The sequence below is a fragment of the Labrus mixtus genome, chromosome 19 (genome assembly GCF_963584025.1).
Source record: "Labrus mixtus chromosome 19, fLabMix1.1, whole genome shotgun sequence".
Classification (NCBI taxonomy): Eukaryota; Metazoa; Chordata; class Actinopteri; order Labriformes; family Labridae; genus Labrus; species Labrus mixtus.
Genome location: NC_083630.1, coordinates 18978052 through 19122230, shown reverse-complemented (window position 1 = coordinate 19122230; position 144179 = coordinate 18978052). Strand labels below are relative to the sequence as shown.

At 41.7% G+C, this 144179-nt stretch overlaps 3 protein-coding genes across 3 annotated transcripts; 1 reads left to right on the top strand and 2 right to left on the bottom strand.

The window, feature by feature from the left end:
* Positions 1–76965: 76965 nt before the first annotated feature.
* Positions 76966–110908, bottom strand: LOC132993974 (protein disulfide-isomerase TMX3-like). Its single transcript, XM_061064009.1, has 16 exons — positions 110816–110908; positions 110498–110555; positions 109853–109892; positions 107907–108030; positions 107226–107271; positions 104566–104646; positions 104025–104124; positions 103749–103826; positions 103403–103469; positions 96120–96218; positions 93194–93251; positions 92940–92993; positions 89041–89097; positions 85409–85538; positions 83994–84062; positions 76966–80298 (listed from the first exon to the last, which is right to left on the bottom strand). The coding sequence occupies exons 1-16, from the start codon at positions 110847–110849 to the stop codon at positions 80020–80022; spliced, it is 1374 nt and encodes a 457-aa protein (XP_060919992.1). The 5' UTR covers positions 110850–110908; the 3' UTR covers positions 76966–80019.
* Positions 110909–114490: 3582 nt separating this feature from the next.
* pxdc1b (PX domain containing 1b) lies at positions 114491–125223 on the bottom strand. The gene is made up of 5 exons (XM_061064316.1): positions 124534–125223; positions 115834–115925; positions 115592–115709; positions 115383–115494; positions 114491–114824 (listed from the first exon to the last, which is right to left on the bottom strand). The coding sequence occupies exons 1-5, from the start codon at positions 124787–124789 to the stop codon at positions 114701–114703; spliced, it is 702 nt and encodes a 233-aa protein (XP_060920299.1). The 5' UTR covers positions 124790–125223; the 3' UTR covers positions 114491–114700.
* A 5108-nt stretch (positions 125224–130331) lies between these two features.
* prpf4bb (pre-mRNA processing factor 4Bb) lies at positions 130332–143778 on the top strand. The gene is made up of 16 exons (XM_061064419.1): positions 130332–130429; positions 134152–134230; positions 134945–136089; positions 136544–136711; positions 136975–137133; positions 138728–138809; positions 138969–139170; positions 140311–140384; positions 140822–140912; positions 141077–141224; positions 141387–141524; positions 141616–141769; positions 141863–141977; positions 142076–142227; positions 142356–142442; positions 142558–143778. Exons 1-16 carry the CDS (start codon positions 130371–130373, stop codon positions 142759–142761), a joined length of 3057 nt encoding a protein of 1018 aa, XP_060920402.1. The 5' UTR covers positions 130332–130370; the 3' UTR covers positions 142762–143778.
* The last annotated feature ends 401 nt before the right edge of the window (positions 143779–144179 follow it).

Sequence of the window (144179 nt, the reverse complement as noted above, 5' to 3'; positions counted from 1 at the left end):
CCTCGTCTTTCATCTGCCTCCGTTAGCTTAGCGCCTCGGGGCAGGAGCACAGGAGACGACTAAATGGGAGATTTGTTTGCCCGATTGAAATGCAGATCAAACTTTGGAAGCAGTCCTCGCACAGAGCTTGACTTATGTATTTCCCCTAAATGATATTTTTCTGCATGTCCTAATGCTAGATTAATGCATTTATAACGAGCTTCCATCTTTTGCCTGGAGCCCGCACACGCTGACACGCTGTCCGTGGCGAGCGAGTTCAGCCTGTTTATTACCTTGTTTTAAATGTTGCATAAAAAAGTCATGAGCATCGGCCTATTCTCAGAACTTCCCCAGGTCACTGTTTTCACAGCTGCCATGTTTTATGTATTCAACATCTTTTTTTTTTTTCTCCCTCTGGTCCCACCCCCCCACCCCCGTGTGCAAATAATCACATGCTACAGTACCTACTGTACAGTGTGTGTGTGAAATAGGGCAGCAGTGACGAGGCACAGCTCACTGCCAGAGCTTCGAAGATTATTGTCATCACAATATGCGAGCCGAGCGTCCGCCTGCTCCACATCAAAATGTTCATTTGTGGCTCTGAAACGGGGGACGGGATTCGTATTCATCACACTTAGAGAGCATCTTTTCAAACAAAGCGCTTCAACGAGTCGCCGCGAAAGCTTTGATGAACTTTATCAGTGATTTAAAATTCAGCCCCTTTGTCTTTATTAAAAAAAAAAAAAAAGATTATGAGCCGGTGACTTTGCTTTGTGAAAGAGGAGGCGAAGGTGAGATAAGGTTACACAGGACGCAGACAGAAAGCTAATAAAGGTATCGCACAATACTCATTTCTCATTGGCTTGTTATCCAAAAATCTACCCACGATGAAAGGGGGCAGCTTACTCAAATTACAAAAAGAATATTGCATTTTCTTTTGTTATCTCTAGGGGTATTTAGACATGCAGATCGTCTGGTGCTTTCTTCCTCGGGTTTGTAGATATCATCGCTTTTCCTTCCCGTGCCCTCCAAGTGGATGTGGACAAACTGTTTCTGGAAATTGTCTTTAAAGATTTGTCTTGAGTTTCCCCTCTGGGGTTCAATAAAGGATGATCTTATCTGATGAAAATGAAAACAAATGAATGACAAACGAGAGAGGAGGAAGAGAACTGCTCGTATTTGAACTTGTCCTTGTTTATAAGTGTTAGTGAAGAGAGCTATCCACTTCCTGTTTCCAACATAAACACTTTTCAGGAGGGCTGCATCTGCACTTCATTTCAACTTGAATTTCTCATGCTTCTGTTCTCCGACAATATGATCTGATTAGCCATGACATATTAATGCATTCTAGTTTTTTTTTTTTTTTTTTGCTCTGAGCGATGCCAGGCCCAATCCTTCTCGCTAATGTCCATTCCCCCCCCCCCCCCCCCCAAAAAAAAAAGAGAAAAGAAGAAGCAGAAAACTGTTCATTTAAAACTGACTTGAAGCAACCCAGAGGACTTAAAATGCTCCACAGGTTCTGGTTCCTGTTCTGAACCTGAGTGTAATGCTGCAGATCAAAGTTCTTCTCTAGTTAATCCGCTGCTATTTCAAGCGCAGAGACTTTAGCTGAGGTGCATCAGTGAGCCGTAAACAACACACCCGCAGAACGGTTTTGTGCAACGCGACGACAAACGAGATGCAAAAAAGCTGCAGTCGGCCTTAAGAGGAAACAAGGTGGATCGCTGTTGCAGTGTGTGAATTACAACAGCAGCCCATGAATATTTAAGAAGCGTGATCAGGAGAGACCTCCATTATGTGAACTACTGAGCTGTAATGTCACGGCTGATTATGAGAGCGCGAGCGGTTTGCGTGCTGCTGTCGATGTGGCGTGATCGACGCCTTGTTGCTGTGAACACACACACACACACACACACACACACAGGTAAAGCTGTTAGTTCATGCTGAAGTGTGTTCCCCACTTGTCAGATTAAGACTTCAAAATCGTGTTTTTTCTCACTTATTCTTTCCTAAATGACTGATTGGACTGATTCCTACAATCACAGGAGATGGAGGAAAGGTGAAGTGGGTGAAATGATACAGAGACTGTACTCTGTATGTGTCATCAACACACCTCCACCTGTAACCCAAACTTCCTTCACTGGAAGACGCTGTAGGCTAAGACGGCTAAAGACCACAACTTCAACTACATTCGTTCTACCAGGGTCGTTTGTCGTCCTCTCTTCATCATCAAGTCAACGTTTTCTTGACTGTTTGAACTTTTTTTTTTCTCTAGAAATCTGAAACGTACAATATGTAGAATTTGTCTCAATGTTATCTTTTGTTACTGGACTGACAGGATGAAAAACGTAAGCATTAGTGGAGTTTTTTGTGTTGTAGTCAAGACCACACTAATCGAGACCAACACAACCCTGAGACCAGAGGGCTCCGAGACCGAGTCAAGGCCGAGACAAGACCTCAAATATCTATGAAAAATCATCATCTTGTGTGGAGGGGGCGTGTCACTCACTTAGACCGTAACACTGGGAAGGTTGCAGCCGTAACTAGGGGATACAAAAGGGGCGTGTCCTTCTAATAAAAGTAATGACGTAGAACAATAGCTCATCAGCCCTGGTCTTGATTCAAAATCTGGAGTTGGCCCAGTCTGGGACCGAGACAAGACCTTCAAAAAGTGGTCTCGAGACCAAGACCGATTTCGAGGACTACAACACTACAGGTTTTGTTTCTTTTTCTTCTCATTTAACCCTTTTTCACATTAAATGTTTAACTGTTGTCTTACATTAAAAAATGATCACCCCAGAACTGAATAGATTATTAAAAGCAACACTTAGAAGAAACCTTTATCTTTTGTTTTCTCCTTTTCCCTCGAAAACAAGAAAACATCTATTGAATGTAACCTCTCTGTGGTGACATGTTTGATAAGGTCAGGTTCGGGTTCTTGGTATAATGGATTCATATTTCTTAGAACTTTTGAACCGTACTTTAAAAAAAGAACAAGCACAGAGCCTGACTTGTGTATTGTTCGGCTGTAAACCTTACCGACACCCCGCCACTCAGTCAGAGTAATTATAGACACATTCTGCTGTGTTTCTTATTGTTTGAGCATGTTGTTGAAAGAAGTTTGCAAAGGAACTGTTACAATGTCTGATGGTGATGGAGGTATGATTTAAAAAAAAAACATACAGGGAGATATGTTTGACGGCTTGAAATGTCCTTTTCTTCCCTAACAGCATGCCACAGTCACTGGAGCCCCTCGTCGCAGTGAAGAGTGCCGTGCAGTCAGAAGCCAGCTCCTTTACATCGCTGCTAATCTCAGGGGCGCTGCAGCAAATTAGAATCAAGAATTGATGAATTATGGCGTCCGTCCACACCGCGAGCGCCTCTGCCCTCCAATCAATTTAAGTGACTTTCCCCCCACGGTGCGAATAGACTTTTTGTTAAATGACTCCACGAGAAAAATTATAGCCATAAATTTGAAGGCAACAGCAGCTGTTATGAAGATTTATTAATGTAGTTAATGTTAATACTCAGACCCTGCCCCGTCGTATCAAACGCCGGGGCCGCTGTAGGTCAGCCAATGAGGTTACTCTTGTTATTTCCTTGGCCAGGAGTGGAATTAGAGTGACAGTAAAATGGTCGAGAAAAATCAACAGCTTCTGTCATAATTGCTGGTTGCCAGGTTTAAGGTGGACATGTCCTTGGTGAGCCTGGTTGTTAATAAATGATATACTCCGCTCTCTCCATCAGTCTGCTTGATTCAACTTTTTTGGCTCAACACGCCACCGACGACGTCCAGTTTTTTTTCCAATTTCAGAATATTTACACGAGGGTTAGCTCTGAAAACCTCTCTGACAAGAACATCCTGGAATATTCAACATCTGACATCGTTGATGACATTTGAAAACTGTTAGATTATGTTTTCAGTCGACCGAGCCTTTTCTTCAAATTGACCCAGGACAGGAGAGAGAGGAGAGTCGGAAATGGGAGAGTGGGAAAGGACAAAGGTTGGATTCGAACAGCAACACAGCAGGTTCAAAAAGCTTCACTTTGTCATACTGGGCTCAGGGAGGTTCCTCACACGTCTGCTTCCATTGCAATCTTATTTTTGGTGACATATAAAGCAGAGTGGTAACAAAAAAGATGACAGTTTTTGTGAATGTTGAAATCAAAAGACAAGCGATGGCTATTGTCTAGAAGCAGTATATGTGTACCATTGCACACCTGTTATGTACTGTTCTAAGTACGTACCATGAGATGCATTAGACGAGTACCTAGTACTTTAACCGGGACAGTGGAAGACATGTTCAGTCATAAGAGGTGAATTATAATAATATTAAACCCGAACTGATTTGAATGAAGTAAAGGGAGCTAGCTTAAGCCACACAAAGATTACCATATCTTCCTCCCAAGCATTTTAAGAAGAAGACATAGACACTGAGTATTCTGAGTGGATAACACTAACATGTGAGAATAACAAGTCCTCACATTTAGCATGCACCAAATAAAAAACCTAGTGGTGGCGGTGGTGTCATGTTTCACAGAAGATTTTAATTCCAAAGTCTCAGCTACTGTATGTTGGCAAACGTGTTTCTGTAATTTGCACTCTCATGCACACATATAAAAGTATTTAGCTCATGTTTTTTGAATTGTGGCTTATATCTTGTAAAGTGAGAAATGTGTTAGAGTTTCTCAGGTCGTAGGCCTGTTTTTAAATCTCCTGCTAAAGCCTTGTTTCACACAAATTAAAAAAAAAAAAGGATGTTTGCACGTGTGAGCTGTCATGCCATCGGCTCTGCATTTTTAACTTTATTTATACAGGTTTTAAGAGCACACTGCAGCCTCACACTTGTACAAGAAGAGCCTCAGCTGCCATGGCAACCGACAAACTCTCCTGTGCTTATTGATTTAAATGCCACCCCCATGGAAACTCAATGACATTTAAGTTATTTATTAGATTAGATCAACTACTGTTTAATTCATGTTTATGAACAAGCAACAATTGCAGTGCAAGAGAAAGAGAAAGAAGTTTCATCCGTTCAGTCTCACAGTTTGCTGACCAGCTGAGCAGCCACAGAGCCTGCAGCGCATGGTTGCTTCACAGCGCGGGTCAATAAGGATTGTCCCAAACAAATTGAATGTTTTTCCTCCCTTGCACCGACACTTCAGTGCAGCTGAGTGATGATGTTTGTCGATAATGGATCCGAAACAGCTGATGGAGTTTAAATAGTAGTTTGTGTGCAGGAGATCATGGAGTGACATCGGGTTGCATTCATCCAAAAAAAAAGATTAATATTTTGAACAACAGTCGAGAGAAGAAAGTGGAAGAAAAACTTTTCCATTGGTGCTTTAATGATCTCTGATCAAACCTCCCAACAACCATTTTCAACTGGCAATAATTCAAAGTAGAGATACTACTGATGAACAAATTCTTTGGGCTAAACCAAAGACTGTATATTACTGGATGAAGCCTGAGTGACATCACCCGTCTGTTCCTGCAGGGGGGGCTATGGAAGCTTGTCGATGTTGGTTGTCATGCTGGAAATGCCGTCTCAGCCTAACTTTCAGTCAACCTAACAGAGAGCAGGAGCAGAGGCGGGTTTAAAGCTACCTGACGAACAGCTACACCATGCCCACCTGTCAATCAGGTCAGCCTCAAGCAAACATGTAAACATTCTTATTTCTGCTGCATTCTTGAATGGGTGTGTATGTGACTTCTGGGGCTTCTGCAGCCTGCCTCAAGTGGACACTCGATGAACTGCAGGTATTTGCACTTCTTCATTGGACTCATTTTGAACAGAGGTTGCAGCTTTATTACAGCCTGAAGAGAGGAGTAAAAAGTTAAAGTATGAATTCAACACTGTATCCTGAGTCTTACCTTCTGAACCATACATGCAAATTCAAACTAAACCACCCATTGGTCACACAGTAAAAAAAAAAAGAAAGACAAGGTCAAGTGATTCACCTCGACTACAAACTGGGACACTTGTTTGTAGGGGAGTAAATTTATTGTGATACATTACTGTTCCTATTTTTTCTTTAAATTATACAGAATGTGTTCATATAAAAAACACTAAAAACTTGACAAACAGCTACACTGGGCCCACTCGTCAGTCATATCAGCTACACGCCTTGTTGTGAATAACGCTTAGCCTTCATAAAATCACAAGTGGGTGCTCAGTTTTATGCATTTTAGCATTGGCTTAATATTTAGCAACGCTGTGTGTCGCTGGTTTTGATGTTTATTTGTATCCTGCTTAATCACAGGTATATCAGAGACTTGTATACACCAACATAAAGGAGAGAACACATTACAACACTAAGTGAAAATGACACCCCAAGCCTGCGACCCTGTCTGAGAATCCTCATTAACAAATTCAAATCAGCAAAACAAAGTGAAACAATTAGCATGCTCTTCCACGGCGGGCTTTAGTATCACCACTTAAGCAGCGTGCTCCTCTTAATGCTTACATGGTGACGAGGGGATATCATTGAGATTCGGTTTAAAACGGCGCTCCGAGTGGGCTCTTGTCATTACACAAACTCCGAGACATTTCATTCTGGCACATCGAGCCGTCAGACCGAGCCTGAAGCAACCGTACCAGGGCCTAATTGAACTCTCTGTGATTCCCTCTCAAGGGCTACTCTCAGTGCTCATTATCTTAGCCCGGTCCCCGTAAAGACCACATGACTTCGCTTTGACTTTGAACCTCCCTCTCCAAACAGGTCACTTCAGCACCCTTTGTCCTTTCATCTTCCCTTTGGCTTTTATAAATAAGCGCTTCTCTCCGGAGGCACCGTTCGTTGCATCACCTCAGACAGCTGCCAGCGGTGGCTCTTCGTAGAACAAAGAGGAATCCAGGCAACGCCGCTCTAATCACTTTTGTCGTGCTGTGTGCCGACTATGCCAACAGACTAAAAATATACAGATAAAAAATGGGAAACACAGAATCTTCCAGTACACAATTACTCTGCTCTTGTCATTTTTACAACCAACTGCGCCCAACATCCTGTCACCGAACAGCCTTTTATGGATCCACATGGAGCATATATCACTCCAAAACAAAAACACCCACCAGCCACGATCACACATTCATTACTATGTAGCAGCTGGAATCATCATTTGCTACACTTTGATTCTTGCAAACACACATTTTTCGGTTTGCTTTAAATCAGCATGGAAACTCAGCGCCCAATGCTACCCCGTAGATATCTATTTGTAGAGTGCCATTCATTTTTTAATGTATATTATGATGCATGAATTTTACCCAGCGACCACAGCCAAAAGTGTGACTCTGCATATATTCTCATATAAAAGCTCTGCATTGTAGTGGTGAGGGTATTTTCATATCCAGATGGCCTTTGAAAGGGCATGCTGTGATTACTTTGGAGATGCAAAAAAAAAATGAGGACGGAAGGCCCATGGCAACTTCTACATGTGGACTGTGTCTGACAGTTTTGTTGTATAATAAAAAAATCTAACAACATGGAGTTATTTGAAATGATAAATGGACGGTTTTCAAGTCTTCAGACTACTCAAAGCACTTTTACACTGCAGGTCACACCTACACATTCACACACTGATGGTAGAGGCTGCTTTGTAAAGTGACCATCAGAGGTAACTAATCCCATTCATACACACTCATACGCTGCAGACGAAGCAGAGGGAGCAATTTGTGGTTAAGCGTTTTGCCCAAGGACACATCAGGACCTTCTGGTTAACTCTACCAACTGCCTGAATGTATGACTTTTTAGGAATCATATCATTGTACACATCATCTTTTCCTTTGAACCAGTGGTTTTATTTAAGAAACATGAGTGATGCAACATTGCAATTTGGAACGGGAAGATGGTGGCCGTTACTGGGGGAAAACTCAAACTACAAATGAATTTTGTAAAGTTATTGGTTGATATTAGAGAGGGAGGTTTTCCTTCTGCTCACAGCAATGATGCGGACATAAAAACCAGTGGGGGTCTTGGCCAGTCTTGACTTTGTGTTTGACTCAAAGAAGTCTGTGTCAACACAAGAGGGGCACTAGATTAATTCTGAACTGTGCCAAGGCCTTACATGTGATCTGGATCTGCTGTTATTGTTTGTTCAGGAGTCCGATCTGAATCCAATCCAAAATCAAATTCTTTCTTGGCCCAGGCTTCATCCTTCTATCAAGTTTCATCAAAAACGGATCAGGAGGCCTGAACATAATCCCGCTGGCAGAGACACAAACTGCACTGCAACCATAACCTCCTTGGTGTAGATAATGATTTAAAGCACACACACTACATCAAATACATGGAGACATAAATAACCACTGCATTGTGGTGCTGTCGACACCACATCTACTTTTTGGAACTTTTTGAAGAGGAACTATCCACTAGGGGGTTCCCTGAGAAATACACACCATAGGGACTTTTTTTTGTCTGCATCCGCATCCCCATGGTACCTTTCCTGAAGCAGGAGCTAAAAATGTTCCTCTAAACGGGGATTTGGAACTAAAAAGGTTCCTCTAAATGGGGACCAAGGAACTAAAAAGGTTCCTCTAAACCGGGACCAAGGAACTAAAAAGGTTCCTCTAAACTGGGACCAAGGAACTAAAAAGGTTCCTCTAAACTGGGACCAAGGAACTAAAAAGGTTCCTCTAAACCGGGACCAAGGAACTAAAAAGGCTCCTCTAAACAGGGACCAAGGACCTAAAAGGTTTCTCTAAACTGGGACCAAGGATCTGAAAAGGTTCCTCTAAACAGGGATCTAGGAATTAAAATAGTTAATTGTTACTGCGGAACAGAATGAATAAAATAGGAGAAGGATCCAACAGTTCCTAGAACTATAGAAAGTTCCTCCGGTCTGAAAACGAGGAAAAAAAGATCTAAATTAGAATTACAAGATTTGAAGTCAACATTTTAAGAATGAAAAGTTTTAGACCAAAAATAGTCTTCCTAAAAACCATGTTGTAATGACTTTTTGAGTTTAGCTCATAAATATGGCCTGTTCATTACATCATTTTGATGAATTGGCTCATTTAGAATTTCAATGCAATATTTTTTGTTTTGATTGGTAATTGAAAATTATACAATCATATCTCAAAATGTCAATTATTAAATTAATGTTTCTTAACTATACCTTTGAGTCCACATTTGACTGTCTATCTCCCAATGGGACATTGAATTAAAACAATGATGACAAAGCATTGAGATATTTTTATTGTTTTACTCTCTAATTAGGGTTATTTTTCCCTTCAAGGTTATATTTTTTATTCTGTATTCTTCCTCTGCTGGTGGAAATGGTCAACACGGAAACATAACAACTTCAGTACACCTTAGAAAAAACCTTCCAACTTTTGTTCTTTAAACTAACTTTGACAACCTTGCACCCTTAGAGTGATGTGGTAGAACCAAAAAGGAAGTCTTACATAACTCTTTCTTGCAGCGGTAACATGTTTTTGGTAGGAAAGCAGTCTTGTGCTGAGAGTGTTCTACTCTGAGTGTGCCTCTCTACCTGCGTCAAACGGAATAGACTCCAGTACCCTCTGACCTTGAACACCAATAAGGCCAAACGCTGGTTGATTTATTTTCACTTATTGCAGCACACAGGTCATTTGTTGAAAGTCTAACCTCCTTTTAACTCTGTGACCGAGGCTGTCTTGCAGTTTCTCTGTCAGCCCCACGGTGAAAGGCTTCATATCTTCTACTGTAGCAGCAAGCCCTCGCCGCCCTCTGTAAGACATCAGTACGAGGCAGCATCGCTCGCGAGCTTTGAAGTGTGTTTCAAAGGTACATCAAAGGCAGCTGCAGTACGGCTACATGAACGTCACATTTCATTTAGTGGCCGAGCGTTTCACAAATTTACGCTATCAATTTAATCGAGACAGTTGTAATGTACGTAATGACCGCAGAGATATTAAAGGAATGGTAGCTTCACACTCAGTCGTTGTTACAGATATGGCATTCTAAGAACATGCTTCTACCACACATGAAACATAACTCACTCTTGTTACATTAGCCTTCATGTTCCCACTCCTCTTGTAAAGACTCTTTACATCTACAGCAAACTGTCACTCACCTGTCAGCTCCGTCAACATTCAACTCGCACACACTAAAGGTAATTACCTCCTCAGCTTCAGAATCCTCCTGACAGCCAATTACAGTGTTTAAACATACATGCACACACACTCCCGAGCAGGCTTGGTATATGGTAGACAACCAAGTGTTTAATGGACTGCAGTGAAGTCAGATGTTGATGATGTTTGTTTGCTGGGAAAGTGAATCATCAATTATGGATGGTTTTGAACATAAATGTAGAGAAGTGGCGGAGATAATTTCTCTCACTGCAGATACATCATTCAAGATATTTCAGGACTTTAATTGGCTTTTAAATACTCATTATTCCCATTTTCCTTTTCTCCATTGTCTAAAATGGCGATGTGTTATGTGGGCGTCCCTCATGATGACTAACCTACAGATATAATCTTTAGAAAGAAACTTCCATGGAGCTTCAAATCAAGTTTCAGCTCATTGGCTGTTCCTCTCGAAGTTTCAGCAAAGAAGCTGCACTTTCATAAAGTTAGCTTGTGGTTTGAAACATAGCGGAGCTTTGAGGAGGCTTGGTAGAGACCAAAAAAACTGAGGTGTAATTGCAATAACGTTGGAGACCAGAGACATAGCGACAGTTTAAACAGATTTTTAACTTTCAAATCTGAACACACAAAAACTAGACGATTCAGCAAGACTGTGAGACCACCCACCTGCAGTCTGTAGTAGAAGTTTTGGGTCAAATTGGGCCTGAAATCAGACCTTTAATCGTCTAGTGTGAAGCCAGAAGGTTTTGATATGTTACTTTCTATTTTAACTTGTTTTCAGTGCCACAGAGAAAAAACTCTTACTACATGTTTGAATACTTTTTCATCCATGCAAAAATTAAAGTTAACAGCACAGGTGTGTGGCCCTTCAGTAGGTTAGACATTAGGGTCATACTGGGTGAACAGGTTTAAATTTGACTGGATTACTAAAAGGGGAATCCATGCTGAAGGAGACAGTGAGTGGAAAGAGTTGTGTTTACATTTTTAGCTAAAGGCAATAGCTACCGTACAACGGATAAATACCTCAGCTTCTTCAACCAAACAACCAAATCATTGACAGTAGTATGAAACATTATCTAGTAGCCTGAAACAATAACCAGTCTTTAATCCAGTTGTGTATAAAATGACAGTTGGTGTAAGTGAACTGATCTGACAGGGTTGGGAACCGCTGGTTTAAAGGACTTAGCCGCTCACGCTAATACAGCTACACTGTAATCCTGTTGACCCTAAAGTCCGTACCTGCATGGAAAATGAGATCAGGACAGTATTATTAATGTGTTATATTCAAATGAGATTCACTTTCAATGGACTTGTGTGATCCGTGACATGGTTCAAGGGACATTCATGATAATCTCAGAGTAGCAGATGTGAACACCAACTTGATACAGATTGAGATGGATCTCAACTTCGACTCCTCGCTTCATCTTTTTTTTTATTTCTTCCAGTGCCAATTGATATTTAGGAAATGTTTGTCCTAATTATTTAGATCATTGTCTAAATAATGTTGAACTACGGCTTAGAATTTCAGGTAAACATCCCAACTTCCTTTGTGGTTGAATTGGAAAAACAGGCTCAAAGGGAGATACAGAAAATGACTGTATGGGTTCATAAAACTTCAAGGTTTGCGTTTTTGTGGAACGTAAATCATAGAAAGTCTCAATAAACCAAACAGAACGATGTAAAAGTCATGGACGCTACTTCTTGGAAAGCTACCATGTCTCTGCTCAGTGCTTTGATCCTATTTAAATGAAGGCAATACACTCAACAAAACAGCCTCTAATTATTTCATCTTTGAATCTAAAATGAAAATACCCACGGGACTCTGCTGGAGGTCTGAAAAAAAAAAAAAAAAGAAAAGCTGCAGCCGAAGCTCATTTTCTCATTTCCCCGCGCTCTGTAAACCAGCCCCCCCCAAACACAGTGACAATGAGAATAAAGAGAATTGGCTGCTAGATGAAATCATGCATTCAAGGGAGACACAGGAAGGCCTCGAGTCGATGCGTTGTTCTAGTTTTCACAAGAGTTTATCTGCTGTCGTTCCAAATGGCACCCACCTATTGAAAAGTTTCATCTGCTTCTTTTACAGTGTTATAAATGAAAATAACAAAACAAAACAAAAAAAGAAAACCTGGCAACGTTTCTCATCAACACTTCCCACTTAAGAGAAAACACAATGGCTGGCTGCCATCTCTCTGCTGCTGAATCATTATATTCATCGCCATAACCAGAGAGGAAGTGCGCGGGGTGGGGACAGCAGACAGAAATATCTCAACCTTCTTTTCTCCAGAGGCCAACTCACAGCCCTGTGATTTTCACCCCTCAGATCCGCAGCCCACCTTGACATTTCCAGCTAATGACACTGACCGAGGGCGGTGGGCTCTTTCCTGGCTTTGTACGTGTGCGTGCCATTTCTGTGATTGAACTAATAACGGATTCTTAGCTGTAATTGTGTCAGTCAGCTCGGGATTGCTTTCTAAGAGCAGGCTGTGCAGGATGACTATGTCTCCTGTGCTTTCCACTAAGGCTTCTTTTTTTTCATCATATGAAATGATTCATGATCTCATTACAAACGCACCACTTTTATTATGAAATGTAAAATGCACCAAAAAGGCTGAAGATGCTGATATGTTATTAATGGACCCATGATGAGAAACAATGTCAAATCTAAAACATGCAGCTCAGTGCAACTTTTACGGTGCCCTGAGTAGGCGCAGTATCACACCTCTTGACATATTTGTTACTGACAACCAACCACAAGAAGCCTAATTTGTGTTCCAGAGGTTTTGAACTCACCGATCATCAGGTCCACAAATGTGATTTTGGTCATTTTCTGTGAGGAAGTGACAGTGGGATGTTAGGTAAACGCTGCAGGTAACAGATGTGTGAACAGAATCTTAAACTCGGTGGCATTTTGGGGAATACGCTTATCTGCTTTCCTGCCGAGATATAGATCATAAGATCGATACCGGCCTCGTGTGCGTCTGATGAATGTGTAGATTCAGCCAGCAGACGGTCAGCCTAACATACTGGGAAGAGGGGGGGGTCAGGGAGGAAGAGTTGGTGTGGCTCTGTCCAGAGATAACAGAGTCCAATTCAGGCATGTATGAACCTAATCTGACATTAACCCATGTGTAAAACAAACTGTCCTTTTACCCTTTGGAGTTTTTAATTTAATCAATTAAACACACAAGGATGTTATTTGTTAAAACTAAGGAACTTTTCTTTTTTGTTGATCCTGGCGACCCCTGAGGACATAGAGGTATATACATCTTATCTTCCCTGATTGGTCGAGTTCTCTGAAAAATAATTCTACTGCTGCCTTTTAACCGTCAAACGTATCCCTCACCATACATCTGTGCCCAGAAGAATGACAAAAAAGGCTGTTTGTTGGCTTATAAAACACTGACTTTGTGGCAGCGGTAACAGACATTAAAGGGGTCATATTATGCTTTTTCTGGTTTTATATGCTCTTTAGTGTGTTTTCCAAGTGTCCTGTGCATGTTTAGGCACATCTATGTGCAAAAATTCAAAGTCCGCGGAAACGCGGCTTCTCCTACGTCCTCCTGTTAGCTGCAGCATTAGCTGCATGTAACGCTCGGTTCTAGCCCCCCTCGAAGAAAATTTGCCAGTGTGACGTCTTGTCAGTGTGAGATCACTGATCTAAGCCCATTGGCTCGTTGTGGCAAACCCTGCAGCTCATGTTGCACGCCCTTTAACTTCTGTAGCACGCCCACGATATGCCGTAGCCTGCGGTAGCACAGTAGTGCTAAGGTGCTAATGTTTTTGCTCCCCTCGGGAGCCAAAGTGGCTGCATTCCCAATATGGTAAAAGGGGCGTGACATTTCCGAGAACCGTGCTGAGCGACTGACCAATTACGGCAGAGCCGACAGGCCGACCAATCAGACCAGACTTGGCACACGTGGGGACTCTGAACGTGGGCACTTCAGAGCCTTAGAGAGAGAGTCAGAAGCGAGCCGGTGCATGGAGCGGCAGTACATGAAAACAGACACTTTTTCAGAACTTTAGTTATTGTGAACATACTTTAGTAGGTACATAGATTAAATATATGAACCCCAAAAAGGGCAGAATATGACCTCTTTAGAGGGTTTTTACACTTGCAGAAAAATACTGAAAATCTCCTGATATTTCTGTTGCTCCGTCCACTACCTCCGCTCTTTTTCTTTACCTCTTGAGACCCCCCGATCCCCCTGACCCCCCGACCGTCTGACAGGAATAGTATCCCGCTGTGAGGAGAATATGAGAACAGCAAGGTCATGAGAATATCCGGAGCGGTCCTCCTCAAATTATCTAGATATTTTTCAGGAGTGTATGTGAAAACGGCTTAATTTTAACTGGTATATAGAAATAATCTTATCCCTGGGGTGCCAGTGGCCGAGAGGTTAGTAGGCACGCCCCATGTAGAGAGGCTGTAGTCTTTTAAGCAGGCGGCCCGACCTTGAATCCAACCTCTGGCTCCTTTCCGGACCTGATTTCCAACTCCATCCAATGTCCTGTCTCTACAATAAAGCCTCCACCCCCCCAAAAACAATTGTATTCTTTAATGGTCTCGTTCGCTTATCAAGGTCCAACAGAGGCATCATTAGTCCTTTCAGTTTGTTTCATAATCAGCCAAAAACTCCTCACAGGAGCTTTGATTCATTCACATCTAAAGGCTAAGCTAAGCTAACCTCCTCCTCACTCTAGCTTCACATTTAAAGGACAGATAACTCATATAACATACAACTCATAAGACACATAACAAATAACTCTCTTCAAGAAAGAGATGAGGTATTAAACGATCTCGTTTGGAAATATTCCCTTTTAGGTTATTATTTAGATCTTTACAACTTTTTTTTGTGGAGTTTAGAGTTGACTAGGAAACTGCTTTATCTAAATTAGCATTTCAAGGAATGTACCAGAATGTCTGTATGAATGACATTCATTTCATGGGTTATTACGTATGGATGATGTGTTCCATAGATTCCATATATTTGTATGGCAAAACACAGTCTTTATAAAAGTGGCGTTAGAGCGGAGAGCTCATTTGCACTCTCTCCCGGGGTTATTCCACATAAAGTGCATGAAGCCTGTAAATGTGTCATCTGAACAGCAGGAGATAACTGCTGTGCTTTCTTAGGTTTTCAAGCCTCTGAAGCCTACCTTTGATTTTCCTCTGCTCTCAGCTTTGCATTGATACCATCTGGCAGGAATATAGAGAGCCGGTGAGCTGGGAGAAAAGAGGAGGGGAGGGGAACCATGCAATGCTCTGCTGTCTGATTAATCATGCTAATCAGTGAAGAGGGGTTAGAGGTCCATTAACCTGTTTGGAAACGCTACAGACTGCCATACTTCTGAGGACGCCGACCAACCACAGATGGGGGGTTGGCGGTGGGGGGGTAGGCACTGCATGGAGGCAAACTCAAGAGAGGAACACCTGTTCTGATGAGATGAGAAAATCAGGAGAGTTGACAAATCAGCAACGTACACTCGCTTTTGAGGAATTCCACCTCTGGAGGGTCAGCTGTGAGTAGAAAACAGGAACAAGGATAATCCTACGCCTGGCTAACATGTGGGCTAACGTGACAGAAATAGCAGCTGATTTGGTGGGCGTTTCTATTTAAATCATAATGAGCTGGGAGATTACAGAGGCAGCGTGCTATGATAGCTGGTTCTTGTTTTCCTCTAGTCAGAAGCTTGATTTCCTCTGCTACAGTATAGCAAGAGTGATCAAGCAAAGTAGCACATATATTTCCAACATAAAGGCAATTCAAGTTCATCACATCTCTGCAAATGCAAATGTTGATTCTAGAAGAATGTCACAGCTCGTGTTGTTCTCATGTTTCGGTTTGATCCTCTTGAACAAGTCGGAGTGCTATTCTGTGACCACTACCATTTATCAAAGCCACAGCCTGAGAAGAACATGGAAGCTGTGTTTTTTTTTTTATTTCCTTCTTCAAAAGAGAAAAAAAGCACTGCAGACTGTACAGTGGGGGAGTTTTCCTTCAAACTGGCAGGGATTTTCTTTCATGGGGATATGTGCGGGAGTACTTGTGTGGAGAAAACAAAACTTGGAAACGTAGAGGAGGCTTGGCAGAAGGTAGCTAATTCAACTTTAAAGCAGATATCTCTTGAGTCACTCAGTGTGGATTAAACCACAAAATTATCTCCTAAAGTGAAAATCCACCTTCAAGCACAATGCCCGTGGCATCCTTGGAATATGAAAAAAAGCTCAATATTTGTTAACAATCGTCTCCCACAGCCTGGACCCAGATTACCACGATTTCTGAGGTCCAAAGCCTTCAAGCCATGAAACTTATCCAGCAGCAGTAACGTGGAAATTTCACCAAGTTGAGATTTTTTTCAGTGTGTATCGAGGATCATAAAAGCACTCTGCCTTTGGCTCCTGTGTCAACCAAGAGTACAAATTATACAATAACAACCTTCGGGTGGTCAACTTCCTCTCTAGAGAGCAAAGAGAAAGCGTGGCCAGGAACAGGGGTAGCAAATTAGCCACGGCTAGAAACCTATATGCATGGCATCTACTACTGCTGGATTTTACATATGAAGCCTGTTTGTTGCATTTGTCCCAAATAAACAAATACAATAAAAACACACGGTGATTTTGGTAATGCGGTTAGATTGATTAGCTGCAGCCTGCACCTGTGCTGAGTTCATAAGTGGTTGTTCAAACTTGAAGTACTTTGGTGATGTTTTAATTCAACTAGACACCAGGTGCATATTACTTTTGACTTGTCAATTGAGCTGTCTGGGAGCAATTAGTTAATTTCATTGTGATTAATGCATTAACGATTACAGCCCTTCTTATGACATTGTATACTAGATATGAAATGCTGAGTCATAGGCAAAGCTAGCTAGCTAGTTATTTAGCCTGAACTGTAAATGTAATAGTTCTTAATCAAGCTATCTAGTAGAAGTTAGAAATTGTAGCTAAGAAAATTGTCAGATCTGGTTAGCTAGAATTAGGGCAAAAGATGGAAAAACTTCCTTTGAAGTTGTGAATAACCATAGAAACTAGACAAAGTCTAACACACTCTGAAGGTGAGTGATTTAGGTGTAGCAAACTGGCTAGTAAGCTAGCTAGCACATTTTCATTACCTACGGGGGCAACATTAGCTGTGGCTAGCGAAGCACAGCCTTTGGCGAGGATAAAGGTCAATGACGTGTTTGACTCCAACAGTAAAGAATTTTAATAACTTAATAATAATAATGTGTTTTCCAAAGAACATACAGGAAGCAGCTCTCGAGCATAGCTTGGCTCAAGAATTGAGACTCCTCCACAATAATAATAGATTTTCCATTTTAGGGGTGTCTGTAACAAATTCGTCATTTTCACCACACAATCACCACTATTCCCCTCTTTGGGAGAATAGCTGTTTTTGTATTCACAAATCCCAATCCAACCTGGGAAGATCAACACATCATACACCAGCCTCCTTGCCAGTCCCCCCTCTCTGTCTGCATCTTTTCTCTGTTACTGTCTGTGTGTGGGTGCGTCAACATGCATATAGGCTGGAAATACAGACTCCACAGATGACAGGTCTTTCAGGCGCGATGAGCAGCTTTTTAAAATACACCTCTTAAACTGACTCTGAGTAGTTGAGTGTGGAACAGTCACTGCTGTCTTCATGCATAATTTCACCTGTAGTGCTATCAGCATATACTTTACATTCAACCTGCCTTCAAATATAGTGTGCTCTGAGCATTGTCAGCTATCTAGATCCAATCCAATCAGATGCTATGCATTTATGTCGATCTAGATTCTATGGGATTGCATGCATACTCAGACTAAGACTTTCTATGATATCTTAAGCAGTTGATTTGTTGGCGTTTGGGTTGGCTACATCGTCCATGATTGTAATTGTTGTCATTTTTGACTCATCTAAATAATAATAGCCTGTGTTGTAACTTTTGAGTAACTAAAACACTCAGGGTTGCAGCTACAGTCGGGATCAATGGCCCAGTTGTTATTCATACATCCCTGTGGGAGAATCCATCCTGACTATTTAAGAGCAAGGTGAAGCCACATTGCAGCACCAAGGGACCAACTCTTCACAGGAAGTGCTTCGGTCAAGGTCAACTATGATCATTAATTATATATTTTTATGTTGGGGGGGTCTTGAGTGTGTTTTCTTCTTATAAGTATCTTGTGTTTATTTAAATAAGAAAACAATACTATCTTTTTAACGCCTGCAGTAGCATGTATTTATTTGAAAGGAAAATCAGAACATTCAGAGAACACTAAAGAGAACACGCAAACACCACACAAAAAGTTCAGCTTCAGATTGGAAGAAGGGCTTTTTATGGCATTTAGATTGAGATTTAAATTTAGATTTTGTGCAGTTCATTGGCTTACAGCTGAACCTAATTAAACTGAGTACCCAGATTTGAACTTGCATTGTACTGAGGGTTCTTTTGTTTAGTACATTTCCCCCTAGCTGTGCAAGTGAGATGCTGTATCACAAGGCCCTACACATGCAAACTTTCCACTTCTGTTCTTTTGATGAGGAACAAAACCTCTCACAACACAAACAGTTCATAAATTGGTTCGGCTGAAGAGAGGCTTTCCAGTGACTCATTTGCACATATAGCTATGAATAGACTAGCCTGCATGTGAACCTACAGCAGCACTGATCTGTATCTAGATGTAACAAAAGTCTCGACAATGCAAAAATATATCAATTAAAGGGTACAAGATCCTCCTCCCAGTCAATACAACTGTGTAGACTAATCACTTTGTCCAGCAGATGAGGCTTTATAGAAATGCCAAGACTGTATTTAAAGGAGCTCTTATCTTTCCTCTGCAGATCTGACCAATCCCAGATTACTGTATCTGCTGCTGTCCACCAGTGACCGCCCTCGAGGCTCCTTTCAGCTGAAATTATGTCTAACTTTAATTGCACATAACACACAGCAACACTTACTTTGCTGTTTTAAGAATCTTCATTTTTACTGTTTATTTTCTGCCTCATATACCACCTTTTATCCAGTCTTCAAAAGTGGTCAACAAATCCCAAAGTAAACGAAACATACCACGCATGGGGAGTGCTTAAAGGCAGCCCAGTAGCATTTACATCGGAAAAACCTGTCACAAATCCAACAAGGACAATATATCACTTGATGCACTATGTTTCTGCTCCAACCCTGATAGGATCCAGGCCAGAAAATCTGGACTTGGACCAAGGGGGCTGTACATTGGATGTGTTATTTATCTCTATAACCGTAAAGCATGGAGGCAGACCAGGGAGGAAAGAGAGAGGGTGGGAGGGAGGGAGCAGTCATGTTAGGAAGGAGCCCATATCGCCATAGGAATGATTGATGGGGATGAGGAATCGCTCCTGTCATGGTGCAATTACACCAGTCGGACAGGATGTGTTTGAAGGACAGAGCAGCAGGGTACAGACTAGGAGGAGGAAGTGATTCATGCTGCAGGAAAAGCTCAGCAAAACAAATGATGTTACGGTCCTGACCTTGTAACTGTGACAAGATATCATCTCTCTTGTTAATTTTAAATGATTCCCTGCCTGTGGGCACGTGTTATACTGCAGATTTCTTCATTAAGACTCAGAATGGTCATGGCCACATGTCACTATCGGGTGGGGTTAAGTCTGTTAGCTTAGCCCCGTTTTGAGCCCAGTCTATTTATAGGCAAGTCATAAACTGGTGTGTAGTTCTGATCTGGAGGAGGTGCAGATCCAATATCTAAGTATTAAAGGTGCCATGTGGAGTTAATGACCACTTGTGGCGCTACAGGGCCGGGTTTTCAGGAGCTGGTCCTAGCCATCGATGTGTATGATGAGGCTAGGGTGTGTCTTCTGGTAGAGAAGAAGACATAAGCTAAACAATGCCTCAGAAAAAAAAAAACAGTGGGAAAGAAGACTGCTAGCATATAAATGGAAAAACAAACTTCAAGAGTATCTAACTGCTGTTTGGTGAGATAGAAGACAGGAGGACATGACATTGGGATGAATTCGATTGGATCATTACTTTCAACAAAGCTTTTTAATTGGTTGAAAAATAAGTAAACTGGAGGATATATATTACAACAAGACCGTCTACAGCCAGGCTAGAAGCTTTTCAAGCTGAAGATCAGCCTTGTTTCAAGTTAAATGCTAAGATGCTCAAAATAACAACAGTAGAACTCGTCTAAAATGAGTACTCATTTTAACTTGTCAGCATGTAGACATGATATTTAACAATAACTCACTGTACAGTTTTGCTTAAGCTAATGTCATTAGGTTTTGTTGATATCTCTTACAATGAAGGATTGGAGGAATTTGACATTTTAACATAGCATGCTAGGTGAGATGATAACCACAATTATTAAAAATCCTCCTGTGGACTATAAATGTTACCACATACGAGAAGTCTCAAATCGCCTTGTTGTTGGGACATTTCACCTAAACAAATAAGTTTAACTCAGTAGTAAACTAGCACCGGTCAAGGGATTAAAAACATTACTGGTAATAATCCTCTGGTGACCATGAATTTCAAAGTACTGTAACAATTTATCCAATAACAATGGATGTTTGAAGTCTGGAGCAAAGGGCCAACCACCCACCACTGTAACCCTTAGCAAAGGTAATGCTGACAAGAGATAAACCTTTTAGGCTGAAATTTTATCAAGCTTCAGTTTTAATGCATTCAACTGAAAAGCATGAAATGTAATACACCGCATGAAAAAAAAATAAAATCAACCAAAGGGAAAACAGCTTCATTTGCATCTCCCCACAGTCTCTTCTCATCTTGGAAAGCTTTTAATCTAAGGCGATGCTAATGTTTACACCAGTTTTGGCTCGAGACGAAGCACAGAAAATGTAGCTTTCATGAAATGCAATGGAAAAGCTTTCGTAATGTGATTAGGTCGTATTGAGTCACATTTTGTGTATGAGTTGGAAACTGGGAGTGGTATTAAATTTAATCTTGTACTTTCATTCCTTTGCCAGAAGTTTCTATCTTTTCCAAGTTAAGTCCCTGTTGATCTCATCAGCGGTTGCCAAAGGGACACCTGACCCTGCTGACTTGAAGAGCTCAGTCAGCAGTTCTACATGGATAACAGGTCGCAAGTGACCCCGAAATGAATTCAGTTCCCTAAATGGTCTGGGAATTGGTGGTGGATTTACAATAGCCTGCCGCGCCTTTAAATCTTCACAATACCTGACATTTCTCAGTTTTTTTCTGCCATTATTCCATCTTGTTTTTATTCCATGTGGCACACCAGCCACTATTTTTCCTCTCATGCAGCAGTACTTCCTCTCTCCTGTCAGCCTCAAAGGTTTTCTCTAAACGAACAGCTCTGGTGTGAGGAGCAGCATCGGTGTGACTCTGTTTGACTCAATTTCAAACTTATCTCTGTCTGTGGAGAACATTAAGACTGTATAGAAAAGTAGACCTAGCCAGTGTCGGGACCTATTTGTTTGACGACTGTCACTTTGACAGCCGGTGGCCATTTGGTGAAACTGCAGTTTTCACACGGCTGGCTTAATTTTTCAGCCAAGGTTCGACGTGATAGAAACATGACAAATGCTAATCAAATGAATTGTTCAAAAGCTCCCCCACTTGTTCAGTTAGCTTTGTGTTGTGATATTCTGCATCATATCACATTTGTCACTTGTGTTGCATCAGTGGCACCATAGAGCGTTATCTTGATCAGCTGACACATGAGGGAAACCTTCATTTGATCAAGCATTGACTTTTGTTTCTTATAGATCTTTGGCATTCTTAGAAGACACATCAGTGGTTCAATCTCACCAGCACAACATGACATTATATTAAAACGAGACGCAGAGCTGTGTGTCTGATATCGCCGGATGCAGAGCTGAAATCAAATTGAGAAAATCTGGATAAGGGATGCTGAGTCGCTTTGTCTAATCTTGAGTGACACGACCTTCAGTGGTCTCTCTTCCGAGAAAGCTTTTTTGAAATGGGCATTAGATTAAACATTCAGACTGACAATGCTCTTTCAGGCAGCACCAGAGACCACAAACGTCAGTACAAATCTAATATTGGCGTTCATAGCTTAATGAAACGTACGTTTTTCTACCTCTAAATATTAATCTTCTTCCATTAATTAAATTGTTTAGTACTTTTATTTTTTTTACTTTTTTTATTCAACCTTTGTTTAACCAGGAAATAAACATGTTTAAAATAAAAATCTCTTGTTCAAGAGTGTACCGGCCAAGACAGGCAGCAGCAAGCACGATTGTATTGACATCTGGATGTAGAGATGGGGAACTCTGAAGAACATTTTTGAAGTATGGTTGTCATTTAAAGCTTATTTATTACCCAACAGCACAGCAGGCCAAATTCTAACAGATAGTCTATGTTAATGTAAGAACTGAAATTACTCTTGAATGTGAAATGTGTGAACATTTTCAGTACTAGTGGGGCGCCAGTCGACAATTGGTTAGTGGGAGCGCCTAATGTACAGAGTCCAGGGTTCGAATCCCACCTGTGACCACCTTCCTGCACGTCATTCCCCCCTCTCTCTCGCTCTCCTCAGTTTGTGACTCTATCCACTAAAGGCATTAAAAACAGCCCAAAATTAAACCATCATTCAGTTCTAGAAACTACATTTCATTATTCTATCTATCTATATGTTTCATTTTAAATTTAAAGTATGAACTTAACCAACCAGTTCATATTAATTGGCATAAGAAAAGCTTCTGACAGTTTATTGAATAAGACAGAATGCAGTGTGTTATTGAACATCTGTACAGATTCAATAGAGCATTACTATTAATGGTGTTTGATTTAAAGAGAGTCATCTGGTGTTGATGAGGATTCATTAGAAGTTGAAGGGTTTTTAGTTGTTTCTTTGTATCACTGTATCACTGTTTCTCTGATTTGAGATTTCAGCCCGACATGTCCCATGTATTTATCTTTTTAAGACATCAGTCTGCCACTGAGGGACGGTAATTGCTCTGCCGTGTAGCTCAAATATGTTTTTAGCGTTAATATGCAACACTCTTTTAAACTTTCATTATCATCCTCTGGGCGTGTGTATGATATAACACAGAAAAGAAACCCCCCCACCCCGCATGTTGAGCTTCAGTGAGAAAATCCAATAGTGAGCTTCGGAAATGAAAAGAGAAGTTTGATAAGAGAAATGACTGGAAATGATTATTTTTTTTCTTTCTGTCCCTTATTGTGAGCCGTCTCGATGAAAGGCCACGAGTGTCTGTCATGAGTGATTCTGTTTTCATAGAGTGCTCTAATCCGGGCTCTCCATGCTGTCAGGTCCACTGCCTCTCATTGTGCTCCTTGCCTATCTGATTATCTTCAGAATTACAAGTGGCCAGAGCCACATCACCTCATTGTTACGGGTATAATACGTTTTGGCCAGATGTGAGCCTTTCAGAACCATGACTATGAACTACTTTGAATGAGTTCAGCACAAAGTCCATAGAGGACTGTAATGACATTCATAACCTTTGCTGTGTCCCCTTCAGCAGACACTGATGATGTATTTCCCTCTTGGTTCCTTGGTTAACTTGGAAACTGTTGGAGTGTGAGCTTTGACTTATAGGATTTTACCCCCACAGTCTTCTGAATCCATGTTGACTGAAATTCATATTTATTTGAATGTAATTGTAAACTGAACTGAAAAGCCAACCAGAAACAAAATCCATTTTTCTTAACTTGGCCCACTCAGTTTTGTGTGTATGTATCTATGTATAGTGCACTAGTATGTGCATACATATCTCTGTATTCCAGAGAGCTGGCCAATCAGAGGTAAGCGGGCATGAGTATTTTGAGCTGCAAATCATGCAAAGCTACTGTGAAGGTTTCACAGACTGACAGCATTAAAGGTGAAATTGATTTTAACATGGGATCTGTAGGAGAGCACCAATGTAAGCAGTTAAAATATAATATCTTCTCAAACTGATACAATCATAAATACTACAAATTCTTGCACATGAAGCCTGATGGGGTCAGCTGAGGGAAGACAAGACCTGTGATAAGCTGGACTTTAAGATAACAACCCTTTGCACACTGTTTTTAAACAGCCAGTGGATTCATAATTATGTCAATAGTTTTCTTAACAGTACCCTCAGATTCACAGTTTTAGGCATTGATGCCTAAAGGATAATGGGATTTTTCTCAGCAGACTCCAGGAGGGCTACGTACTCACAGGTCAAAAGAAAAACACAAGATTATCAGATACACTGATTTCTAAGGGGAAAAATAAAAGATTGAGGTCAACATAACATGAAGTATTGAGAGGCTGTGTACGTCCATGCTCCAGACAGATGTGAAACGTGAGAAGTGAAGATTGTTGTGAAAGGTTGTGATTGAAAAAAAAAAAAAAAAAATCTCTCTCAAAGTTTATTCTGAAGAAACCTCGAATGCTTTCTCTCATTTTCACCTCTTGTTGCTCACATATCAGAGTTTAGAGTCTGTCTCGTTGCCATAACAACCCCGGCCTGATCATTGCTGAGCTCACAATAGGCACTGCATCAATGGTGGCAAAAAAACATCACTCTGCAATCAGCCCGATCGCTGTACAAGCCTCTTATCAGGCTGCATGCACTGACGGAGCCCACAGCGCAATCAGATCCTCCTCATGAATGAACAAACCCAGACGCCGGCTGCCACTTTTAATTTGATTGGGCAAACAGTGAATTAATGGGGACTCGCTGGGAGTTGGACTAGTTTGGAATTGGGCAAGTCCATGCAAAGAGTATTATAAACGATGCCTTTGCCCCTTAAAGGCAGTCATTAGAGCACTTAATCATAAAATATTGCTCCTTGGATACCCAGCTAGTCCTGCTGCGACGGAGCAAAATTTGCTCCCCAGTGCACTTCATCGTGGAGCACACATTTTTCACAGTATCAGACCTACTTATTCGACAACATCCTCGTTTTTTAAACTCAAGTCATCCCCCATTCTAACTCTTATTCATGGAAAATCTTTCCTGCTTGCTTTTGAGTCACATAAAGTTCAATAATTTATTAAGTAATCACTTCCACAATCTTGTCAGCATGTATAAAGTTTCACATCTCATACAGTTCCACCTCTAGACAAAAACAGAAAGCATGTTAGTATGATGCAGCGTCTTTTCAAAGGACAAGTGATTTCAATTGGCCTTTTCATCAAAGGACCAAACGCTCACTTGTCCTTCGCAGCTCAGAGCTCCAGTTTGTCCAAAGTTCAAGCACTCTTGAATGATAAGCGCCGATGTAACACAAACAGTTTTTCTCCTAAGGAAAGAAAAATATTATCTCTTATCCTTGGCTATATATTATATATTTCTTAGACATAATAACCTTTAAGGAAGAGGAGTATGTTTGGGGGATATTTAAAGGCACAGCATGTAGATTCCGTCACCAGGGGGCTCTCAATCGATACAATAACAAAAGATGATGTTGAGGCTGGCAGGGAATCATGGGAGTTCTCTCTGCTACTCCCCACCATGAAAACGAACTCCACATTGACCGCAATGAAGACGAACGGGTGAATCAGACCTGAGGAAGAGAATATGTTTACTGACGAGCTAATGTATGCAAGTATAATTGACGTTTTAAGCAGCACATACAGCAACAGTTCAGCAGCTTTTAAGGAGCAATTATTACTTCCTTATGAAGCCGTCTTATGAGTAAACAGCCCGTGTTTCCAAAAGCTTTAAAAACATCAAATCGAACTAGCAATTAACAGCAGAAGTATCACCTAACTGCCAGGTTGTGAAATGTATTTGGCTGTGAAATAATTCGCAAATTCACCTTTTAACTGTGTTTTAAAAATTAAATAAATATGCAGTTTGAATCATACTCATACCAGAATGTCTACTTTTTATGTGATGTTTGTGTCATCACCTGGATGTCATTTGCATGCACACATACTAATCCACTCATTGATGACACCTTGTTCTATCTTGCTAATTGTCAAGACTTTCCGCTTGTTGTTACGATGCCGCTGTGTCTTCTACGCTTGAATTCAGACGCTCTGAATCTTAATTAAAACCTCTGCAGCCTTCCCTGTTGTTGGAGGAGCCCTGGCGCTCAGCTGCATATTCATCATGCGGTGTATGGCGGTTGATTGATCGTATCAAAGAAGCTTCCTGCATGAGCGATCCTCTCAAGAACTTCCTGATTGCTAATACGGCTTAGAGAGTCGTGCAAGAAATGCTGGTGCGCCGGATGAGTTTGTCTTTGTTGCTTTGCAGCTGCTTCATCGGCTCTCAGAAGAAGATTTCTGCTTAAGATTCTGTATTTTTGTACATTTGCTGTATTTTTGTTTGTAGCCTGCAGACATATAACTGTATGACTTAATGTCCAAGTAATTATCAGCAAAATGAGACGTTTTATTTTCATGTCACATTGACTGCAAAGCTGCTCGGGGCGGTATTAAAAATAACAATACACTTGTCTTATCGGAGTAAATCATGCAGTGGCGCTGTGCTGAGATCATCACATCACTTCTAATTTGTATTTGCAGTTTGGATTGGTGGATCATTTATCCATCTGTAAGAGGTGACAAAATCATATTTTAAAATGTCGCCTAAACATCAATAGTTTTTTTTCTTTTCTTGCAGTGTATTGTCAACATTACACAAATTAAAAGCATGAATAAATAAATAAAAAATGTCCAACTCTCTTCTAATGCAGCTGTGGATGGGTGTTCACTTTGTATGAGCACATCTCAATGTGGCTCTTAAAGCTCCTGTGAGGGCTTTTAGCTGTTTATGAAAACCTTTTAGGCAATGACTCAATATACATTAGACTGACATGTTCTTCTGCAAAGATTTTAATTGAGAGCTTCATTTGACTGTAATAATAAAGAAAGGCTAATTTATGTTTCGTTAAAAAGCAACACTCACATGTGCAGAACAAAATCAGCAATAAGACAAGACGTACCGATTGGTCCACAGGATGGCACCAAACTTGAGGGAAACCAAAAGTTCCTCAGGAGCTTTAACGTCATGTTAGATTTGTTTTTACATCAACGGCGAACTGTTGGGTCACCTTTTGCATCCTTAAGAGTTTCAACAAATTCTTGAACTAAATCATTTTTTGGGGGAATTGAAGCCGTACGGTGGTCCTTTCCTCAAACACTACAGGGTAACCTGCGTGCCTTCAAATTGGTCTATTTTTTCACAGGTTGTTACACTGCATCAAAAATAGATTGTGGGTCATGTTATGTCACCTCTGGAACAAGAAATCCTGTTTCATGCACCATTCTGTGTTTATGTATTCAAAACTATCATGCAAGCTGATTTATATCGAGGCGTTCTGCAAAATTAATGCAGTGACGCTATTTTTGGTTGAAAGCAGGTGAATGAATCAGCAGGCCCCGGCCTGGCAGGAGTCCAGCATGTTGGGATTAATTGCTGCAGTGTGGGTGAATGAGCACCTGCAGGTTAACTCATCTACAGCTCCAGCACGCACCTGTTTATGCAAGGCTACGCTTTCAGGCTCAGAATAACAAACATAGTTTAATGTGTGCTACATAATTGAGAAATGGCATTGACTTGGCTTTCTATTCTTTTTACCTTTAACTGCTATATCACAGTAGGGTAGTGAGGACTTTTTTTTGTAAAAGACAAATGTTGAATACAAAGCAGCATCAAAGAAAATGTCCTCATTCAGGTTCTGTTTTTCTTTCTTAGTCATACAAGGTGGAATCAAGCCACGACATGCCAGATAGAAATGCTACAACCAGCAATTTGCCCGCTGAAAAGAAACCATCCTTCAACCAGGCTCTCATGGAGGATAAAAACACCTCCACAGACCTACTCAGGACAAGTTCTGTCTGATCTATCAGGGAGAAAAAGGACTACAACAAACACATTTAGAAAAAAAGGAAATGTTTATTTTACTTTCTGCTGACTGCCTGCCTTTAAAAGTCATAATGGGCATTTGCAAGAAATGTTCAGATGCCCTCATGTCACGACATCCTTGTTCCATGCACTTTTGGTGGTCTGAGCACACAGGCAGAGCGAACCAAATCTCCCAACCCAAAGCAAAGTAACAATCACTGAGATTGTTCTCACCAAAATTGCACTCCACACTGTTTGATTGTTACTATGCGCCCACTTCCGCGCCCCTCCTTCTGTATAGTTCACAGGGCGACACCGAAACACCCAACAGGAACTGGTAAGAAAATAACCTGGGTGCAGTGGAGGGAAATGGCACTTAAGCAGCACAAAACCTCCCAACATCCTTCGTGCAATGTCCTAAAAATAGAGCCCTTGGTCCCTGCTGAGATGTTTGGAGACGTGCTCCCAGGATAAATAGAAGTCGGGGCTGCAGGAGGTTAGTTACAGAGGAAAACATGAAGGAAGGCAACCCTCTCACCTTCACACAGAGCCAAGAGAAATGACAACAGTTGACATCTTGTAACTCATTTTTTGCCTCAAGCCGATCACTTTTGCTCTGTTCAAACACATCAAGCCCTACAACACTATCACATAGCTGGCTTGTTCCCGACCATCTTACAGGACATCCTAGAAACTATGTTAGATGGCAACGCATGTACGCAGCAGCTCGGCTTGTAAAAAAAATGTCAAGCACAATATTCAGGTTTTTTTAAACTTCTTAGTTGTCAAGGCCAAAGGTTGTGGTTTGGGTCAAAATGACTTGAGCAGTTAGGGTCTATGTTAGGACTTAAACTTCTGTGTCCTACTTGAAAAGTTTTTCAAACATGATGTTAATAATGTATGTAAGTGACATACCCTAACCTTTTATGTAAGTAAGTGACACATGTATGTATAAAAGTGTCATTATTGAACAACATGTAGAGGTGTGTGTGAGTGACACCCCCCAATTATGAGAAAAGTCCATCCTCTCCGTCTTTTGTCTGCTCCACAATATGTGCTCAAACAGGCCGTTTGGATATTTTACCTTTGTGACATCACAAAGGGCAGTAACCCCTCCCCCAGGTGGGTGACACTCCCACAGCTAGGTGTTTGTTCTGCCTTGTTCGAGGTGAGTCTGCCTTCTCACCGTAAACAATAGGACATGGTCGAAGAAAGCCCGAGACACCAAGGCCCTTCCAGAGAGGGGGCGTGGTCAGACAAAGCTCATTTACATATTTAAAGGTACAGACACAGAAACAGCCTGTTCTGAGCAGGGCTGAAATAGAGGGGTTTATAGGAATTATAGGAATCAAATACAGGATCAGAGTGGATTTAGAACAAGAAACTTCACAGACTTATCAGCACCTCTGAGACTTATTTACACTGGTTGAATAGGAGAATAATATTTGACCTTTAAGAACGTTTGTCTTGCAATTTTTACAGTCTCAATACACCTGAAACACATTCCTGTACGATGCACATCAAGTATAAATGTACATTTAGTCTTTGAGTAATCCCCTTCTTTGTTACATATAGGTTGTGAGGCAGAACCAGAGATTTTTCTCTCCCTTGCCTTCCAATTCAGCTCAAGCTCTGAAATCGCTGTTTCAATCCTGTGTAATCCTTGCACTGGGTCACTCGCTGAAGGCCACTCAATCACTCCTTCACTCGCTGTGTTCTCCATGACAAATAGATGTGTTTCTGCCAGGCTTTTCTAAAACAAATGAATGTTTCTTTCCCCACACCTACCACCAGACAAGACCTGTTTCTTGTTTATATATTTATTTATTTTGCTGAACCAGGCGAAACACCTTGTTGTTTGTCACTTTGGAAGTCTACTGTATATCTCACTCCTCTTGCCATAGGTATATTTCAGGAAGACGGATTGAGACGTTGGTCGCCTCTTCTCTGCTTGGTGCACTACAAATAACATGCTTGTATCTATACATAGCCTGTGGTTGGCACTTGCTGAGAGATAAACCATGCCGAGCACTTTTCCACCCAGTCCTCTTTATATTTGTTTAAGCTATTTTACTTCAGTAAAAGCAGAAACAAATAATACATTTTGACAATAAGACATTTCAATTTAAAGTATAAGTTTAATTAATCTCAACCGAAGCATAAATGGCATTTTTGATTTTATTTTAATAAAGAAGGTACAGTGAGAAGGACACTTTATCCTAATTATGTATAATGAAGTAGGAAACTGTGGAAGGATGTTTTCCACCAAATCCTGTTTTCCCCTGTACCTGAAATATCAAAGATTTTTGTTCCAAGCTATAAAAAATAAGCCGTAGTAGACTTTTTTTTATGATTAGAATGCACCATTACTTTTTCATAAATCAAGTAGACCTTGAAATTGTGTTTCCAGTGGGAGATGCTATTGATAACGCGGAGCCTTTGATTGTGTTTAGGCGGGAAAGGACAGTCCAGCTTAATGTAGTAAAAACAACCTCTATCATTGTGTTCTCTCAAGCTGTTTTTCACAGTGCCATCTGTGCTACAGCACTACAAAGGTGTTGCTGGTTTTATTCTCGTAGAGAGACGGATATTTTTATCTGCATGGGAAATTTGTAAAGAGGTGCAGTTTTCTCTCTGAGCAGGTCCCAAGACAAATACATCACTAGATACAGTATGGAGGAACTGACACAGATGGAGTTTGCTGTTGTTCCTACTAAAGCATATTGTTGTGTTGTGGTTGAGATAAAACTTTGAATGGTATGTCAATGAATGATTAACACCTTTGGCTGAAAAATCTAAAAATGATTGAATGTCATCAGTGATGGTTTCCAGTCTTATCAAACCCTGGGATTTGATTGTCTTCTACCAGCATTAGGAAACCTGCCCCCTTAAAAAATCTATAAAAATCACAACAGGTGTTAAATGGTTTTCAATAAATTAAAGCAAATCTCAAATCCAATCAGTGAAGGCTTGAATTGAGGTCCTGACACACCAAGCAGAGGGCAAAGAACTAGTGGTGACAAAGGCTGACTGTTGAGTCGCCTCACGTCACCTTTGTTTTGGCCAAAAAGTTGCACTTGAACACACCGCAAAGACTATAGCCCACGGAGCTGGACACACAAAAACCAGGGCGATGGCCAACGGCCGATGGAGGCCTTTAGTGTATGGTGGTAATTTGCCTCTGTTAGTATAGGACAGTCACAGTGATGAACATTAAACCTCCTAGTGTTGGCATTATTCAGTGTAAGCTTTTACAACAGGCCAATGTCAGCACTTTGCAATACAATCACAGTGCCTTAGTACAGCCTCATAAAGCTGCTGTAGACTCAAATGACTTGTGAGGCTTTTAAACAGTGCATTTTCACACTAATTATCTTGAACTACATTGATTTTCCAAAATGATTACAAAAAAAAATCAATGCTGTGAAATTAATGGACCTGATGAGTCACATTTTGGTGAACCGAGATCTTGTAGCTCACACTGCTATTACGCACTGAAAACATTGCATTAAGAATAACTTATTATTAATGTCACAACAAGTCCTTATCTGACATTTTCAGGGCTCTGTACCAAACCAGCACCACTTTCATCACATTGGGAAGATTTTAAAGCCTCTCTGCAGGGCTGCACTATTTCATTATTTAGCTCTTTCCCTCCTCAAACATCTACCTGTATCAAAAACTAGCTGCTTCAGTGATTTGGATATTGCACTTGGCCGTACTGCAAATTTGATATTCTGTCTATTAGTAATGCAGCTCTAAAACAAATTGAATCTAAAAAAAAAATGGAGGCGTCAAAGGGCCCAGTATTACCAGAACTAGGTGAGTGTTTTGTTGATGCCTGGCAGCTTCAAGTAAAGGAGTCATCATATTAATAAATGACTTGTTCTCTTTCTTTTCTTTTTTTCTGGCACTAATCTGTCTGGCTCTTGGCGTCTTCCTCTCCATCCGATAATGAGGTGCCTCCAACCTCGCTCGGGGGCTTTTTATGTTGCTGCTCTGCCAAATTTGCACTTCTGAATAACTTTTAATTATACTCTCTGGTATGAAAATACACTAGCGGATGTCCAACAGCATTGGCAGGTCGGGTGCCAGTTAAAAATAATCGCACCATGCTTCGGTCCAAATCTCTTCATTAATGTCTCGTCAAGGTTTAACAGAATTTTTTAAGATATATTCTTGCCATATGAAAGATGAGTACTCTTGAGGTTTTAGCTGGTAATCTAGATCTCATTTCCAAAGTATTGGCTGGTTATTAACTGAGCATTAGTGGAGTCAATGATAAATTGCATATCAATAGATAAAGAATGACTGATGATAGTCATTAAAGGCCCATGACAATGCGTCGTCAGTAGATTTAATCTATTGATTTTACAGAGGTCACAGGATATTAATTATTCCAAAGAAAATCAGATGATTAAATCGTACCGCCCACGTCATGGATAATCAAATTTGAATTATGAATATGTCAGTGAAATAAACGCAGCAACTGGTAGAGAACACCTAGTAGAGTCAGAGAAAATAGAAATTAATGATATGGATAACCTTTAATGTTCATGACGATATCACGAGCAGCAGCTTTCCTATGCCCTTAATTATGTTCCCCTTCAGCATAAACCTGGAAATGACTGTCCCCGAGCCGCCATCACCAACAACTCGGCCGCCTTTTCACTCACATGTGTTTTGCTGTTGGGAGTGCACTGGCATTATGGTGCCTGATAGAAATTTGAGCGTGAACACCGCCTCCATAAACCCACGGATCATAAAACTTAACATTCCCCTAAAAGTGTGGCTGTGATTTAATTACGACGAACAGCCGCAGTCCGTTTCAGTTCAAAGACCGGTGCTGCTGACTCCAGCTATTCCAGACTCTTTTAACCGCACTTGCACTACATTTGCGTTTGTTGTTACAGTCTGTAATTGTTTTTAACATTCGGGGAACGGTAGGCTGAGTGGGTATTGGTGATCAACAGGAGCAGAGCGAGAGCACGAGGCTTCACGGGTTACAACTATGGGTGTTTTAACTTATTTGCAATTTCTAGGCGAGACGAGCAAGAATTAAAATACCATTACCAGTGTGGACTGCATTATATATCGTCTGCCAATTGTCCTGGTTTATTGGAGGCTGAGGATAAAACTGTGTTATTTAATACACTTGGTTTCTCAATTCTCTGAATAATAATTAAAAAAAGGCCATGTAGAGATTTTCATTTGACCATTTATCCAATAGGGTGTTGAAGGAGATCCACAATGGATTCAAACAGAACGAAATGGATATCAACAGCAGAAAATATAAATCGTAGTACAATGTTTTTTTTTATGCTCTTAATAAGATTTGTCTTAAAGGCTTTATATGCGATTTTTCACACTTCAGAAATCAAGTATATCCTCTGAAAATAACTAAAAATATTTAAAAACGTAGTTTCGTACAATAAATTACAAAAATAGTGTGATGGTGTTCTAATGCCAGTGTTTGGCCTAATAGTGTGTGCAATGTTCAATGTTTTAACCACCTCCAGGGTCAAGGGGGTCCCCAGTCTCTAGCTCCAACCCTGATCCAACCTAACCTAACCTTAAAGTCTTTATATGCGATTTTTCACACTTAAATATAATATAAATCAAGTATATCCTCTGAAAATAACTCTGTGAGTAATGACTGTCTACAATGGGTGTAACACCCGAGTCCCACTGTCTGTGATGTTTTCAGAGTTTTCAGAGTCCTATCTTCAGTTTGTTTACATCGCCTGGACAGCCGGCTGACTCCTCCCCTCGTGTATAAAAGTTGTTTAATTGAGGGACTAGAGAAAAGAAGAATAACATACTGTACTCACTGCTTAACTGTGTTTCTAGATCACGCTCATTTCAGGTAAATTTACATGCAGTGTGAAGATACGAGCATAATAAAGATCGCTAGCATTAGCATGCTAACACAACAATGCACCGCGAGTTGTTTTGGTTTCTTGCTGGTGCTCAAGGGCGACATCTGCTGGACCAAAAAATCACATATAAAGCCTTTAAAGGTGAGAAACTCACTTTAATTTCATTAAGTTGTTTGTGAATGAATTAAGTGTGTTTGAAGCCTCGCATTTCATGTACAACTGCAAGGCCTATAGAGTATCCAGTGGGTCATTCAAAACACTCTCTTCAAAGTACAACAGCTAATGTTAGCACTGAAGCATTTCCCTTTAAATGTGTTACGAGTGAGTTTGTAGCTAACAATCACTCAGACCAGCTTCTACTGCCCTATACCAAACTATTTAGTCCTCATGATACCAGCTAATGCTAGCATTGAACCAAACAATAACCTTTGATTGTGTTACTGCTGAGTTATAGCCAACAACAATGTTAGCTTGCAGATTTATGAGCTAGCAATTTGCTTAATAACTTTAGCTTTTGTGACTTGACACCTATACCTGCTAGCCCATCCAAAACACTTCCATTATCCAGAGGAATAAGTGGAGCATGTTAATGTCAGAGGTAATAGACTAACAGTTGTTTGAGAGGATTAAGCCTGCGAAGAAAAATACTGTGTAACTTTAATTAACAGCATTTAAATGATCCCATGATAGTCGGCTATTTTTCACTGGGATTTCCCCCAGAACGGCTCCTTCTTCTGACACACAAACACACTATCCTCTTAACAGACTCATGGTGCAGAACTATAGCCAACAGTGGGACGCGTCCTCCCTCCTCAGAGATCACAGGATGCTTTCATTCCTCTGTTCTTGCCTTCTGTCAGAAGGGCAGAGTCTGCCTCGATGCTTCTTTATCTTCCCCTGCAGCCACCCAGACAAGGCGATGGGCTGTGTCTGTAGACAAATGCTTCACTTGTTACAGATAACAGAAACATGAAAACAGGAAATGGCCAGTGGGTTTGAAAACTTAGATTCATACACAGCTCGATCAGTGTTTTCAGGGCAACAAGGAGCTAAACTTCTCCCAATAACAGGCTGTATTACAATATGTTTCCAGGAGGCATTACCAGTTATTGGTCTCCCTCTTTTTCAGAAATACTGACTGTCTGAATTTTATTGGTGATGCAAGTATCAAAACAAATGGTGAAATTCACTGCTAAAAAAATGTTTGATTCATGTTTTCTAGAATTTTGATGAGTTATACTGAATAGATAGTACACACCTATTCCTCCAAATTAAAATAAACTTGTGTCAAGTATTGTCCAAATTCGAGGGATTTTTAATCATTGAATTGGCATTGCGTGAAATTGCATGATGAATCCTGTAAAAATCTAAATATTGACACAAAGCGTGAAATGTGAATGAGGTCTCCTCTATACCAACAGGAAATCCTCTCAGCAGCCTTTATAAACCAGGCGAGACAGCGGTGACACAATAATGGTGTTGCTACAGTGAGAGCACATTGTGTTGTTAATGGAGATTGTGATTGTTGGTACCACGCAGGACGAAGAATGGCGGCAGATGAGCACATTAACCTTCATTAGCAGGTTGACCAGTGCTGCTTGGAGTGAATGGAGTAATTACTGGTGACACTGTGATGATTGATGGTAATGAATGCGACTAATGAGTGGCATCTTTCAAACACATTTGAAGATCTCAGCAACCTATTGTCTGACTCTGTGCTGACGTTTGAGTGCCTCACGATGAGTGCACCTGATTGAATGCTAACATCATAGGTACTATTTCTATTTACGGTTATACTCATCTTACATGGCGTATATGCTTTCAGAGAAACATAATGCCAATTTGAAGGACTTTTAATGTTGTTATAGTGGCCCCATTCTCTAATGAATGCATCTGCCAAAGTGTTAACATCCGAAATCAAACAGAAGAAAATCCATAAAAACCTATGTATCTTACTAGTTCAGCATCAGTCAGCAGACAGGCAAGATCAGATTTGGCCCTCTGACAGACACACAGTGCAGAAAACAATGCTTCGGTTCACCAACAATTCACTATATTGGCAACCATATCAGTAATATCAGTGATTAGTAACCCCCCACCAATTAGCATTGGTATTGGGCGTCTAAACAATGTGTTATTGGCCTGGCTTTCGTATAGCAGGAAGAAAGCCAGATATACTGTAAGAAGATGGTTGAGAACAAAAAACAGAGCTGATGGAGAGTAGCTATTGGACTAAAATTAATGAAGTGGCGAAAACACAATTCCATAAAAATGCTAATGTATGTTATTGGAGGTATGTTATTTTTCTACTTTTGCTCATGCTTTATCCTAATGCTCCTTCGGGGGTCCAATTTCCCAAGAGGAAAGGTGTTTCCAGCATTGTTGTGTTCACAAGCTGGAAACAATATTGAGGCTAGAAATGAAATATGTCTTGACACATGAGACCATTACACTAACATCTCCTAGGTCTGCCATGTTTCTGTGTAATATGACATCAGTTCTGAAACCTTGGGGTACCATTGGGTACCAACATTTCTGAAGACTTCTCAACTTGTTGCTCTAACTTGAGGGATACTTCAGGTACGTTTTACAGCCGGGAACTCAATTGTTGTATTTCTGAGTATTTCGACACCATGTAAAAGTAATACATAAAGTATCATCTTGGATACAGAGTTGGAACCAGTGATGGGAATACGTTTGTTTTTTTCAGTCTTACTAACTCTTTTTTTTAACTTTCTATTCTATCTATAACCCTTCTACACAGTATAACGAATGCCTGACATTAGAAATTTCACAGTCACTGCAGTGGGAATGGAGTTATGTCACGTCGTATTGAGATATGCAAGAAAATTGCTTGTGAATGTATTTTCCCAGTGATGCAATAGCGATGAAACATTGTCAGTCGTGGCAGTGGTGGGAGGTTGACAGTTATGTCCACATTGACGTATGGCGCCATTAAGAACAAAAGCTCCACTCAGCCAGAAGAGACATGACAACAGTATTGCCACTGATCTGACGGGAGCACACATCTTCCCAGTGTCATCTCTGACCTCTATATCTTTTAGCTCGAGATAGATGCATTTTCATGCCTGGCTTCAGGCTCTAATAGTCCATTGATTCATTCGCAATATGGCCCTGAGTCAGCCGGGTCTCTGATTATTTATTTTCCTCTTGAAAACACCCTGGCCCCTCTCTCTCATCTGTCTTATTAGAATGTAATGGCAAACAAAACCTAAGTCTCTCTCTATCTGATGGTGGAGAGAAAAACAATTTTAAGGGATTCGCGTCGGTTTATAACCCATGGCTCCAAGAGGGGGAAAACACTCAGAGGTCTTAGATGAGATAGACCTCCAAATCAATCACTACCGCCGGAGGACTCCTCACATTGATGCTGCTGCTGATTGACAGGCCTCAAATCTTCTCAGAGACTGTCAAACAGTGCCAACCCTGACCACCTGCTTAGGCAGTCTAGACTCTATGCCCCGCTGAGGTGACGTTGGTGTGAAATTTTAGGTGGTCTGCAATACAAATGTGGGGAAAAGGCAGCATACAAGATATAATTCACAGAGCATTAACTGTGGTGTGGACAAACTTCTGTGGAATATGTGACCATTTAAACCCCTTTTTTAAACTCCTGTCTGAGAAAACATAAACCAGCTGCCGCTTAATCGGTCATATGGAATGATTTTCTACCGAGGTCACTTTGGCTTTTTCCAAGAATGTTACTTATATACTCGACTGGCATGTGATCTGAAATTTTTACTCACAGATGGGTTTTCCAGATACTTCTTGTGCAGCTGGCGGTGCAGTCTAGCCGCTTTACATTCAAGGGGGTGCACAGCAGACCACATTGTTTGGGGCACGCCTTGGCAGTCCTGAAATGACAGATTAGGGAAACCCATGTCCCTAATGTCCATCTATCAGAGCGGGAACTCGCTGGAGGCTGGAATAGTTAGCTAAATAGAAACCTTTAATTTTGAAGGCAGGGAAGTAAGAATGGTTGTGGCAGTGTTGACTTAAAAGTCTGCCCTGTAGACTCAGGAGAAATGCAACAAGGAGGGAATCTGGACATATAGGTTCAGAGCCACTATAGCTGCAGTTGAGGGATGGTGAATGTCCATCCAGAAATCGTGAATCAATCTATCAAATAGATGTTAAGAGAATTACTGAAAATCTTGACATGCTGATAAAAAGTCAAGCTTCCTCTGAGGAACCTAAATAGTTTTGCAACATTTGATATGCCATCTAGTTTACAAGCTTCAGCAAATATCCCGCTGTTGTTTTGAAAGGAGTCTGAAGTATATTCTAAATATGTTGATTCTATTTACACACCAACCAGTTATGGATGGTTTCAAGAACGCTTTTATCAAACCTTCAAAACTCTGAATAAATACTGTCAGACCATTTTTGACTATACACGAGTGCCGTGTTGACATCGCTGTTTTCCCCTTATTCATTACAACCAGCTGATTTGTTTTCAAGATGTAAGACTTTATGGGAGGGAGTGTTTCATGTCAGCATGACGCTTGTCATCCACATGTAAAAGTTCCAGTTCTGCTCAAAGGAAAATAATAAACAAAAATAGATCACAATTTCTACAAAGAGACATCTGATGTTTTGCAATGCAGATGGTTGCTATTGGCAACATAGCAAAGGATAGCGCAGAAAAGCCTTTAGCGGGTGGTTTATTCCCCCTCCATGAGCTGATTAGGATTAGTTCTTTTTTACTTTTTGAATCATGGGAAAGGATCATATTATCTGCATTACAGAAAAATCCATACTCTGTGTATACCCTATAGTCACATATGGAGTTAGTTGGAAGATCAAACCACAGATGTGTTTTTAAGACCCTGAAACACTTCACTGCCCACATCTAATCTCCTATCTGTTTGGTATAATCTGCTGATAATCACTGTTTAGTAATAACCCTGTCACATGATCCTTAATTGGATGACACTTTGAAGTGTGCACGCAAAGGACGGGGGGGCAAAGTAATAAATGCATTCCAATTGGCCATACATGTAGTGTACTTTGTGTGTTTTCTGATGTCTGTGACCCCTGTGAGAGGAAAGGTTAATTGCCACCCCTCCGAACCAGTCAGAGATGGAGAAGTTGGCCAAACACGCCCACGCCAGAATCTTCCCTGAGGCTAGGTCTGGATGAAAAGAGAGAAAAACAACACACAAAAAGCTGAGGATGAGACAGGCTTATGTGTCTGTTACACCGGTTTTATTGTTCTCTCTTTACTCTGGTCACATATGTGAAGTGAGACAATGAAAAGCTAACCACCTCTTATCTTTGGAATAAAACCTGTAAATGGAAATTGCAATGGTGGTTAGAACTTAAAGAGATCTCTGTAACATAACTGCTGTAATTGCTCTTTTTCACTCCTTTTATTATGATTTTCAAATGAATACAATAAGGGAAACTTGGATCAACAAAAATAAAATTAACACAAAATCAACCTCTTGCTTTTTCTGTGGAGGGTAAAAAAAAGTGTTTGGATGTTCTGCCTATTTGACTTTTGTGTTGTCTAAGCCTAATTGCCTTCCAGTAGTTGCTCACCCTGGGGTGTTTTTCATGAACATCAGTTGCTCATGCAGTTTTAGAGTTAAAGTGGCAAAGGCAAACAAAACTAAATATGTCATATTAGAGCAAAAACATGGCATTACCAAAGGGAAAATAGTCCACTTAAAATCTGTTTGGATACCCTTCAATTGCTTCCATTTAATGATCCTTTCTGGACAAAAGCACTGATTAACTGTATGCTTTAATATTACCATGACAACATGTCAACTTGCTATCAGTTTGAATGCAACATCAAAGTGGGAATAGATTATTTGTGGATTTTACAGCCGCTCTATTACCATTTTTTTTCTGCACTTTGTTTTGTCCTGATTGTCCAGTTTTGCCTTCACCATTATTCACTTTGGACCTCAGCCTATAACATGGGCCCAGGTTACTAAATCTTAGTATCTTCTCATAGTCACTTTACATCTCTACCATCAGTGTGTGAATGTGTAGGTGTGACCTGCGGTGTCAAAGCGCATTGAGTAGTCTGAAGACTAGAAAAGTCTATACAAGCTCAAGTCCATTTACCATTTAAAGATATTGTTGAGGAACAGAATGTAGAAACCCAACAACAACAATGTTGACAGTTGAATGGAAACGTTAAAAACCCTTCAGCTCAGACTAGTCCATAGGCTCTTTATTGCTTTATAACAATATCCATCAACCTCCACCGTCGATGCAGACATGTGTAATTTGGGGGCACTTGCTTCAACCACTGTAGTTCTTCTTGGGAAGAAAGTACAGAAAAAGGCTAAGAATGAAATATGCTAGTCTGCTATGGTATGCAAGGTAGTAAAATGTCAGTTTTATAAGCAGAAATTATGTTTATGAACTATGTATGTATACCAACCATTCTTGGCAACCATAGTTTAAAGTTAGAGGCCTTATTGTATAGCCAAAAAAAAAAAACTTGAACCACTTTCAAGGTTTAAATCATAGCCTGGTTTCAGGCCCCAGAGAGTAGAGCAAAAACATTTAGAGCTCCCCCTACTGGCTGGCTCAAGATCAAAAGCTCTGCATCATCCATGTTAAGAGATGGTTCATAGGTCAAACTATAAAATCATCATACGTCAATTAAATCTTTCTCAAACATGATTTTTGTCTTGTTTTGTTCACCATGATTGACAGCTCTGTTGACCAATGCGGCTCCTGTATGGTGCTGTGTGCACGAGATTAGCAGAATAGAGGAGGAACAGTGAGTGAAAATGTAATGAACACTAACATAAGAGTCATTGAACTTTCCGTAACTACTACTGGAACCGTTCAAGAGAAGGAATTTGTCCTGCTGTAGACTGGGCCAACCTGAGGGGTCTTATCTGTTTTATCTGTCAATGAAATGTTTTGGTAAGTCAATGCGGCAGGATGTTCTAAACGTGGTAGTCTACTGCGCAACTCTGGCGCCATCTTTCTCATGCTCGTACTGAATAGAAGCAAAGGCTAGTGCTGCTCTGTTGAGGAGTAGCGGGTTGTGACTTCTTAGTCCAAACTGTTTTATTCAAATCAACAAAAGAAAAAAGGAGCCAGCTGTAATCAGGGGACTAGTCAGCTGTTTGGCTGAAAGCCAGAGCTCAGGATGAGCCCTGTTCTACTACTGTTAGGTTCTTAGATTCTGTGAAGCTTAATGAGGTCAAGTTACCATGAGAACAAAATACAGAGACAGAAAAACAAACATGTAAAATGGCCTGCTGTCTAATGCTGAAAGTAGCTTCAGGTTTTTGTTATCAGTCTTGCCGCCAGCAGCTGGAATTTCTGCTCCCTCTGAGGCATGCAGCCTGAGGCAAATTAGGTCTCAGGACACGGTTAGGCAACACAATAGACACAAAAACATCCATCACTGTGTGCACCTACTCCATTTCCAAACTGCTGCAATGGTGCCGCCCCAGCAAGAGACACCTGTTGCTAAGGCCACGGTCCTGTCTTGCAGAGAGTTGCCATGAAACCTCAGTCTTTTTATACTGGAAGAAACAAAAGAAGTAGCAGAATGAAGATCTACCTCCACTTGGGGCTTAGTGGGACACCCAGTTTCCATCAGATGCTACACCGCCAGAGGCATTTCTCTGTCCCAATCAGTTCTCTGAACTCTCAGGTGGCAAACAACTGGGGTAAAAATGTCCTCGGGCTTTTCTGAGTATGTGTTCTGCAAATTTAGAAAGGAGGCTCTAACGCTGTGGATGATTCATGGTGTAAAAAAGAGGGCAGTAATTTTAAAGGATAACATAGTTGGTCATTTATCACTGGTATACCTGAGTGCTCTCCTCAGACCTTTCATATTAGCCTGCAGCTCAGCCCTGTCATGGATTTTGTTGGATATTAAGCCTTAAATTGTTTAGTCTTTGACACCCTGCTGAGGGTTATAATTACTAAGACATCATCGCCATAGGAGGTAAATGGAAAGGAACTCAAGGTTAAATGTCTTTCCACATGGCTGTGTTTCAGCTAAAAGGTAGGGATCGAGACTAAAAATAACCCAAATATGTAGATTGTTAAAGATTGAGTTATTCATCATTCCCAAAACAGCCGAGGGAATGACATCCCAACGCTGTAACAAAAGACTCGCTGTACCTTTCAAATGGAAATGCCAGTGCCTTTCTCCTGGGATCGTTTGTCTCTGTACTTCTGTTTTAAATTAACACACCGACTAATTCCTGATGGATGGTTTTATGCATTCAGATTTTCTGAAAGGGACACCACTTAATGATATCACATGTAAAGTAAGTATAATAGTCCTGGCTCAGCATATTCCTAATACAAACAATCTGGAGGGAGTAAAAGCAATCCGTTTGTTATCAGCAGCAACAAAAGCCACGTTGTTTCCCGTGTTTGCAGTCATTAAAATGTTCCGTATCAAGGGACTTGCTGTCACTGATATCAAACTCAGCCCCTGAAAAATTAAGCCTTTGGCTTATGGAACATATTCGTTTACTTGACGGATTATTACTTCGGATAGTTACTGTAAACCTTTCAGCTGTGAATGCTAATGACATACCCAGTGTCATTAAACAATGTAGAAAAGCTCAAATATTCTCCCTTCATTTAAATTTTCAGCATTGACCAGTTTAAGTCATTAATAATATCGGTGCTCTGGACCAACGTCATGGTCGGTAGGTATATGGAACATTTTAATGACTGCAAACACAGGAAACAACGTGGCTTTTGGGAAGAGCTACCACATGTTTTCACAGATGTGGTGTGTGAAATACATTCAAGAGTCGTCCTCTACTTGTAAATGCCAAAATCGTTTTTTCCTGTCCCACTTTCCTGGACTACTCCGTAGTCACCGATGGTTGTTCATCAATGAGTCTAATCAGCCAGAATCCTTGACCGGATCCAAAGGACGTTTTTCCTTACCACAAATGCCGAACATTACTTGGGATTGATTCATGTTGCATGTCTCCAAATAATACTAGAAGTTCAGTCTAGAACTACCGATATGCAGTGTATGGGTGTTTGATTGATTTCTTGGTTTATTGGTTGATTAATAATCTCGACAGCAGACAACACATTCTACCTTTGTAGTTCAAAAGAAATGGTACAGAAAGAGATGCTTTTGGTTTACAGACAGGCAAACTATCAACCAGTGATACTGTTGGAGTTTGAAAGATTGAAACTTAACAGAGACACACAGTTTGGGCAGCAACAGGCAATAAACCCGTTGATGCCTGACCTTAAGATTCAGCCAAGTCATAAGATGATGTTCTGACAGTCTCACACGCAAACACACACACACACACACACACAAACACACACATACTAATCGTGTTATGGAATCACCCGCCTGTTCAGATAATGTTCTTTATCTAATACACACGCTGTAATTGTGAGTCCCACGTCATTGCTTGGTGGTTCGATTGCCCTAAAAAGGATGATGATGATTATATAAAAGAACTGCTCCAAATGCATTAAACAAATTCTCCATTCACAAGTCATAGTCTCTGTCGGATTATTAGAGCTCGCTCTCTACAACAACACTTCATGTGGAAATAAAGCGACATAGTAGGCGTCCAATTAGAGTCGTCATTCTGCCGCTCTGTTAAACTTTATTAAAACAGCCAACATGGATCTCATTTAAGTTGCTAACTTGTCCCTTTTTTGTTTTTGTAGAAGGTGGACTCACTGTCCGAGCCATTTATTTGCTACATTTTGCTTTGTGGGAAGCGCAAACCAAACCATGAAGTGAAGAACCGATAAAAAGCATTATGAGGCCATTGACCGTGATGTTGATTCACAGTTGGAAGAAGAAGTAGTAAAAGCGCCACCAGCCATTTTTTGCACAATCAGCAACCAAAGTCAGAAAGTTCGGGAATCAGCTTTGGTTCTGCTCTCACTGTGTGAGTGTGTGCAGTCATGTGACAAAATTTCAAACATGCAAAAAATACATGTGACCAGCCCTTTTCAGACTGCTTTGTAAATGTATTGTGAAGTCTGTCTTAACAATTAATGACAGACACTTGTGGGGAAAGTTTACATCTTTGAGGAGCCTGTCGTCCAGTCTCAGTGCCCGTGATAATCCAACATTCTGTAAAGTAAATTTAAAGCAATAAGTTCTGCATCTAATTTTTCTTCTGCCATCCTTACATGTGCTTTATATAAACCATGTTTGTCTGTCAGTACAATAACAGTCTCCTTGCAGCAGCTGTTGCAAACTAACAGTTCACACCCACATAACACATGCTCTACTTATTACAAAAATAAATTATTAATTAAGAAGCATTTAGATTTAATAACATCCTAAAGAAACATGGCATGATGAAGTTGGGTTATAGTACAATTTAACTGGGAAATAATAAACATCACCCACAATTCCACTGTGACACTATTTTCCTGCAAAAAAAAAAAAATATTTGTCTCTGCTAACAATATTGTCAAAGAACAAGTGTGTGCAAACATGATAGTCTATAGGTCCAAGCAAACAAACCTGCTGTATGCTGCTCATCCAAATGCATATCATTGTACCTTAATGTAATCACTACACAGCAAACACAGGCCTGATGTTTGTTATATTGCATATATGCTGTACCAAAATAGAAAGAGTTCATGAATACTAATGCATGTGGAGGCTGAAGTGTTGGTGAGATTTGCAGTACAGGAGAAACTGTGGTGTTGGAGGAATACATTACAAGTATAGACCGTTTTTTAACAGGGTGACCTAGTGATTATATACAACTGGATTGGTGGACACATAGATTAACAGAACTACTTTACTGCAAATGTGTAGTCATTTCAGAAATGAGATATAGGGATGGTTTTCTGTCAGCAAACAATGACTGTTACACTTCAACCTTGTTGGTCCCCAAAGGGCGATTGGTTTTATTGTTATTCAATGATCGCGTTCAGTTAGATTGGATGGCTTGTATGTTTTGCCCGTTTTTATCCATCTTAAAAGGAGTGTAACAAGGGCAAACCCATTTTAAAAATTGGTGTACTGGTTATGTGGTACTCTGTACACAGTTTTCTGGAAAATAGCCATGTCTGTTAACGTGAGACCCCCTGAGATCCAACAGATGTCCTGTAAATGCTCTTTGATGGAGAGTAATGTGTTTCAGTCAATGCTCTTTCGACAGTGACATAAAATAAAAAAAGGCAGCTTTCTTTCTTTTTTCACTTTATTTGGTGTCACATAACCGGTGAAGATTTACAGGCAGCAGAGGCAACAGGATGGAATAAAAGTAGATGTGCTCTATACACATTATGGTCACTGTGGAGTTAAATGGTGCAACGTAAAATCGAAAAAAAACAATTACAACCCATGTACAACAACTTCTGTGACTTATTTTTTACCAGCAATGTCTATCCAAGATGAGAAAAACAGATCCGGAAGAGTTTAAAATTGTAGAGCTGATCACAATACTGATGGTCGGGCAATCCAAGTTCTCGACTGAAATGGTGTAACTTGTGGACTGCTTGCCTGACGCCCAGCCACCTCCATCGAACTGTGTCATCCCACAACCACCGCCTGACGACCAGCCACCATCACCGAACTGTGTCATCCCACAACCACCGCCTGACGACCAGCCACCATCACCGAACTGTGTCATCCCACAACCACGGCCTGACGACCAGCCACCATCACCGAACTGTGTCATCCCACAACCACCGCCTGACGACCAGCCACCATCACCGAACTGTGTCATCCCACAACCACCGCCTGACGACCAGCCACCATCATCGAACTGTGTCAACCCACAACCACCGCCTGACGCCCAGCCACCTCCATTGAACTGTGTCATCCCACAACCACCGCCTGATGACCAGCCACCACCATCGAACTGTGTCATCCCACAACCACCGCCTGACGACCAGCCACCACCATCGAACTGTGTCAACCCACAACCACCGCCTGATGACCAGCCACCATCACCGAACTGTGTCATCCCACAACCACCGCCTGACGACCAGCCACCACCACCGAACTGTGTCATCCCACAACCACCGCCTGACGACCAGCCACCATCATCGAACTGTGTCAACCCACAACCACCGCCTGATGACCAGCCACCATCACCGAACTGTGTCATCCCACAACCACCGCCTGACGACCAGCCACCACCATCGAACTGTGTCATCCCACAACCACCGCCTGACGACCAGCCACCACCATCGAACTGTGTCATCCCACAACCACCGCCTGACGACCAGCCACCACCATCGAACTGTGTCATCCCACAACCACCGCCTGACGACCAGCCACCACCATCGAACTGTGTCAACCCACAACCACCGCCTGATGACCAGCCACCATCACCGAACTGTGTCATCCCACAACCACCGCCTGACAACCAGCCACCACCATCGAACTGTGTCATCCTACAACCACCGCCTGACGACCAGCCACCATCACCGAACTGTGTCATCCTACAACCACGGCCTGACGACCAGCCACCATCACCGAACTGTGTCCACTGGATGCGCTTAATGGTGCATTCTAATTCATAGCTCCTTCTTGCAAACGCGAGTGGAGAGGGGTTGGAGGTGAGAGAGAGTAGAGGCTATGGAATAGCGGAGGTGTCGCCAAACAGCAGTTTGTTTTGGTCTAATGCTGGTGCTCAAGGTCGACATCTACTGGATCAAAAAGTCACACATTCTTCCTTTAAGTAATCTAGCGTTTTAACTGTTTTGTAGACCTCAGGCAGAATAATCTTCATGAAACCTTTGAAAACTGTGTTGGTGCCCATTTTAAATATCTTAGTTGTTTCTTTGCTTCCAGCCTCCTTGGACCACAATAGACCAAATTATAGGCTTTTTGTCATTTGTGGGAAGTGTTGAAATGTCCTGTTTGGTGTCCCGCCGCTGATGCCGAGCATTGTGAATATATCAGGAAAGTGACAATAGAAAACAAAACCGAAGTGATGCCTAAAGACAATTTGATGCTTCACTTTATCTTAGAATGATTATCTCTCTTTAAAGTCCTTTCAGCTCCTGTTTGACACCTCTCCTTTGAAGACGCACTTATAAAAGTGTTTACAGCACATACCAATTCAAACTTAATTGCAAGGGCCCTGAGGAAACCAACACACATTAACACATGTCTGAGTGATTTTTATTTTGGAGCTAGCGTTTCTGATGCGCCAGATAGGATGAAAAGAATATGTCTGGTACATTGGCTCACTAATGAATCTTTAATGGGAAATATATTTGCTACAAATAACTACACTTATGCACACTATTTGCTGCAAATAACTGCGCTGGGTGATTTTCACAGTCGGATTGAACAAAAGAGACGCTGTTACAGACCTATCACTGGGTCCCTCCTGTCTGAATCACAGTGATTCATCATACTGAGTAATATGATACTCACACATTTGCATATTTGATACTAATGTGCTGTTTGTTTACAGTAATGAGCACTTGTAATTGGATTTTAATTCATTAAAGCAGAAATGGCCCATTGGTGGGAAAGGTTTTTGTAGTATTCATGTCAGTGAAGGCATCAATCTTAATGTCAGTGCTGAAAGGTGTCTCTTGTTTCCAGTGGGGCCTTGAACTAATCGGATTGTAGCACATGCGATACCTCTTTCAAGAGCTGTTTAGGGTTGTCGGTGACTCGGCTCAATCAAATCTAATTGTTCAGCTCTCGCGTTAAGTGTCTCCCACATTGTGTTGTGTTCATGCATCATTTGTATGTACGATGGGTCCTCCTGCGACGCTCAATCGATGTAGCGACACAGCTCCCAGCGAACGATGGATGAATATCTCAGAGCCCTCGCCGTCCTCGCTGTCCACCCGAGAGTTTCAGCAACATCAAAGGCAGACGACCAGAAGAGCCACATTGTGCCATGTAAATTAAATCATTGTCTCCCGCTCCTGCAGTCACAAAAGAAATTGTATTTGGACCAACTGGGACAATTCAGACTGAGATAACCAAAATGAGTTTCCAGAGATGGTAGGAAGACTTGGCACAGATTCATATTTAAGGCACTGAACAATTGGAATCTCATTTGGTTTTGGTTTTGTGATCCAAATTTTTAATTGCTTACAGGAAGTTAAAGTTAGAAATTTGGGGAAAACTTGTGAGTGCAGAGACTCGGTCATTTACTTTATCTATATTCAGAATGATTGTCCCTGTGACTTTAAAGTGTATAAATAAATGAATACATGTTTTTAAGAGATATATTTCAACATTTTGAAATCCTTTATTTTCATGTGAAGATCAACATCTCTTTGTCAGTCATAAAGAAAGTTTTGGCCAGCAATAGGACTAAGATGTTTTAACATGAGCACTACTTCCCGTTCCTTCCAGTGACCTGCTAAAATAGTCAATCAAATTAAATAATCTCCAAAATAATATGACAGAACACGCATCTACTTCTCTTGGTCTCATTAAAAAAGTTGTATATCTTTCCAAACATTCTTGAATATATTTTTCCTAATTGCTACTAACACTGTTACTTCTATAATTAAAACAGAATCGGTTCATGGAGCGTGATAGAAACAGACAAAGAGAGAGAAAGTGGAGAGGCTTACAAAACCCACATTTAAAGTTTCATGTATCTTCTCTTAATCTACACTTTTACCTCTGTCATTTCTCTTACAAATCCCCCCCGGGGCTTTTTATATCCAATATTTAAAGAAGCCGTTTAAATTCGCAGATGGCTAAATTGTCCGTAAAACAGCCTGAAAGCAGAACAGCAAAGCATTGCTTTCTAAGAAATATACCTTATGTTCAATCACTGGGCATATCAAGGGAGATAAAGAGTTACTTTGAAAATGCTTGGAAATGTTTAGTGAATATTTCTTGTATGCAGAGTCTTTCAAAACTATTTCATTTAACTTTCCGAAGCAGAAACATTCCGAAAGTAGAACTTATTTGATTCAACATTTAAAAGAAAGACTTGGAAGTCGCATTTTAAGGTTTCTTTTTGACTTTCAGTTTCATGCTGTAGAAGTATCAGGCACCAATCTCTTTGATTATTTGACTTTTACGTTATCTGTACCTTTCTCAAAGCAACAACCCTCCCATCAAACATTTCAAAGAACCTCGTCTCACTGTCGGACTCAGCTTATTTAGAAAAACCTTGCCGCCTCTCATAGTTCAGATTTTATCTCCTGAAGGCCGGCGCACAAACACAGCAACACTTTTCTCCCCCATTTTCCAGAGAACAAAAAGGTCTGAACTCCCATCCTCTTAACAGGAGTGAGCTGAAGCTCAGAGTGCAATATCAAACCGGCAGCTCTCACTCCCGGCTCATGTTGCCATGGCGATAATGGTTGAATCCATAGTTTTGTCTCTTTGCCGGTTTGGTAATTCGGTTATTCTAGCGTGAGAGATGGAAGATCCCGTCAGTGATACAGCCGAGCTGCAGAGACCACAATGAAACGAGGAAATAGATTCCAAAGATTAATGTGTTCACTCACTTCATGGAGCGTGATCGAAAGAGACAAAGAGAGAGGAAGAGGAGAGGCTTACAAAACCCACATTTAAAGTTTCATAAATCATCTTGTATCTCATCATAATCTACACTTTTACCGCTGTCATTTCTCCTCTTTATATCCAATATTTACAGGAGCTGCTACTCTGAAGTCACAGGCAGCTAAATTGTGGAAAACATCAAAATGACCTTTTGTATGGTTTGGGTGTACCATCACAATAAAAATCATTGCATGCAATCATAGCAGTGCACATTTCCTGAATCATGCTGCAATAAACACACAAATAATCTATCATTATCTATATAGCTTTTCCCGTTAGGGGTCGCGGGGGTGCTGGAGTCGATCCAAGCTGTCACTGGGCGAGAGGCGGAGTAGACCCTGTTGGCGACTTATTTGACTGTTGGCCTGTCAATCACGGGGCTGACATATAGAGACAGACGACCAACCACACTCACATTCACACCTACGGGTGATTCAGAGTCACCAATGAACCTAACGAGCACGTCTTTGGACTGTGGGAGGAAGCCGGAGCACTGACTGAGGAAGTCCATATCAGGAGTAGGTTGGAGTGGTTTTTATGGATGGATGAGAAAGCAGGACTTTCTTCTTATTGTTTTGGTGCTAGCTTGGAACCAAACAGTCGTTTAGCTCTGAATCTAATCACATATTCATTATCTTTATAACTTAATTGTGTAATATTCAATAAAATATCATCCGTGCATCATGTGGTTGATTGAATGACATCACCGAAAAGAGCCCAGAGATGTTAAACAGTTATACTGCATGCTCTCCAGGGCGCCGCGCCACATGGGACGAAGAGGCCCTAGCAGAGCGCCACATGCTCTGAAGACAAGGAACGCTCATAAATGTTGAATCTGCAAAGGCAAAATGTGGATTCAGGTTCATTAAAGAGCTCCACAGCAATGTCTTTCTTAAACAACATCTGTAGAAACATGCTCTTTAGGGGGGAGAGTAGCTCTCTGTGACCAATGTATGGTTGGTCTGAACATGAGATAAAAAGCTCAACATATATTTACTGAGCCTGATGCAATGTCTCTGTAAGGCAGCAGTCGAGGAACTATGTACTTAACTTAAGTAAGAATAGCTCTGCTACTGTGACAATACTAAGAAAAAGCACGGCGCACTGCAAATACATTTCCTCACATTCATAATCAATCAAATCAAAGTTTCCAAACCAACAGTCTCTGCTCACTTCTTGCCAAAAATGAGGTTTATTAATCTCATCTGTCATTTCCCAAACTCTGTGGATGATTAAAAAATAAACCAACTGCAAATCTTAGAGTCAATATTCACATATTTAGCTGTTAAATCAGATTTCAGCTGTCCATACAGCGTGGCCAGATGGACACTTCATATCCTCAAATTGAATTAATCAAGAAGAAGGACAAAAATGGACTTAGAAGTCATGAGTAAGGAGAGCTACACCAGATTCTGAGAAGTAATTCTATTAAAGGGCAAGAGTCCTTGAAACGGCCTTTCAAAACACTACTCGATATGTGAAATTAGGGATCAAAAGCTACGAGTGAATGATTTCTGTGCGACCTCAGTCTTTGGAGACGGCGCTCTCACAAAGGCCGATGGAGAGGCTTGAAGATGAAGCACACTTGATAGTGCCCCCCCCCCCCCGTGCACCGGGCACACGCTCTGCGAGGGAGGCAGGGACAGCGGTCTGCAGCTCCCCGGGTGCACTTAAATCATCCAGCCTGATAAAGACAGCGCTGGATGGGAGCCTCATTGGAATTTTAAAACTGCAAGCTCCACAACCATAAACAAGGCGTATGCTACTTTTAGAGGTGGCAGCAGAGACGTAGCATGAGCTATTACTCCAGGGTCCCACCGCTAACTGGCCCGGCAGTCCTTGTTGCTCCTCAATTATGCTCGAGCCTTGCTCCCAGTTGGGAAATGGTGAAGAGCATTTCACTGCATGAAGCTTTACAATGCTCCTCTTGCATACATTAAGCCTTGCATTCTTACTTTAAAAGTTGGGTGCTGGCATGAGAATATAAATGCTTTACAGGAAAACTGGTGCACTTTTGGTACAAGGTGTGACATTGTGATAGCAATGAGACAGATGCCACAAATATGACAATCTCCACACGTAGCTGCCACCTCTACAGCGAGGGATTAATGAGAAATAAATAAATAAAAGTCAGTGTTTTCTGCTTACAACTTCGCCCCAAGGGGCGTTATCAGTGTGACAGGCCCCGGCGTCATGACGCTGTGAAATGTCAGACATGCAGACACCCGTGCCGTGGTCCATTCTTAATGATGCAAGACACCAATCAGGCTCGTTTCTACCTGCCAGCTTCATATTCTTCCTCTGGAATCACACAATGGGGGGAGAGCGTATCGCTGCGAGCAGAGGATTAAAGGAAAAGAAGAGGGGAGGGGGACTGCTTTCAGAGCGGACATGAAATATCCAGGAATTTGCCTCCATCTCAGAGAAATGAGGTGCAGATGTAACTGTGAGTGCTGTCACATGATTGTGGTCCGCCTCCTCTCTGAGATGATGTATTTTTACAGCCCAATCTGTGTTCTTTGGGAATAAACAGGCAGTATGATGTAGGGCTGCTAATTTGAGAAGTGTGCGGCGCGTCTGGGACAACATCGCGACAGTCGTCGGGACAGTAATGAGAGCTGCCATAAATTGGCTGTAACGAGTGGATGAAACACGGGTTTCCGAAAGCTTTAATCATTCCATTTTGTCAAGATTGAGGTGCGTCCTTCCTCTCCTCCTCCTCTCTCTCGTCCCTAATTCAGGCCGACTAAAGGAAACGCTGTCGGTTGCCGTTTCCAGGGCAAACGAGCCCCTCTGGTTGAGACACAGCTGGATGGAATTATGTCGAGAGCGTCGTCTGAGAGGAGGAATGAAAAGTGGAGCCTTAAATCTTCAAGCGCTCAGAACATGTGTTGTTCGCTCACAAACACAGGAGAGTGTATGTATGTAGAGTGGTGATGGTGGCTGGAAATGTAAAAGGGCCCGTGTCAAGACGGGTGGCAGGATGGCCCAGTGATTACAGGTCAACGTGCCAGCAAGATTTAAGATCGGTAACGGGCTTGACTCGTAAATTCTTTGAGGTCCTTTGGATATGGGTTGTAAAACTAGTTATTGATGATATTGAAGAGGGAAGAGATTGTAACTAATGGATTCCACCAAGGTTACAGATTATTACTCTATAAACACACTAACAGAATGTTTCAATCTCGTTATATGTGGACTGATTTATTTCCCATTTCATGATTTTTATTAATTGTAATGAGAATTGGCAATATTGGTCACTATATTTTTTATTGATTTCTTTACATTGACATGCACATTTTGGCGGGAAACTATACTTTTTAAGTCTGGAGGATGAAATGTAAGACTTTCTCCGCAAAAAAAAGGAGCTGATTTCACACCTCAGCAGTTTTTGATGTTTTCAGTATAACCCAGCTTTAACTATCAGGACATTTATCTTCACTGATGACACCATGCTACCTTTGTCAGTTTGACATTCAGATATTCTTACTTTTCCTCATTATTATCCGAGACGACGCCACATCTTGTTTCAACCAAACTGCGCAGCAGAAAGATATATATATATATTTAGATAAAGAGAGCAATGTGTGAGGGCTTTGAACATATAAATAAGCTGCCTATTTTGGGAAGCCGTCTCCCTCACATCATCCTTCAAGACTGCACTCAAACAAGAATTACTTGTGAAAGTCAAAGGTAGGCTCTGACAGAAGTACAAGGTGCAGTGTTGAATGTGCAAGACGGCAAATGTCAGACGCTTGTTTATCAGGAAACTGAGAGGAACATCAGTGCTCTTTCACTGCGGTATTTTTGTGCTGTGGTACTGAGGGCGCACCGGGACGCTGCTGGGGTTCAAATGACGCCCTTTTTGTCTAAACGCGCTTGGTGAACGTCGCATTACTAGTGACACTTTGTGATCACACGCACACACCTGAGATGCAAAAGACATGAAGAGCGTCTGACATTCTTGCAAACTTTTTTCTCCTCGAGTGTTTTTTTTTTTCAACATGAGGAGTCATTTCAAGTGTTAATCCCCCAAGAAGACACAAAGTTGGAATTGTGTCGGTTGTCTGGAATAAATGCATAATTTAAAAGTCTGCTAAGCAGGGTGTATTTTCAGCTTCAAAACATCCTATCAGCTCAATGAAGCTGAACTGTTGGTATCACATTTGAAATCCCTACATCTCTAATTGGCTTCAAATGCTTAGTGGTCATGTCAACTGTAAACATTGCAACATGTTTTAAAGCTTAGTATGGACTAGGCCACAGAATAATGTATTCAGTTGAAAATCTATATTCATGATTAAGCTGGATCATTTAACACAGAGCTCTCAAAACAAAGAGGTATGATGAATGAAATCCTTACAAACAGAAGATAAAACGGTTCCATTTCTCGTTGCTAGAGGTCACCAGGGTTGAAGCAGGAGCTAAATTCTCTAGAGAGACATCTTCCTCTACAACACAAAACAAAACACTGAATATAGTTCTCTCACTTTACGAATTTGTGTTTTTCTGACTAAGGCTTTGGGGTCTGGAAGGAGAGCTGCCGATAGCTTGTTTCTCAGTACTCACTTTTTCATGATACAGATTCTTTAACACTGTGGAATCAATGTGGATTTTATTTGAAATTAATCAGATGTCTCCTCATCCCCAACACAATCAAACCAATTCTAGTAAGACACTGCAAAAAGTTTTTTCATATCAAAAAGTCTGAGTTTGTTGGGCTGAGTCAATCTGCTGCTAGCTTGTTTCTAGGTGCTCAGCTTGATTTTCACTTCTTAGCTTTCATGAGTGTTTAGCCAGGAGATGAACTATCCACACAGGTCTCTTCTCCTTCAAAACAACCAAACCTGGTGATAAAAAATAGTAAAACTATTATCTTTTTCAATTTTTGGACACTCTTTGAAGGCTCTGCATGGGGGCTGTGAGCTGAGCTACCTCTAGCTTATTACTTGGTGCTCAGCTTGTTTTAGGCTAGGACACAATGGAATTATTGAGGGTTTCACTTGAAGCTGAAATAACCATTGAGGTGTCCTCCTTTACAAAACATCCAAAGCAAGTTCAACTTTGGTTGAGTGATTAGGTCATAAAAAAGGTCTGTAACTTGACTTGAGATTTTCAATTAACATTATGCCATGTAGGCTGTTTAATAGCTTTGTGTGGCATTTAACGAACTGAACGAAAAGTGCAGCTTCTTATTCAACAGTCAAATCTGATTCCACTGCATCAGATACGGTCCTTACAGCTACAGGCTGGATAACAATCTATCAGTTAGAGGCTGCGTAAAAAGAATGCATGACTTGTCTCTGTTTCCATAAACATCTCACCAACAACAGATAAACCTCAGATCAAATACTAGATTTTGAATTTGTTAAAATCAACACTGGATCTCTAGCCCTGGAAGAGCAAGTTAAGCGTGGGAGTCTCCAAAAAAATAAAAAAATAAAATAAAAACCTGTACTCAACCCTATGGACCTTCGAACTGTCGAATGTATTTTCTGCAGGTATTGTTTTTTTCCCTTCTGGAGAATATGTAAATGTGTGTATTTAGACTAAAAAAACTGAGATCTCACATTTAATATGCCGAAGGTATCAAATCCTGTCTCTGTGCAGAAGGTCTAACAGAGGATTTGGAGTCACGCAGTAAGAAAGCCTTGAAAAAGCTGCATTTCGAGTGCTGTGTTTGCTGAGAATGTGACACACGGCAATAAACCCGGGAAGGTAAATACTTTCCAAACACAAAGAAAGGAATATCTGGATTGTTTTTATTTGTTCCAGCTCACTCTTAACTAGCTTGTTATTTTTTCCATGGCAGCCTCAGTGCTCTCGTCTCTATCATATCCCCAGGCGGTGGCACTACGATTCAGCCTCTTATATGCACTACAGTTGACCAGCTGGCATAGAGATTGTAAACTCACTTTTTTTGTCCAAACAAGACGGTGCTCTTCTCTAATCCGCCTGGCCCCTTGTGTGATCTCCTTGGCCTGAAAATGGGGTATGTTATCATTTCTCCTCAGACCGCTGACTGGATCCCTGGGCCCTACAGTGCTCCGAGTAATGCTGCTAATGAGCACGAGGAGGCTCGGTAGCAGGGATCAATGCTCGGAGCCGTGTATGTCGGAGAAGCAGCTGCCCTGGCCTCGCCGGCTGCTCACCCTGCGTGCACCGCGGCCCTGCTGACTCCAGCACTGCTGAGACGCTCTGGGCGACACGGGGCCTACGGGTGTGGATGTTGCTATAATCACCTGTTATCTCTCTCACACCAGCACCTGAGCCTCTGATACTGTGTGGACCTCTGAATAAGTACGACAACGGGTCACATAGTTTCTTCTGCTCTTTGCTTCCCTATACCGGAACACACATTGGAACCAGTTTCCTACAGATCAGGGGTGGGCAACTGGCGGCCCAGGGGCCACATCAACCCTCAACGTGGCCCTCAGGTCAATTTTTAAATATCAATTAATTGGGAACATGAAGAAAACATGACAAATCCGTCTAAAATCAAGAAAACCAGAAATATGTCCATGATAATATTTGATCACTGGTATATGTTGAGTTAAATTGGAGACATAATTGACTGTAATCGTTTTTGTATCCTACAATTTCCCCCCCTGGCAGTGAGAATTAAATCAATGTGGCCCTTGCTGTGACCAAAGTTGTCCATCCCTGCTATAGATGTACCCAACCTGTACTGTGTAGAGGATTTTCATAATAATCAGTTGTATGTCTGAGTAAAGATACTAAATAATGCCAAGAATACAAGCTAGTTTAGGCCAATGGTTTAATAGGTTTTTTCCCACACTGTTTAAAGATTGGAGAAAGATTAGTACAGCCATTGGGAAAAAATAGTCAGGGTAGTCTGTATTTCTTTAAACTAACTGAACATTTTCATTGGGAAGGTGGAACATTTACAGATCTGTATATCTCATGTATGGGCTATCATATCTGAGCACACTCTACCCGTCCTGGCTTTCATAACTGTTGGAAATATTAGAGGTAATGTAAGTACTTTTTACACATAAATATATAGATCTAATCAATTTTTAATTAATGTAGATATTTTATTGTAAACATTCCAATAAAAGTCTACATATTATACCTTTAAGATCCAAACTTCTTTCTCCACTGATTTCACATTCATGATTTTCACATTCAATATATGAATTTACTGTGAGCTTTTTCTCAAGGTCTGAGTTGAAAATGATTACAGCTAGAAGGTGTTTATTTTCTCATTCCTTTTTTTACTTGACAAAGGGTTATTGTGTGGTCCTCTCTAAAACGCTGCAATACAAAAAATGAATGAAGACATGAGCTTCTCATTTCATCATTTTCGACCTTCAGATTTTTTAATGACTGTTGTCTACAATGATCAACCCAGAAGTCTTCAAAAGAAATAAACAATGACCTTGGAATGGTATTTACGGTTGATACAGTTTTCTTCATCGTTGCATCATTAGCTGTCCGGAATAGTTTTGCACTAAACAAATAGGTGACTTTGAACACAGTCTGAAACCACAAACAGACAATCTGCCACACCATGAAGTGAATCGTATCAGAGCCAATTTCAGAATGGATTAAGGATCTTTAAGTGCCTCTCACAAACAGATTGTGATTCCACTGTGGAGCGACGCTGACTCATCGAGCAGTTCAAGCGGCTCACATAAGTGGGCGGATGTTTGCTCCATGAGAGGACTCTCATATGGAAATGAGAGAGAGAGAGTGAGTGAAGCCTGAAACATTGTGCTGTCAGGTCACCTTTGCATACAACATTTGTTTTATTGTGTAATCTGTTGTGCTTTAACATTTCATGACCGAGTCGGTCAGATGCTCGACTCATACTCACAGCCCACAGATCATTAGAGGGACTACAAGGTTACATAACAGAGATGGTCTTTGAGGGCAGGTCCAAGACAAGTCTCAAGTCTAAGAGGGCAGCCTCAAGTCCAAGTCAAGTCTCAAGTGATTGAGGGCGAGTCCAAGTCAAGTCTCAAGTCTTGGAGGGCAGCCTCAAGTCAAAGTCGAATCCCAAGTGATTGAGGGCGAGTCCAAGTCAAGTTTCAAGTCTTGGAGGGCAGCCTCAAGTCAAAGTCGAGTCCCAAGTGATTGAGGGTGAGTCCAAGTCAAGTTTCAAGTCTTGGAGGGCAGCCTCAAGTCCAAGTCAAGTCTCAAGTGATTGAGGGCGAGTCCAAGTCAAGTCTCAAGTGATTGAGGGCAAGTCCAAGTCAAGTCTCAAGTCTTGGAAGGCTGCCTCAAGTCAAAGTCAAGTCTCAAGTCTTGAGGGCGAGTCCAAATCAAGTCTCAAGTCTTGGAGGGCAGCCTCAAGTCAAAGTCAAGTCTCAAATGATTGAGGGCAAATCCAAGTCAAGTCTCAAGTCTTGGAGGGCAGCCTCAACTCAAAGTCAAGTCTCAAGTGATTGAGGGCGAGTCCAAGTCAAGTCTCAAGTCTTGGAGGGCTGCCTCAAGTCAAAGTCAAGTCTCAAGTCTTGAGGGCGAGTCCAAATCAAGTCTCAAGTCTTGGAGGGCAGCCTCAGGTCAAAGTCAAGTCTCAAATGATTGAGGGCAAATCCAAGTCAAGTCTCAAGTCTTGGAGGGCAGCCTCAACTCAAAGTCAAGTCTCAAGTGATTGAGGGCGAGTCCAAGTCAAGTTTCAAGTCTTGGAGGGCAGCCTCAAGTCAAAGTCAAGTCTCAAGTCTTGAGGGCGAGTCCAAATCAAGTCTCAAGTCTTGGAGAGCAGCCTCAAGTCAAAGTCAAGTCTCAAGTGATTGAGGGTGAGTCCAAGTCAAGTTTCAAGTCTTGGAGGGCAGCCTCAAGTCCAAGTCAAGTCTCAAGTGATTGAGGGCGAGTCCAAGTCAAGTCTCAAGTGATTGAGGGCAAGTCCAAGTCAAGTCTCAAGTCTTGGAAGGCTGCCTCAAGTCAAAGTCAAGTCTCAAGTCTTGAGGGCGAGTCCAAATCAAGTCTCAAGTCTTGGAGGGCAGCCTCAAGTCAAAGTCAAGTCTCAAATGATTGAGGGCAAATCCAAGTCAAGTCTCAAGTCTTGGAGGGCAGCCTCAACTCAAAGTCAAGTCTCAAGTGATTGAGGGCGAGTCCAAGTCAAGTCTCAAGTCTTGGAGGGCTGCCTCAAGTCAAAGTCAAGTCTCAAGTCTTGAGGGCGAGTCCAAATCAAGTCTCAAGTCTTGGAGGGCAGCCTCAGGTCAAAGTCAAGTCTCAAATGATTGAGGGCAAATCCAAGTCAAGTCTCAAGTCTTGGAGGGCAGCCTCAACTCAAAGTCAAGTCTCAAGTGATTGAGGGCGAGTCCAAGTCAAGTTTCAAGTCTTGGAGGGCAGCCTCAAGTCAAAGTCAAGTCTCAAGTCTTGAGGGCGAGTCCAAATCAAGTCTCAAGTCTTGGAGAGCAGCCTCAAGTCAAAGTCAAGTCTCAAGTGATTGAGGGCGAATCCAAGTCAAGTCTCAAGTCTTGGAGGGCAGCCTCAATTCAAAGTCAAGTCTCAAGTGATTGAGGGCGAGTCCAAGTCAAGTTTCAAGTCTTGGAGGGCTGCCTCAAGTCAAAGTCAAGTCTCAAGTGATTGAGGGCGAGTCCAAGTCAAGTTTCAAGTCTTGGAGGGCGAGTAAAAAACAAGTCACAAGTTTTTGAGGGCGAATCCAAGTTAAGTCAAGACAAGTCTCAATTCCCTACGGACTGAGCTACCTCCGCCCCTATATACTGAATATATGTGTGTGTTTGGGATTAATGGTGATTAATTAATTAAAGGTGTGAAAATTTGATGCCAAGAAAAAAGGTGCTGCATTTATATCTGCTGGATCATAAATGAATCTTGACAATCTGGTTCCATTTTTGTGCCACAGAGCAATATTTTCTATAAATTAGCAAAATGATTGGGAGGTAATTTAGAAAAACCATGGTTGAAAGACAATTACCACATATTTGCAACACATACTTATGTAGTACCAATACAAAATATTTGAAGCTACAGGATAACCGAATGTTCCGCAAGTTGACCACAAAAAAAAAAGCAGACACTGTTATCAACAAGGGTTTCAAATGTCCCTAGTGCTTGTTTTTCTTTAGCCGGCTGTCATAGCATTAGATCTAGCCAAGGTTTAAAAGGGTGTAAAAAGAAATGCAGGTTTGCCATCCATGAAACAATAAGGATCTAGCCAGCATCCTCCAGCAAGGTAAACAGACATGTTAGCTGACATTTCTCCACAATTGATTCCCATCATTGGTTCAACCTTTGCGAGTGCTTTGGTCTGACCTACACGGACTCCACAGGGAGGCACAATGCCACCGAGGCTCACACAAAGCGGCCCTCCTATCGATCAGCGCTCGCCTAAAAATAAAGCCAGGGCCGCGCAGTGACAGAGAGGCGGGCAAAAAGCCGGTGTCTGCTAATCAATTGTGACCTAGAATTATATGTCCTGAATCGATACATCATGCTTTCCTCTTGTGATCTAATGATCCCTTGGATGTGTCTGTCTCTGGCAGTGTGGCTGGAGACGAAATGTCAGGAGGAGAAGAAATGTCGTTGTCGCTTGCTGTTTTGATGTGAAATTGCTTCGTTTGTTGCAGTTGGAGTAAATTATAAATGCATAGGGATGTGTTTTCTATTGTTGAAGAAATTTGCAAACAGATGTGACCTTTCTGGGCGGAGTAAAACATTTAACAGGCGCTGAGGCAGATTTACAGTTTTGAGGTTTTTAATTGCCCACTGGTCATTCTTCCACCTGTTCCTTCTTTATCTGTGCTTCAGTAAATCCCTTTTTACGCTCCCCATCTTATTCCTTTTTTCCCCCCAGTCTCTCCCAATCTTCCTCTCTCTCATTTTCTGCCTGCTATCTCAGTCTCTCTGCCTGCATCTCGCAGCAGGAGCCCTGCTTTGCTCAAGGCTACTTGCTATCTCCCCGTATTTCTCTCTGGTGAATATTTTATCTCCCCTTTCAAGTATCGCTTTCATACCCAACGAGGGGGCCCGTGTCCCGCAGTGGTTTTAGCATCGCTCGTCATTGTGAAACATCTCTGTTTCAGACAAGGTGACAATCTGTTTGCACATTTCAGGGGGGCTTTTGATCAGAGAATGCAGATCCGGATTATGAATTTTCATCAACAGGTGCTCATGAAAGAGGCATGAGGCCAAACTGTGGTCAGCTGGCACAGAGCCATGGATGACAAGCTTAAATATAAATGCTTTCCATATTTACTGTGGCCTTTGTGGCCCTACAGCGACATGGGAAAACTCATTACTGCCTCCTTTTTTTTCTCTCTCTCCATCCCCGTCCTGCTCTTTCTCTCTGCGTCATTGCCCAGATTGACGGTGATTTAAGCCGTCAGACTTTTCAAGGCCCCAAAATTCTCGACTTAGTGACTCACATTTCGGATCAGCAGATCCCACTTGTTTGCATTTGCCCAATTTATATCCTCAGGCAACGCTTCCTGCATGCACAATGGTAATAGTCCAATTCGGTTTTTTGGCAGATAGCGAACGGGAGGAAATGGAAAAAGGGAGATGGGGGAAAAAAAAATATGCTAACGTCAGTGATTATGGAATAATGGGGAAGAGGAAAGGAAAGGAAGGGGACCAAATCTCAAGAGCAATCTAGAGCGTATTCATAGAGTTATATTTAAATCAATATATGTGTTTATTCATAAAATGTTTTATTCATTGCACACTTTTTCAGTGAAAAGAAAAAATGAGCAATAAGTTGCTCCTGCAAAGCTGCAGCTTGTGCATTCATCCAGTCTGGAACGAACCTGAGCATGTCTGAGTGCATGTTCGCGTTCTTCCCCCATGAATGCATGCTGGGAGTGACGCGTGTCTTTTTTTGTGAGAATGTAAATGTCACAAAGCTTCTGATCAATCACAAGAGCTCATTGGGATCACATAGGGCTTCCTGATGCCCTTCAGCATACATCAGGATTACCCATCAAGCTTTATGTTACACCTCACTGGCATGGCCGCTAAAAAAAAAAAAAAGAAGGAAAAGAGATGGAAAGCAAAAGAGGATAAGTAGACGGAGATGAAGCAGTGACATAAATAAGATTTGGGTGAAGAAAAAAAAAAAGAACAAGGACATAAATCATTTAGTTTCCCACCATTCCAAGAAACTGATAAATCACCCACTCAGCGTCGTGTGGAGCGGCTAGCCAAGACGCCAGATCTGGGTTGGGATTCAGCAGAGAGACAAAATCTGGGTTAGCAAGTGATTTAAAAATGCTGAAACCACCGGAAAAAACGGCCTTTGATAGTTTCACATGTTCAGCTCTTTCAGGTGGGAAACTGGGATACACACACCGTCTGTGTGGGAAAGTGAGGAGTCTGAGCGGAACTGGTGCTCAAAAGTGTCTTTCAGGTTCATTTATTCTGTAACAGCTGTGTCACACTTTGCTGCTGTACAATTCAATTCCTTTCAAAGCCTTTTTGTTCTGTTGACATTGGCTTTGCTTCCAGCTTTCTGTCCTCTTTATTTTTGACCTCGTTAAAAAATGTCCAGCTGCAAACCTTTACCTTCGCCCTAAATACAAGATAAGGTAATAAATTACCATTCATCACTGTTAATACATCAAATCAGAAACTGGTTTTTTTTGGTATGATCAGGCCCATGCATCTATTGTCTATACTGCTTTTCCCGTTCAGGGTCGCGGGGGGGCTGGAGCCGATCCCAGATGACATTGGGCAAGAAGTGGGATACACCCTGAACTGTTATGATCTGGCCCATTCACAGATAGAGAAATATGACTTCTTTTTGGGGTTAATTAGAACCAAGAAAGGTCAAACTCCCATGTAAACCATTGGAGAGTAAACCTTTAGGAAGAGAGCGGTGGTATCAGAGATCTTAATAGACTCGTTTGAGATTCAGGAAACTATTTCTGCATCAAGAGCAAAGGAATACGTGAGCACAACCCTAACCCTAACCCGAAAATGACATTTTAACTGTATTGAGCCTTATTAAAAAAAAAAAAAAAAAACATTGGTCCCGGGATCTTAAAACATATCTTCAATTAAAAATCGTACAAATACTGTTAATACTTGGATCTCCTGTTTCAAATGAAACCTGGTTGATGGGTTTTCGTCCGACCAATGAGATTTGGGTCGGACAATGGTACGTGTTACTTTCAAAGGGAAGATGAGCTTAATCCATTAGTCCATCCATTGTACCCATAAACGAGAATAAAGAAGAACAACTTTAAGGTGTCAAATTGTTCCTTTACCTGTTCACTTCATTTCAATAACAAGCATCCCTCTTTCTTCCTGGATTCACTGTCCAACACTGAACAGCAGTCGTACAGTCACACGGCCCTCATATTAAGTTATATTTTGTGTCTTGAGCTCCTCAGTCACGTCCCATCATGCAGTGCGTGATAAGTGCTGAGGCTTGGAAGCGGCACCGCGCGGACACACAACGATTACGGCCGATATCTGCTCGGACCTGCTGCTCTCCTGACACGTCTCCAATCTGTGCGCCGCTCTGTAACCGCGAGCGCACACAGTACACTGAGGTCATCGTGCCGCCTCGCAAGTGGCCTGCCCATGCCTGACGTTCCCTTGACACCGCGTGGAGCCGGGCTGACCGCTGATGACAGATGGCCGCTGAGATACCAGAAACCTATGTGGCAGCCGCTCTCATCCAAAGACAGGGTGAGGAGGCAGCAATGAGCCACCAAAAGAGCCAGGGAAGGGGGGGGGGGGGGCACACACACACACACACACAAGTGGAGAGAATGATGGGAAGGCGATACAGTGCTAGGCAACAGGCTTAAGATTCACCCGGGGGGGATCAGACACATAAGTCACACACAGGCTGTGGATAAGAGGAGCTGTCAGAGGAGGGAAGTGTCGTGCCATGAGGACTCCTAATTGGTGACATTTACAATTTTGACCTGGCAGATGATGCCAAATGTTTCACTGTCAGCGGCTTCCAGAGTTTTAAAACTCCTCCATTATTCCACTCAAAGCCGGTGGTTCCCTTAATATTCACATTAAAAAAAAAAGTCAGAGTCTGCGAACAAATTGTTACCTAGAGTGTAAAGTCCTGAATCAATACATCATTTTCTCTTGTGAGCTAATGATCGCTTTGGCGAGTCTGTCTCCGGCAGCGTTGAGGAGCAATGTCAAAAACTGAGATTTAAACGTGGCACATTACATTTACGAACGGCAAATCAAACACTGTGTACTTTATTCATTACAGACTGAGCAGGGGTTTCCTTTGGGGTGTTTTTGGGGGGGGGGGGGGTCTAATAAAAGTGTCCAGTGACTCTGAAAGAAATATGCTTCAAGATTGATTAAGAAGAAAAAGTGAAGGTGCAGTGCATCCTAACTCTGCATCCTTTCACACCCTCAGGTGTCAGCATATCCACCCTTCTAAGTCTGTGTGTTTTATGGCCACAAAAGCCGGAGCAGATTTGAGATGGCTTATCATTGCGGCCCTTAAATGATTTCACAGCTCATAGATTCATCTGGTCTGCTGAACGATGCCTCAGTGTGCGCAGGAGTGCCAATAAAAATCCTGCTGATGCACACGGACCGACATTAGTGACGCAGAGAAAGTGCATCCAGAAGTCACGCTTAGACGTCTCTTCTGTGAGTGTGAGTGTGTGTGTGTGTGTGTGTGTGTGAGTAATTTGTTGATGAGACAGAAGCCCAGCAGGAGGGGAGAGAAGTCTCCTTCTATGATCACACAAGTGTCTCGCCACGACGGCTGCCAATGAGTTATTATTCACATAACAAGCTAACACGAAGCTCTCTGATTGTTAGCTGTTAAGGGTTTCAGTGAGAGAGCGCGGGCAGACGGCGGTGGCGGCAGTTAGGGAACGCTTGTTAGCCGAGACAACAACACTTCATTATCGCAGGCTGAGACCGCGGCCCAGACACTCCAGTGACACTGAGGACGCCGTCATCATCGTGTTTATCTCTCACAGGAAACTGATGAATTTATACATCAGAGGAAAAGAAGTTTTGACTTTATCATCGGTGGTTTAAGAAGTTCAGCAGGTCACACCCGTTCACACACTGATGGCAGAGTGTGTCAAGTGTCCATCAGTCCATGTTCAGATATAATCACACACTGCCGAGCGGGAGCAACTTTGGGTAAAGTGTCTTTCCTGCTGTAAGGACACATCAGGAGTTTAACCTCTGACCTTCAGGTTGAGAGAAGACCGACTCTACCAACTGAGCCACAGCCGCCCCATTGGTCCCCCGACCCAACTAAAATGGAACCACTATACCCTAAACACATGATTGAGACTTTGCACATCTTAAAGGCTTTATATGTGATTTTTTTTGATCCAGCAGATGTCGCCCTTGAGCACCAGCATGAAACCAAAACAACTCGCGCTGCATTGCTGTGTTAGCATGCTAATGCTAGCGATCTTGATTATGCTCGTATCTTCACACTGCATGTAAATTTACCTGAAATGAGCGTGATCTAGAAACGCAGTTAAGCAGTGAGTACAGTATGTTATTCTTCTTTTCTCTAGTCCCTCAATTAAACAACTTTTATACGTGAGGGGAGGAGTCAGCCGGCCGTCCGGGCGATGTAAACAAACTGAAGATAGGACTCTGAAAACTCTGAAAACATCACAGACAGTGGGACTCGGGTGTTACACCCATTGTAGACAGTCATGACTCACAGAGTTATTTTCAGAGGAGATACTTGATCTCTATTATATTTAAGTGTGAAGAATCACATTTAAAGCCTTTAAGGTTAGGTTGGATCAGGTTTGGAGCTAGAGACTGGGGACCCCCTTGACCCTGGAGGTGGTTAAAACATTGAACATTGCACACACTATTAGGCCAAACACTGGCATTAGAACATCATCACACTATTTTTGTAATTTATTGTACGAAACTACTTTTTTTAATATTTTCTCAGTTTTAAACCATTTTTATATGTTTTTGGAAGAAATCTTGTGACCCGCCTAACAGTGTCTGGCAACCACCCACTTTAGGAACCACTGGGTTAGATTACCAAAAAATACATGGATTGGATTATGGAAGAAGGTCATTTGGGTTAAGTTATTGTTTACTCTCCTTTTACTGACAAGCAAAGGACAGACATCTGGGGGAAAAACAGTGAGCTGTTTTTGAGAGAGAGAGTTCTGATTGGAGACTTTCAACACGCTATAACGCTCTATATAGAGGTGAGTGTCATTTGACAACAACCATGAACCATGAACCATGTGACCATGAACACGGATCTTAAGAATATCTTTTTGTATTTTACTGTGTTGAAAGCTAAAAGGAATTGCCTGGTAACCAAACCTTTGTTGACAGACCCAGACAGAAGTGTTTGAATACCACTCATTCTTAAGACTAGAAGAAGAAGAACCTTGAATCAATGCCGACGATCCAGCTGACACTTCCACTTCAGAATGCATCAGGACATTCATTTCTTTTATCCACCTTTCTTTCTGTTTGTTCTTCATCCTGAATTAACACTTTCATTTTACTCTGCTTTATTCTGTCAAAGATTCAACAAAAAAACAACATCATTTCACCAAGTTTCCTTTGGAAAGTCTCTATCAACTACTTAATTTAAAAGTTGATTAATAAGTTAGAAATGCTTTACAATTCAGAAAGAGCATTTATAAAACATGTCATGATTAAATGAAGAATGTCTCGTTGATGTGTGTGCACTATTTATTTAACTCTCTTGGCCTTTTAGCCGGTAATGAGGATAAATCTGTCTTAATCTAACAGCCAACGTTAGAGGGGAAGTACACAGCTTCTGGTTTTAAGCAGCATTTTAAACTAAGAGAGTAAGAGTACTCTGGTGCAGACAAATGATCAAAAGCCTTTTTTTTCTATACAACAATGCTTATGCTCAAACATGCAGCACTTCAGCACCTGCACTGGTGCCCACAAACTTGAGTAGTTTCGCACCGGATCATCCCGTTGGAGGTTATTCTGTCTCCTGTCTAAAGTGCCGACTGTCATGAGGTTGGAAGTAAACACTGCGGTTATTCAAATGAATGTTTCAAATGGGATCAGAAAGTGTCAATCAGTGTAAGCGTTTAATCTTTGAACCTCTTGAGAGGCACACTGTCATCTTAATAGCTGTTTATTCACATGCAAAAAAAAAAAAAGAAAAAAAAGATGGAGGCTCTCCTGCATGCTAATGGACGAAGAATGGCAAGTTCTCAGATTCGGTCTGATATCAGACACTGAGAGAGCGAGAGAGAAAGAGCAAATGCTTCTATCTGCATCATGAGTGGGTTTGGGGTCAATTTAATACAGAAGTATTTTTGAGGTGAAAGGAGACGCTCTGCATAATGTGCTTGTGTGTGTATGTCAGTCATGGTGGATAGTAAACACCACAAATGATGGGATTTCACTGCCGCAGTATATAAAATGGACGTGTCAGCTACAATAAAGCAGAGGAAAGTCTCAGTTGCTCGGGTCGGTCGTCCCCGTGCCAATAAGGAAGTTAAGGTGCTTCTGATACCAGCACACACCATGAAAATGGACAATTTTGTTTGAGTCACATTCATTTTGGGAAGTCATAAATCCTGTTTATTGTTATAGTGTCCTCTGCACATTATTTTTTTTTTCCCCATTCACAGAAGCAACAGCACTGACTAGAGTGAAATCCCAACACGTATAAAAAGTATATAAGTTTGGTTGGTATGGTATGGTAACAGTCGTGGAAGAGATATTTAGTATTGATCCAAACAATCTGATGTTCAGCAGATGAAGCTGTGCAGTTTAAAGTAGGGCCCGACCGATATGTGATTTTTGGGGCCGATACCGATATTCAGGAGACAAAAAAAAAATCAGATACCGATATATTGGCCGATATCTTTCTTGGTTCCATGTTGGATCTATAGAGAAAGATAGATATCGTTTGCGTCGATCCCTCACATGCAGTCGTCAAACTCTTGTGGAAAAGATTTAGAATTAAGACAAGATGGTCACTCGACTGGAAAGTAACTGAACATGTACGTGCATCACTGCTTGACACTCTTGGAGAGTGATGATGCTTGTTGTAATCCATACAGCGCCCTCTGCTGGTGAGAGAGAACTGCTCGCGTAATAAGATGATACTCAAGTGAAATGCTATTTGACTCATGAATAAATCTAGTAATATCAGCGCACATCTGTGATAAAATTAGCCGATACCGATAGTCACTTGATAATAATAATAATAATAATAATAATAATAATAATAATAATAATAAATGTTATTTATAAGTGCCTTTCAAGATACACAAGGACACTGTACAACAATCAACATTTTAAAAACAGCGATGGATAAAAAAAACAGCATACAATAAAGAAATGAAATGTAGGACAGTGTAATTGCAGTTTAAAATGTTAGAGTGAGGAGGAGATCTTGAACAGATGGGTTTTGAGTCTGGATTTGAAGATGGGGAGAGAGTCAATGTTGCGAATGTCAGGTGGCAGAGAGGCTAATATCGGCTGATATTATCGGCTGGCCGATAAATCGGTCGGCCTCTTGTTTAAAGCTCAACAAAATGCAATGAAGAGAAACAAATCTGCGTGTCGTCTCGATGCATGTGATGGAGAGGGTAGACGATCAAACAAACAAAACAAAAGTATTGCCAAAGAAAGATGAATGGATAAAGCGGCGGAGCCGGTGCTTCAGCATTCATCATTCAGGAGGATTGTCCTCTTAATTGCATTACGGGGTTTTCTTTCTACAAGAGGTGCAGCTCAGCACTGCAGACTCCTTGTTTTGTTTTGTGTCTTTCTTAGGGGGATAAATAAAATATGATTTTAAAGTGCAGGTTCCAAGAACAAGAACACATACATTGTTACAGATGTAGGGATGCTTTTCTTGCTCTGACACATAATCAAGCTTTTCTTTTTCTTTTTTCCTCTTTTAAGTGTGAAATAGTATCTACAATAAGACTGCTATAGCGTCTCTGATGATTAGTACTTTTGAAATATGTTGTTCACACCTCTGGAGGAATAGAAAATGGGGTTATGATGAGTCTTAAAATACGGTGTAAATGCTTCCCGGACTGATAGTATTTTTGACACAGATCCTTGATAAGAATGTAGACAGCTAACTGCAGACATAACATGCACTTTTTTCAGGACATGTGGCATCTGTTTCTCCTCGTGCTGCTGTCAGGACAGTCTGATTGATACAAACCGGTGCCACAGAGGACTCTCTACCCGACGCCGCCGCCTGCTTTCTTCCCTTTCTTTGCTCATGACAAATGTAGCCTCTAAGTGTCTGTGGCAGGCTGTGATCTTGCAGGACCCTTCACGTTGCATATGAACGTTAAATTTTTTGTCATTAACTCCAGGTGCACCATGCATCCAATCCCCCCCCACCCTTCTGTCATTGCTGGTCAGAGCTGCAGAGCTTGTATATGGAGCTGCGCTTTCCCTTTCCGCTCTGTTTAAACCAAGTCCAGATAGGCGGAAAACGCATGACAGACAATCTCTGCCCTACTTGCAGCTACGCCGCACAGGCACGAACATCATACAGAGAGGGAGACAAGTAGAAGTGAATCGGCACAAGTCAGCCCACTCAGGGAAAAAAAAAAAAAAAAAAAAAAACAGGGCTGAGGGCCAGTCCTGAATCCGCCTCTGGCTGTCCTTGACGAACCTCCAGGCCAGATCCTCCTGGGTGGTCTGAGCAGCGTGGAGCTCTGAGAAGATTTATCTGGATGCTTGACAACTTGTGCACGGCTCATCCCGGCTGCTCGCGTCCCCACAGAGAGCACATGTCACTGCCTTAAAAGCAAAGCTGCCTGACAATGACATTGTGGGCTTTATTTTTATTTTTTTTTATCCGGGTTTCACTTTCTTTTTGGAGCACTTTTGAAGAAGTTTGGAGGGATGGAAGGAAGTACAGTTTGAGTTTATGCTTTTTGTTTGCTCAGCGACAGATTTTCATGTAACATATTTACCAGGCTGCTGTATGTTTATTTGGATTATCATAGTCAGTGCTGTATAAAAATATACATTAAAACAATAGAATACTGAACAGCTGCACCGATATTCTTAGGCCTCGTGTCCACCTAGCGTTCCTTTCTGAGAGCCAGCGTCTTTCTTCAAAGCCTGGAAGGTCTCTGGCTTTCTCGCTCCATGCCCTTTTGTTTACGGTGAGAAGGCAGACTCAGAGGGCAGAACAAACACCTAGCTGTGGGAGGGTCACCCACATGGGGGAGGGGCTACTGCCCTTTGTGATGTCATGACGGGAAGATCTCCAAACGGCCTGTTTGAACACACATTTTCTGAAAAGTGGAGCAGGCAAAAGACGGAGACTTTGGACTTTTCTCATCATTGGGGGGTTTTTAGACAGACTAGAGACACATATTAGTGTTAGAGAAACATGGTGAAGTGTATTTAGCATCATATGTGACCTTTAAAAAGCAGCTCTAAACAATAATATGTTGTATTTCTGAATAAATATGTTACTAAACAACAAAGGGGAGGTTTCATTTTTAAGTTCATGTCCTTACAGACATTATCTTAATGTCCTAAGATAATGTCCCACCTTCACTGTAAATGGGACATGATGTGGATAAACTAGGCTCTCTGCTAAGTTTGGACAGAATTAGAATCCTTTTTTTAGAGGCAGCAGATGTTGAAGACAGGAAAATGACATCTGGCTCTCTTAAATGTGTGATTGTTTTTCAATTAAAATTTAAAATGACCCATCCTGTTCCTTCCTTTCTTCCCCTCAATCTTAAACCTGGAGGGAAGCCGTGCCAGGAAGTGCCATTTAGGAAGTTAAATTAATGAGTTTAAAGACAAACTTGTTTCCTAAAAAAAAAAGCTTTTAAGCACGTACAGCTTCTCACATTAAATGCTTATATAACCTACCATATTAAAACCATCTGTGTATGGTTGTGTGTTATATCCATGCACCTCTAAATGTTCATAAATCACTTCCTAAAGTTTTTCCAAATATAAGTCTCACTGCAGTAAAGATCAATTCAGTCCCAATAATTCAGTACAATCAGAAAAACCGGGTGTATTATTACAACCCAGAAGGTTTTTTTTCTCACATGTACCCACAGAGAGCCCACAGGAGGGTGTTCGACGTTGCTGTGGCCCAGAGGGTTTCAGGCCTCGAGCCTCATTACTGCTTATTTGTTACAGCTCTTCTAAGCCATCTATCAACAAGAATGTATTTTTAGAGATTACCTCAGGGTCGTTTTAAACCAAATAACTGCTCACAATTATGTTTTTCTAATTATGATTATTTCATGATTACATTAGAGTGCTCCCTCGCTGTAGTAAACACAACACGGTCTCTGGGCGATCGAGGGAACAGAGGTGACAATGTCACTAAACCCAATTAGAAAGCTATCAGAGGGAGCTGAAAAGAAAAACATTTCACATTAGATTGCAGAGTTAACCACTGGCCTGAGTCGAATGTGGCCACAGGAGCAGTAAGATGTTATTACTCTCTGCAGGCGCCGTGTTGTTCCTCCTCCGTGTTGTCAGACGCTAAAGTGGGCTCAGTAATGACCACTAACAGCACTTCCCGCCGCTGTTCTGAGGAATCATCACGAGCCGCCGTCTCTACTCGCACGCGTCATTGTTCACTTGAACTCTCAAAGGCGTCTGGTACTTTTTAAATGAATCATTTTCTCCCAGCTTAGGGATACAGGGCCGTGTGAAGGGGGGGGGGGGGGGGGGTCGGGAGGCTCGGATCTGTCCTGCACAATGAATTCCTCTGAAACTTTAGATTTCCCACACACCGTATCGAATTTCTTTTTGTTTGTTTTTTGATGTCTTCTTTTATTTGAAGTTACTTGTAAATATTTGGTGGAGTGTGTGAGATTGACACCCTGATCTTAAAAGATAAGAAAACTGGATATTGATATAAAAGATGGAAAAGATAAAAGTCTAACATCAGACATCGAATGAGCTTTAAATGTTTAAAGACACCAGCAGGGGGTCCAAACTCTAATTAAACAGAAAACACACAGGCTACCCTTTTAGCTACAGGTGTATTTATAATTAGAGGACTTCATGAATCTTTAAAGAGCTCTATATTAGTAACTTAACTGTTTTAAGTGCAGATCTTTGTTTTTGTCAAGTCAAAGTCAACTTTATTGTCAATTTCAAAATATGCCAGACATACAGTGGAATCGAAATTGCGTTTGTCTCCGACCCGCGGTGCAATACAACCAAAATGAGGTAAAATAAGATAAATAATATTTACAGTAATAAATTCTAAATTGTGCAAAATGGTAAATAAAATACAATTTTAAGAAAAAGTAAACTTGTGCAATATGTGCAGTGTGCATTAAACTGATTGTACTTTTGAGATGTGTGGAGATAAATGACATCGTATTTTGCTCTGCTCTGGATCATGAGCCCCATCCCACTGAAAGCATTACTGTGCTAAAGCTCTCCACTTCAACAAATCCCACGTTCTTCACTGAGATGTTCATGTCACTGTAGTATTCCTTTGGGAAAATCCAGTATTTTAAGGGTTAAAAGGTTTTTGGTTTTTTTTTTCTCCCACAAGCTCTCCCAGTTCTACGGCCAGGGCATTAAATGAAATGTGTTCACATCACCGGAGAGTTTAAGAGCAGTGTGTGCATTAGTGTAGTGGTCGTACATGTCATTAAAACCCGGCTGGCTGCGGTCCCTGTAAGAGGGCTTGAGGGGGAAAAAAAAAAAAAGCTCTGGACCTAGAAAGCGGGTCACGTAACAGCCTTGAACCCCCCGTGTGAAGGGAAGGGACTAAGTATCAGATTAAAATACATGCTGAAGCGCTCACACACACGCGGCAACATTTCCGCTGTACGTTGAGAAACCTGTCTCCGCCTTTGACTGTGAACGCTGGGTTTTAAGCTCTTTGGATATGGAATCAGGTTAGCCCGTGGAAACGGTGCCACCAGCTGCGCCCAGGTACATGTCGTCTCGTCAGAAAACAGCTCGTCTCAGGTACTGTAAGTCACCCTTAACCCCCCCTCCCCCTCCCCCCAAGGGGACAGGTCCCATCAGTAAACGATAACAACCCAGGCAACATCATTAGGCGACTGCTGTGTGGCAGCAGCTCCTCGGCATGGAGTGATAACAGAAACACTGAGCTGGGAAAATGCTTACAGTGCACTTAGAGGTGGCAGGGATAATGTGGGCCATGCTCTTGTTATTCTCTGCAGAGCTGCACATCATTTGTACGCTCCGGCTATAAATAAAGATTTGTCACAAACCGAGATATGGAGTCCAGGATGAGGCAATGAGCTGCAATCCTCCTGAGTTTTATGATTTCTAGTTGACCCCTCGACGCTTTTCCCCCAAAAACAGCATCCACACACAGCTTATCGGCCGTAACTAGGCCGGTGAAGAAGTTAGGCAACACAACACTGGGAAAGATGAAATGTTGTGATTATTAAACATGTTGTTATGGATGCATGTAAATAAGGCTTTCTTTGCCTTTTTTGTATTCAGACTGTTCTTCTTGCAACTTTAGATTTGCATGTACAATGATAGCTGACTTTTGATTGGTTTAATTAGTTTACGAGTTATCCTCAAAGGTACTGAAATCTCTCGTTAAGCATGAAGTCAGTGCAGATACCAAAGTCTCATCGCAGAGAGGTTGAGGACGTTGAGGAGGACTACACGATATATATATCACAGATCCAATGGGAGACATAGGAAACAGAAAGGTATGCAGAATAAAAAAGTAATCTCCTTGTAGTACTGAGTGGACTTACATAATTAATTTAAGCCACAGGTGATATCTGTGTGTGTCTTTATGTTTATAAAGAACAGCAGACACAGACATTGTTGCTGTCCTTTTTTTTTTTTTTTACATATTATTGTGACATTTGTGTTTGTGTCTTCTTTCATCTTGTGACCCCCCCCCCCCCCCCCCCCCCCCCCAGTGTCTTCCCTCTCTACTATGGGAACAACAACTGCATTACAACGTTATACAGCAACCTGTTGATTTAAATCAGCATCACCAAACAATGACATAATAAAGTTAAGCAGCCAAGAAAACCACGGGCAGATGTGGAATTAACACAGTTTCACTAGCTTGAAATTCAGTGACAATATCCACACAGCCACAATTTAAACATACAAGTCAGTGAGCAAAGAGTGGCCTGATGTAACAACAATAAATAAGCAGACACGCGGTCTACATACATCACAAGCAGCAACACTATTTTTTGGAAATAGGTTACACAGCAAGCGTCTAAAAAAGCAAATGCCAGTGAATAAAGTGCACAAAAAAAAGACTTACCTTTAATGTTTCCATCCTACAGCTGATTCTGCTTCTTAGGCTTCAGTAAGTCAGACTTGTGCAAGCTAGCTAAATAAAAACAACTACACGTGATTCCAGCTCTCGTTAAAGACATATGCATATTTTCCTGCGTGCATTTTGACGTCTCAGCGCTCCTCTAGAAAGTTGTTTTTTACAGTTTAAAGTTGACAGGCTGCTTAGTTTTAAAAGTAGTGGGCAGCCAAGTGCACTTGTTGTCAGGGGTCTTATCAAGGGGTGAAATAGACGATATTACAAACAGGACTCAGTGCCCCCTGCAGGTGCTGTTTTCTGAGAGGAAACACCTTAGGCCAGTGCTGGTGTGGCCCCCTGGTGGGCCGTGTGGGTACTGCAGGCCTCAAAAAGCCCTCCACCAATTAAAAAAAAAATCACAATAATGATGATTTACCATGAGTCAACCATTTAAGTGATTAGTAAGGCGTGTCATGACTATTCACGGACATGTTGTTTCGTAAACTTTTGGGTCTATCTTCCCATAATATCATGTTGTAATGTCCAATAATGTACCCTTACTGAAAATTAAAGCTGTAGTCAAAAAAGATAATAATTATAATGGGCCCCGGAGTAATTTTGTATTTCAAAGCGGGCCGCGGCAATCTTAAGTTTAGGAAAGGCTGCCTTAGGCATTAAAGGGCCTTGCCCATTTGGCAACCTCCAACAAGGTGCGGAAGGAAGTGCAAAAAAAAACTGCTGTTCATCGAGTGTCCGCTGGAGGCAGAAGCAACGGAAGTCACATGCACAGATTAAAAAAAATAGTTTTTACAGCAGAAATTAAAATGTTTACAGCCTGGTTCAAAATACAAAATATGTCTGATTAGCTCATGTCTCGATTGGCACACTTTACAGGGGTGAATTATTTTTCTCAAACTCATCCATTCACAATAAGGCGAGTAGCTGACCTAATGGCAGACGGGCGTGGTGCAAGTGTTCTTCAAGGACTTAAAACCCGCCTCAGCTCCAGCTGTCAGCCTGTCGTCAGGTTGACTGAAAGTTAGGGTGAGACAGGATTTCCAGCAGGGAGACCGCCATCGATGGGTGCAGTGACAGATGGGTGACGTCGCTCAGGCTTCGTCCATTAATATTTAGTCTAAGACCTTGACCGAGCCCCGAGGAACCGACCACTGTCTAAAAGTGAACGCTAGGCGGCAAACATTAGTGTTGAATTCAAATTTTAAAAAGGAGCTCATAAGACGTTCGTCTTTCCAATGCTCATACAAGGTAAAAGTTCTGCAATAAAACATTGTTTTTTTTAACGAGGTCTCAGAAGGACAAAGCTTTTTTGCACGATATCTTGTAAGATATATTATCTGTATATATATATATACATATATATATATCTGTATATTATCTGTAATCTAGTATAGCATGCTCACTGCACCTTAATCTGTATATTATGATCTGAAGAATATACTTATATTTATAGCATTTATTTATATTTATAGCACCCCATTAATCCAGCCATATATACCCAATAATTCACTTTTTTTTTAGTCTACATCTGTAAATTTTGTAATTACTTGTACATAGCACAGATTCTTGCACTTTCTGCTTATTGCACTTCTGGTGAGATGCCAAACCTCATTTCGTTACTCTGTACTTGTATATGTGTAATGACAATAAAGTTGAATCTCATCTCATCTCAAGAATGAAGAAATAGCTATTTAAACAAAAGTGAGATTAGTTTACTAAGCTTGTCTTACAATTACGCAGCTTGCATATAGCTAAAATCTAGCCGATTGTTCAAATATAGTTTTAATAATGGTACTAGTGTTCATTTTTATTGAGTAAATCTTTCCTCTTTTAGCTGTAGTGCTGCATATAAGAGAACTGAAAACATGGGGTGTACAGGAAGTGGATGGTAAACAGATGTGGCAACATGCAGGCTGGGTCCTATGGAGAACTGAGGTTTACATAATAGCATGTTAAAATAGATAAAAAATCATCTTAAAATCTGTGATAACAGCCCAACACAATCATTCAATCATTTTATGACTTCATTTTCTGTTTTCTGACTAATAATCCATCATAAAGAATCACAATGAACAATTTAGTAGATATTTTTGAAACACTGTCTTTTTGTCTCCAATGTGTTTATGATAGCTTCTTTTCATCTTCCAGATAGTATCCTCTGCAGGAGTGTGTGTGTGTGTGTGTGTGTGTGTGTGTGTGTGTGTGTGTGTGTGTGTTCGATGAGCTTTGATGGGCAACAGTTGCAGGCAGTCATTTTCACACGGCCCTGAAGAAAAGTTTTCCAAAATGTCAGGCCGTTCAGAAGAAAACAACAGTAACAAGCACCATCTATCGACTGACAAGCTGACAAGCGGCTATTAAACCGAGCTGAACCTTCGACGTGAAGTCGCAGCACCGAGAAAAAAAATAGTCAGACGGGGCTGCTGCAAGACATTATCTAACTGCTGACGATGGAGCGAAAAACACACACACAAAAAAAAGCTGTTTATTGAAGGGGCTGATCTCTCAAAAGGGCACGTTTACCTACATTGTTTGCCTAATTAGGCATTGAGGTGTTTTAAAAAAAAAAAAAAAAGAAGGCAGCAGCAAACAGATGGACTTCAGCAGCTGTAACCATCTATCAGACAAAATGTGTTAACAACGCAGCATTTCTAACGAAGAGCTGCAAAAACCTCCACAGAGAACGAGAGAAGGCTTATTCCCATAGCGGAGCAAAAGGAAATCATCCACTTCTCATCGAGTTGATTGACTCAAACTGAGCCTCGAGATACATCCCCAAAGCATTAACTCAAATCACTGCCCATCTCTTTACCTTGACCCAACAGACGACCCGGAGAACCTCCCATGTGATTCAGAAATGAGATGATTGCTATCTCGCTTTAATTTGCCAGTTCAACATAAGACAGGCGTCAGAACGAGCAGCGGTGTAATTGCCCTTGTCTGGTGTGCTAGATTGTTGGTCCTGAGAAAGAAAAAGAGACAGCAGGCCTCCTTCATTTGCCACACGATAAAACTCATTCTCGGAATATATAGCGGGGTAATTGAGCGATGAATTACTTTTGCGTCAGCACCACTCAATGACACTGATTCTGATGTAGTCATATATTATCTCCCTCTTTGTGGTAATTTATCCCTCGAACGACAGGAGATGGAAAATGAACATCCTTCTTTTTCAGACCATAAAACCAACCAATCACCGTTTCCAAAAGTTACCCCCCCCCCCCCACTTCAATCTCTCTAACTGAGCGAGGGTCAGTTTTCAGGAAGTACACAGCCACATTGTGCTTTTTCCATTATGTAGAGTCACGTCTCTGTCTAGTGAGCGCCGTTATTCCCAAAGGAGAAGCAAAATAAATGAGTTTCACATCAAGAAATGCAATCAGCCGCGGTTAAGCCGAGATATCCCAAAATGTGATTATGCGAGGCTATAATTGAGGAGACACCTCTACCTCGGATTACGATCGCCGAGAAAGAAAAACATTTGCGCGCGTGACAGTTGGAGACAGATGGAGAAATAGATGTCTAAGTGGAAGACAGGCAGAAAAAAAAAAAGATGTCAATGTAAGGGAAAACATAGAAAGCAGTCGACGAGAAAAAAAAAAGAGGACAATCTTTATTTCAATCTTTCAATCCTGTAATAAAGTGTGACAGTCTCAATTCAACCCCAATAAGGAAGTTTGGCAGAGAATGGTAGGCAACTACAAAGACCAGAAGGCAAGGCGAGGGCATGGTTTCCGTAAGTGCAGTTTCACAGTAACAACACAGAAAAACTCTGCGTATTCAAAACAACAAGTGTGCTTAGGTTGAGGCGCCTAAGTCGACCAAGGTACGAGATTAACTGAGCTGCAAAAGCACAAACGAAAAAGAGCGATGACACATTTATATCAAATCCTGGAGCCGTCTTATTCCTCAGCTGTCAAGACACAAAGTTACACAATGGGGAAACTAGCTCCAAACATTCATTACCCTTTTTGAAAATATCGTCTCAAGGCCCACTCTTAAAATCTTAACGGGGTCTGCTGTGTTGTCAACGAGTCTGTGAAACTTTACCAAAATGTGTGAAATAAATCAGGACGTGGATCTACAAGAGTGGAGCGTTAAGATGAATGTGTTGCACTTCTGTTCCCGAGGTCAAGCATGAACTTAATGCTCGTTCATTACAGCGTGTTAAAAGCCCCCCCCCCCCTTGAGAGAAAGCCTGTTACAGACGCCTTCATTGCTCATTTCAAACTTCTAATTACTTTGCAGCTCTGTGCGTCACGTCGGCCTTTGGCTGCATGAATGTTTCTGGTGAATAATGTAAAAACACAAATGATTTCCTGTCCTGCTTGGAATTGGAAGAGAAGACTGAAACACAAATATATCATCTGAATGGTTATAAAACTAGAGCCAGCAGCTGATTAGCTTAGCTTAGCTTAGCATAAACACCAAAGCTAGCTTGCCTCTTTCCTAAGCTTGTTAGCTACCTTATAGCTAACATTGTCTGATAAATTATTAGTGTAAGGCAACTAAAGAAGACTCACACAAAGTTATAATTTTAAGATGTAGCTTTAAAGATTGTATTAGTACCTTTTAAAGTGTCTGCTGGTGGATTTCATCATCATGTGACTGAACAAGGCTAAGCCATTGCCCTGAATTGTTTTGAAGCTAAGCTAAACAGCTGCTACCTGTAGCTTCATGTATGTGCGTCAGACATTGAAGTAGTTTAAATTGTCTTCTCCAAGCAGGAAAGTGAACATACTAATTACATCGTCAGTTTTTGACTTTCTTGTAATTTGAAAATATTTTTTACTGAATGCAAATGTTTTATATTTTTCTGCGAGTCAATTAGATATTGCAAAGAAGATATTAACTGGTGCACTGCGTCACACATTGTTTGCACAAGTTAGATGATAGCTTGTGCACACAACATAATAACTAGTGGGCAAAAAAGATAATTATCTCATCATTTGTGTGCATAAGATATTACTTTTTGAGACTTCAGGGGCTCCGTAGCTCTTCTCACTGGTTTTAAAATGGATTGTAGTTCCAGGCAACAAATGCGAGAAGGGTTGAAATGACCTAACGCCATGGAAACACCACTAAGTCGAAGCCTGAGACTTGGTGTTCATTAAGCAGGTTTTCTGTCATTTTTATTGCCTTCTTTAAGGACACATGTTCTCCTAACTCTCAAGATGATGTCACAAGCTCTCAGGTTGCTTTGAAGTGCCCCCGCTGAGTAAAAGGCACCATCAGACCCTAAATCCAACAAGGTGCACTCCACTGTGTGTTTCTCATAAAAATATTACACTGAGTGCAGCAGATTCCAGGAACACTTGCTCTTGTCATAAAGTGAAGTGGCCAACCTTTGCCCTGGAGGAAGCCATAACCCTCTACTTGATATCAGCCATTATTACATCCACTTCCTCACAAGGACACAAGAGCTGGATCGAGATGAATTTGCCTCGAGAAAGCTGAAAACACCCTCCACTCTCAGTTATTTTATACCAAGAAAAAAAAAAGAGGAGGGGGCTTAGTAGTAGGAAGATGGTCCTTATATTTTAAACCCTCGCTGTACTTCTCAGTACATTTGGATGTAAACTTCAACCTGCCTACCGAATTCAATAATAGCAACCAGTGACGGGGAACAGATTGTAATATGGAAGCAGACAGAGCCAGTCCATCCGAAGAATACGTCTTGTTAAAAGCTGCAGGAACTACTGGTGCATGTTATGGGTGTCTGCTGCACAGGTACAACCCGTCTACACTGGGAATTTTGAGCAGGCTGGGTTTGAAACAAGTACCAAAAAAAAAAAAAAAAAAAAAAAAAAAAAAAAAGTGCATTTGCCATATTTCAGCATCAGACAGACTGAAACCAATTACCATTCCAGCTGTTCTCCATCAGCTCTGTTTATGAATGGACAGTAACAGCTTACAGGTGGCTGGGATGAGACATAACATGAAATGCTCGGCACTTTGCATTCCTTAGAAGAAGAACTCATTTCAGGCAATAACATACAATAGAAAAAGCACGATTCACTTATGGCAGATTTTCCTTCTTGGGCACTTCCTTTGCTTTCTAAACGCCAATCACTTAAGCCTACACACACTTTGAGGTGGGGGGGGGGGGGGGGATGGGGAACAAAATGTCTCTGTATTTAAGTTGAATTCAGTTTGAAGGCAAGATATATCTACTATCTACAGCTTCTAATATTCTAGGCTAACATATTGAACAGTAAATGAAAGAAAATGTGGAATATGACCAAAACAAATAAAGATATAATAAGGGCATTGAGGTGGTTACAAAAACAACAAAACAAAGAAAGGGTAACATATCACATGGAGAAAACCACTAGTTTGTCCAATCATAATAAATAAGTTGTATTTTTGGTTCACAGCCATCCCTTCTCGTCTTTGAAACGTGATTCGATGGCTCTGCTAAGCAGCTGACCTTATAAACTGACACACAGAACTCAAAGGGGGGTGGGGGTGGGGGGGTGGGGGGGGGGGGGGGGGGGTGGGGGGGTGGGGGGTCTGTGCTAGAGGGGCGTTAAGGGGAAGTGATATGAAAGACAAAGAAGCAGAACTGTAATACATTGATATGTCTTCGAGTTTCATGTCACTGAATTTCGACGAGGCCTATCATCCTGTATCCGGCGGGGAGCCCCCTGTGTTAATCGGTTTTCTTCTCCTCGGGATCCTTCTCCCCGCCGTCGTCTTCGTCGTCGTCGGGGCCCTCCAGCTCAGCGGCGCGTTGCCTCTCCTCCTCCTCTTCCTCCTCCTCCTCTTCCTCCTCCTCCTCGTCAGTCAGGCCCTCCCTCTTGAGCGCGTCAATGTCATCTGGCCCGTCATCCGACTCGGCCGTGCAGATGCCATAGCACATCAGGCTAATTACACCCAGCGGTAGGCCGAAGAGGAAGCAGCCGAGCAGTGGAGAGCTGCGAAACACTGACTGATGTGTTGACAGAGGCGGTAAAAGATGAGAGGAAGACAAAAATGGGAGAGTGTTAGAGAAATAATGGAATAAAAGAGAACAGCAAGAACAAACAGAAGAGAGAAAAGATGACATTTAGGCTTCTGTTATTTACAATTTTTAAATCCAGTGGACTCTTTATGGATATTGCACCCTCATTTTTTTTTGTTTATTTAAATCATATTAACAACTTAGATTGGTAGGTAGCACTACTATGCAGAATCTCCATTTTCCTCCCTAAACAATGAGCCCTTAAGAACTTAACTGCCGTTGATGCGAAAGCGCTCAGTGCTTTAATATCACAGTAGCAAATTGACCGATTAGAGCTTTGCCAAAAATAAAGTCGGGATGTCCTCTTCGTACATGGCTAGTTAGCTACTAAGATAAATTGTTAAATATGATGCAGAAAAAAAAAATGGCCATACAAACGGTGAAATTAACTGGTTATTGGAAAAGCTGGCGCAGCTCCTCTGTCAACTAATCATGTCATTGGACAGGATGTTCAACATGATAACCCCGATTTCCCTTGGAGACAATGTCCGAATGAATGTATACAGAAAAAGAAAGTGCCGACTCATTCAGATTTAAAAGTTACCACTCGCTGGAGTTTGGGATCATATTCCAGGTGTGATTTGAGTCTTAGGGTTTGGGATTAAATATAAGTAAGGTGGCAGGTGCACTGCTCAGGCAAATATTAAATGCACAAACTGAGAAAGTGGGAAGACCAAGGATGAAGGGGGGCCAGGAGCTCATTTTTGCCCTCGACCTTAAATTGGTAGAATCCGGCCCTGGTAGTTATTTTGTTTGTGCCACAGAGATCACACAAACAAACGCTTTACTTCTTGCATTCTTTCAGCACCTTTAAAAACAATGAAGCACAGGTGCAGAATGTGTAGTTGGGCCGTTTAATAAAAGTGTTACATCTCTATTTACAGCCGGTGTTTGCAGTAATGAAAGCCTCACCGCTTTAAGTAGAGTGAATTAAATTACTATTGGAGGGCTGATCCAAAAATATTTTGTGTTAAAAGATTGCAGACTGCCTTTTATGTTTTTATTCATTCATATATTCATTCATTAGCATTAGACCATTAAGCTGGGCTGAGTGTGTTCAGAAGCCAGGTCACAAATCATTTGCAGAAACTCGGCAGGCTTTAATATTTTAGAATGAATTAAATTTCACTCATAATTTAAGAGAGCCTGTATTGTTTTATTCCAGTCTCATTTGCCCTGTTTGTTTTGGTTTGTGTTTACATTCACGGCCATATTGAAGAGTTGTAGCCTTTTATCTGTAATCCTCTGGGGTTTGTTGTACTATTACGCGGTAAGAGTTTGAAGTGAAACAAATGAAGAAATCTCACACTTCAAACACTCACTGTTACTAACCAGTCTGTGAGAAGATGTTTTCTGTACACACAAAGCCGGCTTCTTCTTTTGTTTGCTATATCATTTAATTTGCTATTCTGAAAACGTTCTAAGTCGTGGACATGAAAAGAAATCATGACAAGAACGTCGATTTCACATCCATGATCTGATCTTGAAGATAAAAATGAAGCTTATTTAAGGGTATACACACACACACACACACACTGTTAGAAACACAACCCCTCGTCTCCACAGAGCACAAAGACGGCCCCCGCTTACTGAAGGACAACTTTGCAAATTCCTCTTCAAATGAACCAAGAGAAAATGGCGTCACTTGGCCTTTTTTATAGCAGGATTCATCATTTGGCTCTAATATAATAGGATACAATGTACCTAGAAGGGGGTCCTCAGTCACAACTTCTGTCAGCCGCTGAGCCGAGAAGACGAGAAATATTCACATCCCCTCCGGTCACTGCCACTGGAAGAGGGATGGTAATTGCCACTGCTGTGATGCTACACGAGGTAGAAATGGGTATGCTATGCTAACAGAGCTGGCTATGAGTCATTGGGTCTAATGGCTGCTCCCTCATGCTCCTGTCAGACGTGCATTTAGATGGACTCTCTGGGGGCAAGGTGATAGCTGCTGCCTATCTCCTCTGTGTCATATCATGGCACCGTGAGCGAGAGTAGCCATGGTGATACTTGCAGCATGCTAAATTTAGGGAAGCAAGAAGGGGGGGGGGGGGGATTATTTCCTCTCTCTTACAGGTGAAAAACGAACCCTTTAGACAGGACGCAGATTCTTACTTTGGTGCTAATTGCTTGCAGTGAATCCAGTGAAATCCTGAAAATGATGCTCTAACACGGCTTTATGACAAAAAGCAAAAGATTTGACGATTTCTGACAGCCTGAGTCCATTTAAGACTTTTCTTGCTGGACAGCTGAAATGTTAAACCTTCAGGAAAAATACTTCTACAAGCTCCAGAAGTCCCTCTACCTTTTATCTCACCTTTTCCTTAAATAGAAATCTATAATTTCCCTCTAAGAGTTTTTCTGCATTTCTTTAAGGACACAGTTAAGGGCAGCTCTACTACCCGTGGTTTCAGCACCAACAACACAGCTGTATTTACATTCCTATCACACCCTCGGTAAAAATACACCCGTTCTCCCAAAAAGAAGCAGCAACTTCAGAGACAAAGTGGGAGGAGAAGCAGGTTCAGCCTCCTGACCCTCTCTGCTGCCTCATTACTCCACCTCCTCCTCCTCCCGCTCTGCTGCCTGCTTTCTCCCTGCCCGGTCTGTGTTTACTGCCTGCATTGCATTCTCCAGGTTTCGTCCTCTGAAAGTTGTTTTTTATTCCCACAGGGAGAGAGCAGGAAACTCGGGGCATTTGTATTACAGCTTTACTGAACTTGGCACAGGTTGCATATATACACGGTATTTACCCTCGACGGGCAAACAGAGTCAAGGTGAAGCAGGGTGAGAAGCAAGGTGTTCAGGAGTATAATAATAATAATAATGATGATGATTGGTTTAAATGTAGAGCTGTAGAGAAATCAGGGCTGGAACTGAAGAACACCAATTATTGTAGCAGGTCACTTTGGTAAATCAATCAAAGTAACTTTAAACCAACCTTATTAAAATCGTAATATGCATTATATAATCAAATGACTATGTTATGTGAACGAGCCAAAAAAAAATTATTATCATTCTAGTCTGCAGTTTTGCTAAAAGCGTTTCTCTCCCTGCAGCCCATTGCTTTGGTTTATCCGCCTTTATATGTCCTACTCTGGACTTCATGGGCCCTTTTCACCACCAAACAGCAGACAGGAAGTAGCTAACAAAAGGGAATTTAAGCTGCTAAAAACATGAAACTGACGTCAAGCTGGTGGAGACCAAAACAGAGCTTAAAAAAAAAAAAAGAGAGTGACTGTGACATCTGCACTTCTGAAAATATCGAGATGATTTTAGGAGGCCTGCCCCGGAGATTCTCCTGACCCTCTGTCAGACAGGAAGGGGGGGGGGGGGGGGGTTTCCTGAGGTGAGACATGACGTAAAAAAAAAAAAAACGACGCAGAAGTAGCTGACGAAGCAACAGAGTCTGCTATACGACGGCGTAATGAGAATATTTGCTTTTATCAATGCACTGACTTGAGATGAATTCTCTGGAGAATATCCTGGTGTTTTCTCACATCAGCCCACTCGGGCGATGAACAGATAAAATACTCGGGGGTCTGGCAGGGGAAACTACAGGTGAAGTCAGAGGGAAAAATGCGTGTATATGTAGCAGCCTGGTTTGAACTCTCACTTACCATAATGGTGGATCGAGCATCAAAGGCCACGCGTTTGATCCTCTGGATGATGCCATCTCCTCCGTATGCCTGCAGAGAGACACAACATTTAATGCCTACATATGAACTACTGCAGTTTGTAGTGTTTAATCTGATGCAATAACTTGGGGCATTTCCCAAAGTAACATAACAGCATCTTCTTGTTCATATGGTCAGACATTTAAAGCATTGTTTGATTAACTGCTTCCACCCTGGTTTGTTTACTGTCCAGCAGGTCCCGTCTGCCTGAGCTCATTTATTGGAAACACCACCTGGACTGTGGATGAGTGATCCGTCCCAACGCTAATTCGTCAGGACGGCCAATTAGTGAGCAATGACTGAGCAAGACTTCTGTCGACGCGCTGGAGGTGGGCAGGAGATGATTTCTGTGGAAACAGCTGTTGCACAGACTTAGGCTTACGCTGTGTGACGACTGCCTAAGTACGGAGGAAGGATTTTTCATTTTTTATAAAGTTGTTCTTGCTTCATTTCAAATGGGCAAATGATCGAGGATTAAGAAATTCGTTTTATGAACCATGGAAGACATGGAAGCGGAGATTTTCTCGGAATAACTCCACAAAAGAGACCCTGAGGCCGGTCAACTCTGTCTTTCTCTGACTGGTTTGTGTTTGGGCTTCTCAGGAGAAACGCAAGAAGTTTCCACATTCCTAAGAAAAGACGCAAAAGGCCTCCTTAAAGAAACTACTGATGCTTTTTGCACCATGTTCATCAGTTTAATTGCATTTGAATGCATATAACTGTCATTATTGGGTGTTTTTCTGCATGACACACAAACCAGCCCTGAGACACCTCATCGCCGACGTTTAACAGGCTGAAGCTGTCCAGGCTTTGGCTCGAACCGAACTGCAGAAACATGGAGGTTTCTGTTCCTGTTTATTTGGTGGGCGGCGGCGGTTTGTTTTGCTGAGCAAAAAATAGCTCGGACCTTTTGTTAGGGGGGGAAAAAAAGAAAAGAAACAAAGAGGAGGACCTCTGGCTGTTTGGCTTATGGTTTCATACATCTGGTGAGTTTCGTGTCGAGTGGGGAGAGCGGTGACATTTCTTTTTCCGGATTAGAACACAATACAGAGTCGTGTAGTAATTCCAGTGTGTGAGTAAGACGACAGAATTATTGCAGATAATCTATTCAGAAGAGACAGCGGTATGAAATCTAAACATGCAAAAGAAGATTGCAGAAATACCTCATCTGGGGGGAAAATATTTTCCAGGAGGGACTTAGAATGCAAGGCAACATGCCTGATTAATGAAGACTACTGGTGTGATTACAATGGTACAACACAAGAGAGGAAAGGGGGGGGGGGGGCTGCACTGAGCTGAATGCATAAACAGGAAGCAGGAGTGGGAGAGGAAGGAGGGAAGACGGGAAAGATTTGTACCTGTGCAGAACCGTTCAAAACGCTGTTGATGAATTGGACCAGCTGCTCCATGGTCTCGATTGGCTCGCTGGGAAGGAAGTACTGCTCGTTGGAAGTGTTGAGGATGATAACGGAGGGCACCGTCACCTCGCTGAGGAAAACAAGAATACACAGCTTTTAATCTTCTTCACCTCAGCACCTTGAGCTGCCATTATCAAAGTGCATCATTAGGTACGAACAAATTGTGGTTTCTTAAAGAACAAATTGCAACACGGAGATTACAACAGAGGGATAAACAAAGGCTTTGTACGAAGAGAAACCTAACTTTTCCCATGGGCGTTCTTTCAAAGGGAGGATTCTGCAGCCTGGCCTATTTCAGGGTGGCATTTCTTCTATCTTTTATGCAAACCGCGTGCAACTCAGGGGCTGTATGGGTCCATGCCGGTCACAGTTAAAGAGACCTCTGCAAATTACAGCTGACAAGGGAATTGCAGGGAGTCCAGCAGAAAGTAACTCTGCATCCATACTGAGACTAAACATACACAAAGAAGCCGAGAAGTCCAGTGGTGTTGCCTCATTTTTAGAAGAAAACACAGAAACAGAAACACACACACTGTTGGCTCTCAAGCCCTCTTACTTCCACACATCAGCAGAGGAATTACAGAGCTCAGCGAGATAACAAACAAGGTCATATAAACAAGCAATCCCTCTTTCACATGTCTCGCACAAAGCAGCAAACCCAGGCTTAGATAAGGTATCCAAGTGCTTAGAAACACACACACACACACACACACACATACGCTCGGGCACACCAACAGTCCATCACAGCGCTGCCACACACACATCCCTGCGGTGTTACTCAACCCGGCAACAAATTTCACATCACAGACGCACGCACACACGCTCGTATCCATCACTGTCCCAATCCACCACCCAGCTGCGATCAGGAGCGCAAACACACACACGCCTGGGCAGCAGACTCATCAACGCCCCACAACTCTGTCCAGCTGAGAAATGCAATCACACACACACACACACACACACAACACAAGTGTGTATTCCATCTGATATCCGGCCTACTGCAACAGATGGCACCCATTTAAAATAAATATGGATTAGCCTTTGCACCTCTGTGAGTGGAGACTACCGGGGTTTGCCGCCCATAATGAAGGGTCATATACTGTGCTATAGCATTAAAACAGCTTGAAAGCACACATTAAAGTCATATCCTGTGAGCTGCAGTATAATTAGGGCTAATCATTATTTTCACTTTTGAAGTTTATTATTAAAGGAAACTTCAGAGTTTTGAGTAAATACACTTAACTTGCTCTCCTGCCTAACCTTTCAGTGCTACTCTTTACCTGTGTGTTTAGTAAAGTTAGCATAGATTAGCATGGTCATAACATGTACGCTGCAAACAGGAGGAATCACTCTGTCAGGCTTTTTGTGGAGAGTTAAGGGGGGAGCAAAGATACCGCTCTAATATGTGTGCTTTGATTATGTAGCTAGCCTATGTTAGCATCAAGGCTAGGAGCAGGGGGAAGCAGCTACAGGCACAGCTCTTTCAAAGATGACCAGCACCTCCGAACTTCACTCACGATCTTCTTGTTTCCACTTTTTCTTGCAAAATAAGAAAAGAAATTGAGAATTTGTTGTTTCTGGGACTTTTACGCGGTGACTCAATCTCTTAGCAAACATGCCTTTTGTGCCATTATTGGAGATACAGGACAGTGGATAGAGACGGAAACTGGGGATAGGGTTAGAGAGAGGGTGGGGAACAACGCTCGGGAGAGGAGCCAAACCTGGGCCGCCCGCTCCGAGGACACTCGCCTCTGTACATGGTGCACAACAAGCCCCCTCAGCCACCAGCGTCCCTTAATGCAGTGTGTGGCTTACAACCTTCTTATCTAGCTCCTAGTAAAAACTAATACTTGGATTCTCTAAAATCTTTGTAAATATTTAAAAATAAATCGCATTCATTCCGTAAGATCCATAGCGTACTCATTTTTTTTTTTTTTTACTTATTTAATGAGTCTCATTATCAGCAGTTCATTAGTTCTTTTTTCCTCAAGTTTTCTTTTCCCTTTTTTGTTACCAGAGGCATTTTTTCTGAGCTTTAATTATTGAAGGAGGACTTCATTAAAAACTGTAAACTTGTTAGCCGAGACTTGCTATTGTCACTCGTTAGCCGCTCGAATGGTGAGCGTTTCCAAAAACACATTTATTAGAGGTTCCACAAAGGCGCCATTTAGTATGCAAATGAAATGACGGCTGCTTTGTGTGGACGTAATGATCCCTCTACTCATTCACCTCCTATGGTAACAACTTTCCTCTTCCCACAGGGGCTTTACAGTCACCTCACATCACTTCAGGATTTTCACAGCCCACAATGCATTCTATATAAGGGGTTAGCAATAATCCCACGTTTAAACAGAGGCAGAGACAGCCTCGGGCTCAGAGTGGTGCTCATGCTTGTATGTGTGTGAGCGACGGTGCGTTTTCCTAAGCGCGTCTATGTGCCTCTGGTGAAAGCCGGGGCAGCCTTACGCCAGACAGACCGCTGCCAGAACACAGTAATCGCTGCGATGACAGAAAGAGGGATAAAAAGCCATCAGATTTATTTCCACGGCTCTCCTAAGGGAGAGAATTAGTGGACATTGACAGGCCAGGATTTCATTCCTCAAAGGAGGGCAATTAATCCAGTGCTGCAGCGGCCAGAATCAGCCCTGTGAAACCTGAGGAAATACATGTAATATATACTCGTAAAAAAAAAAAAAAAATAGGAAAGCTCATCACCTCTTTCATCCAAAAATAAAACACTGTCTGTCCGATCTGAAGAACCGTCTAAGAATCTGCTCGCTCAGTGTTGTCATGCATCCCAAAATGACTTCTACTGTACGCGCTGACACACTTTTAATTACAGAGCACTTTGGAGACCGTGTCGGTTATAATCGCCATCATACAAACAATAACATGCTCAAATTAAAAGAACATCCTGTAGCGGTCTATTACGCTCGCGGATTCTTACACACTACACCCACATTACACAAAGACACATAATTAGATACAGTAGGTTTGGTAGACACAAAACAGACACGCCAACTGCTTCAGCCCTGCTGGTCTGTAACACTAGCGGGGGGGGCTCTGTCTAATTAAAAGTGTGGGATGTCAGTTGCAGGGCCCTTTCAGGGTAACACACGCATACAGTCGGCCTCGGCGTGGGCGCAGAGTTTTTGCAGCGGGGCTCTCTCGGCGTCATTAGTGCAGATCTTTGTCAAGCTATTAAATCACATGGCCGCTATAGATTTAATCCATGCATTGCCTTATACCTCCTATATCGCTCTTACAATCCCGCCTCTCACATGAGAAGATTTCCAGCAGCCTTTTCCACCTTTGTGTGCTTCCTTTGTAAGCGTCAGTGCATGACGGCGGGGCAGGGGGGGCGTTTAAATTGCCGGCAGCACTAAAAGAAAGAAATGACAGTCCGTCTGTGTAATTGACTTCTCCACAAGAGAGCGTCTTTTACAGTAGAAGCTGGCGTCATGAGTCACTCTCAACCTGGTTAAGTATCTGACAGAAGGTACTGAGTGCTAGGGAAAGACGAGGGGTGACATCAGAAGAGAGGAAGAGGCAAGTTAGATGTGAAAACTCACCCCATAATGAGGCTGTTAATGTAGTCGTTCCCGTCCATGTGGCCAAACTGGAAGTCTCTGGGGGGGAAGCAAGACAAATCAGAGGCGTGAGAAAAGGAAACAGAGCATCAAAAACAACATGTAAAACACTAAAAATAGAGAGGGTTTTTTTTTTTTCTGTCTCAGTGGGCTTCATATCACTACAATAAACTGGGACACTGACTTTCCTGCACAATACAGAAAAAAAAAAAAAAAAATCACATTTAATGGAATCCCGTGTTCTCACTATGGAAAACTGGGATGATTTTCTTCCAAGCAGAGATAAAAAAAAAATGTATATATCCCCAAAGCGCCTTCCTGGGCCGTCTCGTGTTTCCTCCCAGTCTCCTCCAACCACAGAAGCGACTCAGGTGATTTATCTAAACGATAAGGCAGGAGGAGGAATTCAATTTGTATCTCATTGTGCAGCACTATGTCGGAGCAGAGTGTATTGTGGGTAGACTGGGGGGAGAAGGGACGGGGGGACGGGGGGACGGGGGGACGGGGAGAAGTCCAGAGACTGACTTCCACTGAATGACTGATTATGTAGGCCTCTACATATATATTATATTCATATTGAATCATAGCTACATCTTGCACATTTCTCCCCTGGGTGCTGCCTGAGCTTATATCAATGCCATGATTATGAAGTGGCTGAACTCTATAATAAATCCAGTGGATGCGATATAAAATCATTTTGTGTCAGGGATAATCTTGCTGACAATAGCAGGCGAGACCGGGGAACAGAACTCATTAAAAAGTCCGTTTGAAACATCAGTACGCGTCCATGACTGACAGGCGGTGAATCCATATTGATGCGGGGATATTGATGCTTTACACAACTTTATTTTTTTTTTAAACTTTGTCTTCTCAAAAAAGATATTTACAGCACAGGGTCTGTTTCCAGTCGAGAACCGTCTTCACACTCCCACTGACTCTTCTTTTTTTTTTTTTTTGGCCTGAGTGATGAACAGACCGGCCAACAAGGGGCGAGTAGCCAACTGAGAAAGTTGCATGTGTTCAAGAATGCATGGAGCAATGTGAGGGCAAGAACGAGCAACACACTTTGAGGAAAACACTCGCGGATGTCTGCAAAAAGTTCAAGTTTGGACTATTTACTCAAACACTCCCTGTGGTAATGTTAAAATGTTTAAGTTATAGGGCTTTCACACTTGCAGAAAACTCCTGATATTTCCCGGTGGAGCTGTATGTGTGAACGCAAACAGCCGAATATTCTCATTATAGCGTCCTGGAGCGGACTCTGTTGCTCCGTCTGCTACTTCTGCATCTATTTTTTTATGTCACATCTTACCTCAGGAGACCCCCCGCCCCCTCTCCTGTCTGACAGGGATAGTCTGCCGCTGTGAGGAGCATATGTGAACAACAAGGTCAGGAGAATCTCCTTCTGATTATCTAGATATTTTCAGGAGTAAATATATATACATGTATATATACATATACATGTATACATATATATATATATATATGTGTGAAAACAGCTTCAGTCAGGAAACATTAACAGACCTCTCCTTTGGTTATCTTCGAGGGTGGCATTGAGGCCCGATTCAAACTAAATGTATATTCTAGGGAAGCTTATCACTGAGTGTTTACATGGACTTGAGTATGCCGGTTATGAGCCCTATCCCGGTTTTGATCATATTGGGGATGTGGTGTTCACATGCACACACAGAGAGAGACGTGTTTATCTGGATCACAAACGATGGCTCAGAAGAGATTCAGTTCGTGACAAAACCCTTTGTGTCAGATCTACTTGTCTGGTCTTGTCGAGACAATAATGACTGTTGCAGAATTTCAGCCCACCAGCTGATGAAATCAGACTTTCCCACAAGTGCAATTTACGCACACATGTAGGCACGAGGTTGAGGGGAGCTTCACCCACACACAGCCTCTCAGATCCGACTGCTGAATTCACTGCTCTGTTCAAATGTAACCAACACTGTTTGAGCTGCACACCACCACAGTGAGCACCATGAGATGCTGTAGTCTTCCCCTGTGATCTTCTAGACATTGCGCTGCCTTCAAGAACCTCTGGAGGGGGGGAGGGGGGGGAGGGGGGGGGGGGACACTGACACCTGCGACTTGTAATTGCAAGTACATCGAGCTGCGTCAGAGCCCTGCAGGTAGCTCTGATCTCAGCGGGGATCTCGCACTCAAAAATGTTCAAAACACAGAAGAAGTGTGGCGGATAGCAGACGAACTGATGATAGAGATCTGTGTAATTCAATCAGCCCTAATGGGAACGCCTGGTGAGGGAGAAACACTTTGATCATGGCGGTTTGAGATACACCCCTTCATTCAAAAGCTAAAGAAATCTCTCTTCTGAGAAACACGGACAATGATGCGGCAGAGTGAGAAAGCTTAAGCATAACATGATGATGGAAATGTGAGACTTCCTTTGGATTAATCCTTTTGAGGAAATCCTGGGTTTTTTGTTCGCCTGCCGACGCGCTGGCAGTGTTCAGAGATGAGGGTCGGACACAGAGGAGCGACCTTACAGCTGATTTGAATGCAGGACAGTTCATCTGAGCACTTTTGTTTGTTTTGAGCGCGGGTCCCCAAGCTGATGACTGAGGGCGCACTCACACTACCCTGCTTACGCACGATTGTCCCATAACAAACGTGTTATGTTGATAATGAACTGTGATGAACCCTCACAGAAGAGAAATTGAAACCTTCACAGCCGGTTATGATCAGCTGATGTGATTACAAAAAAAATGTGTTTGATCATGAAGCCCGATGTTCCTCTTTTGTTGGATTATCAGTGAAATAGACGAACTGCACTGCACAATCCAGTCTCCCTTTACTGTCAAAAAAACAAGTTATTATCATTATATTATTTTCCCCCGTCTACACATGAACACCTTAACCGGAGTTTCTACAATCTCCACCCTGGAGGGAGTTTAACCGAAGGTGCGTTTTCAGTGACCTAAAACGCAGTTAGCGTATGAAAGGCCAAAACGCCAATAAAAAGCTAAATTTTCAAAAATACCCACCTACATGTGGACGAGGCCTAAGACACCTAAAAATTCTAAATCAACTATTTGGGCTGTGTTCCAATACTGCCGGTAGCTTTCTTTGCCGTTGAATGTGGCAGATTTCAAGTATTTCAGTAAATACGAGTATTTAGAAATTGTAACTAGTTATGATTAAACACAGATTTTACTCTAATCAAACAGGATTATTATTTTAATAGATTGATAGCTTGTTTTTACATTGTTTATTCGATTTAGACTAAGGTTCAGGACACAAGCAGGAGGACGCTGCTGTTTACTTTTCTCCTATGTTTTTATTCTCTATTTAATGTTATTCACAAAATTCAACCACCTTGTTTGTGCTAACCTACAATTAGTAATAAACACCAAATCTGATCGTTTTGTTTCCTTCACATTCTGTTTTTAAGCATCTTTCTCGCCGACCTTTCCTGTCCCTTATGAGGAAAAAGTAAAACTACAACAGGCAGGATATTCTACATCTCCTGCATATTCCTCCCTTGTATTCAGCGCCTTGTTTAATTGGTTCCTCTCCAGTCAAAGAACAGGTCCAAACAACGCAGCGTGGAACATGAAAATCCCATCCCTAGTTGTTATTTCACAACTGGAGCGGGAGAGAAACACAAAATTATGCATAAATACAAACCGGAGCAGAGTTTGTTGACTGACAGCTGAAAAAAAAAAAAGAAAACACCTATATTTGGAGGGTTGACATTTTACATAATTACCTTTTCTACTGAACCTCAACGAAAACAGACAAAGGCATAAACTTGCTCGTGAGAGAAGACAGGCGACGGTTCCCCAGTGAGCGCACCATCCCAGAATAAATGTATAAATTGGATGTTCATCTTTCACAGACTCGTGCCTTACCTGTTAAAATGTTCTCTGTATTCCTTGGCCACCCTCTGAATCAGGGTCTTTAATCTAAAAGCAAATGAGAAGAGAGTGAAATACCACACGAGTGGAAGAAGAAGAATAACCTTATTTTTAGCCACTGTCTGCAATTTGTGGGAAGGCTCGAACAATAACAGCAAGACTTATCTTCATTTGAAAGCAGCTATTGTGGTAGCAGTGGGAGTCGTTTATTCAGAGCCATGCTTTTTAATTTTGAGTGCTCTTTGTACCTGCCACTCTCCTCTGTGGGGTCCTTCTCATCGATGACTCCAATCGCCACCAATTTGCCTGTGGTGTTAGACAGGGATTACAAATCACAATCATGCACACACACAAATTAAAAAAAATAAGAAGAGGATGAGAAGACAACGGCAGGCGGATAAGAGGCTCTGGAGGAGACGGATCACCTCTCAACAGGGAGGGAAAAAGAAAGAAAGAGTGCTTTATTCATTCATCACTCAAACATGGAGCTAGCTAAAGGCTTTCTGCTCCGTTTGATCAGGAAACAAGTGGTCACTTTCAGGTTGAAGAGCTATTTCTGAGCCATTCGAACAAAAAAAAAAAACCATGACAAATAGGTCTACTTAAAAGGGGAAAAAAAAAAAAGAACTGTTACACAACTTAAAAAAGGTCTGTGTTGCAGATGTGTATGGTTTAAGGCTAGAAAGCTCATTTTTGAGGGGAGTAGAGAACCAGCCTGCCCCCTGGTGGTCACTCATGGTGGTTGAGTGGATAGTTTGAGGGTATGTAAAAAAAAAAAAAGGGGGGCTCAGTTTGGCATCATGAAAAAAAATATTTTATATGAATTATTCAGCATTTTCAAGTAGGATTTGCACATATTTCACCTTCCACCTTGATTTAAAAAGGTACAATATGTTGAATTTCATTAGAATGTTTCTATTAAAATATCTAAATTAATTAAAGATTGAGTTTTACAGAATTTAGTTTTTACTTTACCTCAAATATTTCCAACAGTTATGAAAGCGATAGAAATCCATAATTTGATAATTCTAACGGGACGTGTCCTGTTGTGGCGGCCGCCATAATGAGCCACCATGACAGACATGAAACTTTTATCGTTGCCATGGAAACACTGGATGTTACGTGAAAGAAGGCTGCATAAAAGGAAGTGGAAACGGCTGCTGAGAGCTGCTGAGAGCTGCCATGCTGCCATGCTGCCGTGATATAAAAGTCATGTAAATTATACTAATTACTGACATGGTTAAAACGTTTGCAGTGGAGACGCTTCTTCAAAGTCTTTTTTTTTTTGTTGTTGTTGCTATTGTGGTTTTCCTGATCAACAAGCACATTTCTAGCCTTGAGGAAAAGGAATTTCAAATAGTTTTTTTGCACCACTAAAGAAAAATACCAATGTTAGAGTGTGAATCTGTGGAAAAGATTTTGGTTTAGTTTTTCATCTTGGTTTTGTTGCCATCAGCTCCGTTTTTCTGTCCCTTAAGTTTCGCCTGCCTAAACACATCTAATTAACAGTTTGAGAGTATTCATCAATATTCTGATCTCTCTTGTCTCGTAGATTCCACTGGATCATGGGGGCTGGTTCATTGCAGCAGCCCACTCCCTTTCCCCACCCCTCGACTCCCAATTATAATCTCTAATCATTAATATCAAGTGAATCTTAGAGCTGCACTTCAACCTCTAGAATTAACATAATTAGCTGTTACTGCTAATGCTACACATACTTTGATCATTATTACTGACATGAAATAATTTTACACTGACCATTATTAGACACAAATAAAAGGTTGAGAGTATACTGATTCAGTACGTTGAAGCAAGGTCGCCCATAAGGGGGGAAAAAGCGTTCTGCGGCCCAGTACCATTTGTCTCTGTGTTAAAGTATATGTCAGACCATCAGGATTTCACACTTTGTCTTTTAGAGCTTTTAAAAGTCTTCAGCTCTCCACAACGAGCTGGAGCGAATGAAACTTGATGCCTCGTTGAAAAGCCCTTTAGAGAGAAGGCTGTTGATTCTATTTTCGCAAATTCACTTCGATTTCGACTCTCTCTAAACTAACTTATTTTAACAGACAGGAGCCTCGGACTCCGCCGCCTTCGATCAGTCACACACTGTTTATCCAATTAGAACGCTTTAGAGACTTTTCAGTGTTCAGACCTGCCAATACCGAGCAGCACGTTTTGTAGAGATGTGTTAAATAAGAGAAATCCAACCATTGTGCATCACTGATGGGAGTACGGTGCACATTGAGAAATAGAATACTGTATCTCTATCTCATATTAGTGGGCACAGCTTTCCCTGCAGAGAGCAGTTTGTGTCACTCTGAAGATTAAATGTCCGGTGGCTGAGATTACATCTACATTTACAAATTCTTTGGTCTGACGTAAAACTTCATCAATCAATTGATAAGTTCCCAAATATAAAACGATAGCAAAACATTAAGGTGATCAATCAATTGGTTTCGGGATGATTTTAGAGACAAAAGCAAACTTTGCAGATAGAGAAACAAATAAAAACAATTTTAAAATGTGAAATAATCGTTACTTTCTGCTTTTTTTTCTGTTGAAGTGTATTTGACAAGAGACTAACCCAAACATATATGTTTTCTTTCAAATTAAAAGATGTCACCTTTAGAATTAGTGAACTTTTAAAGCCCCCATGAGGAGGTTTTGGTTAGCGTTATTTAGGTATTGGCTGATTTTTGAAGGAGTGTTTTCTGACAGAGAAAATCTCATACATCTTTATTTCAAATGTCTCACATAAAATCTTTGATTCTTTGCTCTTTCTGCAGGATGTGGAGAAGGTGTGGTGATGGGTGATGTGGTTTCACTTCCTGTCTGACACCAAACCCTGTGGTAGAGGTGGCAGTCATATAAAATAACTATGTAGAAGGAACCAATCTCAGCCCTGACTGTCTTCCGTTTACGTTTGTAGGTCATGAAGAGGCATCAGAGTTCATCTCAGTCTCTTTCATCACCGGCTAAAAACTCCTCACAGGAGCTTTAATATTTACTGAAAAGTAGTCTTTGCCTTTGTGCTTCGAGAATCAACATTCACAATAAAGTGCATGTTTGAGAATAATCTGCACGAAAACTAAAAAGAAAAGAAGTGCTTAAAAATGTAAAAGAAAGAATCTATTTGAAACATATAATGGATGAGATATTTGATGCACACGCCACCTGTTTCTCCGAGCTCGTAGAGTGTAAATCCATCAATCTGCAGGTATCCTTGGAAGCGCTCCTTGTTCACCCACGATGACAAACTGGCATCTTCGTACTCTGCGACACAAAGAGACAGAATCTGTCAGAGGCAGACGCACACAAAACAACTTATTGACATTCAGCTCACAGCCTGTCTATATTAAAAGCAAAGCAGAGGAGTGTATTGACGCCAGGATTGTGAGAAGACCAGCGTGTTTACCACCTGTTTGCTGTCCCGGGAATAAAGAGTGGCACAAGCTGAGCGCTCAGAGACAGAGGTCGGCTAAACAATGATCGGAAATTGTTTTGATGGAGGGATGCAGCTCGGTTAGGAGGTCAGGGAGGTTATTCTGAGTCTGAAACAGCTCAATGTGATCGATTCAGAGGTATAAAAATCTAAAAAAGTATCCTTTTTTTGTTGTGTAAAGATAAATAAATCCAAAGTTTCCATGCTGGATCCTCCTTATTAAGCGTGCTGTAAAACATCAAGTGTTTTGTGTTTGTGGAGAAAATGAAAAGCTGTCATTTTCATTCACACTCTGCACAGATTTTCTGTTAAGCTGCCTCACTTGACCTCATTTTTACAACTAGCATGACCTTCTGTCTTCACTAAACACACACACACACACACACGCACGCACCCACGCACACACGCACCCACACACACACACGCGGTTTGAAGAGAACTCTCCAGCACGTATGCACATTCATTTTCCAGGACGCATTGTTGGCAGATATTCCCATGTTTGGAGCAGATGTATTATTCAACAGATGCATAAGTGCAAAAAAAAAAAAAAAAAAAACAACCAAAATGATAAAGTGCAACAAATAAATAAAAAATGTGCCAAAGTCAAATGACGGATTGCTTCCTGTATGCGAGCCACATGTTGTTGCTACCCGAACATCTGGAGGCAACATGCAAACAGGGGAGCCGGCGCCTGTCCCACCAGGGTATAAATAGCGGCGGCTGCTTGAACCGGAGCTGAGAGAGGCCACAGGACGCTCATAATTGATGTCAAACGTAGCAGAGACCTCATTATGACATGTTAATAAGTTATCATGACCTTTCTGCAAGCATTGCAATAATTACAAGAACACTGATGACTTGGACATGGTTTTATAAAGCTGCAGGGAGCTCGGAGTGTAATACCGAACATGACAAGCTACAACCTGAACACGTTTTTAAAAACGCCAAGGTCGTAGCTTATACTGGTATTAGAGACAATGACCTTAATGCAATGCACTGTGCTGCCGATCAAAGGCGGAGCAGCAGTGTCGTTAACGCTGCGGAGTCAGTAAATCTGCGAGACATTCCTGAGAATTCATTCCACAGATGTTTTGGCTTTATAGACAGCACGCAGCTGCACCAGAGAGAGAGACGAGGGCCCCCTAACTGGGATCGTGCACGGCGCCTGATGAGCCTCTCGTCTACGCGGACAGAACCCCGCTTCACCTTGAAACAAATTAGAGCTGCGAGCTTCCTCGGCGCCAACGCTGCAATCTTCATACTGCCCTACAGGAGCCTGTCAGCCCAGAGTTCACGCAGCGGGAGGCGAGGGAGAGAGAAAGATGAGGGGCAGGAGGGGAGATAGAATCAGACGCAGGGTGGAGCGAGGATGATCCCGTGTCAGAGCTTTTGAGCAGAGGGGAGGAGGCAGCGCCGACACATTTCAAGGATGGAGGTTAATCCTGCAAAAAAAGACCTCCAAGACAACGCAAATACACTGGAAACAAAGAAAAACGGAGAGAAGAGAAGGGAAGGGAGTGGGAGAGGAGGGACGTGATATCATCAAAGATTATTCAAACAGGCTGAGACACAGAGCACTGATGTATTTAACAGTGAAGGAAGGCTCAGTGAAATGACAGGGCAAGTCAAGCTTTTAGAGGATTGACTATGAGAAAATGGTTTGGCTCGCTGCCCAAAAGCACAACAAAAAGTGACAGCACGGGGTGGGAACCATGTCAGGATTTGTGCCAAGAAAGCCAGCTAACAATATTGTATTATACAAATGTGTAGAGTAAACAAACAAATGGATCTGATTCAGCTAAGTCCTGAAGAAGACATTGTTGTACAGTAGGTCCACCTGTCAGTCCAACCACTTAGGCCATAAACAAATACATTAAACCTGCTGATGGACAATGAGTAAGAGGATCAACTCATTCTCTACAGGTTACCAGGCGTCAAATTTCTGGCCAATTCCTCCCAACAGTTTCCCCGACGTGGGGCTGGAGGGAAAACTCGGAGGGTAACGCAAGAAAGAAAGGACTCATCCATCGAGGACCGAGAATAACGGAGGCGGAATCTTTTTGTGTTTTAGCTGTATTCATTCAAACAGAGCACAGAGGGAAAACAGCAAGCATCAAAGTCGGTCAAATTTGCTCACCGGATTTCTAACTGAACACAAAACTAAAATTTGTTGGAAGCAGAAAAAAAAATTTCAGACCCCCCTGCATGGTGCAGTAACAGCACGGGGCAGCTCATTCAGCCACAGGCTTCATCATCATCATCACCTGTGTGTGTGTGTGTGTGTGTGTGTGTGTGTGTGTGTGTGTGTGTGTGTGTGTGTGTGTGTGTGTGTGTGTGTGTAGGAGAAATACAGCAGGGCCTTCCTTCCTGCTGCAGTCACAGTCACACCCCTTAACCAAGCCTTCCCCCCCCCGGTAGATCCCAAAACACACACCAGACACAATTCACTCCAAACACTCGTGCTATATTATCATATTAAAATATCATCTGATACTTAGGTGCAGTGATATACTGAACTTACTTGGTGCAATAAAATGTCGAACTTCATGTGCCCTGTGTGCATGATAGTCCTTTTTTTTCTGTGTAGCTGTGAATGTTCAGACAACATTTGTAACAACTGCAGCTCTGTTCCGGCTCCTCGATTATTTAAATTGTGCACTGTGCGCTCTTTTTTTCCCCTGTCTGTGCTTTCTCTTTGCTGCTGTAACGCCGTCAATGTTTCTGTTGTGGGGTAAATAAAGATGTATCAGTGATGGTAAGCTGCTCCCACTTCCACGCTGACAGTACTGTACGGTGTCAGTTAGCTAACGCCGTCTGACACTTAAGTGAGGAGGTGTGACTTCTGCTGCAGAGTGACTACCTCAGAGTACTGTGACATGCTCATTACAGTGGTAGAAAAACAGAAAAGAGTTGTAGCTTAAGATTGGCTAATATATACCCACAGTAGACTACTGGCCATACCAGGCCGAGTGGAAACAAATCCAGTCTTCACTAAATTGAACATGTTGTGTGTTTTTGATTAGTTTACATCCTGGTTCAAATCCCCGTCTGACAGGAGCCTCTCCGTGTCGAGTTTGTATGTGCTCTCTCTGTGCATGCGTGGGTTCTCTCCGGGTACTCCGGCTTCCTCCCACAGTCCAAAGCGATGCTCGTTAGGTTAATTGGTGACTCTAAACAACCCGTAGGTGTGAATGCGAGTGTGCCCGGTTGTCTGTGTCTACATGTCAGCGCTGTGATTGACTGGCAAAGAGTTCACAACGCAACCCCCCCGCCTCTCGCTGAAACGTCAGCCCGGGCTCAGCTCCGGCCCCTCTGCGACCCCGATCAGTGGAAAGCGGTTTAGGTAACGGATGGATTTAGTTTCAAGTGAATTCAACATATAAAAATAAAACGACAATATCCTTTTTGGAAACGTACACAGTCAAACTTAAAGCATGAAGGCATTCTTTATGATGCAGATAACAGGAAATATGTGTGTGTGTGTGTGTGTGTGTGTGTGTGTGTGTAGATGACTGGTTGATCTGTATTGTACGCCTCGGGACTACAGATGGAAATTAGTTACTTAGCGAAATCTGCTAGCATCTTTTCTCTTCTGAGGCTATTTTGTTCATCGTCCCTGATTCAAATAAACTAATAACTAAGACTTTGATAAATACTTATCTTATCCCATTTTTACATTTTAACTGGATTTTGATCGTTTGGGGACGTTACATTAATCGGGTTTAGGTTCACTTCCTTGTTGTTAGTGCACCTTTTTTTTCATCAGCTCATCATGTGCACTGACCTCATCGTCTTTGGAAAATTCAAAACCAGTCCTTTACCATGTGTGCCGTCACAAAGCGTCAACGGTGTGTTATCACCTTTTCAGGTGTGATCCCCTTCTTGTCAACGCATCCACCGGCTGTTAATCTGACTGTCACTCAAGCGCTCCCAATAAACCTATGCAAATAGTCCTCTCACATCGGGCTGCTTTACCTTCCTCTCCATATGAGGAGTGACAGGCTCAGGTTGTGAACTGCTGAGACGCTCTCACAGAGACGCTCTCACAGAGACGCTCTCACAGAGACGCTCTCACACAGGCCTCTTAGTGTTTACTGTGTATTAACACAGATACATGTTTCAGAGCTAATTCCAGGCCAGTGAAGCAATTTCAAAAAGCATACTGCGTGGACAAACACACCGCTGAGCACACACTTTGATCAGAAACATTTAGCGCTTGCAGCACAGAAACAGAGCAGACCTGTGCAGCAGTATAGAAGTTAGGATTTCATCCATTAAATTATGCATGAGGCTGTGCTGGACTATATTTTAACGGAGCTCTTCAAACGGGATGCAGCACTTTGTGATGTGCACTAAACCAATCAAAGCTAAACAACACAACAACAGATATTATTTTACACAAAGCAAGAGGACAGAGAGGCTTTGCCTGCTGATATCTAGTCTTAAAAAGGCACAACAAGTAAGATCTATAAATGAGAACTGAATCATAACAAGTGTTTTTTGGTTTTTTTTTATCCTTACAAAATAAACACAATTACTAAACAAGGGGGAGGATGATGAAGGTTTCTTATATAATGTGGGAGCAGCCGGCCTCTCAAGTCAGTAGATTAAAAAATACAGCCAATGAAAATCAGAACATCTGGCTTTTAATAAGTTTTTGTCACAATACCAAAATGATGACTTGGACATGATTACCTGCCCAAAATATCTCGATACAGATACTGAAACGATGCCACGGCAAAATCCTAAAACACCAGGAAAAGTGATTAAATAATATTTAGTGTAAGTCCTGACACGACCGAATTAAAAGGCTTCAAAAATGGACACCAGGGGAGAGGTGTTTACGCTGTTTTAATATCAATTTATCCACAATGGACCATCAGCGAGGCTAGCATCTGAAACATTAGCAGCCCTGGCTCTCGTTCTGCTTCTCACCATGAAAGTAAACAAATGTTTGGCACGCCCACAACGCCTGCATGGAGTAACAGCAGAGCTCTGGACAGCGTGCACAAACACTGATTTAAGATCAGTCTGTTCACGGCGATGAAAAATAAAAAGAAGAAAACAGCGGAGAAAAAGTTCTTCTAATAAACAAATATCTAGAAGACAGCTGAGTGTGCTAAGTGGAGAAAACACAGTATGGCCTGTGGCAGCGTGTGAAGATGGGTTGATTCAGAACAAAACGCTGATGATGACGGTGCTCTGTGTGGTGATTTCCGCAGACTTTTTCACCTTGTCTCGCTTCACTGTCATTTGAAAGTTGTAGTTTCTGTGGATTACAGCAGGTAAAGTAAACCGATGTGATACTGCGACAGAGTTATCCATCACCTTGGAAGCAGCTCACGTTAAGTCTGAAGTCCTTTTCGTGCACATGCACCTCTAAAAAAAAAATCTGCTAAACTTTAGGGCAGCCTGCCCCTGAATTCTTACTTGAGTTGGCCTTTCACAAATTTGCTTCACAGCTGGAGATTCCTCGGGAGGCAAGACGATTTGCGTTGTACTTACTCCCCTCAAAATTAACATTTAGTGTCAAATTTCAGTATTTAACAGTGTTTCAGCAGAATAGAGTCCAGCAGGCGGGTTGTTAAAGCAGCAAGAACCCCCTCTAGGATACGTCAAGTGTAACAATCTGCTCACGGTACTTTATATTGCTTTTTACATGCTTGTACATTATCGCTTAAACAAATGTCACAGTCATAAAACTGTGTCACTGGCTGCTGATGCAAATGTGTCTCAGAACTTCATGCAAAGTGAGCGCCTCAGCCTTATTTTATCCCCGAGTGAAGCATCTAGAGAGTCGATTTCCAGCAACCAGAGTCCTCGGAGAAACACAGCAAAGCACAGCTGGAGGAAAACCAGATGCACAGGACCACAGGTGGTGAGAAAAAAAAAAAACAGACAGGCAAACTACTTTCTCTTATGCAGAGCGGGAAATGTTCTTTGAGTAGCTAAGCGCTAAATGAGGCAGTATATATATATATTTTTTTTTACAAATTTTCACATGCTAATGTTCCTCTTTCAATTTCTAGACGCTCAAAATGGGAGAGGAGAAATCCGCCAAGTGAGAAAGACAGGACACAACATGTAATTTTTGCCATGCTGCTCTAACCCTGCTTAATGCACCGTCACCATGGCGATGCCAGACATCCACCACATCCTCTGCATCAAGGTCCTGGAGGACTCTGCGGAGTGTGGCGTCTTTGTCGTCGATGTGTACTGCGGTGAGCCTCTCCTGCTGAGATTCTGGCGCCGGAAGCCCGCTTTTCGGAACAGTCAGGTGGAGCAGACCGACGTCAACCCCCGCGGGGACCCTGCAGAGATGGATTTTGTCCTGCGGGTGCTCCACCGCTCTCCGAACCTGCCCAACAGCCACTACTGGGGCCCGTTCGTGCTTGCATTGTGCCTCGACGCTCTTCACTTCCGCTTCCGACTCCCAGCTGAAGCCCTGAGCGGCAGCGAGATCCAAGAAATCATGGAGGAATGTGGCGAGCTCACGTTGTTGCGGTGAGAAGCTTCCAATTTGGTGACAGAAAAAGCAGCTCTTATGTCAGTGTCTGCTGTTTTTTTTCGCTGGGGACTCGACGGCTGCTCCAGTGATTCATCTGGGCTTGTAATGACTGTAAATACAGTACCAGCGCTTCACTGGTTTTCCTCAGTATAAACTGTGGTCTCTCACGCCCACCCAACCCCGGCCTGCTATGTTATGCATGTCCGCCCAAAGACAAAACCACCACGACATCACTGGCCTCGCCGCACACACAATAGCGGGCAGAGCTCTGGGTGCTTTATGACGGGCCAGGCACACCATAACTCAGCGCGGTGAAGAAGATGAAAGAGGGACGGGGGAAGCGGGAGGAACACGGCCAGAGAAAACAAGGACCGCAGGGAAGGAAGGCCGAGGAGCTGTACACAAAGGGCTCCCTACTGGCATCTTAAATGATTTCTTCTTCTGACTTAATACAGACAAAGCAACCCGAGACACGAGTGGATGAAGACAGGGAAACAGCATCCTTACCATCGTAGGTGAAGTAGGCTCCGTCCTTGAAGACTACGACTGCAGGGACCTCTGGCAAAGTGACAGACTGTTGAAAACACAAAACATCCTTAGACTTCATTTATGTCACATTTTTATTCATGAGTGAACCTGAAGAGAATCCAACGCACATATGAGACTTTTACAGTTTATGAATACTGCAAAGATAGCATGCAAAGCTAGTGATTGTACATGCATTTACTGGAAGAAAAATCTACTCCTGCGTTCTCTCAACCTTGAAATCAAGCGAAGGCAGAAACATGTTCATGGGGCAACAATACTGGAGATTATTAAGAATATATGATATGATGCATATTCAAAGAGTTACCTCTGGAAAGACGTCCTCTGACGCTGAGAAGAAGTAAGTGTAGACGATTAGCTCAGAGGCTACGTCGTTGTACTTCTCCTGTTACAAGAAAACACACCACAGAGTTTTGGATCCATCAGGAGGAGTCTTTTGAGGCGTTAAACACAACTTTTCCTTTTGTCTGACGATGTGAAAACATTTGTATTTACACAGTTTTAAGACTACGATTGATCTAAAGAAGCTGGGCGCTTAGAATAAAGTCCTGATTCATGTTCGGGTTGCATAAATGTCGCTTACTTTGAGGGGAGATTCCCCACCAACATACACGAAAAGCACATCGTGTCGCTTCATCATGTGCTCAAACATCTGCCTGCTGGGAAGCGCCCGCACGGCCGGTCTAAAGGGGAACATAAAACAAACAGGGACGAGTCCATTCAGCTTAACAATAGCTCACTGGTGTAGAAAACTGATGGAAAAACTCCAAACGTTGACGCTTCTGCTCTTGGATTTCTGTGCTGCTAGCGCCACCCAGTGGACGTTCAACACCTTGCAGCCCCGCTCCGAGTCAGAGCCAAGCTTTTGATCAAGCCCTCTGTCACGGATCTGACTGGAATTTCCCTCGAGGAGGGGAAATCTGTCAGGCTCAGTTGATACAGGGCTTAAACTGGAGCATCAAAAGGTGAAAATCCACTGAGCTATGAAACAAATATGGCCTGCATTGATAAGCCAGCCTGGGTGATTTGTACTTTTCACAGTTTCCTGTGCTTCAAAAATCTAACTTCTTTTTTTTAAAGTTTTGAGATATTTTATTTTCAAGAGATTGAAAGCCGTGACTCACCCCGCCACCCTGTTGGCAAACTCCACGATGTCATCTTTTGTCCTTGGTCCTTTGTAATTGTAGGCAAGATCCCCCTTTAACCTGAACAGGACACACAGAACAACAAGAGGGAGATGGTTTTATTTGCAGAACCATTACAAAGCATTCAATGTTGTATGCCTTTCATTTGCAGCTGATTGAAAACACCAACTGAAACTTTTAAATGAGAAAATTAAATTAAACAGAAATCACTTCAGTGATTTTGAACTTTGCTTTCAGGATGTTGGTTTAGTCTGAAAAAAAGCTCATTCAGTGAAACAAGAAGGAAAAGAATACTGCAGCAGAAGCAAAGCTCAAAGTAAAGGCTTTGATTAGTCGATCACTCTTCAGACCAAACAAGTCGTTGGTTGAGTTCTTTAATCAAACAAAATCAGCAAATCGAAGCCTGGTCATTGTCTTTGCTTTATACACTCACTGAGACTCTTCCTTTAGGCCCTGTTACGGCTGTGAGTGCCAACAAGACCTCTGTGCAGCATGAGAGATTGTGTGTTTTGTTAGTCATGGTATCTGTATGTAGTATGCATTGACTTACTGCTGTAAAAAGCTAAAAAGGTTATTAACATTCACAGGTAGTCGTGCAATAAAGTGACCACTGTGTGTATCTTTAAGTGAAAAACGAGGGATTTCAAACATCTTTTAGGCTCCTAAAATATGTTAGAGGCTTTTTTTATGTTGCTGTTTTTTTTTTTTTTATTATAAAACAACAAACACAGAGAATAACATTTTGGAGTCCTTTTTGAACTTACTAAAACACAAATGCTAACTTTAATGGGTCGAAGTCTGTGTCCACCATCTGACAACTGCAACAACAACCTGTCTCTTCCAAGATGTTCTGATGAAACAGCAAATCCATCAGGAGACTCTTCTTCAGCACTCAGGTCAACTTAATCTAAGTCTTTGCATTTCTGATGGGAGAACAAAAAAACAAACCCTCACTGAGTCCCAGGCAGGCCAACTGCCCGAGTCCAACCCCTCCAGCGGGCAGAGTGCATTAAGGATTGCTAAGGTTGCATCATCCCCAAAGAGCTTAATGAACTCAAGAGGGGGGGGGGGGGGGGGGTTCTAAATCAAGACTCCTTACGTCTCTGGAGGGAGGCATCTCGTGTCTTCGATTGATGTTTCATCACTTGCTTGGTTTGATGTTATGAACCCTGCCGCGATCCTGTGGCACGTTCCCAAATGAGCTCGATGAAACTAAACGGGGAGCCCATTACGGGCGGCGAGCGGGTGAATGACTGTTTGGAATACACGGAGAACAAAAACGGCGCTGTGTGGAAAGATCATTTCTCTCAAGTCAACGTGAGCGCTGCCTTCGAGCAGCTGGCGTCTACCTCCGTTCATTCATTTCTCAGGAAAAAAAAACCAAAAAGAGTCACTTAATGAGACACATGGGAGAAATCAGCGGATTCAGAGGAAATAACATCGAACATCACCTTTGATTTGTTGATGAACGAAATCAAATGATCAAATCAAAGGAGATGGGGGCGGAAAATAAGAAAAGGGGGAAAAAATTGCTCTGAATGATTTTAAATACACTAATTAAAGCATCCAGCTGTGCAATGTGTAATACAATTAAACTCTAAAAAAAAGGTGTGAGCAGCTTAGTGAAAGCCTCAAGGAAGCAGCAACAACACCTCGCTCCCTCCTGAGTTCGACTTCTGAGGGCATCTCGAGAGGCCAAACCTCGTAGGGAACAAAAAAAGACAACAGGGGGGTAAATGATGCTGATAATAACACAACTAAATATTATGTAACACCGCCTGAGGCATCAACATGAAGGGCTTCAGCTGAAAGATATGGTCAAACACAAACCCAGAATACACATTACACCTGTTTGAAAAGCTTTACACTGGCTGCCTGCACTACGTGGTCTTGCACCTGACTACCTCTCAGAGATGATTTTAGTTTATGAACCAGGACGGCCCCCTCAGATCCTCCGGCTCCTCTCTTTTAGTTCTTCCAGAGAGCAGGACAAAACTGTTTGGTGATGCTGCGTTCAGCTGTTACGCTCCGAGACGGTGGAACAAACTTCCAGAGGAGGCGAGAATATAGAGATTTTTTTAAACGCTCATTAATGCAGCCTGGCTTTTATGTATTACTTCATCATTTCATGGCTTTTATTTATTTACTTTTTTTGAATTTAGGTTTTTTTATCAGTAAATGGACTTGAGTTTGTATATTTCTTCTAGTCTTCTGACGCCTCAAAACGCTTTTAAGTGCTGTTAAGCACTTTGCTGTTTTGCACTTGAAAGGTGCGATATAAATTGATTGATTGATATTCAGTGAAACTCACGACTTTCTGCCACAAACTTCACAGATATGGAGGGTTAAGAGCTGAAAATACGATCTAATCTGCAGATGTGTGGGTATGGAATAATCATCATACTATGTCCAGACCCTGGCACCTTTCAATACAGATTTCTCCAGGCCTTTTTCTAAAGCTGCACAGAGTGGTTGAGAAGACTGGAGGCAAATATTTTGATTAGACACTTAGATATAACTACACGTTACTAGAAAGTGTTAAGTCAAAGTTTGAGTCTAGTGTTGCTTCTAGGTTTGAAATGATGTTGATGAATGATGTTTTAATTCTTAGAGGTGTAAGGTGAGTATGTGTCACTTACAGTTTTATTGTGGGGTAACCACGGACACCGAACTCTGATGCCATTCCTGCAACAAAGAAAACAAAAAAAGACTTTAAAAAACAACCTTTTTAATGCAGGTTAAATGTATCCTGTTGTCATTTTCTTGGTTACTGCTTCAGCCCTAGCTCAGAGTATTTTACTTGCTGTTTGAATTCAAACCTGCTTTTATTTTGAAATCCAGTAAGGACCTTCTTCAAAGGTTACGACATTAACTTAACCACGGGAAAAAATAACTCCAAACGGATGAAAAACTAAATAAAGACAGGCACAAAGAACAGTAAACGTTTGATGTCATGGGGTGGATATTTCTTTGGACTCGTCAGCTGAGTTGTCTGAGAGTTTATTTTAAAGTGACATTCAAAGATGCAGCAGAGTCGTTATTTTCCATCACTATGACGACAGGGAGACACTGAGGAGGCTTATTAGCGCCGCGTCTTTAGGGACAAAATAGCATGCGATCACGATTAACTAGTCAATCCTGACAGCCTTAAAATAAAAGACACTTAAAGAAAGAAAGACCTGACAGGACGTCATCGTGTTGTTGAACGACTCAGGTCGATAAAGGTCGATCTTTGTCATCAGCTCATGAAACGATCACCTGGGGGGAAAAGAGAGGCTCACGGGAAAGACAACGGAAGCGCTTCCTCGTCATCTACTCACCAGAGTAAGCGGTAGCGTCCATCTTTCCCACGCGGACCGGCGACCCGGAGCTCTTCAGCTCAGCTCCCACGTCATACCATACCGGCTCAAGTTTTTTACAGTACCCACACCACGGTGCATAGAACTGGAAATAACCAGGAGAAGAAAACAGATACACTGTAAACACGAGGCTATATAACACAAGACAATACTCAGAGGGTAAATGAACCAGAAGACTTTATGGCCATGAATTAATATTTGGTCGTGATGTTTTTTAAATGTTGATTCCTTCTTCTGAAACGTACTTTAGTTTTCTGTCTTGAACCTCTCACACATGAAGACTACTTGATATAGTTTATGTGCTTTGAGAGGGATTCAGAGCTCAAAACACTGAAATGTTTTTTAGGTTACAAATGTGAAGCATGTCCACAGTAGGAGCCTGGCTCATAATGCAAAACACTACGAGGGCCCTGAGGTCATCAAGTGAAGGTCTGTTAGTCGTACCGAGAGTGAGATCAAGCTACCTGTTGACCTGAGGACTTTAGTGGATAGGACAGCTGAAGAGAGACAGGAAATGTTGGGAGGAGAAAGCGGGGGATGACATGCATTAAAGTGCCAAGGTCGGATTCGAACCCACAGTCACTGTAGAGCACACTGCGCTTACCTGTGATGAAATGTGCTTTCTAAATAAACTGTCTACTCTGATCTTTTGTAAATGATAACACTGTTTCTAATCAGGACCGGATGAAGAGCTGTTTCAGACTCATCAGGACACCTGAGGCAGTGGCAGGAACAGTTAAAAACACATTATTGACACACTGTCAAGTCGTACCGTTTAACTTGATGAGGCAAACTTGTTAGCAAACAGTTACTTATTTACACACCCATTTAGATTAAAATGTATTAAGTGCAATATTTACTCTCATTTAGCTCGTTTTTTTTGGACTCCATGACCTACTTCAGAAAAAAATATCTGGCTCTTAAACTACTAATCCTACACTTTCTATGTTCACAAGCAAAGTGCAAAGTGTGTTTCTAAGTTAGGGTAGCTTTTTGAAAACGTCAACATTGGAGAGGAAAAAACAGGACAGACAGCTGAATTGAAAGCTTATTTTTTTTGTATTGTTTAGCCACTGAAAAACAACATCTCATACATTATGTAAGACATCACAAATACCAGTATGTTGAGCTTAAAGAATACACATACACTGGTGTTAACTGGCAGTATGGGTAAGGTAAAAATCATCATTTCGCTGATGAAGGCTTTGCACTGAAACGCGTCCGTTGTTGATCTGTACGCTGCTGCTCCACCCAGATAATACAAACTTCAGAGGACACTGAGTGTGCTGACTTCTCTGTTTTCTTTGTCGTCTTTTTGTGGTCGTGCACCTGAAGATTTATTACCGTTTGAGCGTGCTACTTTTTCTGCTGTGAGGTAAAAATACCCAACGACATTGACCAGACCAGCAGAATTCATTCTCACCCAGCTTGACTTAAAATCCAACTCCTCTAACAGGCTTCCAATGAAACTTAATAATGAATTACTTTTGATCATTTCTGAAGACAGAGAGTATATGAAGCATCTAAACATCTATAAAGTAGTTTTTTCACTGCTGTAACTTCCCAGTTTAAGAACTCACTCCTGCAACATGAACCAGGAGCACAAGCACAAACTTCATGAGTTTATACAGACCCAATCCCAAACTGTGATATAAACCCCTCCGAGCCCCCCTGGCTTTGGCTGGCACGCATGACTTCTCATTCACTAATCACAAACACAGAGGACAGTCTGCACAGCCCTCCGGCCCCCCCCGCCGCCCTCCAACCTCCCACCCTGACCGCTGCCACTTCCGCAGGGGATGATGTGGACAGTGGCGTGCTGGATCTAAAGTAAAGCGCAGCGGAATGGACCCAGACCGGTTTGTGTGTTTGTGTGTGTGTGCATGAGTGCGCAATGCAAGACTCACATCCACCAGCCAGACATCGCTCACTCTGGTGTCTTTGAATCTGTCAGAGAAAAAAAAAAAAAAAAAGAAGAGTGCATGACTTCAATTAGACAAAGTGAACAGTGTACAGTGTGGATTACAGTATTTGGAATTACCCACATTGTAAGATGCTTTAAATAATGTCACACACAGCCGACAGAGGAACGGCTTCTTTTTGATGTCGCCGGGATGTAATTATCTTCAAAAGTTGCAGGAAAAGCGCCCGAATCAGAGCGACAAAAAAAACACACAAATACACAAGAGACTAGATCTCTGCAGACTTTTAACTGCAGGCATCCAATTACAAAGTATTCTGCAAACACAAACCTCTCAGAAAATCAAGAATATACTCATGTTTTTCTGCTTTAATTAAGCCAAATTCTGTTTATTGTAAGTTTTCACGACCTTTGGAAATGGGATGAACCCTTAAATGATTTCATATTAGCAGCATCCTATTGCACAAGTTCAACAGTGGTGAGAGGAAACAAGAGAGGAGTAAGAACTGAATTGAACTCTGATTTTCGCCCACATGCAGTGTAATAGGAAGTTGCATTAAATGCTCATGTGTTAATGTGATGGCTGCACAGGAAGGTGAAGCAGAGCATTCAGAAAGAGTGCATCACTTACGTGTCATCTAGATCCTCAACAAATGCAAACACCGCTGAACTGAGGAAGGCCGCTATCACTGAAACAGTAAAACAGCAGTGAAAACATGTTATCTTCGTGTAGACAAGAGCTTTGTATATCGTTTGTGTTCTCCAGCTCTGCAGCCTGGAAACCTCATGACTGAAGCATCACCAGCTAAAGCTGTCGTCCCCCGGCTAACTGGGCATCAATTTGCCTCGTAAATTCAGCACAGGGGGCTTCAATGCTCGTTTTAACACAAGCTGGGGTCGCACGTATGGTGTAGTGTTAAATATACGTAAAATAAAAACGTGAACGTACCTCCATAAAACAGGGAAGCTTTCACTTCTGCCATCGCTTCGAGTGGAAACAGTGAGCAGGAAATACAGCTGCTAAATCTGGATCTCTTGCGCATGCGCGGGGTCACGCAAGAGTCCTGGAGGATTCAGGCGCGGACAGCAACACATTATTTATTGTTGAGTAAAACAAGCAAATAAAAACGTAGAAATTATGTGCCGTTTTATACAAATATGCTTTATATGAAATCGCGTTTACCTCTCTTTTAAAAGCATTTTCTTACTGTTTTTAAATATGAATAAATAGATACTGATAGTGCCTACCGATACTCACCACAAGGTGTCGCTATAAGATAATATACCATCTGTGTATCACTCAGACTAGTTTATGGTATTACTGCACCATCATTTGCACTATTTATCTCTGTACACAACTGTACATACACACAGACCATAGAGCTGTTACTATACTCATTTCTTAAGCAAAAAATAAATTACATTATCTTTATATTTACATTTTTATTTCATATTTTATATTTTTGTAAATTATCTGTAGTCATCATCAGTATATGTTTTTACATTTTCTACTAGTATTTTTAAATCAAACACCAAACTGTTTTGATGTACATAAACTTTGTAATACTGGCATCCTGCACTGCTCTGTTATTTACTTTTATATTAGATTTTTGATATTCTTTAAGTGTACCTAATATTGTGTTTTATTGTACAATGTTACATATGTTTCCCATGCTTATAAAGCCCTTTTCAAATTAATTAAAATAAATTAATTTAAAGGAACATGATGCCAGATTCCCCACTGGCACTTTAAATTAAAAAAAATCAAGAATTCAAAGTCACACTTTCAGCAACATGTCCGATATTCAATATCACTTGAAAAAGAAGCCTTCAGATCCTTTAGTACAGTGGTTCTCAACTGGTGGGTCGGTCCCCAAAAGTGGGTCACAGAACCGTCTTTAGTGGGTCACCAAAAAAAAAAAACTGTATCAAAGTCTAAATATTGATTTTGAAGATATTTGTTTTTTTCCATTTCTTTGCTCTGCGTCACATGTTTTGTACCGTCTCAGGACAAAACTACAGAATTTGTCATTAAACGACTCTGATTGGTTGGAAAATGTCATACATGTGTGTCGTGTTGTCATGAAGCAGTCTGTGGTGGATCCTGAGGCTACACCAGCTGAGAACCACAGCTTCAGTAAACTAAAACACTCTGTAGAGATAATTCAGCAGCATGTTGTTTCACCAGAAGAAAAAAAAACATCAAAACGATATTTGTCGTATCAAAAACATATTTATTTTGAGGAGCTTTGAGAATAATAATTTGTATCTAATACTGTCTGGATAGCTTTAAAGTTATAAAAAAAAAAAAAAAACATCAATTTTGAAGGTTATAATTATCTACATTCATCTATTAACACAAACATTTATCCTAAAATCATCACACATGAAGATACAAATGAAATGACAAGGCATAGGTTAGCTTCACAGAGTGTGGCTGAAGTTTACAGAATAAATAAAATCATTTGTGTTAAATTATTTTCACGTCAACTTTTACACTTCCTTTTTTTCTCTGAATCCTCGGACCCCCTCTCTGGCAAGATGGGCGTTGACATGTTTCAAAATGACACTTAGCTGGAGTATAAGCACTACACATGCCTGTCACTGCACTGAATCAGCCGAGTACCTTTATGTATAACTATTTATGATGCGTTTACTCAGCCTGCATCGAAAGGTCTCTTATAAACTCAAACTAAACGTTTAAAATCTACACAACAAAACAGGTTCTATTTGTATCACATTATATTATCAGGACTAATATGTGTGACTGACCAAACATTTCATTTCATGGCCTAATTCTTTCAAGAAAGAGAAAACCAACACAAAGAAATAGTTTTGCACCCTGAGAAAGCGCTGCACTTTCTCATGGGCTGAATGGTGATCATGACTGTGTTACTAAACAGACTCATGTGGAGGAGCGTCCCGCTGTAGTCTCGTGTGCCAACTTTGTGAGGGTTGAATGGCTTTTGTATTCGGAGGGGCAAAAACACACTGGACACACGCTGTTAGCGCACAATGTAATGCAACATTGACTTCTACAGAAACAAATCTGTCAAAACAAGGAATACAAATGGACTTCCTTATTCAGCCTAACGCAAATATATGTTGTTTTTTTCACCCTTCACTTGCATTCAAAACACATGTAATGCATCAACAGTTTCATAAAAGGAGGCGCATGAAGTGAAAGCAACCTCCCCACAGCCGGCGGGCCCATAAAACATACAAAAGCACGAATCTTAATCGAGTGTTTGCCCATTTCACACAACTTCTCCTATAGAAAGTTTTTACTACAGCACAGTCGTTTGTCTTCCTTTTGATAAAGAGCGGACTTGTTTTGCGGGCCGAGCTGCAGACTCCCGTGGTCAGCTGTCCCGACTGTGGGCGTCTGTGTTAACCCACGCTCGTCATCTTGCAGGACGGGCTCAGATGTGACCTCGACTGACCCGTAAAACAAAGCTCTCTTTGCCCCGTTTTATCACTGTATCTCACTGCAGCATGAGCAGTGAGACGATTCTGCTAGCCACAAAAAAAAATGGGCAAAACACACTGTACGCTGCTCTGCTCTATTAGGTTAATTGTTCATACACAAAAAAATAGGCAACACAGGCGATATTACAAACACTTAATACATTCTAATTTATAATTCTTACAAAATACAATATCCAAAAAGGCAGCATTATGTTCTCACTTTGGACAGTGTGTTGTAACAAAGTGATAAAGACACTTTCTACTGTATCTTATACTGACAGTACTCCAATAATCAAGCAAAAGTAGATTAGTTCAAAAATTGTATCTAATGCAAACACTAGAAAATGTTTTAAGACGTTTGTGTTTGACTGGAGAGAAACGAAAACCTCTACTCTTGGACCCCGGATAGCCCAGCGGCTATGTTGTGCGCCCCTTGTACGGAGGCTATAGTCTTCGTTGAGCGGCCACGGGATCGAATCTGATCTCGCCCCTTTGCTGCATGTCACCCCCTACTCTCTCTTCCCAACACATCCTGTCTCTCTTCAGCTGTCTTATCTACCACAATGAACGCAAAGAGGCAGAAAAAACAACTTCAGAAACCTCTTCTCTTTTACCTGAAGCTGTGCCTCACTCTTCTCTTTCACATATAAACACTCGAGTTTAGAGTTTCTTGCATCTTGAAGATCTCTCAAACCAAAGATCATCTTATTCATCACAGCTACGAAACCAGAATTTATTCTTTTGGCTTTGAGCTGATATTTTATGAACCAAAAATCTCTCTGAAATGCTGGTGGAAACGGCACCATGAGAAAAAAAACAAAAACACAAACCAAGCTTTGTAACGTCTCTCTGTGTTCCCACAGGAATAAAACACTGCGAATGAACCTTCACGAGGATGCAGTTAAAATGACATTAGGATTTGTAGATGCCTCCATGTAGATCATCTTGTTGTTCCACTGGAGAATAAGAGTGGAAGGTAGAAAAACTGACAATTCACTGAACCGTCCAACACTTTAAATGTATCATATTAAAACCTCTTTCCTTTAGATCCAGGGTTTTGAAACGTCTCCAGCTGTTTGCATCCACCCTATCAATACTGCCACAGCTTTAGTTAAAACACCAGGCCCTATCTATCTCACATCAAGTCATTCTCGCCTTCTTTTTTTTTTTTTTTTTGAAACATTAAGCTCTGAGCGAGGCACACCGGTGATGTTGCTCAAAGTGGCAGAAAACTCCTCCTGAGGTTGCTGGGACGAGCAGTAGCAGCGTACATGTGGAGCAGCTATGCACAGCGTTGCACAGCGCAGGACCCATTTAAGAGTTTCTGTAATACTCCTCGAATGTCCGTCGACAAGGCGTCCGTTCTTCATTCCAGGATGTCCGTTTCAAAAGGGACCAGGTGGTAGTAGGAAAGGTTGGTGACATACGCTTCTGTTTCCTCATCACAGTCGTCTGCTTCCAACGGCAGAAACTCCAATCCATCATCATACCTGGAGATAAAAGAAAAGTAGCATTACTCAAAGAATCCAAAGTGTGGTGCATTTCTTTTAAAGGCCATGTGTTAGTTGTCTGTATCATTTACAGACTCATTAGCAAACACAAGGTCGGATCTCAGTTGTAAGAATCTGAGTTATTTCAGAGTTATGTAAAATCTTGTTTTGTGTAAAGTCTGAGGAGGAATGTGTTCCGCTTTTGTTTCCTACACACCCAGGGAAGGAAGAGGTGCACAGACACTCATCCTGTTGGGGTGGAGGGTCTTGGACTTGATTCACAATCAAGCACTTCTACATCCACTTACATCCACTCAAAGGCAAACAATGAATTCCTTACATTTGTAGAAAACAAGGCGGTAATGTGTGAGTGTAAAATATGTGTTTACATCATTAAGTGATTCTCTGTTTACACTTGGATTGTTGTTTCTTTCTTTCTCCCTGATTTCCAACTCTATCCACTGTACTAGCTTTACGGTAAAAGCCCCAAAAAAAACTATACCTATAAATAAATATACATATACTGTATATATTTTGAGGGGTGGGCACAGTACTCACGTATGCTCCACAGAGTCAGTAGATGAGGGTCTCTCTTTTTCTTCAGGCAGGCTGTGATCAAATACGATTGTTTCCGTGTTGGCCAGACAGAATCCGTTGGACCGCATGATTTCTAAAAAAAAAAAGGTTAAGAGTGGAATATTGGATCAGCTGTAAGAGTCATGACATGTTCGTCAGCAGTGGGTTACTAAAGAATACCAGATATGGACCTGATATCTTGATGGGACTCTCAAAGCAGGGCTGGATTCTGTGGACTTTGTCATTCCTCAGCACCTGGTCCAGCGGTGATCGCTCGAAGAAAGTCAACATGACCTCTGACCTGGAAAACTGTGGAAAAGGGTTTTAATTATGTAGTATGCGTTGACTTGAAGGACGAGGCACCACGATAATCTCCTAATGTATAATGAACATGCCATTAAAGTGCTGATGCAGAAATATACTTGGAACTAACCTTGAAGGGCATGTTGATCGCATTCTTCAGCAAGCTCTCCACCTCGTTCAATTTCTCCTCGATGTCGTTTGCCTCTTTGATTTTCACCAGCCCTGCAATGGATAGAAATTTAATCATTTTACAGCTTTTCAACTGATCAGCAACAGACAAAAAAATGCCAGAGAATTGCCAGAAAGACATTGGTTCATATTTCAAGTAAAAGAAAACATGTTTAATATCTGATTAGCTAGAGTCAGAGCTACCATCGGACAACAGCTAAAGTTAGCATTTTGCCACTTACTACATGATATAAGTTTTAGCTAGGCAGTAACTGAATGTTAATATTACTTTCAAAATGTGTTGTAAAACAAGATATGAACGGTATTACCTCCAATATACTGTAACATCATGGAAGTGGATTAAAGCTAACATGAGCTGTTGTCTGATGTTAGCTTAATGCTATCTTCTGTGGTCTAACAATAGCTTATGGCTTATCATAAACCTTGTTTTCCTTTAACATATGGCCTTACGCCCCTTCAGAATTTCCCTGCCAGTTGTCTTATCAGTTGGTCATGAATAAGGAAGTTGTGATATTGTAGAAATGGTCAGATATCGTTAATTTATAGAGTTCACAACCTGGGGAAAAAAAGTCGTCAGCATTAAACTACAATGTTGACTTCCCAGCACGAGCATGATGTCAGAGGAGAAATGAAGCTGTGTTAATATCGTCAATAACCTTTAATAACATAATACCTAAAGTTCTTATCTAATTTAAGGTCATTCTCAACCAATCGCATTAAAAAGAATAGAAAATGACAAAAACAGGAAATTACAGAAATAATCAACCCTGAAGTCCAACATACAGAATCTGTCTTCTATTAATAAATGTAGCGTAACTTTTTCTGTGCCTGCAAGATAAAAAAAACAGCAGCTACTTTGACCTTTTCTACCATCACACTGTTGATTGTCCAGGCGCAGAGGATTAAATGTCAGGCTGGTATGAAAAATCTCCGGTCTGGAATAAGGTTGCCACCAATGTATATAAAAGATAGTGTTTAATACTGTAACCTTTTTAAAAAGCAATACCCACTGCTATTTACAGCAGGACAACTTATCATTGTCTTAAGATCAAGGAGACAATGCTGTTGCTTAAATAACAGAGTAGAGTAATAACAGAGACAGAGAGAAAGAGAGAGAGACGTCTGTGATAACATGTTAATCCCGCACGAAGCTAGGAATGTAATTTAAGAAGTGATGGGAGTGTGAAATCAGCACTTTTAGCGATCCAAGACTGCCGCCCATAAGAGTGAGCACTGAGCAGATTATCGTTTACGACCGTGCTGCTGACAGAGGGATGTGGTGAGGAGAATAATGACGCCGACAGCAGACACACTGACGGACCTCTGTCTGCTGTAAGTGGTCACACAGCGGTTACTGTTACATGGAAGTACTGAGTCAGAGGGCCTAAAGCAATACTGTGCACAGTCACCGGCTCATACAGTATTGATGACATCACAAAGCGGGGGACGTGAGGAGTGATGGGCTTTAAAACAGGAACCAAGGGAGGCAACCACCCAGTGAGCACCTCATACTGACTCCGGATCATGGTGTCTAATGTAATTTAGAAAGCCTCTTCAAATCATACATGTTTAAGGATCCATATACATTTACATACATATACATAAACATACAACAGAAGTGTTGTTTTGTCATAGCCGTACAGCTATAAGATGAACTTTAAGGTACTTTAATGCAAACAATAATCCAAACACTTTTATCAAGCGGAAATCTTGAAAAATGAAACTAATGTATAAATGTCATAACCTGCAGTTCCTCAAGTGACCACTTGAGGCTGGCCGCAATAACCAAGGAAACCCCATTAGGTCCCTTGTTAAAATGACAATTTTTACAGCCAGAAAGATAAAACATTTGGCATAAATATCTCCATTTGTATTGGTACAGGTGATTATTGTTTTCTAATAAGGGTCATTAGTTGACAGATTGATGGAAAAGAAGCAGCTGTTTGTCAGAAGGTGTAAGTCCTGCCTCACCACCACCTCTTTACCCGAGTCTAGATTGATCAGAATAGGTGAAAATGCATTTCCAATATGGCCACCCCCAAACGTTAGGCTTCATCATGCCTCTTTAGAAACCAATGATTGATGTCACTTAGAATATACGTCCATGTTTTATACAGTCTGTGACTTGACATAAGGAGTCACTTGGCGTACAAAAATAGATAAAATTTGTTCCTTTTGAACATGTTAAGCAGTAAGGAGGACATTTGTATTTAATGAGCTTAATGTAAGAGAAGACTATTGAACAACGCTGCATAACATGAAGTCCAATTTGCACGTCTCAAGATGAAGCTACAGGTGTCACAGTCAGTTGGCATCTTGGACTGAAACAAAGCATGAATGATGAATCCACTGCAGACATTTTAAACTAAGGTTTTGTAAGTTATGAGTCTTGATAACATATTAGTAAAGTGTATGACCATTAGGGCTCTAATGTCATGAATCAAGTGCAAAACAAGCTCATGTTAGTTACAAATCGCAGGCTCACAGTGTGCACACCAAAGGTTCCATGGAAACAGGGTTTGGATGAGGAAGAATTTGTTATGGTACATTATCAGAGGGCGTGTTAGGGACGGGTGATAATCATCAAAACTCATCTCAACCCCTTAAAGAGCTGTTTAGTTGACCGTTTGGATAAAGAGCAGAAAGTCCAGTGAAGCTTTTCCCCAGCTGTGAGCTGATGGTGTCTCTTTTCTTCAGTTTTATGGGCACACTGAAAGTTCAAAGGTCTCCATGCCATATGGTAGGCCTACTAATTTAACAACACGAGCCACATTAGATATGAAAAAGTGCTACAGAAATAGAGTTAACATTGAATGCTTTTGCACAAAAGATAGTTTGATATGATGAACTGAAGTATGTGTGGTTTATTTCTGCAACAGCTTGGTTTATGTTGTGCAAGATTTAATCGCGTTTACCTCAGTGTGTATGTAGTTGTAACTTGATGATGCATGCTTTTCCAATTAGAAACAGCAGATCTAACACATACTTTCTCCAATCAGAAGAATATTTAAGATGTTAATCAGCTGAAAGACCTTCATATAAATACATGGATGTTGGTTAGAATCTGATATTTTACATCTTTATTACTATATTCAGAATAAACTGGTGGATTGCACCGTGTCATTAGAGCTCTCTGCGGAGTTCCTCTTTCATTTCTTCTTCTGCATAACGAAGCTTCAACGGTCGATTAAAGATGTTTAGGGCGATTTCAGCGAAGTTAATGTGTGTCCCCCTGAATCAATGAAAGTGTTTAAGGGCACAAAACTCTGGAGTGCACTGCTGACTTTGTCCAAGCAGGCGGGCGTGACAAAACGCAATCAATCCTGACACTGAAATTGCAGAGCACCACTTAATTACCAGAGTCACCCCTCCTTCTGCTCCTCTCCTCCCACCGAGGCACATGGGAAAAAAAACACTAAAAATACCTCACGGGCCCATGCAAGGACGAGGAACACAAAGCAGGTTTCAACTCCAATAATCTCAGGTTTGCCGTGTTTGTTGAAATGACAGGGTGGTCCTCTGCAAAACGACCCTGACACAAAATGCAGCTTTTCCACCAGAGTCCCTGAGAGTATTTCCTCCAATTTCCTGTGAAGAGTCTATTTCCTGCAACAGCTTCCTGGATACAAAGGTCCTTGTGTTTTAAGTAAAAGCATTACGCCGATGTCTTCTTTCTAAGATGTTTAATTCAGCCCCTGACATCTTTAACTTTCCTCTATAACCACCGATCTTAATCCAAAAACGATTAGCCCGGAAGAGCTTTGAGTTGTTTAGGCTGTTACTCTTGATTACATCTGTTTTTGGGAACAGCAACTTTAGTGAGTATTTATCTGCCCGTGCAACAAGTTAATTAAAGTAACAACAACAGTTACTACACATATGCATGGAATTTTAGTTTCCTTGAATGCCTCGTAATCTCTGTAATTGCCCCTTAAAGTTCCCGTCTTTTAGTTACATCATCTATTAGCTGAAACATCACAGTCATCACAGTCGCTAGCACCAACTCTGCTGTGTCATCCTCCAGCACATTATCTACACAGCCATCAGATTTTGCAAGCAGCAGTTATTTCACATGTGTCCTCTGCATGGACCCGATAAGCACATGTCAGCGGTCTATCACTTTCACATCTAACCACCAACTCTCTGCTGTTTCATAGCAAGTGTGTTATTTTTGGACATCTCTGTCAGCTAGCAACAATCACCAAAACCTAAATAAGAAGTCATGTCCATGCAAAGGTTAGGGTCATTATTTGTTGTACCTAAGCATGCACAATTACCAACATAGTCTGCAGTGGATATGAGTGTAAAATCACAACCTATTGGCTCAGTAGTGTGATATGTTGAGCTGTTGACTCTCTACGTGGTTTTATTCATGTGTGCATGTGCCAAAAGTGTTCAAATCAATCAAAATAAAATATTAGCTGTCACTTTCTTATTAGAGAAATATCACACAATTGAAGTTAAGGTTGCAAAGTTCTCAGTTAAAAGTGCAATTGCAGGAAAAGGTTGTACTGGAATTTGCTATACAAATAACCAACATTAGTCTAAATAAGCCCTGTCATTGACTAACAACCAGTCCAGGGTGTAACCCCGCCTCTCGCCCAATGACAGCTGGGATTGGCTACAGCCCCCTGCGACCCCGAACAGGAAAAAAGCGGTATAGATAATGGATGGATAGTCTAAATAACATCTAATATCCAAATAGTCAAACACTCTGGCCAGCTGAGCAACTCCAAACAATAGTTCAATAGAATTTAAGAGCCAGTTGGATCAAGGTAGTTAGCTTAGCATAAAACTAACATTTTCTGTTTTGGCATTTGTGTATTAAGCTCATATATGAAGTGTAGTTTGATATTTATATACATATATTAAAAAAAAACCTTTATAAACAAAGGTTATGTTACACTAAGCCATGGTAGCTGTTTCCATTCTGTCTGCTATGCTAAGCTAACTGGCTTTCGGTTACAGCTTCCAACTCAAAAGACTAATACGAGAGTTGCATTAATCTTCAGCCAATCAGAACTAAGACATTTCTGTGGTCATTGTATAAAAATGGAATAACGCACATCAAGTTGTGTTTTCTATCCTCTGATACATCTATTGATAATTCTGTCAATACTAAAACACTATTAAACAACATAATGGTAAATTGATCAAATAACCGGCTAAACTGATGATTCACAAGTGACTAACATCTAAGTGATTTCACAGCCACAGCCTGCGTCAGCGCTCCTCTCAGGAATCGGGTTCGCGTGTTATGCGTGCAATCACTTCCTGTCTGTGTCCACTCTGAGGTCACATGGAAGGTAAGTGTTATGAGGCGTTTGCAGACCAGGCAGACTAAATAAGGCAGGCCCACTCGTCTCACAGCCTCCCTCTTTTCTGCGTGTCTCATCATGACATCAGTGTGAAAGCTCTGCACGCCTTCCTTGTTGCCTAGGTGCAGCAAAGAAACAGGAAAACACGAGCCGAGCCAGAATCTGGAGCAAAGTGGACTGAGGAAAGGCCAAAGCATGGGACTTTAAATACGAAGGGCAATTCAGGATGCAAATGAAAAATTGAACCGGGATTGTCATTAACCAAGTTCCTTCCTTACATCATTGAGTTGTCTAATTTGCTTGAGTCAATAAAGTAAAACAAATGCCTCCTTGAACGCTGCTATCAATCTCCATTAGTCTTTTTTTTAGCTTTGCTCATGATTCGAAGAGGAATAGACAGTAAAAAAAAAAAGAAGTGAAAAGTGAGTCACAAGGTCCAAAATGCCCCTTCCCAAAATGCACCACACTCTGCTCTGGTAGCCATAAAGCACTGAGCTGTCAACAAGATGTCAGCTATTTCAGGGCCTGAGCAGGAAGCAAAGCTTTCCAGCCGCCACTAAAGGGACGTTTCCAAAACATTCGTACAGGCTCAGTGGGTAGAGACAAAAGGCAAATGCCAAGGAGACTTTGTGGGGAGATCGTACACACTGAACAAGGTGGGACCTCTGCCAGACTTGTTGGCAGTGTCACAGCACCACAGTGTCGAAGATCCAGACCCTGAGGGCCAAAGGTTTGGGCTTCACACGGTCAAGGACTGTCCTTTAGAAAGCCCACATGTAGCAGAGCATCACAGCTTGGTAGTCCACACTGGAAGTGGTAGAAAGTAAATACAATGCTGCATATTATTCAATACAAGTCGTGTTTAAAAAACGTTTTCAAAGAAAGCAGCCTTCTGAGTGTCTTTGCATAATCAAATGTGTGCAAAAAAAAAAGTTGTTAACTTTCATTCTGGATAAAGAAAAATCCCCTTATTGGCCACCATATCAAGTAATCTTTGAATTATGTCAATCCTACAGCTGTTTTTGTTTTTGTGTTTTTGTGTCAGTCTCAGTTTTGGTGAGCTCAAAACAACCTCAATGGTATTCTCTTACTTGGACAAAAATAGTAGTGGCCAAGTCAGAGGCCTGGCTGCAAGACTGGCTCTTAAGTTGTTGGCGAGAGAGTGAATTGCACACTGAGGGCCAGAACAAACAATACCAGTTCTAGCATAATGTTAACTTAAATGTCGATGTTTTAGCCGATGAGATTGGGGCAGCAACAAGTAGCGACCTCTGGTAAAAATGAAGCCAATGAGGAAGTCAAAAAACTGCAGTTCTGGCCGCTGGTAGCCAAGAGGTTAGTGCGTGTGCCCAATGTGCGGAGGCTGTGGTCCTCTGGGCGGGCTGCCCGTGTTCCTCTGGCTCCTTTCCCGCATGTCATGCCCCACTCTCTCTCTCTCTCCCTGATTTCTGACTCTATTCACAGTCCTATGGCTAAAATAAAGGCATAAAAATCCCATAAATACTGTTCCTTGAATGTCCACTTGAGACCGGCTGCCAAGCCCCAAAAGTCACATTAACATCCATGTTTTAAAACCCATTTCTACTTCAGATATAAACATGTTTACAGCCTGGTTCAAAAAGTCTCAGTTTGAGAAGACATTTCCAACATGGCGACCACTATTGTTGGGCTTCAAAACTCTGTGGGTGACGTCACTGAGTCTGGGCCCATTTTTTTATACAGTCTATGGACAGCACCTGGAACTCTGACCCCCACAGTCAGGTATGTATCACAATCCTAGTCATTTCTCTGCAAAGTCATTATATATAAGAACTTCTTCTTCTATTTTGGATGTTTTAAATGCTGGCCTCTGATTGTTGCATCAGATCCGACGCCCCAGATATTAATTCAGCCGCCCAGTAGTATCTCCTCCTAAAGAGTAAGGATGTTTAGGAGTCCAACTTTTAGGCCAAAAAGTGATGAAAGAAAGGCCTCGCAGACCTTTCGGCCTTTAAGCCCCCAAATATTGACAGGGATTTAGAGATATGCTGTCAGCATGTTTGTCTTGTGGTCTACTCGTAGTGACATTGGAAAAAGGATTTAGTTAAATATTAACCTGTCCAAACAAAAGCCTGTATTTTCAGATTTGAAGCAATTTAGTTCAGATTAGCACAAACCTATCATGACCTGTATTGATTGTGTTTTCCTTTTTTAATTGTCTCCCTAAATTTATCAATCCAGTTTCCTGGATACAAGTTAAGCCTGACAGTGCAGCAATCAATGCATAAAAGTACCATCTACCCTACCTACCATCTTGTCCTCATGGTTCTCTTGTCATTTAAAAATGGTTCATTATTCCCACAGCCTGTTTGGCAGCATGGTCTGACTATAATCCACTGAAATACTTTCCCAAAAGCAAAAAAACGCAGCTGTTGTGCTACCCTCGTATCAAGAATATCACTTTGCAGGGGTTTTCCTGTGCAGGCCAAAACAAAGATGTCCTCTCCAGAATACACAATTGAGAAATTTCCCATGTCTGGTGGAACCGAATATGCAGCTTTAGAAAACTTTCCAAATCCAAAAGTGAACAGATTGAAGTTGAGCTGAGAGTTGTTCCACGAACACTCAAAGACAGAAACTCAATTTACAAAATGATTGTTATTTCTGTAATTAAAACAAACTTTTTCTTTTCGTTTCTTATTGAAAACAAGAACTTCAGGAGGGGGTTGCGAGTGTTGCATTATGGGAGTTGTTGCCCTCGTTGTATAACAAGCACCACTGCCAAACACAATCTGTCTGACATGAATCGAACAGAGTCGTAATCAGTGATAGGTAATGTATCTTGACACTATGACAGTTTGTCAGGCTGGTTCAGAAAAACAGTTTTGATGTGAATAGATTGTGTTTTTAGCGGTGGAACTACACACTGTACAGGGCTGATTTTTTTCCATCACTCATCCTCTTTCATTCAATTCAGGCTAAGACTTAGCCTTTCTGCTTAATCAGCTGATTTGAACAACAGGTGGACATGTTGAAGCTAAAGGTCGGCATCAGCTCCACTTCTTTGCCTGTTGATTGGTTGACCAAAAGTTATTGTGGGACAGCCTTTTATAATGCTTTTATTGAGGCTTCAAAACTCTTAAACCAACGAGCTATCCACTTTTTGTACAGTCTTATTTAAAAGTTTTTTTGGGGGGGGGCCTCCTGAACTCGGGCCCCAGAGTTTTAGTAGCTACGCCCCTGCTCAAAGTGTTTTCCTTCTGACAGACTGTTTTCAATGCTCTAACCCCGCTGTCTGCCTTATAATGATATACTCTCACTCTGTAATTCTCCATCACACCCACCTTCTATCAGCGGACACTTGGACAGATCTCTCCTGTCTTCAGGAAAGGACTCCGCAAGTCTTTTGAAAAGCCGTCCCAGGTCCGAATAACTCCGGTGCAAGTACAAAATATTCCTGTCAGACCACTCGGTCCTGATCTCGAAAAAGTCCTCTTCCTCTCCCCGCTGGCTGATGATGAGTCTGCGGATCCCGTTGACCCAGCAGTCCCGCACAAACATGTTGACCAGCGACGTGCCTTCAAACACAGCCGATGCCATTCCTCACACGTCAGTCCCGCATGCTGCTCTGCCGGGGCGGACAGCAGCAAGACGCACAAATGACAAGAGGACTTTTACTAAGTTTTCTGTCGGTCCTCTCAATGCAGCAGCAGCAGCAGCAGCTGTGTTTGTGAAGAGGAGGATGACAGCTCAGCTCACAACAGGCGTAATCTCAAACGTGGCATGATTTGAGGAAAAAAAAAAAACATAGGCTTTATACTAGTCAAAGATACCGCCCCCTGTAAAATTGATTTGGTGGTATTGATCCCACAAGCGTTTATTTTCCACGTCATCCCTTTCAACACGCAGAGTAACATGGTCCAAAAAAGTCCAAAGATTAATGCCACATCTCTAAAAGTATAAGCTCTCCCCTCGTCCACTTTCCTAAATCTAACATTTCACTTCACATTGACTGGATCAGCAGTTGCTCCTCTTTCTGCACAGTTTCCTCCCCTTTCCTTCCTCCCTCCTTCCTTCCTCCCTCTTTGACAACACAGGGTATTATTATGCAAAGAATGCTCAGAGCTGCGAAAGGAAAACCATCTCCTCAGGAGAAACAGGCTACTTGATTTTTTATTTCTTTACTCAGTTTGCTTTTGATGCCATGTCCACGTCTATGCTTCCTTAGTTTCAGATTAGATAAATTGAAAGTACCAAATTAAAGTTTCGGAGAATATGCTACTGAAATGCAATCTCATCTCATGATGAAGTCCAAAAAAAAGCTTAAAAAATGTCATCATGCAAGATTCCCAGTTTCTGACCTCTCTCGAAAAAACGATATTTTAGCCAATAGCCTATTACCCAGTAAAATAAGAAGATGCACTGTAACCAGGGGCGTGTCCAGACTTTTTTTTGACTGCGATGGCCCACCTTGGGCACTGACTTTTGCAGAGGTGGCATGAAGTTTGAGGGCACACACGCGCAAGTACATTTAATTTTTTTTACCCTTTCTATCCCAAATAATGATCAGAGGCGCTGCTTGTCAACAGGCAAGGCAGGCAACATGCTTGGGGCGCCAGGCCAGTAAGGGGCCCCCTGAGGGCTGACAAACTTTAAACCCCAGCAGTATTTCAAAATGTGTTTTGCAAGGACAATAGGAAACCTCCCTAAACTCCCCCGTGTGACAGCACTCACTCTCGTTGCCATGCTAAGCATGTCTTGCATTACTCCTGTTAAAACCACTGAAGGAATATGAAGAGGAATTATTTGTTTTGGAGGGAAAGAAGCACAGTGAGGGTTGGGGGGGGGCACTGTTGTCTCCTGCATTATCAGAAAAAACCCCTTCTCCCTTTTGAGTTATAAGAGGTTCTGTCTGCTTTGAGTGGTGCTTCAATCTGCGGTTGGCCACATTTACAGAGTCAGCACATTCTGACTCAATATCCTATTCCTGTATAATTCCTCTGAAGAAGTAAACTTCCAATGGAAAAAACCCAGACTTCTGCCCACTCATCTTTAAAAGCTTACTTGTGCAAAATTCTAAACACATTTGTCCGTCATTACGACAAAGCTGAGGCCCAAACTTAGCAGGGCGGAAAGAAAGAGGGCAAGAGGAACTGTTCAAGGTTTGTTTGGCCACAGACTGATGTTTGAGCAGATAGACAGCAGTTTGTTTATGTTGACTCGTCAGCTCATGATAGAAAGATATGAACAATTACTTAGGAGGAGGATACGCTAACCTTCCCTCGCTGTAGGTTACTCTTAAAGGGACTAAAGCGGGTCAGGATTGGGTACTAAAGAAAGCTTTGGTTTGGCTTGGACTGTTTCAGTGAGAAACAGAAAACTGTAGGGCTTCTACATCTCCTGATTTGTAATTAGAACACCACCACTGCCAAGCTCAAAACCTACCCTGCAGTGATGCCGTCATCATCTCAAATCACACACCATGATGGCCTTTCATTCTCAAGATGAAATGTGATTATATCCATTTTCTAATCAAATCACTTATGATGACAACACAGAACTGGTGAGGCCAGTTTCATGGTCCCTGTGCTGCAGTTGCTCTCAAGCCATGAGGACGTGACGCACCTTCTTCATCCTGTCTCTCAGAGGAGACATCACTTTAAACCTCCAACGAGGCCATATGCTTTGGTCCTATACACCCAAACGCTACGATTGTAAATCCTTTTTGCCAGTCTCCTTTCCTTTCAGCTCTCAGAAAATCAAACAGCAGAGGCTCGTAAAGCAAAGAGAGGTGGAGGAAAGAAAGAGAACATAAAGTTGGACACATCTGTCAGGGAACAAAGAACATCTGCGTTGATGGACGAAGGCGTTCCCTTTTCATTGATCAGCATTGTGAGCTGCGGCAGAGCTGAACTCGGAGGAAGTCACTTTGAGCCATAACTCTGTCCTCCGGCAGACAAAAACCCAGTGAAGAGTGAAGGGGCTGAGGTGACAGTGGGTTAGAGAGCTGCCTGAGTGTTTTTAACAGGCTGCATAATGGACTGTGGATGTCGTCACTGTGCATCTGTTGGACCTCATGTTTTATGGCCCCATCCTCATTGTGTCTCTAGTGAAGCTTGGAGAGCAGAGGCCCTGAGAGTCTGCTTTATATCTTCTCTATGGAAATCTTACTTCCAGCTACAGAGGCCATAAATCAGATTTCTGGCTTTAAGGCATCTAGATATCCATATAGTTTGCCCGTTGGATTTTGTTTTAACAGTTTTTGCTGCAAAATATGGCATGAAACTATGTCCTGATTTATGGATGTATGAGCTGCTTCCATACGTGGCAATGATTTGTTGGTAATAAAGCTCCCATGAATCAAAAAACATGTTTAGGAATTTTCCTAGAAGAAAAAAAAAACAGAATGCAATGCAAGCGAGCTTCAGCCCCAAAATCATCTTGATTCCATTGTTTCCTATTTGAGTGTCCTAAAAGCCCGTGAGATACAGATGGATGCAGCATGATAAAACACCATATCCAACGATGGCGTTACTGTCAAGACACGGTGTTAGAGTGACAGACTCCTGGCCAGATGAGATGTTTTTCAATCTCATTATGTTGAGATATACAAACTGGGCCCCTGTTCCTGTTCAGTTCTAAAGAGATTAGTAAAGATACCTCGCAATACAAATCCAACGTAATGCAAAGATGGACAATTTGAATCTATTTGACAAAAAATATTTATTGCAGTACTCTCTTTAACCAGCAGGGGGTGCTGTCTGCTTGTAGCTTCTCTTGTTTGATGTCAGTAGCTGAAGAAGAGACGCTTACAAACATGTCGGTAGCAAGAGAAGACTTGGAGACTTGTTAAAAATCAATGTGATTGCTGGACGCTGATGAATGACACATACAGCACAACGGACAAAGGTTGAACTACTCCTTCATGACTCCCACATAAAGCGTTGAAATTCATGAATTGGATGTATTGCCTTCTGTTGCCGACTCCATTGTCACAGTAAAAAAGTTAAAGCTAGAACGTACACAAAAGAAAAGCACATATTGTAGAAGAAGAGCTTCATCTGGTCACCTGCATGATAAATCAGAACTCTGTCCGACTCAACTGGAAGACAGCTTCCTCTCCCGACTCCACAGCAGTACACAACATTAACCGCCCACTGCACAGGTCCATGATTTACTGAGCACACTGGGACGCAGGTCTCAACTAATGGAATATCTAATGTCTCCATGACCGACACTTTAATCTGTGGTGAGACCTCCAGCCTCCAACTTCATCGTATAAATTGTATATTTACTGTAGATGTGAGATACACATGACCACAGAGCTGTGAGGTACGACCTCTGGACCCTCTGTGTATTCTAAATAGACATGTATTTACTGTATTCTAGATGGCCTTGACAAAAAAACTGTAGATTATAAATAATAATGCATGGAAAAAATGCATTTCTAGTCCAGCCTACAAGTTGTCATTAAAACAGATGATGATTATCAAACACCTGCCGGACCGTCATCTGCCAACAGTTTCCCATCTGTCAGTATGTCAACATTAATGCTGTTATATCAGCACACCTCTATTACTTTCACATTTCTGTGAATAAGCAACCACAGGTGCCTCACAATAACACAATTTTACTGCTTCATATAAAACTGACAAGCCTTGAAAATACAACCCGTGAAAGATCGTACATCCTTTGATGCCATGTGATTTCACTGAGTTGTGTTTGCTCTATAGTTTGTGCACAGTTTGCATTCCAGGAAAAAAAAACAATCTTAGCTCTGTCTGATTACATTAAACATTTCGTTTGAGGCAACACACCAAGTCAGACTTGTTTTTTTTACTACTTATGACCTTTCATGTTAATTATCACATTTTGTGGTTTCACTTCTGAGAAGGACTAACATCTCTGAAATTTAATTTTATCTTTGCATGTGGATAAGCAGTTTAATTAGTAGGCTATCTTCCCATCCTGGCTTGGTCATGCAGTGTGAAACATTGAATTTCATCTTGAAACAACATATTGTATACTATTTGTGTCAGAGGCAAAAACAACATCAGCTGTACTTTGAAAATACATACTATAAAAAGAAGGTCAAAATGATTTGCCTTGGCCAAAAATAAACTGCAAGTACAGTTTTGCAAAGTTTTAATAATGCAAAATGTTAATAATGTTAAGATTTTTATTTTTGGGCCTTTAATGGAGAGACAGGACAGTGGATGGAGTCGGAAATCAGGGATAGGGAGTGGGGAGTGAGGTGCGGGAGGGAGGCCACGGGTGGGATGTGAGCCCAGGCCGCCTGCTTGAGACGACAGCCTCCATACATGGGGCGCGCGCACTAACCATTGCGCCACCAGCGCCCCAATAATGTTAAGATTAAGATTTACTTTTATTGATCCCGCAAGGGGAAATTCTGTTTTTACACTCTGCAAGTCATGCAACACACACATAGGCTGAAATATACACACACATGCACAAACAGGATCCTATGGACATGCACTAATGGAGAGATGTCTGCTCCTGAGCTGGTGGTGGGTAGGGGGTTTGGTGCCTTGCTCAAGGGCACCTCAGCAGTGCTCAGGAAGCGATCTGGCATCTCTCCAGCTACCAGACCAACTTCCATATTTGGTCCGCACTGGGACTTGAGCTGGCGACCCTCCGGTTCCCAACCCAAGTCCCTACAGACTGAGCTACTGCTGCCACCCAAAAAAAAAAAAAAATAATATTAAAAAAAAATAAAAAAATAAAAAAAAATAAATAAATAAAATAAAATAAAAAAAAAAATAAAAAAAAATAAAAATAAAAAAATAAATAAATGAATAAAAAAAAAAAATAATAAAAAAAAAAAAAAAAAAATATATATATATATATATTAAAACTACTATTCTTTTCTGCTACAATTAAACTCTAGTAGCATTTTTATTGGACATACAGGCCTTTGTAAGGAGTGCAGTATGACTGAAAGGCCCCCCCAAAACTCCACATGAGCCACTGTTTGACTATCAGGACAAAAACATGTAGTTACACACATACACACCCTGGTGGACAACAGGCAGACTTCAGCGCACATGTCTTTGGTTGCTGTTGCACCTCCAGGACAACAGAGGGCGTGTAAGTGTTTTTGACATCCATGCATTCTGTGGTGAAAACAAACGAAGAAGAAAAGGCCCCTCAGTTGAGGAAAATGGCCGACGTAGAGATGGACATCGCGTCCAGCAGAATGAATAATGGCAACGAACACGTGTAAGTCATTGAATTGAAGATAATCCCTTCTTAATCAAATTTTACATTCGTATTCATCACGCGGAATAAACGAGGAACTGTTTCATGAGTTTGGGCTGCGAGGTGTTATCGTATTAGCAGCTACACGCTAACTTACTTATCAACGAGTGTCTTTCGTTTTAGCATCCGAGCTAATGTTCTTGAACGTGCCGAGCAGTAAGTTCCTCCAAAACCAGAGGGTTACTGAACCATCCCACAGCTGCATTGTTTACGATTGCATTCCGTCTCATGAATGCGTGTTGAATAACTCAGTCAAACATTCACATTTTGTAACAAGCGGGTGTCAAGTAACGCGAGTTAGCATATCTGAAGCTAAGTGGCTAATGTGTGAAAATCGTCTTGGCGGTTTCTGTGAGAGAGAAACGATTATGTTTTAAAAGTTAAACCTTTTTTTTCCCCTACTTTCCAGTCTTTGCTTTATTTTGCTACATTTCTGACCGAACAGCTCCTCAGTTTATATCTAAATCCAGCTCGTTACGTAACCACCTTTAACCTCATGTTAGCCTCTGTTTTGTTTTCTGTTTATCTCATAATCTTCTGAAACGGAAGTAGATCAACCTACAGGTTTATGTCACTTTATATTTTATGTTTTTTAAATACTTACTTTAAGTTCTGAACACGGTGGGGAACATAGTTTATGTCTCCCAAAAAGGTCAGATTAATTTTTTTAACATGATGCTGAAAGTCGCCAGTGCCCTCGTTGCCAATGGTTACGGTGTTGGAGGAGGGACAACAAAGGAGGGTCAGCTCTGTTCCCTCAGTGTTCAATACTGCTCCTACTACAACTTACCCAGAGTGTAGAACTGAGAAGTCTTTTTGTTGTCCAGCCAAAGTGAGTTGCAGAATATTGGAAATGTGGCAATTCTTTGTCTTTATTAATGTACATAAAACATCTTGAGGTCAAACATGACCTTTGACCCTTATTTGGAAGTTAAGGTACTCTGCCCTGTACAATAATAAGGCGTCATGCCAATGCAAACGGCATTAATTCTCCAGAGTGTAGAACTGAGAAGTCTTTTTGTTGTCCAGCCAAATGAGTTGCAGAATATTGGAAATGTGGCAAGCAGGTTATTAATGTTCATAAAAATCTTTAGCTCAAACATGACCTTTGACCCTTATTTGGAAGTTAAGGTACTCTGCCTTTGCATTGCCTGTACAATAATAAGGCGTCATGCCAAGGCAGGAGGCAGTAACTTCCATTTGTTACTGTATTTCACTTTGTTGCATGGTTAAAATAAAACAACCAACACTGTTTCTTTGCTACACTTTAGTCAAGCTACCGTGTGTGTCAGACGTGCTTGATGACAGATATTAAAACAAAGGCATAACACCTTAACTCCACTGCAGTGAAACAGTAACTTAACTTTGATCTGCAGTAAAACAAAGACAGAAGACCTTAACTCAGTTTGAGTATTACAGAATGCTGCAGTACAAAGACCCTGATGAGTGAAGTTACTGGACTCTGCTTTGGTTTCTCGAGGGCTTTTGGAAGTTAAGGCAAATACAACCTACTATTTTCTCAAATTTAAAAAAAAAAAAAACCACAATTGTCTTTATTAATGTACATAAAAAGCTTGAGGTCAAACATGACCTTTGACCCTTGTTTGGAAGTTAAGGTACTCTGCCGTTGCATTGCCTGTACAATAATAAGGCGTCATGCCAAGGCAAAAGGCATTAACTTCCATTTGATAGCTCCCTTGGTTGCTGATCACTATATTAATGGTGTTGGGGAGAAGGATGATTCAGAAACTGTTGAACATTATGGACAACAACACGCATCCCTTACACAATCTCGTGTGTGAACAAAAGAGTGTTTTTAGTGGGAGGCTAAGCTGCAAAAAGGACAGATTTAAAAATACTTTTTTACCTACTGCAATTGCACTTTATAACGACTCCCCTTTAAGTAAGGACAGAAGACATTTAAACTTTAGCCTGAGTTGCATATATCATATATCAAACTGTATTGTGGGCTCATGTTTTTTTTTTGTATGGGTGGGATATGTATGTATATATGTGTTGTGTTGTCTGTTTGTATGTATGCTGGCTGCTGGAACACCTAAATTTCCCTGCTGGGATGAATAAAGTATATCTTATCTTATCTTATCTTAAATCAGTATATGATAAATAATTATAACATATAGGGGCGCAGTGGTTAGTGTGCGCGCCCCATGTATGGAGGCTGTAGTCCTCCGGGCGGGCGGCCCAGGTTCGGATCCAGCCTGCATGTCATTCCCCTCTCTCTCTCTCCCTGATTTCCACCTCTATCCACTGTCCTGTCTCTGCATTAAAGGCACAAAAAGCCAAAAAATAAATCTATAATAATATAATAATAATGATAACATATACATGAAATCTAGTGATCATGGCACAATTAAGTGCTTGATGACAGATATTAAAACAAAGGCTTAACTCCACTGCAGTGAAACAGTAACTTCACTTTGATCTGCAGTAAAACAAAGACAGAAGATCTTAACTCAGTTTGAGTATTCCTGAATGCTTCAGTTCAAAGGCAAAGACCCTGATGAGTGAAGTTACTGGACTCTGTCTTGGTTTCTCGAGGGCTTTTGGAAGTTAAGGCAAATACAACCTACTATTTTCTCAAAAAAAAAAAGAAAAAACACAATTGACTCAAGATATTTGTCCACATAATAAAGCACATCTGTAATGTTCCAAAAATGACCAAAAAATTGAAGTTACTGCCTTTTGCCTTTGTAGGGCAGAATAGGTCACCAACTAAGGTTCATTCCTTGTCTTATTTAGATGAAGAATTGTTTGTTTTTCATCAATGAAAATGATGGTGGTGGCAGTAGCTCAGTCTTTAAGGACTCGGGCTGGGAACCAAGGGTTGCCGGTTAAATTTCCTGCTGTGTATATGTAAGTTGGTGTGGTTGCTGGAGCGATGCAAGGTCACTTCCCGAGTACCGAGGTTCTAGACTAACCTCTGGCTCTCCATTTATAGCAGTGTGTACTAGGGCTGGGCGATATGGACCAAAACTCATGTCTCAATATTGTTTAGCTGAATGGCGATACTCGATATATATGGATATATATTTTATTAACAGTGAAAACACATGGAAAGTAAACTACCTGTTTGTGAATTTAAAAAGTAATATTATAAAATAAAAATGTTCCTTAAATACAATAAAAGAGAGAGAGAGGAGGAGCAGGGTTAAGAGGGACAGACAGTCAGTCATCATCAGTGAGATGAGAAAAAGGTGACCTGGCACCTCTGTAACGTTATTTTAATGCAACAATATTAACGATATTCTCTTACCCTATATCTTGTTTGAAAATATATCGATATATCTTAAAAAACTCTATATATTTCCCAGCCCTAGTGTGTAGCAGCCCGACTCTGAGACCTCTCCATTAATGCATGTCCACATGTCCTGTTTGTGCAGATGTGTGTGAGAAGCATGTCTCTCACAGAGTGTTAATCATAACCCTCGGATTATAAAATATGAAAAAAATGAATTGCCCATCATGTCATATGTCACTGTCTAACTCTGATATAGTAACTGTACCTCCTTTCTCCTTTTTTCATGGTGGGTAGATTATCTTCTTGACCTTGTCTAGATATGAAAATCTGTGTTTTCTGCAAAGTGTACATAAGAAACAAAAATGATATACTGTTCTTTCAATAGCATGTGCTCCATGTCTAAAGATTGGACTTCTTTTAACAGGAAGCAAGATCTGGAAAGCCAGGAACGGAGTGGAAATGAAGACAGCGGAGATGTTTCTGAGGAAGAGGAGGAGGAAGAGGTAGGGGTGGACTACAGCAAGACCTAAATATCTTAAGTGGTATGATGCCATGATTATGATTTGGTGTAAATTGTGCTGGTTATTGTTCTTTATGTTTACACCCTGATTTGGACACATTTAACCAGAAATAGGGTCAGTTATGTATTATAGTGGAAGTTCATTACAAAGCTCACACGCAGCTTAACAACACATCTAATTTCCCTTCCTGGCATTTTGTGTTGCCCTGAATGAAGTGTGATTCTTCTATTAGTGTGGACACGTTATTAGAGAAATACAAGTTTAATCAAAATGACCTAAACCACAATAACCAACACTTATTTATTAAGACAAGCATAAAAACTGTCATAGAAATGGAGGGAAAAGTGCATAAATTAAGTAGATGTATGCATTTTCAGGTACAAATAGTCATAATTTGTACTGCTCTAACTGTTTTAGAAAACGCCTAATCTGCTATAATCTGCTGTTTTATCCCAGCACATACGTAATCGCAACACGGCTACTGTCTTATCTCTAAATATAGACATAAAAAGCCCCAAAATAAACCTTGAAAAACACATTGAATAACACAAGGTGTACTGTGTTTTTGTTTTTAACACCTGTTAAATAAAACCCTGTTTATATGACTTTAAGTCCCTAACCTTACATGTTGAGTAATGTAAATGCTGAGATGAAACTTCACCTGATTCCCTCATGCTGATATTTGTCTTGTCCCAGGAGGAGGCAGTGACTAACGGCGAGAAGACAGAAGAAGGGGCCAAACATCACAGCAGCAGTGGAAAACACAAGAGGAAAAAACACAAGCATCGTAGTAAGCACAAAAAACACAAGCATGCCTCCGACGAGGACAAAGACCGCAAGCGCAAGCATCGTCACAAACACAGGAAACACAAACGCAAAGAGGGCGCCTCTCCTTCGGGTGCTGTCCTCTTCGCCTCCTCCAGCCACAGAAAAGTGGAGTCCTCACCCTCCTCCGGAAACCCAAGCCTGGACGACAGAGCCCTTCTGGAGGACTTGGAGAAACAGAGGGCCATGATAAAAGCTGAGCTGGACAGCCAGTTGATGGAGGGCAAGGTTCAGTCAGGCATGGGTTTGATCCTTCAGGGTTATAACTCCGGCTCTGAAGAGGATGGAGAAGCTCGAGTCAGAAATGGAGAACAGCGTCAAAAGGGCAGCTCAGGTAAACCTATCTCTCCCAGAGGGGGAAAAAGTGGGAAATCTAGACGAGACTCAACAGAGGCCAGCAAGTCTAACTCCAAGCGTCGCAGTCGAAGTAAGTCTGCGGACAGGTCGGGACAGACCAAGGAGCCTAAGCTGGACAAGGTGACCAAAACCACCAAGGACCCAAGTGTAAAAGACAGAGGGCGAGGCAGGAGCAGGTCCAAAGACAGAAAGCGCTCAGTCAGCACTGACAGGTCCAAGGACAGAAGCAGGAAGTCCAACTCCCCCTCCAGCTGGAGAGGAGAGCAGAAAGGCAGCCGCACTGAAAAACGTTCCTCTCCACAGCGGGACGACAGACCAAACCAGGACAGAGCAGTCCGCAGGTCCAGATCACCTGGGCGAGAGAGGCCCGGTCGCTCAGATGCCGACCGGGACAAACGGCCAGCAAAATCCCCTTCCAAGGATGCTTCGTCAGGTAAAGAGAACCGCTCTCCTCATCGCCGAGGGCTTCACAGCCCTATGAGGAAGCGCAGTGCTTCCCCTCGCCACAGAGATGCCCACCAGCCCCCAGCTACTGCCTCAGACAGGACATCGAAACAAAGCCACTCGCCATCTAGAACAAGATCTCCCCAAAGGAGAGCCCGAAGTCGCTCGCCAGAAGCCAGGAGGAGGGAGGTTGACAGACAGGACTCACCACTGAGGTTGGTGAAAGTTGTTTTTACTTCTTCTGGTAGGTTTAGTTGAATCGCAGGGGAATCGGTGAATGTTTTTGTCGCTCTGATTGAATCAGGAATCGATCATTAAAACAACAGAGAGAGTGTTGTTTAAAAAAAAACCTGTGATACCGAAAAGTATCAGTGCAATGACATTTTTTAAAACTATATGTAACTAACTAATATGTAACATCATAACCCGAACAAGATTAAAACCTGGATACTGGTGACCATGTGAATGGTCTCAGTGATCAAACATTGTTTTTGTAAATCAGAAGACTTGAAGTGTCTCTTTGAAGGCAAATGTTAGAGTGAATAATAATGCAATCAAAGTTTAAAAATATATATATTTTATCATAAAAGAAATGTACTGATTTTGAAAGCCTTTACTGGGAGATGTAAAAGTCCTCTTCAGCTTGCCTGTCCTCTGATGTTTGCACAGGAAGCGTCCCCGGCCAGACGTAGGGCAGGGCAGAGACAGATCCCGAGAGAACAGTCCCAGAGCAGCATCTCGCCGCAGGATGAGTCGCTCACCTCTGAGACGGAGGTCCATGTCGCCACGACGACGGTCCCGCTCTTCCCCTCGCAGGCGCTCTCCATTGGGACACAGGTAATGGTTCTTTTTTTACTCATCTTTCATTTGTCTCTGCTCACAGCAGAGGTCTTTTCTCTACACTGTTATCTTTTTACGTAATCAAAGACACACTCGGCTTTCTAATTTTAGTCTGGCATTTGTCATGTTTTTTTTTTTTCCAGGGGGGTTGGCTGTCAAAGTTTCTGTGTGGAACTTTTCTTTGATTTAATGCCTGCTTTTTCTGGTTAAAACTTTTGCAAGGTAATAAACCATTCCAACTTGACATCTGTTCTCTGCAGGGCCGGGGAGAGAGACCGGTACGGGAGGCTCAGACAGTACAGGCGTTCAATGTCCAGAGATCGTGATAGGAGAAGACGACGCAGCAGGGACGAGGACAAGTTCAAGGGCAGCCTGTCAGAGGGCATGAAAGTTGACAAGGAGTCTTCAGAGGAAGAAGTGTGAGTGAAAGAAGAAACTTTTCTATCCATACATAGACAGTCGTTCTATTAATATCCTTTCTGTGATTTATTAAATCAAGGCAGCTTTTTGTTTTATGTGTCGCAAATTCAAAGAAAATGCAAAACAGCGTGTTTTGATTACGTTTCATCTCTGATTCTGCGTGACTAAATTTAAAGTATACCAATGCAGAGTTTCATTCTGACATTAAAATAAGGACTGTCAAGGGTTTATTAAAACAATGCAAATGTATGTTATGATTTTGAGTTGTAGATTTGGTATTTTAAGAAGTGCTGACGGCTTCAAAGTGTTTATTCTAATGCAGCGTAACACTGTCGCACATCATTTATATATGCAGGAGTACAGGTACTAGTGTTGTAGTCAAGACCATGCTAAACGGGACCGAGACATACCCGAGACCAAAGTGCTCTAAGACAAGACCAAGACATTTAGGGATCGAGACAGAGTCAAGACCAAGACCATAAATATCAATGAAAAATCATCATCTTGTGTGCAGGGGGCACACTTAGACCGTAACACCAGGAAGGCTGCAGTTGAACCAGCGGGATGAAAATCAAATGAATTGAAGTTTTTCCTTCGACTCAAAGTAATGACGTGGGAAAATAGCCGTTCAGTGGTGTTCTTCACCGGTCTTGATTTAAAATCCGAAGTCTGCCCAGTCTGAGACCGAGACAAGACCGAGTAAAAATGCTTTCGATTCCAAGATGGGAACGAGATCTTCAAAAAGTCAGATTTCGAGTGCTACATCAATAGCAGGTACACAATGACCCACTGACGTCTAATGATCCCGGTTAATGTGACAGCATTTGCCCTTTTCAGGAGTTCCAGTTTAGTTACTTTCTCCTTTTCATACAGGTCCTGTATGTGTGAAACTATTGGTCCCTGTGACGGTAATGCATATAACACGCCAACCTGAGGACGTCCCTTAGACCAGAGTCTTCCACAATGTTGACTGGCCTGCAGTCAGTTGCCATCTATTTCGTAAGAGCCGTAGTTCTTGGATTTAGTTTAATCCACTTGTCTGTGGCGATTCACACATTCCAAAATGGTGCTTTACCGGCTTCGGTGATTCCAATGCCCTCTTCCTTCAGTCTGATTAGCTGCACCTGTTCGCTAAGCTCGCAGGTGGTTGATCAAACTCGAAGTCACACAACATGTTTATTGTTAACTGAGCAGTCAGTGAGTTTTTCAAAGTGAATTGAGCCATTTCAAAGCACAGCGGTGTTGTTTTTTTCCCCCCATCACTTAAGACAGCGGCTTACTACGGAGGGCTGAAAGGGACAAAATAGCATCTGATTTAGAAGAAATGAATGTGTTCATTTAACATTTTAACTCCGACAGCCACCGTTATCATAATTGTTACATTTGTTTAGTGAATCATGACTTCTACCTAAGCTGAATTTGATTGTATTCATCTTGTAAATGGAAACCGCTTATGATGTCGCATTGCATGAAAGACCTGAACGACGAGAAGTCCTCGAGCTGATTTGTACCACGCGACTCTCGCACATTGGCCCTGATAAAAAAACAGGAGTCTGTGCTTCATATTTCATAGATTCTTGTTTGTGTTTGAAGGTTGGAGGACTTTGATGGCGAGGAGGTAGATGAAGAGGCTCTCATTGAACAACGCCGCCAGCAGCGCCTGGCCATCGTCCAGGTCTGTATCCTCCTCTCTTAGTCCAAAGTTTCTGATAAATCAGTAATAATATGTATACGATATGTTGGTGTATGTGCCTGAAAATGGATAACTCACAGTTAATTACTGATCAAGTTTTAAATGTAGTATCATGGTGAAACGTTTCCTGTCATTGAACAGAAATACAAGATAGACAATGAAGACAGCAACATGGTGTCAGAGCCCAGCAGCCCTCAGAGCAGCACACGCAGCCGGTCCCCCTCGCCCGACGACATCCTGGAGAGAGTAGCCGCGGATGTCAAGGAGTATGAACGCGAGAACCTCAACACCTTCGAGGCCAACATCAAAGCCAAGCAGAACCTCATCGCACAGGAGAAAGACGGTAATGTCCAAAGTAAAACCCTCTTGTGTGTTGGCATACAAGGCCAACTGAATGAACCACGGTCAGGTGAGAGCCCGAGAGTTACCCACAAGTTTTTACATACAGGTGATTTAAAAAAACAAAAAAAAATGGGGAGGCCTTTGAAAGGATGCATAATTGAAATGTCTTTTTCTTTGATATATGTAAACAGAACTTGATTAGATTTGTCAAAGGGAGCGCGCACAAATCAAATTATTCTCCTGACTGTTTTCAAAAGTTGGGCTTCCTCATTCAGCAGGTAGCCTTTCATGATGTAGTATCATGATAGCTCGAGCTGTTGAGAGTACATCAATCATGTTTGGCTTAAAATCTTCTTCAAATTGTTAAACTGGATGGGTCAAGAACTAAATGAGCTCCATGTACATTATCTGTGGCTGAATGGGGTCAGCTTGACCCAGGTAACTACAGAATAGTGCGATTCATCATCCCTCCAGCCGCACTCTTAACCTAAACCTTTGATATGTAGTTTCGTCTTCTGGCCTTCATCACTGAAGAGCTCAGTTTATGTGAGCATGGAGGAGATCAGAACCTGAACAGATAAAAGCTCTAAAAGGCGTAGCAATCATTTTTTGGACGGTCTCTTCCGAGTTGTCCGTATTGATTTTTCTAGGACGTAAATGGCCATTTTTCATGTTCGGCAATCTAATGCCGTTTCAAAGTTCAGCTCCTTCAGCAGATATGGAGAAAAAAAAGGGGGGGTTGCCTTCCTGCTAGCCTTTTTTGCCCTTCCTTTGAATTCACAACTTTACACACAGCATGAATGCTTCCTCTTTAAAAAACATATCTGTTGGTTCTGTTTGATATCCGTCAAAGAAAACTGGGCTGAAACTAAACTAGTTGCATTTGGGGGCCTAATTTGTGTGAGAAATGCAGAGTTGTATGATGCAGCCCTTTTGATTTTCTTTCTTTCTGTCATGTGTTCATTCAGTTGCTGGCTTGTAATCCAAAGCCTGGGTGTCTCTGCCACCTGCAGCATATTTTGATCTCTGCAGAGTATGTGAATCAATCGCAAGTACAAGATATTCTGTTTTACAACATGGTCGATGAACAGAAACTCACCCTTTGTTGTTGTTTTGTTTTTGTTTTGTTTTTTTGTTTCAGGAGCAAACCCAAAGAAGCCTTCAGCCCCCGACATGTTTACAGAATCTGATGACATGTTTGCTGCCGACTTTGATGTAAGAATTTAAATTTAAACATCTTTTTTTTTTTTCATCTTCTGCTGTGTTATAAATGTTCTGGGTCTCAGTTATACACAGTGGGTAGAATCCTAACTAAAAATGTATGAGCTGCTAAATCATAGAAATAATTTTCAGATTATTAAAACCCCACACCTTCATGCTCCCTTCATAAATCAGGATCCACCTATAAATGTGCTCCCATATCAGCCCCCCTAAGCAGCCCTCCACACACCCACATTCATCCTAAAATGGTCAATGCAAAGCAGCTTGTGAAAGAAAATGTATACAAACGTGCAGGCAGCGGGTTTGTTTTTATAGATCTCAAACTTTGGGTGGGAAATGGTGCACGGCCGTGTCAGGCCCCGTTTTGTGCGCACACACACACACCGCGGTTATAGAGGAGTCCCCTGATCATGTTTGGATTGTTTCTGCAGAGTGCCAGGATGAGAGCAGCAGGTGTCGGGAAGGACTTCAAGGAGAACCCCAACCTCAGGGACAACTGGACTGATGCTGAGGGTTACTACAGTAAGTTCTGATTTGTCATCCTTTGCCAATCACATCCCTGATACATGGAGTGTCTTCTATATAACGGCTTCTCCATTTGGTAATTGAAAAGGATTAAGGACATACACCTGAGTCTGTGTTGAGTCTATTTTGCCAACATGTTTGTTTGCGGTGTTGTTATTTAGGAGTGAACATCGGGGAGACTCTGGATAAGCGTTATGATGTGTACGGATACACTGGCCAGGGAGTGTTCAGTAACGTGATCAGAGCCAGGGACACTGCCCGGGCCGGCCAGGAGGTGGCAGTGAAGATCATCCGAAACAACGAGCTCATGTGAGTCAGAGCCTTTTATATCAAGTAGTAGCATTCATACATCAGAAATATATCTAAACATTATAGATTCTGAAAAATAATTCTGTCAACTTAAAAACAATGTCATTGATGTTTGATTGAATTAGCTTTGATTAAGAGTTTGAACGCCTGTTTGGTTCACAGGCAGAAGACCGGGCTGAAAGAGTTAGAATTCCTCAAGAAGCTGAATGACGCAGATCCTGACGACAAGTTCCACTGCCTCCGTCTCTTCAGGCACTTCTACCACAAGCAGCATCTTTGTCTGGTGTTTGAGCCTCTCAGGTACTGGAAGACACCCCTCTCCTTCCCTCCCATCATTTCAGACGTGTGCATCCCGTCACCCTCTAATGACCTGTTGTTTTCTTATCTGTAGTATGAATTTGCGAGAGGTGTTGAAGAAGTACGGTAAAGATGTCGGGCTCCACTTCAAAGCTGTGCGTTCCTACAGCCAGCAGCTCTTCTTGGCCCTCAAGCTGCTCAAACGATGCAACATCCTCCACGCTGACATCAAGCCAGATAATATCCTGGTACGGTGTGACTCTCAACCTTCTTCTTTATTTTTTTACTTGAAATAAAAAAACAACACCGTGTCTCATGTTCTTATTTTTTTGTCCTCAAAGGTGAATGAGTCAAAGACCATTTTGAAGCTGTGTGATTTTGGTTCGGCCTCCCATGTGGCTGATAACGACATCACACCGTACCTGGTCAGCAGATTCTACAGAGCTCCAGAAATCAGTAAGTTGCTTCTTTTTTTTCTTTCTTTTTTAAACATTACTCCTCTCACCTTTTTAAAGCAGTCAAATTCAAAAGCTCACCCTTTCTCTCTGCTTCAGTCATAGGAAAGCCGTACGACTATGGCATCGACATGTGGTCCGTTGGCTGCACTTTATATGAGCTTTACACCGGAAAAATCCTCTTTCCTGGATCTTCCAACAACCACATGATCAAGCTAGCTATGGACCTGAAGGGCAAGATGCCCAACAAGGTAAGATTGCATCACACAGCCTCAGTTGTGTCAGCTGTTGTTTGCCTTTCCTAGATGAAGTGAAAGTTGGATCCATGCAGTGTTGTAGAAGTTAGAGCTGATGTAACGCCGTGGTTTCCTTTCCTCAGATGATCCGCAAAGGCTTGTTCAAAGACCAGCACTTTGATCAGAATTTGAACTTCCTGTACATCGAAGTGGACAAAGTGACAGAGAGGGTAAGGACGTTCTTTACTTCTTATAGTGCAATCACCTGATAAAATGAACATGCCCTTTGGGAATTTTCCCCCCCACATGCATTCAACTTGAAATGTCTTTTCTCCGCCCCGTTAGGAGAAGGTGACGGTGATGAGCACCATCAACTCCACCAAAGACCTGCTGACAGACATGATCGGAGGCCAGCGCCTGCCTGAGGACCAGAGGAAGAAAGTGATGCAGCTGAAGGACCTGCTGGATGGCACCCTGATGCTGGACCCAGCCAAACGCATCACCATCAACCAGGCTCTGCAGCACCCTTTCATCCAGGAGAAGATCTGAGACCTTGGAACGCCACAAACTCCCAGAGCAGACACAGAACCAACCAATAAACCAGCTCTGACAGGAACTCTGCAGCAAACCCCACAGACTTCTAATCAGAATGTCATGGATTTTTGTTCTTCCTTGACTTGTTCTCTTTATGGATACATAATTGTTTTATTGTACATAGATCATTCAGATGGTAGCCATTCTTGAAGACAGATTTTGCGATATATCATTGTAAAATTCCCCTCATACCCAGCAATGCAGTTACGGACTTTTTTTTTTATTTAACTGGCATTGGAGTGACAGATGTTTTAAAGAGGAAAAAAAAGATAATTCCTGTAAATACTGTACGTCTATTGCATTACCAATCTCAAGCAGCAGACAGTTGAGTTTTGATGTAGTTGCAAAAGTCTAAAAAAAATCTCATCTCTTTTTTAAACCACAATTTCTCATTGTAGAGCAATGCATGCTTTTGAATGTGCACTCTGTGTGCGCTAGATTTCTGTGGTGCAGGCCTATGTAAATGCTCTGTATGTGCATCAGTGTCCCACATGTGGCAGCAACTCCAAATTCTTCAGGCTGTGAGCTCTGAACTGAAGGCAAAGATGCAAACGATAAACTCCTTGGAACAAGAATTTTCTTTTTTCTTCAAAGCAGGTAGTCATTGTTTTCTGTTGCTGGACATTTCCATATTGTGTTTTCTTTTTTAAACCTTCCTCTCCTTCCAGCGCTCTGGCTCGGTCCTGGCTCTTTAAGGCTCTCACATTTAAGTGCCTCCTGTATGAGCCTAGTGTGTTTAAAAACACCAAACAATGCTGGCCTCATGAAGCCACACCTTTGACCCTCCTCCCCTCTTATTGTTGTATATAGTCCACAGTTAGTCATTTCATGTGTGATTATTTTTTTTCCATGAAGTGGTAAAAAAAACAATCTTGTGATTTCAATAAAGAATAGTTGTGGAAAAGCTGCTGAAAGAGCACCTTCAGTATGAGACCACTTTTTAGTAATAAAATGTTTCCTATTATATACCAACCCCCCCGTTCTTCATTCTGATGTCCTGCACATCCTCATCATCACTGGATTCATATAAAAGATGACAGGAATCAGCCTTGACATCAGTACAGACCTTATAAGTGCACGTTAGCTGTCCAAATAAGAGCCTGAAAAATGCACTCTGAAGATGACAAGATGGTGAATGTGACTATTCCTGCAGCATCAGACGCTCAAAAGTACAATCAGTCCTTCTTATGTCCAGTTGGAACAATTTTCAGCTCTTAACTGTATCCTTCATCTCGGTCACCATTTTTGCTGTTGTGTAGATCTTCTCAAAAGCATAATGGGAGACTCTCAGAATGGAGTCCAGTTTTTTTTTTCTCCATCTGAAAAGTTAGGCAATGATGCAAGAGCGTTCTGTGCTTGCAAAAAAAAAAAGT

What these genes read in the sequence shown, in the direction of transcription:
- prpf4bb (XM_061064419.1), top strand. Translation starts at nt 130,371, where the DNA reads ATGGCCGACGTAGAGATGGACATCGCGTCCAGCAGAATGAATAATGGC. An exon ending in AATAATGGCAACGAACACGT is followed by an intron (nt 130,430 to 134,151) that starts GTAAGTCATTGA and finishes TTCTTTTAACAG; the next exon opens with GAAGCAAGATCTGGAAAGCC. An exon ending in CTGGTGTTTGAGCCTCTCAG is followed by an intron (nt 141,525 to 141,615) that starts GTACTGGAAGAC and finishes TCTTATCTGTAG; the next exon opens with TATGAATTTGCGAGAGGTGT.
- LOC132993974 (XM_061064009.1), bottom strand. Translation starts at nt 110,849, where the DNA reads ATGGCAGAAGTGAAAGCTTCCCTGTTTTATGGAG. An exon ending in GGACGCTACCGCTTACTCTG is followed by an intron (nt 107,272 to 107,906) that starts GTGAGTAGATGA and finishes TCTTTGTTGCAG; the next exon opens with GAATGGCATCAGAGTTCGGT. An exon ending in CAGAGGACGTCTTTCCAGAG is followed by an intron (nt 103,470 to 103,748) that starts GTAACTCTTTGA and finishes TGTTTTCAACAG; the next exon opens with TCTGTCACTTTGCCAGAGGT.
- pxdc1b (XM_061064316.1), bottom strand. Translation starts at nt 124,789, where the DNA reads ATGGCATCGGCTGTGTTTGAAGGCACGTCGCTGGTCAACATGTTTGTG. An exon ending in CGATCAACATGCCCTTCAAG is followed by an intron (nt 115,710 to 115,833) that starts GTTAGTTCCAAG and finishes CCTTTTCCACAG; the next exon opens with TTTTCCAGGTCAGAGGTCAT. An exon ending in ACTGACTCTGTGGAGCATAC is followed by an intron (nt 114,825 to 115,382) that starts GTGAGTACTGTG and finishes TTTTATCTCCAG; the next exon opens with GTATGATGATGGATTGGAGT.